The 118036-nt window shown below is 63.7% G+C and overlaps 9 protein-coding genes and 2 non-coding genes across 12 annotated transcripts; 6 read left to right on the forward strand and 5 right to left on the reverse strand.

Moving 5' to 3' along the window:
• Positions 1–5873: 5873 nt before the first annotated feature.
• On the reverse strand, positions 5874–9175 carry PLPPR3 (phospholipid phosphatase related 3). The gene is made up of 7 exons (XM_050910452.1): positions 9101–9175; positions 8726–8911; positions 8386–8515; positions 7948–8143; positions 7809–7866; positions 7257–7430; positions 5874–7180 (listed from the first exon to the last, which is right to left on the reverse strand). The coding sequence occupies exons 1-7, from the start codon at positions 9173–9175 to the stop codon at positions 5918–5920; spliced, it is 2082 nt and encodes a 693-aa protein (XP_050766409.1). The 3' UTR covers positions 5874–5917.
• A 3542-nt stretch (positions 9176–12717) lies between these two features.
• Positions 12718–15447, forward strand: LOC127025468 (complement factor D-like). Its single transcript, XM_050910470.1, has 5 exons — positions 12718–12819; positions 13069–13222; positions 13515–13659; positions 14075–14332; positions 14927–15447. Exons 1-5 carry the CDS (start codon positions 12753–12755, stop codon positions 15098–15100), a joined length of 798 nt encoding a protein of 265 aa, XP_050766427.1. The 5' UTR covers positions 12718–12752; the 3' UTR covers positions 15101–15447.
• A 2597-nt stretch (positions 15448–18044) lies between these two features.
• Positions 18045–28556, reverse strand: MED16 (mediator complex subunit 16). Its single transcript, XM_050910438.1, has 15 exons — positions 28512–28556; positions 27662–27849; positions 27136–27243; positions 26749–26918; positions 25403–25834; positions 24383–24488; positions 23562–23717; positions 22992–23203; positions 22519–22725; positions 21887–22097; positions 21542–21675; positions 20945–21137; positions 20475–20691; positions 19982–20065; positions 18045–18865 (listed from the first exon to the last, which is right to left on the reverse strand). Exons 2-15 carry the CDS (start codon positions 27795–27797, stop codon positions 18739–18741), a joined length of 2493 nt encoding a protein of 830 aa, XP_050766395.1. The 5' UTR covers positions 27798–27849; positions 28512–28556; the 3' UTR covers positions 18045–18738.
• Positions 28557–28675: 119 nt separating this feature from the next.
• Positions 28676–28782, forward strand: LOC127025722 (U6 spliceosomal RNA). The gene has a single exon (XR_007767692.1). It is a non-coding gene; the product is annotated as a U6 spliceosomal RNA (small nuclear RNA).
• A 545-nt stretch (positions 28783–29327) lies between these two features.
• On the reverse strand, positions 29328–38757 carry R3HDM4 (R3H domain containing 4). The gene is made up of 8 exons (XM_050910471.1): positions 38698–38757; positions 35000–35154; positions 34717–34835; positions 33504–33627; positions 32921–33006; positions 31539–31624; positions 31029–31084; positions 29328–30291 (listed from the first exon to the last, which is right to left on the reverse strand). The coding sequence occupies exons 1-8, from the start codon at positions 38739–38741 to the stop codon at positions 30188–30190; spliced, it is 774 nt and encodes a 257-aa protein (XP_050766428.1). The 5' UTR covers positions 38742–38757; the 3' UTR covers positions 29328–30187.
• A 4132-nt stretch (positions 38758–42889) lies between these two features.
• ARID3A (AT-rich interaction domain 3A) lies at positions 42890–62340 on the forward strand. Its single transcript, XM_050910454.1, has 9 exons — positions 42890–43109; positions 43142–43362; positions 44190–44508; positions 59285–59357; positions 60396–60579; positions 60776–61023; positions 61339–61626; positions 61724–61813; positions 62024–62340. Exons 1-9 carry the CDS (start codon positions 42936–42938, stop codon positions 62257–62259), a joined length of 1833 nt encoding a protein of 610 aa, XP_050766411.1. The 5' UTR covers positions 42890–42935; the 3' UTR covers positions 62260–62340.
• A 3403-nt stretch (positions 62341–65743) lies between these two features.
• On the forward strand, positions 65744–78173 carry WDR18 (WD repeat domain 18). The gene is made up of 10 exons (XM_050910465.1): positions 65744–65953; positions 67495–67605; positions 69369–69502; positions 70067–70208; positions 70848–70991; positions 71214–71278; positions 71392–71516; positions 75554–75720; positions 77082–77150; positions 77445–78173. Exons 1-10 carry the CDS (start codon positions 65744–65746, stop codon positions 77574–77576), a joined length of 1299 nt encoding a protein of 432 aa, XP_050766422.1. The 3' UTR covers positions 77577–78173.
• A 2425-nt stretch (positions 78174–80598) lies between these two features.
• GRIN3B (glutamate ionotropic receptor NMDA type subunit 3B) lies at positions 80599–87670 on the forward strand. The gene is given in 12 exon segments (XM_050910771.1): positions 80599–80647; positions 80650–80785; positions 80845–81076; positions 82676–83274; positions 83761–84811; positions 85270–85415; positions 85617–85732; positions 85968–86119; positions 86208–86372; positions 86536–86603; positions 86733–87056; positions 87619–87670. Coding segments are annotated over 12 exon segments (3090 nt in total).
• A 2392-nt stretch (positions 87671–90062) lies between these two features.
• TMEM259 (transmembrane protein 259) lies at positions 90063–102544 on the reverse strand. 2 transcript variants are annotated; one of them, XM_050910450.1, is made up of 11 exons: positions 101842–102544; positions 99288–99554; positions 98845–98959; positions 96496–96606; positions 95041–95163; positions 94583–94683; positions 93596–93653; positions 93199–93282; positions 92499–92631; positions 91981–92080; positions 90063–91099 (listed from the first exon to the last, which is right to left on the reverse strand). In XM_050910450.1, the coding sequence occupies exons 1-11, from the start codon at positions 102073–102075 to the stop codon at positions 90263–90265; spliced, it is 2163 nt and encodes a 720-aa protein (XP_050766407.1). In that variant the 5' UTR covers positions 102076–102544; the 3' UTR covers positions 90063–90262. The 2 variants fall into 2 exon arrangements, with proteins under 2 accessions (XP_050766407.1, XP_050766406.1); XM_050910449.1 differs by having other exon boundaries at positions 98791–98959.
• A 421-nt stretch (positions 102545–102965) lies between these two features.
• LOC127025723 (U6 spliceosomal RNA) lies at positions 102966–103072 on the forward strand. Its single transcript, XR_007767693.1, has one exon. It is a non-coding gene; the product is annotated as a U6 spliceosomal RNA (small nuclear RNA).
• Positions 103073–103959: 887 nt separating this feature from the next.
• On the reverse strand, positions 103960–117692 carry ABCA7 (ATP binding cassette subfamily A member 7). Its single transcript, XM_050910397.1, has 50 exons — positions 117627–117692; positions 117413–117506; positions 117026–117167; positions 116821–116948; positions 116632–116753; positions 116361–116555; positions 116154–116243; positions 115783–116017; positions 115534–115673; positions 115348–115464; positions 115027–115206; positions 114745–114953; positions 114469–114645; positions 114053–114275; positions 113728–113949; positions 113416–113620; positions 113229–113345; positions 112885–113056; positions 112543–112674; positions 112306–112445; positions 112086–112223; positions 111697–111908; positions 111485–111557; positions 111009–111211; positions 110800–110848; positions 110503–110565; positions 109993–110010; positions 109653–109807; positions 109424–109548; positions 109240–109338; positions 108791–108986; positions 108571–108665; positions 108291–108323; positions 107946–108051; positions 107770–107844; positions 107370–107539; positions 107123–107300; positions 106920–107035; positions 106565–106709; positions 106354–106477; positions 106119–106248; positions 105917–106037; positions 105726–105788; positions 105542–105648; positions 105118–105259; positions 104913–105047; positions 104728–104831; positions 104538–104630; positions 104188–104425; positions 103960–104109 (listed from the first exon to the last, which is right to left on the reverse strand). The coding sequence occupies exons 1-50, from the start codon at positions 117690–117692 to the stop codon at positions 103960–103962; spliced, it is 6762 nt and encodes a 2253-aa protein (XP_050766354.1).
• Positions 117693–118036: the final 344 nt, after the last annotated feature.

Below are 118036 nucleotides of genomic sequence, written 5' to 3' on the forward strand. Positions count from 1 at the left end.
CTTTTTTACTTCATGTTCCTAAACTTTCCATATATTCTAGCTAATATCCATGAAATAACCCACTTTCAAGTCAAATACGTAATACTCTCTGTAGTTTTGTGCTTTAGATGTGTCAAAGCTTTCTGGCTAGCTGGATGTGGTGCAGGTTTCACATCCAGCGTGAGCAGGTGAGATTCCTGTTGTGACTCCTGTAGAAGTGGTACGAAGGATGATTTTGGTTCTTGTGGGTTACTCTAATGTGCAAATACCCCAGCTCTGGCGGGCACACCTGGGTGTCGATCCGCTCCCCAAGGAGCGGGGCTTTTCGTTACAGAGGTTTGGCTTCTTACCTGTGTGCTCAGCTCTCTTAAAACTCCTTTCCAAAAGTGAATGTTGCCTGGTGTGGACCTGGAGACCTCGGAGCGCGCTCGGGTGCCACGGAGGCAGACCTGAGGTTGCAGGTATGGGACTCCCAAAGCTTTACTTTGAAGGGCAGCAGTGGGAGCAGGTGCTTACAGGGAAAGGACAAAGAACTCTCATGGGGAGTGGGAAAGGCGGCCGGATGGGTCCCTCGGTAGGGGAGGATGGGGCTCGCTCCCCCGGAGCCCATCCTGGGACTCCAGCGTGCAGCCGAGCCCCTCGGAGGCTGGCAGCCAGCACGCTGTGCTGCTCGCTTCCTGCGGGCTTGCTGTCGAGAGCTGCCGGCCTCACTGCTGCTCGCTCAAACAAATGACTCACTGCTGCTCGCTCAAACAAATGAGGGGTGCAGCACCATGGTGCCCTACCTGCTGATGGCTCAAGCAGAAACAAGGGGTGCAGTACTGTACCTCATCCCAGTGCTGTGCCCAGCAGCTGCAAGCTGGGAATGCTGGTGCACATGGGTAGGCACCCCGTGTTTTCAGGGATAGAAAGAGTAAATGTACTGAGCTGTTGCTTCTGTGGCTCTGCTGGTTTCTGTCGTTTGGCCACATTCCCTTTGTGTTGAGCACATTAGCATTAAACACGAGCTTATTTCATAGGCATCTGGGAACAGACTGCGGCCTCCAAGGTTACGGAGCGGAGTCCTGCAGGAGCCTCAGGCTGCTGAGAGAGATCCCTGTTGCTCCTTGAAAGTGTAACAGGATTTGTAACGGCTGCCTCTTCCCTCGCCTCTCTCCATGCTTGTGTGAAAGTAATGCCGAGCTGTGTGCATCGAGCTGTGTGCATCGCTGCCCCACAGGAATGAGCAAGTTAATTGCTCCTGGTTTGGTTCAGCAAGTTCTCTGGTTACAAGGTGCATAGCCCCCTCCTGAATGTCAAAGGCTCGGGCACTGAAACCGGCATCTGCTGTTCCTGTTTGGCTTTCTAGATAAGGTTGGTGGGTGTTAATGCCGGGAAAGTTGTTGCAACCTGATCTTCCAGAAAGGCGTCCTGAGCAGCAGAGCGCTGCTGGCGTCCATGGTGCCTCCTGCCCTGCCCTGGGCTTGCTCCTGAGCCTGCTGCTTCCCGGGCCAGGCAGCTCTTGGTGCTCCGGGGGATTCACAGAAATGTGGTAAAGCTGCAGACAGTGACTTCTGCGTTTATTTCTCCTTCCAGTGAAGACCAGGCACTGTGGCAGGAAAACCAGGCAACGGTGCCCTGTGAAAGGCACGAGGCCCACAGCACCATCGAGGTGGGATCCCTGTGCCCATTCCTGCCCCTCTCGGACAAGTAATGAATTGCTAATTAGCTGCCTGGTGCAGTAATTATGGCCTCCCAGCTCTTGCTGCAGGCAGAGCAAATATCGGTTGCGGGGCGGGCGCATGTGATGGCTGGGTCGCCATGGAGATGGTGGCAGCTGCCTGGCGGGAGGACGGATCCTGCCCATGGCTCCGCTGTCCCATCCCTTCCCGTGGCAGAAACCCCCGTGGGGCTGGGCCGGGTGACTTCTGTGGAGGGGCTGGGCTGGCACCGGGATGGGGATGTTCTCCCAACCTGCTGCGTCCTCCTGTAGCCGCTGCGTGAGCGGGGGGATGCAGGGATGTGGCAGAGCCCGTGTCCAGGTGCTGGAGGGAGAACACTGGTGCTGACTTGCTCCTGTGTGCTCCTGCCCCGCAGAGCCAGCTCCTGCCTGTGCGTGTAACTAGGCCATCTCATCTGACAGCGGAGGGAACTTCTCTAAAGATGCCTCTACCAGGAAAACACTGACTTACGGAAACCTGGGTTGTTTTCAATGGGAGTACACTGGTCTCCCCAGCTCTCTGGATCAAACAGCTCTTCCACACAAGCTCCTGCCCAGAGCAAGGAGGGAGAAGTTCATTGCAGAATAAACACCCTATGAAAGGCCCGTCCTGCCGAGTGTCCTCAGCATCTCTGGGTACAGAAAGTGAATTTAGCAAACTTGGCTGAACTACCGGCTCTGCAAATGCTGCTGCTCCTCCAAGGAGCCTGAATGCTCCTGCTGGGCTGCGAGGAGTGCTTCTGAACCTGCTCATGCTGCTGGGCCTGAACCAGTATTTGCTCAAGCCAGACATCCCCCCTTGCCCAGTATCACTGGTGTAGTCAGCGTCTTGCAAAGGGGAGCAGCACTTGGTGCCCAGTGCTCCAGGAGCAATTAGCAATTGGAGTGTGGTTAATGAGGGGGACTTCTCATCTCAGCTCCTTCCCTCCCTGCAGCTGGAGGGGGTAGGTGCCCCTGCCTGGGGGGCAAATAAAGCACCGGGGGGGGGGGGAGGGGAGAGAGGGGTGAGCAGTGCCTGGCAGTGGTAGCAGGGCTGGATGCAGGGCTGAGCCCTTTGTTTGTCACAAAGCTGGGTGCTGCTCCTGGTTCACACCTGGGGACGTGCCCAGGGGCTCCGGGCAGAGGATGCCCTGGGGGAAGAGGTCAGGTCACCATTCACTGGCCACTTGCTGTCCCAAGGCAGGGTCGTGGCCGAAGCCTGGGTCAGGGGAGCTGGGCTCGGGCAGCACGGCCTCTGCTTCCTGCAGCCAAGGGCAGGGGTGCTCTGTGGCCCTGGGTGGGGGCCAGGAGGAGGATGAAGATGCTCCAGCTCCCTCCCGGGCCCTGTGGGTCCCTGAGTGATGCAGCAGCAGCTGCTGGGGGTGCTGCCTGGGGGGGCTGGGGGCTGCGGGAGCGGTGCAGGGCTGGCAGTTGCTATGGAAACCGCTGGGTCAGAGGCAGCGTGAAGCGGCGTGTGACGCCATCGCTCACCGCAATGAGCCATGAGAGCAGCAGCGGCGGCAGCATGGGGGGATGTGAGCCCCCTGCGTCTCCCCTTCCCCCCCTCCAAGGGCTGCCAGAGCAAGGCGTCTGTCCCAGCCGGCCTCGGCTGTCGCTAACGGCTCCGTGTCACCTTCCTGGGTCACCTGCACCAAGGCTGGATGCAGCAACCTGCAGCACCACGGCCCTCGTGCTGCTGCTGGACAGTGTCAGACCCCCCCCAGCTCACCAACCCATTAACTGGGCAGGTGCATCCCACTGGTGCCCCCACCACAGCCTCCCACACCTCAAGCTGCTGCCAGCAATCCTCCCACTAATCCCCAGCTGGCTTTTCCAGCACCGAGTCAGGGTTATGCTGGATAATCCATATGTTTGCAAGGCAGAGGCTTTGGGATATCCACCGTTAATCCAATTGGCAGTGGCAGTTTGGTGCCATCAGCACATCGCCCTGTTTCTCGGGGGGACGGGGGCTGCCCCTGCCGCTGCATCCTGGGCTGGGACGGCTCCGGCAGCAGCACCGTGGGGCTTGGCCCCTGCTTGGTGGCAGCTCCCGCGGGCTGCGGAGCAAAACCGGCCTTGTCTCCATGGTGCTCTGGAGCTGCTGTAAACTGGAATGGCTTTGGGGCTGCTCCAGCCCCTTCGCTGTGGGCACTGGGCAAGCCAGAGCGCGGGGCTGCCAGCCCAGCTGGCCACTGCCCTCTGCCAGCGTGCCCTTGCCAGACGTCCCTCTGAGCAGCCGTGCCTCTGCCCACCGGACGAGACCGGCGTGGCGGCGTTCCTGCTTTGCTCCTTTGTGCTTCGGCTGCTTTTGCACCTCTTCTGCCCAACGCTGCCTGCTCTCCCCATCCCTGCCTGCGGTTCTCCCCGGGGAAGGCTGCGCGCGGTGGGCGGCCGCCGCTCCCTGGGGTGATTTACAAGCCGTGACATATGGGAGCAGATGCTCCTCCGTGCCGGGGCCGGGTCGCACGGGGTTTCGCTGCCACCATACGGGGACGGGTCTGGGGGAGGCAGCGGCACGGGAGGACACCAAATGAGGTCTCTGAGCGTCTGCACCGCTGCCGCTGCCTTCACTGCTGGTCCCTGCCCTTGGGTTGGCATCCTCCTTGCTGGGGCTCTGCTGGCCGCTGCACCACTCTCATGGGAGGACGGGGCACCGGCTGGGGGTCACCCAGCCTCGTGGCTGTGCCGCTGCTGGCAGTGACATGCGGGAGCCCAGCGCGGTGCTGGATCCCACGTTGCCACAGCAACGCGGAGGGAAACTGCAGGGCCGGCACTTTCCTCCCGCGGCAGGAGGACGGTGAGGGGGTCTTGTTGCGCTGGGCGCCTCTGTCCCTGGGGCTTTGCAGGACGATTCACGTGGCAGCGATGCCCTGGGGCCACACAGCCCCCCACAACTCCCTGGGGTGCGATGGAGCGCCTGGCACAGCTCGCAGCCCCTTCCTTACCCCGAGGGCAGCTGATGGGTGGTCATGCATCACGCTGTAGTAACGGAATTGCTTGTGCTTGCCTGTTGGTTAACGGGTTGGGAAGCCTGGAAGGGCTTTAACCTGGCCCGTGGAGGGGGGAGAAGGATCCGGAGCCCATTTCGGAGGGGTGGGGGCCCCGGGCGGCCAGGTCTCCCTGGGAAAGATGGGGGGGTCACACGGTGCATTAGCAGCATCACACCCTCCCGTGTTGTTGGGCTGCTCAGCCACGGCACAGGCTCAGGCAGGGCCCCCCTGCTCACGCCGCTGCCCAAATGCCCCACGCTGAGCCCTGCTCCTGGCAGCGCTGGGGCTCTCCTGGCCGTCAGACCATGGCGCTTGCCTGCCCGGAGCAGCCCCCACAGATGCCGGTGAGCCCCGGTCCTGCCCCCACAGCAGCCCCCCCACACCCTGGCGAAGGAGCCCAGCCGACGAACAGCCACATGTTTATTTGCTTTTCAAACCACAGCAGTTCCAGCCATTGCCTGACAGACGCATTCACAGCCTGGAGACCCCCCCCACCCCCCCAAAACCTCAGTCCCCAGTCCAGGGCTGCTGCTCCTGGGGACAGAGCTTGGCCCTGGCTCCCTCCCATGCCAGCCCTGGCAGCGCCCGGACCCTCTGCCCCCACCCCAATGCCCACCCTCTACTTCAGCCCGTGCAGTATTTACAGCCTCTGCATGCCCAGGGCCCTGGCCCTGGGCAAAGCCCCCCCTCCCGGCACCGTCCCCCCTCGTCCTCCCCCAACACAGACCAGTGGCGTAGGATGGGGGTCTGCGACGACCCCTCCTGCATGGCTCTCGCAGGACCCCCAGCATCCACAAACCCGCTGCCCCACAGCAGCACCCCCCACCCAAGACCCCTCGATCCAGCCCCTCCAAAGCCCTTCAGCACCATTTGCTCCCCCCCCCCCCCCCGAGACATACACTTCCAGAGCCAGAATAAGTTAACCCCTCAGAAATGTCAGCACCTGTGTTAGAGAGAAAAAGAAAGTCAAAAGTGCTTGGAGCTGCCCAGCCCTGCGGGCCGGGGGGGCAGAGACCCCCGAGCCCCCCCCAGCTGCCTGGTGGGAGTGGGGTCCTGTGTCAGGGGGTCCCACCCAAGTCTTGGCTGGCTCAGGGTCCGGTGTGACCGTGCTCTGCCGTGTCCTCGTGCTGCTCGGTCGTCCCGATGCCAAAGACAGCCCCGTCCTGATGCCCCCCCCCAGCAGAGAGGAACCCCGGCGTTACGGTCCCCCCAGTCCCCCTGAGCTGGGGCAGAGGAGCGGGGGGCCGGGTGCAGGGAAGGCAACGGGGCCTCAGTCCTTAAACCTCCGGCTGGCTTGCATTTTCTTGTAGTAGTGGTCCACCTCGCTGTCCACCTGCCCGTCCCTCTCGGCCGGCTTCCTCCGCAGCGTGGACTCCCGGCTGGCCGTGCCCAGCAGCCCCTCGGGGGGGGCATCCCCCCGCTCCCCGCCACCCCCCGTTGCTCCCGGGATGGCGGCCAGGCTGCCGTAGCGTGGCTCGTCCTGCTCCATGTCGCTGACGGAGGAGCCGGGGGAGACGCCGGCGCTCTTGGCCGGGCGGAAGCCGCGGAAATCCTTCCCCATCTCGCCCAGCTCGTAGGCGTCCGGCCCCTCTGGCCCCTTCGGCCCCGATTTCCACTCCCAGGGCCCGTTGCCGGCGGAGAGGTGGACGACGGGGTGGTGGGGGGCGTGGGCATCGATGGTGATGATGCTGGAGCTGTCCCGCTCAGAGGGCGAGCGGTACTGCGAGGAGTCGGAGCTGGTGGAGGACGAGGACGTCTCTGAGTGCTTGGGGGTGACGGAGACGATGCTCTGCTGCTTGGACATGGCGATGACCTGCATCAGGCGCGGGGGGTTGGCCACCCGCTGCGCCCCTCCCTTCTCCGCCACCATCACCCACTTGGCCCGCACGGCCGCCCCGCTGCCGGCCGGGACGCCGGCGCCCGCCTGGCTCTCCTCGGGGATGTGCACCAGCTGCGAGGCGCCCGGCCGGGGCTGGATGAGGACGCGGGGTCCCATGGCTGCCCGCTCAGCCGAGCGCGCTTGCACCGTGGGGTAGAGGGAGGGGGGGACGTCCTCGTCGGCGTCCCCGGCGCCCCGGCCGTGCGCCTCCTCCTCTGCCAGTGTCATGCTCCGGCCCTCCAGCGACTTCTGCTTCCACTCGGTGATGAGCTGCTTGGAGCGGGAGGCGTCCACGGGGACGTGGATGGTCATGTGGCGCCGCGCGGGGTCGTCCATGGAGGGCGTGTTGACGCGGGGCAGGGTGTTGCTGAAGGTCACCATGTTCTCCTTGCCCATGGGGCTGCGGGGGGCCAGCAGGTCCACGTCCACGCTGGCCCGCTTCAGGCTGCCCAGGGAGTTCTTCTCCCGCGGCACCGGCCGCGCCGCCTCCTCCAGCCGTGTCTGCGGGTTTAGCTCGTCGGTGCTCACCGACTTGTTCTGGTGGTAGACGGAGTCGTGGCCCCGCTGCGTCAGCGCCCGCAGCGCATCCTTGGCCGGTGCCGGCACCGGGACCCTCTCCGTTGGGGCGCGGAAGTTGCCGACAGCGTGGTAAGCCTGCGGGAGGGAGAGCGCGGGGTCAGCCCGGCCCCGGGGACGGCGGCTCGCGCCGAGGGTGGGGACCAGCACCCACCAGGTATGCGGCGATGCCGGAGCCGATCAGGAAGCCCACGTAGACGTCGGCGGGGTGGCTGCGGTACTGAGTGATCTGGGTCAGGCCGCAGATACCGGCAGCAATGGCAAAGGCAAAGACCAGGATGGGCTTGAGGAGTTTGGTGCTGTCCGAGATGATGGAATTGAAATACATCTGGCGGCGGTGACGATGGGGCAGGAACAGGCTGTTAGTCGCAGCTCATGGCACCGGCACCCGCTGCCACCACGGCACCGGCACCCACTGCCATGACAGCACCACAGCCTCCCCCCTCCCCAGCCCCTGGCCATGCAGAGAGCTCCTGGGTGCATGTGGAACTGCAAGTGCCTGAGCATGCATGGGTGAGATGCTGTGCACACGGGTGTGCACACACCCATGCTCCAACGTGGGCACACGTGTGTCGGGCAGAGCTTGTCTGTGCACGGGAGGGCGTGTGCCGACAGGAGAGGGATGCTGCTGCCCGGCGGCACGGAGCTCGCGCTGCCCCGAACCAGCACATGCAGGGCCAAGAGCCAGGCAGCGCCGGGAACTCACCGACACGTAGACGGCAGCGAAAGCTGAGAGCGTCGCGTGCTGGGACGGGAAAGTCTTCCTGCGGGGGAGACGGGGGGACGCAGTTGGGATGGGGCAGGAGGGTTGGCATCGCGGCGCAGGGCTCCCCCCCGGCACGTACCTGGCAGAGAGTATGGCGTGCTTGTCCATGCCCGAGCAGATGTCCTGGGTGATGTAGGGGTTGGCGTCGCAGGGGGTGCCCAGCAGCGTGTAGTTGGGCTTGCAGACGGTCAGGAAGAAGGGCGCGTGGTAGCCGGTGGCCAGCTGGATAACGTCTGTCACCAGGGCCGTGGCACAGAGCCCGAACACGTGGACGCCTGGGGATGGCAGGAGCAGGACGGTGGGTCACCCTCTGTCCCACACAGGGCACCCAGCTCCCACCCAGCCCTGGAGCACCCACAGGCGCTGGGATGGGTCCAATGTGGCGTCTGGGGTCTGGGTGGGGCTGTGCATTGCTGCTATCGCATCCAGGGTGCCCCCGTGTCCCCTCCAGCCCCCGGCCCCTCGGACCAGCCCCCACGGCGGGCAGGGCTCCCGCCCAGGCTGCGGCACAACGTACCCACAAACCTTACGGTCCGGCGCAGGAAGGAGTTGAAGTTGCAGCCGCCGGCGTTAATGCTGCCCTCGGCACCGGCGCGTCCCTTCAGCCTGGACTGCAGGCAGTACACGATGCCCTCCCCGACCATGATCTGGGGAGGAAACGGCGGCTCAGGGGGTGCCACCCCATGAGGATCAGGGGGTCTGGGCTGTCGACGGTGCTGCCCCACGGATGCACGGCACCGCCAGGCTCCCCACACCGATCCCCTGGTGCTGCTGGCACCAGGACCCCAAGCCCTGGCTCTGCCGCTGGGCAGGCTCCATCCTCACCCCCCCACAGCGGGACGAGCCCCAGGACGCACCGAGGCGGCGGGCGCGGCGAAGGCCAGGCTGAGCAGCATGAGCAACGGGATGAGCTCCTCGTTGGTCTCCACGTAGGGCATGGAGAGCGCCCGGTCATAGCACTGGAAGCCCACCTTGGCTGGCTTGAAGAGGTCCGTCAGCTCCAGGAAGTAGAGCGTCACGATGGAGGAGGCCACGATGGGCAGCTGGCGGGGCGAGAGCGTCGGGACCACCACGCCGCCCAGTACGACGGGCACCGGCATCGCGCGGTCCCGCCGGGAAGGGGGAAAGCCCCCATCTCCTCCATGCTGGGGCAGGACCAGGGCCCGGGGAAGGAGTCTCCGGCTCAGCCCCCCACCCCACTCCCACCCCGCACCCACCGACCCCACACCCACCTCCACGAAGTAGAAGCAGGGCAGGAGCGTCATGCTGTCCTTGGGAGCCCTGGCCTTCTCCTTGGGGGGGATCATGGTCCTGGGGCAGGCGCCGGGGTCCCGCCGGGCTGCACCTCCGCCCTGCCGTGGGGCAGCAGCGTCACCTCCAGTTCTCGGCCCCACGGGGGGGGCCGGGCAGCCCCCAGGCTCACCCCGCTGCCCTCCTGCAGCTGCTCACCGGGGAGAAGCTGCCGGTATGCGGGGGCTGCCCCCGCCAGGACCCCCCACCGGGCATCACCGCGGGGCGAGCCGGGCCGGGGCAGGGGCTGTCCCCGCTCCCCCCAGGGGACCCCCAGCACCCCGGGGGGGTCCGGCAGAGCCGGGGGCTGTGACAACAGGTGGGGCGGAGGCTCGGCTGTCGCGACAGGCGGCCACTACCGCGACAGGCGGCGAGGCTGCTGCGGAGGGCGTGGAGAGGGGGTGTGCCGCCCGCAGAGCCGAGTCGAGGATGGGGGTCCCCGGGCACCCCCCCGGCCCCAGCCCCCCGAAACTGCCACCGAGCCCTGGCTGCAAAAAGGGAGGGGGGGGGCGGATAACGGGGATGGAGCAACGGGGGGCAATAGCGGGGGAGGGAGCAACATCGGGGGGCAATAACGGGGAGGTATTAACGAGGGGGTATCAACGGGGGGGCAGCAAGGGGGGCAGCAAGGGGCTCACCCCGCTGCAGGGGCCGGAGGGGCGGGCGCTCCCGGCGCTGCCGCAGCCGCGGGCGGGGGTCGGGGCCGGGGGGGGGGCGGGGAGCGGCCCTTTGTGCAGCCCGCGGCCGCCCGCCCCCCACTCACCTCTGCTGCGGCCGCCCCGGGGCGAAGCGGGGCCGGGGGGCGGCGGGGGCGGCGGCCGCGGGGCTCCCCGGGAGCCGGGATGCTCCTGCCTCGGCGGAGCGCGGGGAGCGGCGGCTTCCTCCGCCCCCGCCCCCTCCTCCTCCTCCTCCTCCTCCTCCTCCTCCACCACCTCCTCCCCACCGCCCCCGCCCCGCCCCGCCGCTCCCGGCCCCTCCCGGGGCGCTGAGCCCCTCCCCGGGGCCGGGGATGGGGGTCTGGGGGGGGGTCGGGGGCGAGACAAAGGGCCGGGCGGGGCCGGGGGCAGCGAGCAGGACCGACCCCCGCCCCCACGCCGCTCTGCACCCCCGAAAGCTGCTCTGCACCCCGGGCTCTGCACCCCCGAAAGCTGCTCTGCACCCCGGGCTCTGCAGCAGGCACAGGGGGGGTCCCAGGGCCCCGCTCCGCGCCCCCGCCGCGGACCCCTCCTCCCCCGGCCTCCCCCGGATCGGCCCTTCCCCCCCATGTGCCGCGGGGAGTGGGGGGTCGCGCCCCCGCCCCGGGGACCCTCCTGCCCTGCAGAGCCCCCTCCCTCGCCGAGCTCCCCGGCCCCGGGGCTGGGGTGACCCGAGGGCTGCCGAGCCGGGGCTCCCGCAGCGTGGGGGTGCGTGACCCCCAAACCCACCTCCCCAGAGCTCCGCCAGCCCCCGGCACCCACCCGGGCTCTGCCGGCCGGGGGCACCCGCCCTCCCCACGGGCACCGCTGCGTCCCGGGGGCCTCGGGGGTGACTCGGGGGCGAAGGCTTTCCCCACGCTCACAAGGCCGGCGCCCGCAGAGGAGCACCGGGAACGGCACCCGAGGCCAACCGCAGCTGGAGCCTCGAGTGTCCCCGAATTCAGGGCTGGGGAAGAGGGTGCAACTCCCTTTGCTCCCCCAGGGACTTCCAGCATCTCCCGGAGGAGGACGAGGCACCCCTGCCCCGTCTGCCCCTGCCTTTGCTTCCCCACACTTGCAGTGGATCCCGGTCCCGACCGAGCCCTACCCCATGCCCCACACCCCATGCCCTGTGCCCTACCCCTGCACCCCACGCTCAGCCCGTCGCCTCCCCCCCCCCACCCTCCCACTTACGGTCCCGTCCGGGCTCTGCGCGGCCCCACACCGCAGCACCGGCCACCACACGTTGCCCTTGTTCCATTTTTGGCCCTAAGTGGGCAGAAATCTCCCGGCGTATTTAATGTCTAAATCCCGAATCCCTGGAAGCCGCGATTAAGCCGCTCTCCCTGCGGAAAATCCCCAGTTTGAGCCAGACTCAGCCACCTCTGGAGCCGGCCGCACCGTGCCGGTCTCCTCCTGCCCGCATGGTCCGACGCCTTCCCGCCACGTGCTGCCCAACACACGGGGGAGAGCGGGAAGCCAAAGCTGCCCCCACAGAGGGACCCCCCTCACCCCCGGGGCACCCCGGCCCCTGCGCCCCAACACCCTCCTCGTCGGTGTGCCCGTCCGGCTGGGGTCGGGTGGGTCCGTTGGTGCTGGGGGTCGGGGGGCTGGCTGGCACTGGGGGGATCGGGCGGTCGATGGCAGGGGGTGGTGGGGTGTCTGCACAGCCAGACGAAGGGCAGCCAGCAATTTTGAGCTGTAAAGGCTCGTGGTGCATGAGGAGGAGGAGGAGGAGGAGGAGGAGGAGGAGGAGGAGGGTGGGCTCCAGCCCCTTGCCCGGTTTCCCCGAGAGCCCCGCTCGGTCCCGGCTGTGCTGGTGGGAGCACGGCAGAGCCTGCGGGCCGGGACGTGGCCAGATCCGGCTGTGGGCAATGGTGGCCATCCCGGCGAGGGGCGAAGGCAGCGCGACCCCAGCCCCAAACGGGCAGGGAGCGATGCCCAGACCCCAGCCCCGGCCTGTGCGGTGGCCTGGGCCTCGCCGCGGAGGGGACCCGAGGCGGGGTGAGGGGCTCAGGGGACGAGCCCGGGCGGGGGCGACGGGCGGCTCCGGAGCTCAGGGACGCGCCGGGACCGGGCGGGAGCCGAGGCGGTGGCTCCGCTTAGTGGCACCGGGGAGAAAGGCAGAGGGGACTGGGGCTGCCACTGCCACCGCCATCCCTGCCACTGCCACCGCCATCCCTGACACTGCAACCGCCATCCCTGCCACTGCCACCACCATCCCTGCCACTGCCACCGCCACCACCCCTGCCACTGCCACCGCCATCCCTGCCACTGCCACCGCCCCTGCCCTTGCACCCTGCCCTCGCAGGAGCTCCCCTCGGGGCAGGGGTCTCCCCCTGGGAACCCCCACCAAGGTGCCGGTGGTCCCGACCCCGCTGTCCTCGTCCTTGCCAGCCCCAAGGGCAAACGCACAGGGGATGCTCAGCTCAGCTCCACTGCCCCGGGCACCCACCGAGCCGGCACCCAGCACCCACCACCACGCTCCCATCGATCCTCCCTGGGCAGCCAGTGGGGGTCCGCGGTCCAGGGGGCTGGGGCCAGGCCCAGACACTGCCACATGTGCCGGAGCCCTCACGTGCCAAGAGCTGGATTCGGTTTCGGCTTTGAAAACAACAGTGCAGAAATCCCCCGCAGTAGGTGCCAGCTCCAGCAGCTGGGAGAGGCTGTTTCCTCCCTCCCATGCTGTTTGTGCCGGGAACTCTTGACCCCTTTTATAAGCTGAATATTTAAAAACACTCAGCCCACGCTACGGAAACCCCCCCCCGTTCCCCTGCGCTGCCCCTTCCCGCCCCCCCGCCACCCCAAAGCTGGACATAAAAGCGAGCCCCAGCCCCGGCCCCGGCCGAGCAGCGTCCACCTCGCAGACCCCGTGCACCCCACAGCCGGGGCAGAGGCACCGCCGGGCTCCACCACAGCCATGGGGCCGAGTCCCGCTCCTGTCCTCGTCCTCGCTCTGCTGCTGCTGCTGGGGGCCACGGTGAACGGTGAGTGCGCCCACCCCCCTGCACCCCGGGACTGGGACAGGTTGGGGCAGCGACATCCCCAGCACGGGGTGGGGGGTCCTGCTCAGCCCCCCGATTCCTGCCTCCGTCTGCAGCTGGGCGCTGCGGTGTCCCACGGGGAGGGGTCCAGGGATGCCGGGAGGGGACTGCGGGGGCAACCCTGCCTCATGCTCCATCCGGGCAGGCTGGGGCAATGCCGGGCTAACCCGGCCTCTCTCCTGCCTGCAACAGGGCAGCCCCGGGGACGGATCCTGGGGGGCTACGAGGCCGAGCCCCACTTGAGGCCGTACATGGCCTCACTGCAGCTGGACGGGCAGCATGTCTGCGGGGGCTTCCTCATTGCCGAGCAGTGGGTGCTGAGCGCCGCGCACTGCACCGAGGAGACGTGAGTGCCAGGGGGAGGTCAGTGCGTGGGCTGCTCTGTGCTGGGGGGCGGCTGCTGGCCTCAGGCCAAATCCTGCTCCATAGCCCTGACCCCGGCGTCGGAGCATCAGGGCTGTCCTTCCGCCTGCGGTGAGGGTTGGGCAGGGGCTGCAGGACCCCCAGGAGCTCCTGGCACCCCGTGGGGGGGCTCTCTGGCACCCCGTTTCCGTGGCTGGATGCAGCGACACCCCCAGCTCCGTGTGCCCCACGGGGTGGGCAGAGCCCCCACGCCCCACGCGCTGCCTCTCTTCCAGGGACGGCAAAATCTTCCAGGTCCTCCTGGGCGCCCACTCGCTCACGGAGCCGGAGCCCCACAAACGCCTGTACCGGGTGCGCGCCCAGATCCCCCACCCTGGCAGCAACATCCACAACAACAAGGATGACCTCCTCCTCCTCCAGGTGGGCTGGGGGCCGCTGGGACCCCGGTCGGGACCCTCCTTCCCACCACCCGCCAGGCACAGCCCCGCTCCTGCAAATCCCTCTGCCCCTTGGGACCCCGCAGGGTCACTGACCGCGGTGGGAGGAAATCCTCGAGGCCAGCCTGGGACTGCTCGGTTCCCCTGTCCCTCCTTCCCGTCTCATGGGACCTTCCCCGCTTCCCCCACCAAAGACCTTTGGGCTGTGTCCAAACGCCTCCGTCTTCCCTGCGGTCCTCGTGGCTGCAGCTCCGGTCTCCGGCTGCGTCCCGGGGGCTGCGGGCAGAAGGCAAAGCCCTGAGCACGTCCCGGCGTTGGGGCTGGGCTCGCCGTACCCCGCGGGGTCCCGGGCCGCAGCTGGCCCGCACTGACCCAGGTCCTCTCTTGCTTCGTGGCAGCTGGAGGAGAAAGCGGAGCTGAACGCGCACGTGCGGGTGCTGCCGTTCCAGCGGGAGGACAGGGACGTGGCGGCCGACATGGTGTGTGAGGTGGCGGGCTGGGGCACCATCAGCCACAGCGGCCGCCGGCCGGACAAGCTCTACCAGGTGGAGCGGCCGGTGATCAGCCGCGACGTCTGCAACCACCGCACCCGCCACGACCACAGCATCACCGAGAAGATGATGTGCACCGACTCCCGCAGGAAGGACACCTGCAAGGTACCGCTCACCCCAGCCTCCCAAACTGGAACTCCCGGCTTCCAGAACCATGGCCGGATGCACGGGCTGGGGCTGCTGACCCCCTCGGGGGCCTGGGAGCAGGGTGGGTGGGGGGGAGGATACCTGCAGCCTGGAAGAGACGAGGGTGTGGGGCTGCGGGGCAGGACAGGGCTGCGTCCCCAGGGTGACGGGGGCTCCTCGCCCTGCGCTGGCCGCTGCAAAGCAGCTCTCGTGAGCCTGGAGGCAGGGATGAGGCCATGTGCGCCCCAAGGGCACCCGCTGATGGGTCTGCTGGGATGCCAGGGGCCACGCTGAAAGCCCCCCCACCTGCCCCACCATGTCCTGGCAGAGCCGGGGGTCTGGGCTGTCAGCAGAGCAAGGGGAGGAGCGAGGGCTGGCAAGGGAGGACAGGACTGACCCCAACCCGCAGCTCCTGCAGGTGAAACCCGTGGCTGAGAGCACCCAGGGGCTGAAGCTCTGCACCCCGCAGAGCCTTGGGTCAGGTGGGGACCCCCAGCTCCAGGGTCGGGGCGGGAGACGGGCTGGGATGGGCCAGCAAACCCTCGGCAGCGCTGATGAGCCTTGGTCCCACAGGGAGACTCCGGCGGCCCCCTGGTCTGCAGCGGGGTGGCCGAGGGGGTGGTCACGGCCGGCTCCCGCGTCTGCGGCAACTACAAGAAACCCACCATCTACACCCGCATCGCCCCGTACGCGGCCTGGATCGACAGCGTCATGGCCTCTGCGGCTGGGGAGGGAGACGCTCGCTGAGCTCTCCCCAGGGAGCCAGCTCCACGCCACGGCTTGCTGCTGCCGGCACGGCCAGAGCACCCACGCTGCCGCTCGGGGAAAGCCGCACTGCCGAGCGCCGGGGGCTCCCACTGCTGCCCCGACCTGCTCCCGGAGCATCCCCCCACGTCAGGAGGAGGGCTGGGCTGGGGGAGCAGCAAGATACCAGTGGAAGGGGGTCCCTGGCCCCCCACCCGCTAAGCACAGGGCTCAGCTCAGGGAGGGCAGGGGGTCACAGCCCCCCATGCTGGTGCAAGCCACAGGCTTTGCTGAACATGCCGGTAACGCTGACCGCAGCCCGCTGCAATAAAGTGATGACGATTCCTGCAGAGCTGCCAGGGCCATGGGGGGGTCTGCATGGGAGCCCCCTGCCCCGGGGGTGCGGGCAGCACTGGGAGGAGCTGGACACGAGGTGGGGAAGATGCTGAGCCCAAGCCCATGGGGACGGTGTGGCCAGGGTCCCCCCGCACTCCCCACCACCGCTCCCTGCCACCCACGCATTTGGAGGGAGCCCCATCCCCCTCCTTTGCCTTGGCCGTGTGCCGAGACCCCCCCGAACTCACTGCTGTGAGCACTCGAGCCCAGCTCTGCCCCGGGGTGGGCTCTCCTCAAAGGGCACATGGACTCCGCCGACCCCCCCGGCACCCCTCCTGGCCCCACTCCCATCCCCGTACCCCGCAGCCGTGTGCCCCCAGCCCATGGCCCCTGGCCGGGTGCTTGTCCCTTGTGGGAGCCGGGGACGCATCCTGCAGCAGGGCTGCGGGGGGATAAGGTCCGAAGCCGGGACCTCCCGCAGAGTCATTGTGCGATTATTTGTTAAAGCAGAATCTGCAAATTGGCGATAAGGCGGAGGGCGGCACCGGCTCCCACGGGGAGGGGGGCGCAACGAGGCCGGGCAGGATCCGGGCTGGGACCCCTGAGCCCGGGACCCATGGAAAGGCAAAGGGGGCTGGACCGGGAGATGCCTGCGCTCAGCTCTTGGCCTGTGTCTCTGCAGGCTCTCTGAGCCTGCTCTTGGCTCAGCTCTTCGTCTTCAAGAGGGGCAGGGATGAGGCAGAGCCCCCATCCTCCTGCCGCAGCCCAGCCTGCAAGGGACTCCCTCCAGCCCCAGGAGTGGCTGGCACCCGCCGCCGCCCCGGCCAGGCCCTGGCGGGACCCTGGTCCTTGTCCTGTGTCCCCCATGGCGGCAGGGCCAGTGCGGGACCTCCGCACGGAGGAGCCCCTTGCCCTCCCGCAGACGGGGGTCACCCGCTCCCCCGGCCCTCAGAGGGAGCAGGGTCAGGGCGAAGGCACCACGGAGCAGAGCGGGGCAGCAGCAGCGTGGCAGGGAATTGTGAGACCCTTCCAGCATCCCTGTCCCAGGAGCGGGGCAGAGTCGGACAAGGAGCGATGGACACATGGCCGGAGAAGGGTGGGGTACAGGCAGAAGGCCCTTGTATCGGGGATGGAGGAGGAGAAAGCGGTTCTGGACTTTAAGACCCACCTTCCGTCCCTCGCCACGCATGCAGCCGCAGCGGAGCTCAGCCAGCGCCTCGGGGAGCTGCTCCCAGCCATGGGGCTCCATCTCGGGCAGGAGGCGAAGCGGGGAAGCGAGCATCCGTCCTCCCGCAGAGCATCTGTCCTCCCGCAGAGCGGCTGCTCGGTCCCACCTCCACGCAAACAGCGAGCAGCAGCAATCAAACATTAAACAACCCCAAACCTGTTCTCTGAGAAAAAGGAGATTAACGAGGGCCCAGGTTGATTGCAGTTTTACTTACAGGGGAAAAGAGCTTTAATAAGAAGTTGTAGTTTCCTAATTAGCCATTTGATTTTCCTTAATTACCAGCAGAATAGCAAGGCAGAGACCAGCTCCATACAGCAAAACATTAAGCAGAGCTGGGAGACAAGCTCTTTGCCATCAGCTCAATTTTTCACTAATAAATGAAAATGCAGTTCCAGAGGGAAAGGAATATATAAAAATTGGCTTGTTCTCTCCCGTAAATGGTCTCTGAGGACACCCAGTTGTCATCTGGCTGGGCAGGAATTTCGCCAAGCCAGAGATCAGCTCCAAGCATCTCCACCGCACTTTGTCGAAGCGCACAGATGTTTAGGTCTGACTCTGGAAAGGCGCTGAGCGCCCTCAGCCTGGTTTGATCTCAGCAGAAGCACAGGACAGGTCTTGCTCGGCAGCTCCCCCGCGAGCAGGCAGCTGCCTGCTCCAGCCCGGTTCCGAGTGGCCACACGCCACCGACAGCCACGCACCCGGGCAAACCTGGAGCAACAGCTCCGAGGAGCTTCCACCTTCTGGAAGTCCCGAAGCCGTGCTGCGCAGTAAGCCAGCTACACCCCGACTCGCTGGGAGGGCGGGAGGGCTCTCCTCATGCAATTGAAAGCCCACCCTAAAAACTGAAGGACCTTAGAGAGCGGAGCAAGCACGCACCAATGGCCCGGGTCATCCCTCTGAACATCAAAGGGCCAGGGCTGCTACCTTCAGCAGATGCAACAACGTTGGCGCCATTAGTTTGCAATTTCGAGGAAATACGAGCGCCCAGGGCAGTGCTAGCTGAGCGCGGCCAAACGAGGGCAAAAGGCTGATGCGATTTTCACCTGACCTTGGGAGCAGCGCAGAGCTGTAGACCAGGAACGCTCTTCCTCAAACATGCCGAAGTGTCCGGCTTTTTGTCTGCAGACTGAGACTTACAACAATCCTAATGACTCGATGTCTTCTCCTCTTGTGTCCATAACAACCTGACAGAAGCTTGAAAACATTGATTTCCCCTTCCAATTTTGCAAATGATGGCAGCTCCGTTCCTAATAGGGATGCAATTAACAGGGCTTCCCTGCTTCGCTTCTGTTCGTGCATCAGCCGTCCCGGCCACGCGCTGTATGACCACAGTCACATGAAAGACCACTGAAGTTTTGAAAACAAACCAAACATTCTGTACAAAATTAAGGGAACTTTTATTTACAAAAGAGCTGCTGGTTTGGTGAGAGCCAAACAGGGGGGTTTGCTCCAGGCAGCAACACTCTCGTGTTCCTGCTGCTCTGGAGGGGGAAGAAATTGCTCCGTTAAAACAGATAGGTACGATGATGAAGTCTCTCATCAGAGGGGCAAGTTTACTCAAAGGATGGAGAAGCACAGGGAAACAGGGAGTACCCAGCCCACGCTGCCGTTCCCAAGCAGCCTGTAGCAAAGGACGAACATGAGGTACCACGTATTTGCTCCCCTTTCACTGGGGACTTCGCCTGTTCACCCCCAGCCACCGCTCCCTGCCCAGGCAAGGGCTTACGCCGGGGCCCAGCCACTCCGCCCGCTCAGCCCAGAGACACAAACGCAGCAGGGCGCTCTCCTCCTTGGCCCCAGCTGGCATTGGCAGGGAAACCTCTGGCATTCCCTTCTAGCTCTTCCCTGCAAAAGAGGAAGAGCTCCCTCCCCTCTTTTGTACGGCAGAAAGACCAATGCAAGAAAAGCAGCAGCACTGCGGTCAGCTGCTTGGCACCGTCTCACGGGCAGCATCAGGACGACGCTTTCGGAGAGCTCGGGAGAAGATCTGCCGTTCCTTTGTCCCAAACACCTCCGAGGAAGGAAGCCCCGAGCAGCGCTTCTGCTCGGCGCCCGCTGTGCCCCACCGACGGCGCGCTCAGGAATAGCTGAGGGGCATCCTCCTCCACAGCCCCCCACACAAGCAGTTCTTGATCCAGCGCTGCTCCCACTGTTTCACCGCTGTGACTTTGTTTGGCGATTTCAGCATCGTAACGCAGCCACACCTGGAAAGAAACAGAGAGCTGCAGCCAGGCCCAGGAGAGACAGAAGCCCAGGAAAAAAAGCCAGCGCTGCTGGGGCGTCCGCACGGATCACGGAATCCGAGGAGGAAGCCAGCTTTTGCCATGTGCAGGTGATGTTTGTGAGCACTAAAAACCAGCTGAAACCATGCGAGCAATTACCTTAAATGAAGAGAGGTCATCTTGGAACAGAAGGCTGTCTTCAAGCCAACAGCCCCCAGCTGCTATTTATACATAAAACAGCAGACAGTCATCTTGTAAAAATGATCTGCCACAGAGACTTTCTATTAAAACCAATAATTAAAGCTAATTCAATCCATGATTAGATGGATGTTTGCTCCTTGCACCATTATTTTGAAATCCAGGCTCCTTGGTGAGGGTGGATGAAGAGGACAGCACAGAAGGACTTAAAATGCAAGCCTAGTTTGAAAGACGACCCAAAAATGGCACCATGGATATTGTGATTATTTCCTCTCACCAGCTCCTCTCCAAGAACACAGGTAGTTTTATTTAAGGACCAGACCTGCAAAACAAGCTGGGGATCTCTCGTCACTAATAGACTCCTACAGGCCAAATTCTGGTCTCCGTTTACCTGTGCAGCCTGACTGCTCTCAGATTTTTCTGTTAAAGCAGTAACATACTTATTCCGTGACGCACAATTCAGCCCTTAGATGAAATGCAGTTCAATCACGGGCAACAACGAATGTAGCTAATTCTCACAGAGCTGGGGTTACTTTGCGCCAGGCAAAGTAATAGCATTTTTAATCTAACAGCCATGCTGCAACCATACAGCAGTAGCCACCTCGAGTCAGCGACGCTGCTCTCCAACAAGCATTTTAAGGATCGCGGTCTTCCGGGTTAGGGATGCCTTAAACACAACCACAACTCTTTTCTTCCAATGCAAGGGGTAGTGCCATACACCAAAAGCCTTATTATAGAAACAGCATGTCCTCCTGCAGACACAATTAACATGAAATGTTACTGGGATACCAGCCAGGATGGTAAACAGAGACTAAAAGAGCTTTTGAATGACAAAAAGAACAGTTCGAGTTTCTGCCACGACCTCCTCTGCACTGAAGGGATTACGCTTGCATCACTTACCTGGTACAGGACTTGCATTCCTCTGTTGGGTACGCTCCTAAGTGAAGCCGCCTCAGGTGATCAATTTTGGGCTGTCCAGGTGCCCTGGGCAGGAAGAAGAATGGGAACTTTTCTAGAATGACGCTTTCTAAAAGCTGTTCCCAAGACAGCGAGCTGCATTGCAGTGGCCAACATGACGGAGGCTGTGACTGCCTAGTCCATCGAGTGCCATGGGATCCAAGGCCATGCCGACATGAATCTAATCACAGACTAGCATTTCTTTTTCCCCTCCATTTGCCATCTCTTTTCAGTACTTTAAATTCCCAGCCCATTGCAAGTTAAGAAATGAATTCAAGCAGAGAGGGCACACTGCTCTTGGGTCACACCAGCAAGTGGACGAGCCAAAAAACACAGGCGTCCCAAACCCACCGACCTCCGAGAGCTGCAAAGAGGTCCCAGAGCCTCCCGACACCCTCTTCTCACCACACCACCTATTCGTTTCAGGTCTCTGTACCTGACAAAGGCGTCAAACTGGGAAGAGACAGTGTGACCAACGAGCCCAGGAGCTTTCCCGAACTGCAGCCGGACAAGCTGTTTGTTCTGCAGCTTGCTGATAATGCCATCGTTGATGGGCAACCAGTCAATATTGGGAATGAGCAACTGGCTGGGCAGGAGGCAACATTCGTCTATCAGGGTGTCATCTGGCTCCGTTATGTGATTTTCCTCACGACCTGCATGGAAAACGAAGCAAAGAGAGAGAACCAGCATGATCCTTAAATTTCTCATTTAGAGATCAAGAGAACTGCGAGCGGTTTCCTCCTCCGTCCGCCAACACAGCACAGAAAACAATAAACCTGGCAGCTGTACTTGCCCTTTCTACACACTACAGACCCACTCAGAAGTTACTCCCTGCAATTATTCCTTTCACGCACAATCCACATTAAGGAAGGATTCTGTTGTTCAGGGAAACTGGCAAACACTTACAGCACAGCCAGAGTTTAGTTAGGAGCCTGAAGAGGAGGGACATGCTGTCCTGGGTGTCGGAGGTTGCTGTGTAGACGGGGAGGCAGCTTGGCTTCAACAGTCCCCAGATACGAATCACCACCATCAGCTCCCTGAACATGCCCAAGGACGCTCCGTCTCGCAGAAAGCTGTGTCCTGGCCGCACAGGCGAGCCCTGCAGAGGGAAAAAACAGCTGAGCCTGGGACTTACACTGCCGGAACCACTGCTCCGTTTTCAGACAACTCCTTTGTTCAAGCACTACACAGCCGGCGGCACTTGCTGCCAGAGGATGCCGTGGAGGTCAGAGGCGTACAGAGCTTCATCAAAAGTTTAAACAAGTCGTGCAGCTACCGAGCCCGCTTCTCTGAATGCGGCTGCCAGTTGCTACACCACTGACGCCCAGACGGGCACAGAAAGGACCATTTTGTATTTCTGCTGTTTCTTACACTCTTCTCCCAAGTGCCTGTTTCGATAGGAACACCGGGGTCGTGTGTGACTTGGCTAAATCCACCCGAACACCGCACACAGATTTTTTTTTTTGCTCCTGTCTGTCTGTTCTCAGGACCCCAGGCTCTCACCTGGTTAGGAAGGCTGGCCAGCAGATAGAGCACAAAATCTCCCACCCACTGGATGAGCTGCTGCAGGGACTGCAACGTGGTCATCTCCAGGACAAATTCTTCTGTCTTCAGGTTAATCATCACCTTGTCAATGTCTGAAACAGAAGCAAGACATCTCCTGGCTCAGGAAGAAGATGGATCCAAACTTCACCCCCTGCCCCTGTGGTGCCAAGAGAGGTCACCCTCCTCTTCCTCAAACCCAGGGAGTTACTATGAGACCATGACACTTTATATCGAACCTAAAAGGGGAATGATCCGATGCAAAACACTCAGAATGCAGTGCCAGATGTTATGAGCAATCACTACCTATATCTGTGATCTTGGAGCAGATCTCGGTGAGTCGGTCCCCGGGACTCTTGTCCGGGGTGTTCAGCAAGTGTGGGCGTAGCAGCGATTTCAAGGTGCAGCTAATGGCGATCAGGAACAGCTTCGCATGGTAGTCACACACACGGGCTATCGTGCTGGAGGAGAGCTTGCAGAGAGATGCCTTCATGGCGACAATGCGCGTGGAGAGGACCTGATTGACAGAGGGACACCAGGCAAAATACAGAAGGCAGAATTAGAACAAGCTCATTAAAGCAAGCTGCTTTGTTCTCTGCTGTTTCTGCCACATGAATGACAGGAATAGTGAATACTGTTCTGTGCATGTACAAACAGTGCTACTGTTCCCAGAATCTCTGCCAAAAATAGACTTTAACCATCTCACCAGAAGTTTCCAACAGGTAGAGAGCCGTTAATGTTAGTGAAAATGAATACTGCTTAAATGGAGGTTCTACACACCTCAAGTGCTGCTCGAGTATTCAGAGACAGCCCAGCCAGGTAGTTAGAGCCGTCTGTCTTCTGAGCACCGGCAATTACTGCTCCCTCCTCCCAGTCCCTGAGCCCTCTCCACGTGCCCACCCTCTGCAGCCAGCCAGGGCGCTTCCGCTCCCGCCGACCTGCTGCAGGGCCGCATTCTGGCGCATATACTCTTCATGCAGCTTCTCCACCAGGTTCTGGACCATGCTGGGTTGGACGTGGAGCAGGATGTCCCACCAGTCGTAGCCAGTCACCATGCAATACTCCAACAGGAACAGCAAGTGACGCAGGGACATGTTCATGTCCAGCACGTGGCCCATGGAGGGGGAGATGCGAAGCATGCTCAGCTGAATGGAGGAGGCAAAGGAAAACCTGTGTCAAGAACTGGCTCGAAAACACTCCACAAAGCTACAACACAACACAGGGCCAACTGCAGCTCATTCCTGACCCAACGACAGAATTCCTGCAGTAACGGGATACATCCCTTCTTGTTTAACACGGATCACACAGCTGGAAGTAACATTCCCAGCGTTCTCCTGAGTGATCCATTGCCACTTAGAGAGAGCCTGGATGAAAACAACTCACCCCCCCGCCCCATAACAGAGCACAATACCTTCCCATGACTATCAATGCCAGCCAAGGCCAGAGACGTCCAGGAGAGCTGCATGGCTTTGAAGTGAACCAGGGGCCCAGCGGTTCGCTGCCTTTTGATAGTCTGCTCGTCCACTGGGCGCTGGGAGGAAGAGCCATAGAAGACGGCCATCATTTGCAAGGACAGGCGATGAACAATGTGAACGCTGCCATCGTGAAAAGCCAAAGCCAGACCTGGGGAGAGAAGGCAACCGAGGCTGAGCAAGCGACTCCTCCCGCTATAACCCAGACCTCGCCCGGAGAAGCAGCCACCACTGAAAGCCCATGTGGCAACAAGACAGCACCCAAAAGGCTGTGGGCTCGCAGCCCTCTTCGTGTCTGGAGGCCATGTCAACGTTTCACAGTGATATGCTTCCTTCCACGGAAACAAAATGGGATGGCTAGGAAGACACCATGTCTTTGAAAGTTTTCCTATCCGCATTTCATACGGTTTGTTCCACATTCTTACTTCAGCTACAGTTCAGAAGTTGAAGAAAGTAAAGTTTCCGGCAAAAGCTACATACTTAGGAGAAAGACAATAGAAACTCCTTACCCAATCCAGGGAAGAATTTGGTGTCATTCGCCACCTTCAGATCAGTGTTGGTCAGGGAGATTGGCAACTTCGGCAGAGCCACAGCCGAAACCCGATCCAAGTCATTGGTGGCAGAAAGAATCCGCCATTTCAGTATCATGGGTTGCTTGTCTCCAACTTTGAAAAGTAAGTAAATAAGTGAGACATCTCTCCCCAAGGAGATCAGAAAATACACACCCCTCCCAATTTCTGCCCACACTCCCCAACTAAGTGGGATTACAGATCCAGCACTGACTATTTGTTCATTCTACCAGACCGGTATATTTCCCTATTTTTTTTTCTGAAGTGTACAAAACAACAGCTTGTTTTGCCAAATCTCTTTTGATGGAAGGCTCTGCTGGTGGTGATTAAAAAAATCCTTACGTACAATAATCCTTTATATTTCACTGGAACAAACGGCATAGATTTGATTTTGTTATGTCTGCAATCAGGTGAAAAAACCATCCAGACTGGATAGCTTGATTAAACTAGCTTTGCTGCATGATCTTTTTCCTCTAGAAGGCTCAGCTCACTCGGTTCTCAGCAGGAAGAGCAGTTGCGCAGCATAACACAGAAAATGTCTTTTATTGAGTGAAAGTAACAATCAAACCACTTCCTGGAAACCAGCAATTTGTCGCCTAAGATGCAAACAGATGGAATAGAGCATGTGACTGAGAACACCTCAAAAATAAATATGGGATTCTGGATAACCCCATATATGCGATAATGGATTTGAGAACCTGTCTTGCGTTTTCACTTAGACCGTGCTCCTATTTTTAAGAGTATCTGGTGCAGAAACTCACCCACAGGAGAGATTTGCTGAAAGATATTATTGACTGGCAAGCCCTCTTTCCGCAGAGACCAGCACTCCACGATGCTGCTGTTTTGGTTGGAGGCACAAAGCAACACCTGCAAAACAGAAACCCATACTGCAACCACATGCACAAACTTGACAGCAGGGAAAGACACCATCCCGTTGCATTTTCCGCCCCTCCCTCTCCCCTCTGTTTTGAGGCTCCTTCTCCCAATTAGTTTATACCCCACTAGCGAAAAGCAGAGGATTGTATCAGCAATACGTAACGGTGAAGCCCCTAGTTCCAGCTAGAAGGAAAGAGAGGCAGAACTCTGCCGTGTGTCATCACAGCCTGTGCCTCTCCACATCACAAACGATTTCATCCCTCGCAAGCCTGTGACCTGCCGATGCCATTCACATACACCACAAACTTAAACGTAAAGGAAAGGGCAGGAACCGAACTGACTTTGAAGCCAGAGCAGACACTGTGTTCTCCAACAAGGCACTCTGTCCTAACCAGAGGAGACAGAAGACAGGTTAGGCTTCATTGAATCACTTAGCTTTCCAGAATCGTATTATCAATCCCCTGGCAAATACAGTTAAGCTACTAAATTAAGTCACACAGATGAAGAGCTCTAAGTGTTCTGGAGAGGGGCTGCTTTGAAGCCGAGACCTAAAGATGAAAGACTTCACATCCCAGAACCTCCCGGACAGCCCAGCAGAGCTCCCCTAACAACCAGTGCCAGATCCGGAAAATAAACAAAGCAAAGCATAATCAGGCTAACGAAGGACGGGGCTTTTCAGGCTGCTTTTCCACGCACGGGAGGGCTGAGCCATTACACCCCCAGGCCTTTTAAGTGCAGCCTGCTTGACAGCGAAGCTGAACTAGCGGCACTTCCAGAAACAGCAGCTAGAAACGCAAAGGGCATTGCAGGACACGATTGTTCACCTCCAGAGCCATGTGGGGAAGCCAATAGCTATTTCCTTGCTATTCATTTATCTCCTACTTGCTTTAACAGCAGATGCTCACCTGCTCTGACATGTCCCGAGCAAGGAATTTCAGGTGAGTGATTGCTGGGTACTTGTCTTTGCGGGCAGGGTCCGTGGTGCAGCGCATGAAGAGGGAAGGCAGGATTTCGGTGTCTATTTTGCATTTCTCATTCACCACGCTGACGCAGACTTTGTAGAACTGGACAGGGGAGGTGCTGCTGCCATCCGACGTGGCCACCACAATGTTCCCCCCACCAGTGAAGGCGACGTCTGCCAGGGCAACGCGACAGCGGAGGCGGCACAGGCTCTCTGTGGACGTCAGCACCTGCCCGTTGGGCTTGAGGAGAGAGACGGTCACCAGCCCGCTGATGGTCACAGCAATCCAGCCCTCCATGGGCTTCCCACCAAACAGCGTCAGCGACGGAGAGAACTTGACCCTGGAAAACTTCTCGCCAAAGTTCGACGCTCCAGACTGCGAACAAAGGTCAACAACACAGAGACATTTGCACCCGATATCCGCAACGCGCTCACGATTGCAGAGCTCTCCTCGTTAAGGCGCTGCAGCGTGGTCTGCAGGGCTGAACAGTCAGAGCAGGGCACCGAGCTCACACGCCCAACTCTGCTCCGTGACCCTGGAGAGGCCGCTTTGCCCCCACGCCAGAGCGGTTCCAGCCGTGCAGGCAGCGGCAGGAACACACCAGCCCCCCAGCAAAGCTCTGGGAGCATCCCAGACACAGAGCTCCGACCTCACTTATGCAGACCGAACCTGGAAGACCGACACCCCCTCTCCCTTTCTGTGGCCAAATCCCGCTCCGACACCAACCCGCTGCACAACCCTTTACGTCCCTGGGCCTCGGGCTCTCCAGTACTAAAGAGAGGGAAAGGCTTCTCTCTGTGGGACAGCCTAAGAGTTAATGTTAAAAAAAAAAAAATGTAAGTAGGTAACTTCTACTTGGCAGACTTGCTCTTTTTGAGTCTGAGAGAATTAGACACGTTTCTAAACAAGCACCTTATCTCCGTACACATATGGCTCCCATTCCCAAATCCCTGCATCAAACCTCCGGACCTCGAATGCATTTCTTCTGAATCACTACTAGTAGGCAAAGAAATGCTTTTATCTCCATCCTACAGCCAAGGAAATTAAACCACCAGACTAAGGAAGACACGTTTAAAGCGCCAAGAGAAACAAGGCACCCAGCCCCCACTGAAATTCAGCAGGAACTAGGAATCTGACTTTTCTTTTTGACTGGAAAAATTCCCCTACTCGACTTGCCCAAGGCCATGGAGGAAGCCCAGAGCAGAGAGAAACGCAGGCAGGGGTTTCCCAAGTCCTTTGCTAACGACCCGAGCCTTCCTGACCGGGTCCCCAGCAGAGCTGGGACAAACCTTCTCCACGTGCAGAGCCAGCTTCACGCCATTGTGCAGCCAGGACAGGGCCACAACCGGGTCCCCTTCCACCATACTGCCCACGGTGTTCTCCCAGCTGTTGGCCAAGTGATCGGTCATGCTCCAGCACTTGATGTGGCCGTCCGCGTCTGCCGAGAGCAGCCTGGAGCCTACGACAACAGCATCTCGTAAGGACCAGGGGGTACAGCCAAAAAATCAACTGAGAAACCAAAGCACCCCAGCGCGGTTCAAATGGAGACAACCAAGGCTGCGAAGCGACGGACAAACTCCCTCTCCACGACGAATCCTGTACCGTCGTTTTAGGAAACGCACGCACACGAACGGCGGGACCGAGGGGTAACGAGAAGGGATTCAATCCAAGCTCACCTGACTGATCCCACTCCAAACAAGTGATGACTTCAGCATGGCCAGAGTTAACGGAATAGACGTCCCACGGATGCTCAGTGTCGATGATATGGACCATATGGGTGAGATCTACACAAAAAGAGAAGTGAATCACTGTCCCTCGTTACCAGCTACCCAGCTGGCATTTCTAAACCCACAGAGCCTCAGCTGATGCAGGGGAAAACATAAAATATTTTCCATCAAGCAATTCTGAGAAGGATAACAACTGTGCTTGGCAACTCGGGTGAGGTGCCAGATATCAAAGCAGAGCTTGCCCTGGTTTAGCAGAGTGAGAACAACTCCCCAGCGAACCAAACAGCCATTAAATCTAAGGCATGGAAGGAAAAGGAAGAGCACAAGTTTCTCGTGTTGACTAGTGCAGCTGAGAGATTTTAGGGTCAAAGCAGAGCACAGGCCACTGGCCCAGCGGCTCCTGACGGCAGGACTGGCCTAAACCCGTTGTGAGTTTCCAGGAGACGTTACCCAACCTTCCGCAGGCACGCCGTACCTTTTTCCTCCTCATTTCTGAGGTCTGTGGTGAAAGCGATGAGGTTCCGGCAGGACCACGCGCACACTAAGGGGATGGAAGGGCAGTGGTTGCTTTTCGGCTTTTTCTCCCACTCGCAGACATACGCCAAGTCCATTGCGCCGCTGGCCCTGGGACTCCGCAGGGAGGGAAAAGGCGCTCACTCCTCCCTGGAAGCAAGAAACAGCCCGTTCCACCAGTGACAGGCCGCAGAGGCCCGGTTACACCGGCTCCCCCACCGAGATCCGCCCAGGCCCCGCCGCACCTCAACCCCCGGCACCCGGGCGGGGAAAGGGCATCAGCCCCGCGCTCCCGAGGGGCCAGCGGGGACCCCAGCCCCCAGGGGGGAGCGGGTGTGGCTGTGTGTGCGTGTGCGGAGCGGAGACCCCCGGGACACGGACGAGCCGCGCACCGGGAGAAACCCCGGAGCCCACCGCGACGGGGGCGGGGAGCGCGGCCTGCCCCTCAACGGCGGGGGGAAGCCGGGCCTGGCACAGGGGTGAGGCCCCGCCGGTCGGCGGGAGGAGGGGAGGCGGGGGGGGGGGGGGGGGCTGCTCGCCGGGACACCGACCCCACGGCGGGGGGGGAATGTCACACCGGGGCGGGAGCGTCCTCACTCACCGGCCCGCGCCGCCTCCCGCCGCTCACGAGGACCCCGCCCCGCTCCTGCACGGGCTGCCCGCCGCGCGCCTGCGCCCCGCGCTGCTCAGGCACCGCTGCGAACACCCCTAAGCCGGGGGCCCTCGGTGCTGGGCGGGAGGAGCTAGTCAGTGGCTCTAATTTGCATGGACGCCTACCCAGAACCCACCGGGGTAGCGACAGCAAATATAACCTGTGGGTTTGGAGAGATTTTGGTGCGCCGAAGCGAAGCGGGAGGAGGGGGAGTGCCGGGGGGATCCCACAACGCGTTTATCTGCACCGGGAGGAGCCGTCGCCCTGTCCGGAATATGCCTGCACTCCGGAACGTTAAATACCGTCGGGGGGGCACTCAGATCCGTGCTCGCTTCGGCAGCACATATACTAAAATTGGAACGATACAGAGAAGATTAGCATGGCCCCTGCGCAAGGATGACACGCAAATTCGTGAAGCGTTCCATATTTTTGGGGCCGGCCGGCACCCGCCTTTTGCGGGCGGTGCCGGGGGGGGCCCCCCCCACCCCGCCACCCCCACCCACCCGAGTCCCCCTCCCCACGCAGAGACAGAGCCGGAGCGTGGGAGCACCGTGGTTTATTGTTCCTGAAGGCCGCCCGTGCCCGAGTCGCGCAAGCAAAACGAGGGTGTGCAGGGGAGCTCCCCCTGCCCCGCGGGTCCCCTCGGTTAATGGCGGTCAGTGTCTTCACGGCTGGCAACCAGCAAAGACCCCCAGCAGGTGACCAGGGGCTGGGGGTGCTGCCGCAACAGGCAGAGAGACGCTCCCGGACCAGGGGGTCCAACACCTCCGGCAGTCCCCCGCGGCACCAGGGGCCAGGCCAGAGCAGGGCCCCCACCCACAGGGCTCCTCAGCTGCCCTTGACACATCCCGGACACGGGGAGACCCACAAACTGCCCCCACAGCAGCCGTGGGCAAGCAGCAAGAGCGCAGGGCCCGGATGGAGACCGAGCTGCGCTCCTCCAGCACACACACACACGTAAATATACACACACACACACAATAAAAAACACAGGCTATATTACATTTAAAAACTGCCCGGGGCCCTGTGGTGCAGGCAGGTCCGCGTGCCGCAGGCTGGTGCGCGAGGTAGGGAACAGGGCACTGCCGAAACACCTGCGGGACGAGAGCACCCAGGAGCTGGGAGTGGGGAGCTCCCCACGCTGCATCCTGCCCGAGGGGGCTGGCAGGGGCTGAGCCCCCCCCACTAAACACCCCATCTCGGGCACAGGGCTATGGGTGCTGGACAAAGTGTGGCCCCTGCCCCGCAAACGCGAGGGCCCCGAGGCTCTTCCGCTCGCTCAGCGTTTGCTCGGCAGCCGCGAGGAGCTGTTTCACCACAGAAAAATCTGGACCAAAATCACCCCACGAGCGTCAGTGCCAGAGGTGGGTTTGGCCCAGCCCGATTATTTTTAAAAGCACCTGGGCTATAAATAGACACACAAACAGTTCCAGGGAGAGCAGCTCTGCCTGGGAAGCAGCACTGCAACCCGGGGAACAGGGCGAGCACAGCAGATAGGCACCTGCTTCGCCCACGCCCGGCGATATCTGGCAGGGCCACGCTGCCTGCCGCCCCGCAGGCGTGAGTCCCGGCATCCCGAGGGGAGTGCGGCGCTGCCCTGCGAGCCGGCCGGGCGCAGCCGCGAGCCCCCGGCTCTGCACCACCAAGCATCTGCTCCTGGAGGAGGGGAAGGGACGAGCCCCTCAAGGAGGGCGCAGGGGGAGAGCTGGTCTGCACCGCACCCCGCTCGGGCAAGGGGAGCCAGACCTGAGGGGACGGCAGGGCTGGGAGAGGCCAGGAGCAGACGAAGGAAGCCTTCAGCGCACCAAGCGAGGGGCAGGGCGTCCCTCGGGGGTATCAGCTCATCTGCCCCAGGTAGTCTGAGAGCAGGAGCTCGGGGGGCAGGAAGACGCGGTGTTTGTTGCTCACTTTCATTTGACGTTTCCCTTCGATGTCTGAACCTGAGGGCGAGAGGGAGCAGTTAGCACGCCCCTGTCCCCCGCTCCGTGGGTCCCAAACACGGCGTTCCCAGCCCAGCTACCTCCCCTCCTCCCTGCTTCCCCCGTGCTCTGCGAAGAAGACAACTGCCCCCACATCCCCAGCCCCCTCCGCGCGTCCCTGCCGGCACCACGGGCTCCGCTTCACATCATTAGCGCTCTCGTGCTGTTTTCCACAAGCAGCCGCTAATGAAACGCTCAGCAGCGAAGACTCCTCCACAGGGACAGAGCCCGGTGCCTCTCCTCCCCTGCCTTGGCAACACCACCTTCTAGGGAAGCCCACGGGCAGGGTGCGGGCATGGCCGCTCTCTGCGGGAGGAGGCAGCAGCCGCAGGAGGGGGAGCCCCACGAGCGGCCATCCAAACCCAGAACCAAGAGGAGAAATGGTAGCGCTGCTGCGAATGAGACATCCCCAGGCAGAGCTGGGCCTGGCCGTCACCCTGGCTGCTGGGCTTCAGCCCCCGGCAGTGGCCGATGTTGCCCACCCGCCACCAGTGCTGGCGAAGCGGTGTGACCACAGCCGAGGCTCCCGAGGGAGCTTCAGGCAGCGGAGGCAGGAGAGCAGGGTTATCTGTGAGCCGCAGCACAAGGTGGGGCCGGGAGGAGGAAGGGAGGAAGAGGCTGAGCTGGAGAGGAGAGATAGTGATGAAGAGAAGGGAAAAACAAAAACAAAAACAAACAAACAAACACGAGGCTCTTACTGGCAGAGACGAGGTCCATGTACTGGCAGAGTGCATGGAGCAGGAGTCGCTCGAAGCTGGGGGAGATGGGGGACAGAGTTAGAGCCGACGTGTCTCAGACCAGCATCTCCCGAGTGTTGCCCTGCCCTCATTCCTCCCATGGACCCACGGATCAGAGACGGGGAGCACAAAGTGCCACAAGCCCCTGTGCAGGGATCCCCCAGAGCATCCCTCCCTTGGCGGCTCCGCAGGGGCCGGGCCAGGCGAACGTCCCCAGACGGAGACCGGAGCCTGGCCGAGGGGAGGCCAAGGGGTCTCCTCTGCTCCCAGAGCCCCTCTGCAGCCTGGGGCAGCTCTGGGGCGCAGGCTGGGGCACAGGGAACCCAGGCAGAGCACCCTGTGCGCATGGCAGTTGTGAGCTGGGAACCCCCGCACGTGGGGTGAGCGTGGCTCGGGACACCGGCCCCCACCGGCCCCTGCTCCGTGGGGCAGGAGCAGTGACAACCCACAGAACCCGAGGAAGAGAAATACCTGTTGTCCATCAGCGCTGTGTAGACAGAGTGAGGGGTGACGGAGAAGAAGGCCAGCAGCTCCTCCTCCAGGCCCTCCAGCGTCCCCTGCAAGGAGAAGCAGGGGCTGTCAGCGAGGAGGGCAGCGGTGGCCGGACCCTGCTCAGACCCTGCAGCAACAGGCGAGCAAGGAGCCGGGCGAGGGGAGCCGGTGCTCGCTGGGTGTGCCACAACGTGGGCAAAGTCACCTGCCCCACACAGCTCTGCGCCCCTCGCAAGCGCCCGCGTTTTGCCTTGGAGGAGCTGCTGCCCCAGCCGGGGCCAGGCAGAGCCACAGGGGCTTTGTGACCACCACCGCCTTCCCCTGCCACGTCTGCGCAGCCCCAGCACGACGGGGCCTCCGACTCCCCATGAGTTACCGCCAGCAGCTCCCAGGCAAGTCATCTGGATGCGAGACGGCAGGAAAGCACAAGGAAAGGAGACAGCTCCTCTCTCCAGCCCCCGAGGCAGGGAAGAATCCGGCCCCTGCCAACTCCGTACTTTGTGTGCCAACGGCTGGCATCGTCTCCCATGTTCAGAGCGGCGGCAGCCAGGAAAGCCTCATGCCTTGCACCTCCTTTTCTCCCGACAGGCAAAGATCAGCTCGATGCAGCTCTCCAGAGCACCGTGACCCCAGAGACAAGCAGCAGAAGCGAGTCTCATTTGAGAACAAATTGAGCAGAAGCCAGCGGGCAGGAGGAGCCGAGGCTGCTTTTAGAGACTAATTAGAGCAAGGAAAACAAACAGAGCAGGAAAACAGCACCATTGAGAAGAGGGAGCAGGGAGCCGGGCACCCCCGGGGCCCAGGAGAACAAGTGTCTGGGCAGGCAGGGCAGGGGCCACACGTGGCAGCTCGGCTCCCCGAGCCAGGCGGCACGAGGCCACGCTTGCCTCTCCATTCAGGCTTAATTGTCTGCTTAGCAGTTTATGCAGTTTTACCCCTTTCAAAATGCGTTTGAGTTTTTCCAAATAGCCTTGTGTGGACCACTCTGAAGACCCCAAAGACTCCACTGCTGCCCCTGTGGGCAAACACGCCGGGTTTCCCCTGTCACCTGCTGCTCATCGAGTGGAGACTGGGAAACTGCCACGTAAAAATGTCCTGTAACTACCAGAAAAATCTGAACTGAGCCAGGAAAACCCATCTGCACAGGGAGCTGAATGTCTGTTTGCAATGAGCCACCGCTGCAGAGGTCATACGAGAACTGGAGCACGTTCCCCAGGAGCTCATCTGAAATTCAGCACTCGTCTGGCTCAGCGCCTGTGCGCGAGGTCAGGGGACAGCCCCCAGGACACGGCTCCGGACGAAGCCACACGTGGGGTGCTGGCTGCCCCAGCCCCGCCGCCCCCCGGTAGCCCCCGGCTCACCATGGGGATCCGTCCCCGCTTCAGGGTGGAGCGCAGGCGGCGGCTGATGCGCTGGAAGCACTCCTTGGGCGTGTAGGCAGGGTGCTCTGGAGCCGGCGGAGAGAAGACAGAAGGGGCTTGGACACGGCTCACATCCCCAGCACCCGCTCTGGCCGCAGCCGCACGGCATCACCTCTTGGAAGGAGCCCAGCCTCCCCCTAAGCACCCCAGAGGACCCCAGCCGGGCACCTCCTCTGCTCCTGGATCTGCACAAAGTCACCCCCAGACCAGCAACACCCTCCCCAGCCAAGGAGGGTTTGGAGGGTGCCGAGATTTGGGGGTTTGCAATCAGGGGACGGCTGCTGTGCCCGTCACCCCAGCCACTCCTGACTCCCACAAACCCTCCCGGGTCCATGGGGGGGTCTGCCGGGCATAACCCCCCCTGCTGCAGCACCCGAGGGGTCGGCTCAGTCATCCCCCGGCCCAGCCACGAGCGGAGGGCGCAGGGAGCAGGATGCAGCCCTCAGGGAAGAGCACCCTTCCCAAAACGCATGCAAGGGAGTAAAGGGAGAGGCTCTCCCCACCCAGTGTCCCCTCCCAGCACCTTTCCACTTGTCTTCGTTCTTGTCGGGCAGCTTCCTCTTGTGCTTCTTCCTGGCCTCCTCCTCCAGGTAGAGCAGGACTCGCTCTTGCTCTTCTCCCGACCGGTTCATGAAGTCATTCCAGATCTGACAACACAAGCCGCCGGGTCCCACTGCAGAGGTGTCTCCAGGGAGCACCCAGCAGTGCACGGCCACCCTCAGAGCCCCACGTGGCACCCTGTGAGCCTCCTCTTCCTCACCCACCCGTCCCCAGGGACGGCGCAGGCAGAGCAGGAACAGCAGCTCGCAGAGGGGAATGAGCGGGGCTGGGCAGAGCTCGGCAGCTGCGACGCTGCCCCAGCCGGCACCGAGACAGACCACGGCAGACAGGAGCCACAGCAATGACGACCTTTCTCCCTGTCTCTCCAGCTCCTGATAGTCCATTACAGCTTGTAACAACCGCTTAGGGAGGAGATGCAGATTTAACACTCGGAGCCAACATACAAAGGTGGTTTTTTAACAGTTACTGGGAGTCCAAGTGCTGACACAACAGCCCATCCATGCAATCCAGCCTCAAACCCAGGTGTACATCAGGCTTCCTAAGCCTGGCTTGAATGAGCGAGAGAAGAGCTCTGCAGAGCCAAGAGCGCACACCCAGACCACGCAGGTCGCTCTGCAGCCAAAGCCCTGAGCATCAAACAGGAGAGAAGACAAATTTCAAAACGCCCAGTTACAGAGCTGGTATCGCAACACCGGCTGGGCAGTGTGAAGCAACAGAGGGGTTTGGCAAGGGGCCTGTTTCGGAGGAAGTGCTGCAGCTCACCCAGCATTAGTCGCTCCGCAGGTACAACGCGGTACGTCGGGGCATTCGGCAGTGCTCCGGGCGCTGCCAGGGGCAGCGGCAGCCGCCGTTAAGCCAGCCTGGCCAGGCTCTGAGCAGGACCCAGCCCTCGCACCACACGTTGTGGAGATCCCCCACCCCACAGGCTGCAGGACCAGGGGCCCCGGGACCTGATCTCCCCCCGGCACATGCAGTGGCAGCCAGGCACCGGGCACACAGATACTAGCCCCGACTCCGACACCAGGCAGGAGCTAGGGCACAGCAGCTCAGGCCAGGGAGGCAGAGGGCTCCTTGGGTCAGAGGAACGAGGTATGGACACCACGTACTGCCAGAACCGCATGTGCCGTGCCAGGGCCTCCCCAGCGAGCCCTGGGCAGGCGGGCGGCTGCGCCTACCTCCACGTAGGTCTCGTTGTTACAGGCCTCGGTGAAGATGCTCGGGGTGGCGGAGTGGGCGAGCTCTCCCTCGTCGCTCCCGCATTCGTCTCGCTCCAGAAGTGTCATCAGATAGCGAGCTGGGGGGAAGAGCAAAGCCCCTGAGAGGGGAGGCAGTGCCTTCGGAGAGGCCCTGCGCCCCCAGCACCCCTCCTGCTTGCCACGCAGCACAGGGTTTAGGGGCAGCGGCCACCCGCCCTGGGGAAGAGACCCAGCCCAGGAACGGTCAGCGCAGGATCCTTACTGTTCTCCAGCCTCTGCAGGCTCTTGCGCCCCTTGGCCCTGGGGATGAGGTCCGAGTTGCGTATGGCCTTGTTGATATAATACTGCTTTCGCTTGGAGGGGGAGAACCTCTTGGACGGGGAGTCCTGCAGCGGGGGCAGGCAGTCCTCGATCCTCCTGCAGGGAGACACGGCAGAAGGGACTGAGCCCACCCGAGACCCCCAGGGCCTGGGGCAGCTACAGCAGCGCGAGGACAGGGAGCTGCATGGGGACGGCCAGAGCATCAGCCATCAGCGTTAGTGCAATAAGCACGGCATCCTCCTCCACAGGGCCCTGTACCCCTCCGCTCACAGCTAGCAGCCTCACAGCACGCTACGCTGCTGAACCAGGGCTCGCTCCAAGGATTTGGTCTGTTTCAAGCAGCAGTGCATTAGCAGCTAGATGTTCTGGGTAATTAACTCCACCAGCACGCAAGGCAAAACGAAGGGATTCGTTTCTGCAGAGGCTGGGGAGGGACCTGGACGTGCCCCATGCAGCCGGACACCCGCTGCACCTCGCATTCGCCATCGCCCAGCCAGAGCGTGCCGCCGGCGCGGCCAGCGCCGTCCTGCCACGTGGCCTCCGCAGCGATCGGCAACGGGCCCTATCATCCCATCATCGAAGGCAGCGGTAACACCCGCCCTGGCCATATAATTACTGGCTGGGCTGGCTCTTCCCTCCAGACCGTTACGCTGCTGCGGCTGCTCCCCACCGCCCCCCCCAGAGCTGGGCGCTCCCCTGCCCCAGCAAGGGCTGGTTTCACTGGTTCTCCATCCTCTGGGGACGTGGCCGGTGTGCGGCACCACTAGCTGCTGCGCAGCACGAGCCGGCGGGGCCCGGAGCAGACACCGGCCGCCCCAGCACCACCCAGAGCGGGCAGCGAGCCTGCCGGCCCCAGCAGCAGGAGCCTTCGCTGCCATAAAGCTGCAGCCCCCGGGAGAAAGACTGCACCGCTCCCGGGTACACCCAAGGGTGTCTGTCTTCTGTTAATAACAATTCTATGGTCAGGGCATTACTTAGACACATGCACAATTTAAGAACGACCATAAAACTTAGATGATTTCCTGTGAAAATTAAACCGAGTGATGAGCGAGAAGCTCACTGGGAATTTAATGCAACCGCTTTGGTTTCAAAGTTCAATAAAACTCCTCCAAAGACAGGAAGTTTCACTATCTTTTCACTTCTTCTTTGCCCGCTTGCTAAGGTCTCTGCATCGCAGCTTCCCCTCCGATTTGTGTGGGTTTCCTTTAGTGCAGCACAAGGTGGGTGAGAAAACCAACACCACCAAAACAAAGCACCCCCACACAACCGTACGGGCAGGGCTGGGAGGGGAGCAGCAAGGCTGACCGAGGCTGACTGCTGTCCTCCCCGCCACGGCAGCACCAAGGTCTCGCCCCTTCTGTGGGGCCGTGCCCTCGCCAGCCACGGTTGTCCCTACTGTGTCCCCTCCTTTCCAGCGCCCTGGAGCTCGGGGGATACCCGGCACCGCAATCAGGAGCTGGCACAGCCATCCTCAGCAGCCAGAGCAGAGCAGGCTGTGCCGTCCGATTACGGCGCGCCAGCCCGGGAAGGCAGCCAGCTGCTTACCCACGCCAAAGCCTTGATTTTTTTTTCCCTTCCCCTGGACAGGGGCAGTGATGGGGCCTCTGCTGCTGGGGGGCAGAAAAACCACCTCTCCCCCTTCCAGCTGGAGAGAAAACAGCAGCAGAGGTGGCCCCGGAAGAAATAAAAGGGATGCACGTATCCCCGGCGGTGACTAACAGGCGGGTGGGGAGCTGTAACCCAAGCTGCAAACGGAGAGCAACCAGGACTTGCAGATCAAGTTTTGATACGAAGGTGGTTAAAAAAAAAAAAGTAAATAATAGAGGGAGTCACCTTACCGCCGGCCCCAGTTCGGAGGTTTGAGTACACAGAGCTCGGCAGCTACGAGCCTGGCACTACCAGGAGCCGTCATGGCTCACCGGTGGGGCCCCGGGATGGCTGTGCCACAGAAAAAGCCCTTCAAAGAGAAGGGGTCCAAGGCAAGGCGCAGTAAATATTTACCCTGTTTCCATAGCCGGGGGAGCCCTAACTCAGTGGGCAGTGGGACAATGAGGAGGACTCATCCTCCAGCCTCCGCTGGAGGGGGAAAAAAAGATGTCAAAAATAGCTGTGCAAGTGTCACCAGGGTGGGAGCACCCCCAGTGCTGCCGGGACCCCCCCCAGCCCAGCCCTCCCCTGCCCTGCACCGAGGCTTGGGCCTCGGGACAGGCGCAGCCCCAGCTCCTCGGCAGCAGAACGGGCTGCTGAGCCGCACGCGCCTCTCGCTCCCCGAAGCCTCCAGGGCCGTTTGCGGCGGTGCCGAGGCTGCCCGGCGCGTGTTCGCGGGCCTGGCACCCCGCCTCGGCACCCTGCGCGGCTGCCACGTCTGCCGTTCAGCGCTGCCACCTCCGCCCGCCGGCGCTCGGCAGAGCTGCAGGATTCATTTCCAACCGGGGAGACTCACAGGTGACAGTGACCTTAGGCCTGCGCCAGCAGAGCCGGGCTTTACAGCGTTGGGTGCCCAGCCAGGAGCGAGCAGCCGGTCTCGGATGAGCTCCGCTTTCAGTCCCGTATCGGTAACTTCAGCGCCGGGATCCCTTCCCGTGCAAGCTGCAGCTCGGCCAGGCTGCCACGGCCACTGCCAGCCCGAGGGAGCGGGGTCCCAGCAGAGCTCCCTCCCTGGGGACCGGAGCAAACACTGACCCCACGGAGACGAGCTCCACAGCTCCAGGGCCACCACACAGAAAGTCCAGTGGCTTCTCCTCCACTTCTCATTTCCAGGCGAGAAACAAGAAGCCCCTTGTTCCCCACCAGGAGGTTTTTAACCAGTTCCTGTTATTATCATTTAGCCAGCAGGACACGGCACCGACACTCAAAGCCAAGCCACCGCTGCCAGACGGCACCGCAGCATCGGTGAAGAGAAAACCCCGCCGGGCAGAGCTGCTCCGCGGCCGGCTCTTGGCAGCCCCGTCCTGGGCCCTCCGCGACCCCCGGCTGGGAGCGGTGGGCTCGGCCTCGGGGCTCCGCTGGCAGGGCCAGCGACCCCCAGCCCAGCCGGGGCTCCCCCGCGGCGGGAGCAGCCCTGGCACGCGGGCTGAGTGGGACACCCACCGGGACCGGGACACCCACCGGGACCCGGGCCCGGCTCCCCCACGGCACATCACCTCTCCAGTGCCCGTGTCCCCAGGAAGCACCCGTGACCTTCGGCTGGGGTAAACACTAATTAGCCCATTATCCTAATCACAGCCTCCTCCCTCTGACACAGCCGCCTCCAGGTCCAGGCGCTTTCCTGCTCCAGGTCGGTGGAGCAAAACCTCTCCCGGGGCAGCGCAGCCGCCACCTCCCGCCGCTCCCCCCGGCCCCGCTCCGGCGCCCTCGGGGGCCCCCTCCGGAGAAGCGGAGCCCCTCCCCCCCGCCCGCGGACAAGCGCTGCCCGGAGGCCGCGGGGGAAACCGGCGGGTGCTGGGGGTGGGAGAGGGGACACAGGGACGGAGCCGCGGCCACACTGACAGCCCGGAGGGCGGAGGCCGCGGCCGGGCCCACGGGCAGCCCCTCACGGCCCCGCGGCCGGGCCCGACGGGCCCCCAGCCGCCCCACGGGCAGGCCCCAGCCGCCCCACGGCCCGCCCGGCCCCGGCCCCGGGCCCGGGCCCGCACTCACGGGTAGGGCTCCTCAGGGCCCACGCCGCCCCGCAGCACCACCATGGCCCGCTCGGCCCGACACAGGCGGCGGCACCGGGACCTCCGCGTCCCCGCGCCTCCCGCAGGAAGTGACGTCAAGGGGCGGGGCCGCGGGGAGCCCCGCCCTGGAGTGCCGCGGGGGGCGGGGTCACGGGGGTGCGGGGAGGGGAGGGGGGAGCCCCTAGTACCGGAGCTCGGCGGCTGCCGGAGCCCCGGGGCCGCGGCCCCTTTAAATCCCCCCCCGCGCCGCCTCCGCCGCCGCGGGGTTCTTAAAGGGGCCGCGCCCCGCACGGCGGCGCTCCCCCGCCCGGCCGCGGGGTGGCGCTGCGGCTGCGCTCCCGGCTGGCCCCGCGGCCCCGCCGCGCGCGATATTTGCATGCGGCGGCGGCGGCGGGCCAATGGGGAGGCGAGGCGGGGCGCGGCGGGCGCGGCGGACCAATGGCGACGCGGGGCGGGGCAGCGCGGGGCGGGGCGGGTGCGGCGAGCCAATGGGAAGAAGGGGCGGGGCGGCGCCGGGCCCCGCCGCCCGCCCGCGGGGAGAGCAGCCGCCGTGCGGGCACCGAGCGCACCCCGGCCCCGCCGCAGCCCGAGCCCCGGGCGGCCGCGGCTGCTATGCGGCTTCGCGGCGCACGGCCTCCACCGGGTAAGCGGGGACGCGCTGCCACACCGGCCCCGCGGACGGTACCGGGACCTTCCCCCCCCGCCCCCCCCCCCTCCCTGTGGCCGGTACCGGGGGTCAGGGTCTCCCCCCGCGCTCGGGCGTTGGGCGGGACCGGAGCTGGGTACCGGCCGCGTCCCCTGGGCGGGCTGGGACCCCCGCGGCCGGTTGCTGGGCGGGACCGGGGCGCCCCCTCCCTCCGCGGCCAGTTACTGGCCGCTTCCCCCGCGCGGAGCCGGGGCTTCCCCCCCCCCGCGGCCGCTCCCGGTCCGGCCGGCACGCCCCCGCGCCTGGCCCGGGCCCTCTGTCCCCTGCGGGCGTTACTGTCCCGGCCGGTTAGAGCCCCCAGTGCCACGCCCTGCCCGGCCGCCCCCAACGGGGAGACGGGACGGTGCCGCCGCCGCCCTGTGTCCCCGGCCGGGGCAGCCCCGGGCCCGCGGCCTCCCGGGGCTCCGGCCGCAGGAGGGGGCCGGGGCCGGGCTCCGCGCTGGGCTGGGCTGGGCTGAGTGGGAGCTGCTGGCCCAGCCGGGCCCCGTTCCTCCGTGCTGGGGGCGACCATTCCCACTCCGGTTCGCGGGGCCGGGCCTCCCTCCCACCCGGGCCCCGCCGCCTCCGTGCCTGGGTTCAGCCGGGGGCCGCCGGTCCCGACGCCGGGCGAGGCAAAGCCGGTGCCACGTGCCGCCGGGAGCGGGGCCGGGGCCGGGCTCAGCCTTGGGGACGAGCCCCCTGCCCGCCCCGGGGGTCCCTCCCGCGGCCCCCCCAGCCCTGCCCGTCCCCGGGGACGGGCCCCCGCCAGGCCCGGGCTCCCCGTCCTCCTCCTCCTCCTCCTTGCTTCAATCTCCGCGATGCCCTCGGAGCCCCCTCCCAGGCGGTGGCGTGAGCGCACCCCGGGGGTACCGGGGCAGCAGGCGGGGGTGTCCAGCCGTGGCCAGGCCCGGCGTCGGTGGCACAAAGGCCCCGTCCGTCACACCCCCGCCGCGTATTTTTAGCCCGGCGTAGCCGCTGTCGCTCTCGAGCACCTGCCTCGCGGGACGCGGGTGCTGCCGCCCGAAATCCCCCGCGCGCCGCCCGGCACCGCCCGCACGGCAGGGAGGCACCGAGCCCCCGCGGCCCCGTGCGGCATGGAAGGGACAAAGGGGCACGGCTCAAGGTCACCGCGGCCGCTGGGCCGGGGTGCCACAGTCCCCTGGCTCTGGCTTCGCCGTGACGGCAGGCTCCGGCTGCGCTTGGGCTTCGGTTCCCCGCAGGGACGCAGCAGCGTGGCCACGGCCCAGGGTGCTTGAGGAGGCAGCTCCGCTCCCGGCTCTCGGTGGCGCCGGTGCTGGCCCTGAGTAATTTGGTGACTCGTGGCAAGGCAGAGCCGTGGCGGCACGGGGCCGGAGGAGCCACGTGCCTGGGACGAGTCTCACTCCGGTTTTGCTTGTGGCCCTCGCAGGCGCAGGGGATGGAGTTCAGACATGGTGCAGGACGGCTGTGCGGCGGGGAGCGTGGCCACGGCTGGTGAGCGGCCGCTGCTCCGGGGCAGCCCCGTGCGGGCAGCCCTGCCTGTGCAGAGAGGGGAGGGTCCCTGCCCCAACGCCTCCCCTCCGCGCAGGCAAGATGGAGATGGCTGGGGTAGAGGAGGGGAAACTGAGGCACAGGCAGAGGCTGGGTAGTGCTCAAGTGGCTGACCAGCTCCTGCCGCCCCGGCGCTGGCTCCCCTCTGAGGTGGCAGCGGCGGCTGAGGTGCAGCCGGCAGCCCGGGGCTGCTGCCGTGCGTTCGTAGCGCGAGCCGAGCGCGGCAGGGCTGTGAGCGGATGCGGCCGCCGCCGCAGCGAGGCATGGGGGAAGCGGCTCCGACCCGGCCGCCCAATCGGCAGCGGCACCAGCCCGGGCTGGAAATGGGTTCCCCTTTCCAGAATTCGCGGGATCGTGCTGTAGCTGCCGGCTCCCGCGTGCCGCCAGCTGTTCTGCCCCCGTGGCAGGGGTTGCCTGCGTCCCCAGCCGGCCCTGGATCCGGCTCCGGCTCGGTCCCTGCGAGGGTCCCGGGGTGCGTGCGCTCCACCGGCCCGTGGGCAGCAGAAACGGGGTGACTGCCCGGCTGAGTCAATGCCCGTACGTGGCACTACCGCGGCAGCAGCACGGCGAGTACCCTCCCTGCCTTTGGCACAGGCGAGGTCACACCGAAGTTGTTGCCGGCGGAGCCCTGTCTGTCTGGGGGCTGGGGCCAGCTGCTGGTTGCACTGGGGCGAGGGGGGCTCAGTGCTGTGGGGTGGGGGGCTCCAGGCCGGGGTGCCAGGGCGGTGGGGGTGTCACAGGGTCCGGCCATAATGTGCTGGTTTCTCCGGTGCTTGCTGGTGAGGTGAAGCAGAGTCGAGCCGCTCGCAGCCCCGCATCGCCCCGGAGGACCCGCAGCCCCCGGGGAAGGGGGGAAGCACGGGGGCTCGCGGGGGCAGCCGGCAGAGCCTGTTTGCCGGGGTTTCGAGGAGCGAGGCTCTGCCTGCCCGTCCCATGGGAGGCCGCCCCGGAGCCCTGGGGACACGCGGGTCCCCCCATGCTTTGGGACCCCACTGGGCGAGGGGACCCCCTGCCGCGCAGTGTGGACCCTGGTGCTGCTCATGCCCCGGCGCTGGCCTGGCAGCTGCCTGCCCCTGCCATCGCAGTGGCCTGTGAGCCCGGCATTCCCCTCGTCCTCGTGCAGCACGTCCCCGTGGGTCCCCGGGTGGGGACGTGCCCTGTCCCCCGTGGGGACCCGTCGGGCGGCTCTCCCAGCGCCCTCCCTGCGGGTCTGTTATCTGCGGGTGCTGGTATCCCGGTATCCGCTGCCTGCAGGGCCAGGCAGGGCTATCGGGTCCGGCAGGCCCCTTCCCCCTCCAGCAGCAGGGCCCGGCCTCCCTATCTCATTAGCTCGAGATTAATGAGGCTCCTGCGCTGTCTTTAACTCCTTCCTGCTCACCAGCTCCTGCCACAGCTCCGCTGACCCTCTCCTCTGCTTCTCCCGGCAGGTTTGCGCCGACGCCTGCCAGAAGCCGAGCCGGCTGAGGACTAGGGACGCCTGGCCCGGAGCGGGGGGACGCCGCGTTGACCCCGAGGTTGCCACCCCCTGGAAGGTGCCCGGTCGGCGAGGGAGGAGGCGATGTGCCGGGCTGCAGCCGCTGCCTGTTGAGCCTGCGGAGGTTTTGGCGCCTGCCCGGGACGCGCTCACCGACGGCAGCAGCACCCTGATCCCGACGAGCTGCCCCGTGCCTGTGACTCCCGCCGGAGCCCTCGAGCGAAGGAGACATCGGGGCAAGGCTGAGGGGGGTCAGGGAGCACGTCCTTCTGCCCTGACCCGGCGGCAGCGGCGGTGATTCCTGCCCTGACACCCCGACGACGCTGCAGACCCTCCGCTGCCTTCGCCCCCCCGGGCCCCGGCAGCCCCCTCGCAGGGCTGCCCCCCCCCCGGCGCTCCCCAGCCTTGGCCTCCGGCCCCGCTGGAGCGCGGCAGCCTGCCGGGCGCTGCCCCCCGCGCCTCCCGGGCGTTGCCCCCCGGGTGCATCGCCCCCCGCCCCCCTGGGGACCCGCCGCCCGCCGGCAGAGCCATGAAGCTGCAGGCGGTGATGGAGAACCTGCAGCGGCAGCAGCGCGCGCGGCTGCAGCAGGCGCTGGAAGCGCGGCAGCAGGAGCAGCAACAGCAGCAGCAGCGCTCCACGCCGCCCCCACGCAGCCCCCGCCGCCCCCGGGGCAGACTCCCGCCAGCACCACGGCCCGGGGCCGTGGCCAGGATCCGGCCCCGGCGCCCTCGGAGGAAGGAGCAGAGCCTGAGAGCGCGCACATCCAGCGGGCGCAGATGGCCGCCCTGGCCGCCATGCGGGCAGCGGCCGCTGGCCTCAGCCACTCGTCCAGCCCGGGGCTGTCGGACGAGAGCCAGGCCTCCGAGGAGGAGGAGGAGGAGGAGCGCGGCGAGGAGGAGGAGGAGGATGGCGGGTACCAGCAGGAGATGGGCTCTGAGGAGGAGGAAGAGGATCTGTGAGTATACTCTAGCCCAGACTAGCAGCTCTTACGGGTTCAGGGAAGGGGCAGGGACGTGGTCTGGCCCCGGCGGGTTTTGGCATGGCTAGCTGGGGACACGGGCTTCCCTTTGGGGCTGGGGAGCGGCGGTGGAGGCTGCCGGGGGATGCCTGTGCTGTGCCGAGCGGCCAGGTTTGTGCAGCTTGGGGCAGGGAGATGGGTTAGCGCCGTCGGGACGTCCCGGAGCAGGAGTTGCCGAGACCAGCAGCTCGGCTCAGCAGCCGTGATTCCTCGTGCCGGGCTGGCGTGGGGCGACATTTCATCTCTGCCCAGGGAGCTACGTGGGGCCGTGACAGAGGATCCTGGTCTGGCTTTAAATTATGCAGGGCCCTCGCGGCTGCCTCCTCCCAGCCCGCGTCCTCTCTGGGGCAGGGAGCAGGCTGGGAGCCATCTGGCAGAGCCCCGCTCGCCGCCGGAGCTGCTGTCTTGGGATGCCGACGGCTGGCGGTGCCCCGCGGGGCTGCCACCCGCCGATGGGGTACACCGGGACTTCGCTGGGTTCCCCGTGTGCCGGGCGGGTGGTCCCAGCCCTGCGGCTGTGGGGTGCCCGTGGGGCGGGCAGGCTCTGTGCTCTGCCCGTGCAGCGCCGGGCGCTGCTCGGGAGCAGGGAGAGGGTGCCTGGAGGCGAGGGGGGGGCTCATGAAAAGGTTCTCCCACCTGGAGGGGTGGGATCTGGCCTGCGGGGTGGGGGGAGAGCTGGGCCACCACAGGAGAGAGGGATCGGGTTGGGGGGGCCAGACCCCCACCTAGTGCGGGAGCAAATCTCTGCTCTCCCCCTGCTCTAGGAAGGGCAAGTGGGATGAAGACGACTTTGAAGAGGACCTGGGCGAGGAGGAGGAGGAGGAAGAGGAGGAGGAGGAGGAAGAGGAAGACTATGAGGAAGAGGAAGACATGGGAGAGGAAGGGCTCAGCTCGGCAGAGGCGGTGCGGGCAGGCGCGGGATCCCTGCTGCTCCGCAAGCCCCCGGCGCCCCAGCACTACCGGGGCGAGCCGCAACGGCTGCCGGGCGGGCAGGAGCGGCTCCCCTCCGGACTGGGCCACGCGCAGCCCCCGCCGCCGGCGCCCGACCACGGCGACTGGACCTACGAGGAGCAGTTCAAGCAAGTAGGTGCCTGCCGAGACGCGTGTGTCCCCCCCCACCCCCCGTGCCCATCCCTCCCCTGCTTCTCGGCTCTGCTGCGCGTCCCTGCGTCCTCAAGAGCCGCGGTGGGATGCCGCTGGCCGTGCCGCCTCCGGCAGCGTTGTTCTTGGGTCGAGCTGCTGTCGTTGCTGCTAAGAAAGCATGGGATTTCTCCCGGGTTTTAGTGCTTGGGCTCAGCCTCGCCCCCTCCCTGGTCGGTGGCTCCGGTGGGATCCTGTGTCCCGGCTGGCACTGTGGCCTGGCCCTGGCACAGGCAGGGTTTGCCGTAGGGACCTGGCAGAATTCTTGAAAATGATGGAAGAAAACACCCCAAACTTGCAAATCTGAAGGGGCTCTTCGGTTTCCTCTTCTCCACCCTCCCCAAGCCGTTTTTGGTGGGGACGTGGCTTGCTCCCCATCACTGCAGAGGTGGTGCCCAGTGGGATGGCTCCGACCCTGTGGATGTTTGTGGGCAGAGCTGCCCCCCTGCCGCTGCCAAAATGCCCTTGAAGAGTGAAACCGAGGTGAAAGCACCCCGGCTGCCCCCTCCGCCGCCTTCCCTGCGCCGGCTGAGCCGGGTTGGCAGGAGGCAGGCACGCTCCCGCTCTCTCCCGGCGCTGGAGCTTGCTGCGCCCCGCTTTCGGCTAATAGAAGGAAATGTGCTGCGAGCTGGGGCTCCCCGGGGGCTGCCCGGCGCCTTTGATGTGTGTGTTTAAATACATCTGAGTTTAGGGCTGGGGGAAGGGACGGGAGCCAACAGCAGCAGATGGGACCCAGATGGAGCGGCCGGGGCACGGTGGCCTTTCGGGAGGGATGCGACGGCCCTTCGGGGAAGAGGCAGGGGCCGTCGCATCGCTCCCGAAAGGGGGAAGGGGCTGCCGGGATCTGCCGGCACATCTGGATGAGGGCAGCCTCATGACGAGGCTGGCAGAGAAAGCGCAAGGCAGCACGGAGTGTGCGGCCGCCCTCTCTGGTGCGCTCCTGCCCAGCTGCGGGGAAGGATGGATGCTTCTGCCCCGCGCATCCCTTGTGCCGCTGCACCCACGCCGCCTCCTCTTCTTGTGGTTTCTCTCTTTTGTGCTTCCTGCTGCCGGGGAGCGAGGGGCCGGGGATGTGATCTCGTATCTGTGAAAAGGCTTTTTTAATACCGCAGCTGTGATCTTCCTGTTTGTCACCGTGTCGGTGCCGTACCGGACCCGTGCGCCAGCTCTGGGGGCCTGGCAATCGCTCCCAGCCCTCAGGTTCCAATGGGAACATCTGGGGCTGGGTGGTTGGCGGTGCCCGCGGGACCCGTGCCGCGCTGGTGCAGCGGTCCGTAGATGTGTCATGGACCATGCCGTAGAATCCACCAGGTTCCCCGCCGCAGCCACAGCACTTGGGGACACCAGCTTGAGTCCCAGCGCATCCTCTGTCCCCTCCCCACCTCTGCCCCCCAAGCTGTGCCGGCAAAAGGGGCTGAGCCCCCCCCTTCCTCCCTTTCGCTTCCCAGCGGAAAGCTTCCCAGGGTCGGCGGGGAGAGCCCGGCACGGCGATTAATCGTGGAAGCAGCCGGAGGGGGGAGGAAAGCAGCTGCTGCCGCTGCGCCGTGGGTGGAGGAGAGGAGACGAAGCGCTCGGCCGGGAGAGGCTTTCCCCGGCACGTCAGCCCGCCAGCGCGCCGGTGCTTGGATCGCGGCCACTGGACCCGGGCCAGGGGGTTGCTCGGCGCGGCGCTGGCTGGGAGCTCCTCCTGGCCGCCCTCCAGCGCGTGCCGCCGAGCGCTCCAGCTCCAGCCCCAGCCCAGCTGGCGCAGCCGGGCCGGCGCGGCCTGCGAAGGAGCAGCAGGAATGTAAACAGCGAGTGCCGGCGTGGGGCGGCCGCCGCGGCCCCCGGCGCTGCGTGGCAGGGGATGCTTTACCCCTTCCCTGCCCCTGCTCCCGCCGCTGCCGCCCCTTCGTCAGGGTAGAGGTGCGTTAGGGGAAACCCTGGCAGCACCAGGGTGCTGGTGCACCGCGGCCGGGTCACTGCGCGCGGGAGAGCTGGTGCGGACGTGGTGCCGTGAGCGCGGCTGTGCCAGTGCTGTGCCTTCCCGCCACGGTGGGGAAACACTGCATGAGGAAGGGGCTATTTTGGGGTTCCTCTTTTTTTTTTGCAAAGGAGCTCCTTGCCGCTCGGCACTGGGAGCACCTCTGCTCTCCCAGAAGCTTGCGGGGAGCGTGCAGCCTCCTGCATGTGTCGGCTGAGCCGGGCCCCCTGGCACCTCCTGGGGCTGAGCTGCGGCCGTGTGTGCTCGGTTTGGGGGAGGCGGGTGACTGATTTCTTTCTCCCTGCCTCCAAGCAGGCTCGGGCCCCTCCAGGCAGTGCAGGGCTGGTGGTCTGGCCCCGGCCCCCACCACCTCCAGGGCTCTCCGGCTCTCCCCGCGGCTGCAGTTCGGGTTCAGCTCTGGGTGTGCTGGTGAATGGCCCAGCCTGGCATTGGGCTCCCGGCGTCCCTGGCCCGACTCTCTCCATGCTCGAGGACGTGGTCATCACCGGGCAGTGCCGCCGTCCACGTCCCTGTGTTCGTGTCCACACCAAAACCCCTGGTGCCCCGTGCCTGCCAGGGGGCTGTCCCTGTCCTCCACCGCGGGGTTTTATTGACCCACCTGGGACAGATTCCTGCAAACCTGGGCTCGGCCGGGTTGAGCTGCGGGGGGCCAGGGAGAGGAGGAGGAGGAGGAGGGCCCAGTTCAAGGCAGGAGGAAGGGGAGGGCGCGAGGAAGAGTTATGGAGGTTAGGGAGCCGGCGCGTGGCACCTCCCCGTCCCCAGGGACAGCTACCGCGCAGGCAGAGGTCAGCTCGGCGGCTGACCCGGGGCGCTGCCTGCGCGGGCAGCAGAACAAAGGAGCCCCCGGCACGGCGGGGGGCTCGGGGGGCAGCGGCTGCTGAGGGCATGATGGCTCCTTGGGGGGGAAAGGGGCATTTTTGGGGTGGGAGGAGGCTCCCCGTGGGGAGTGGCCGCCACGTCCTCCTCCGCCGGCCGGCAACAAGGGCAGGCTCGCTTTCATTTTGATCTCGCGCCTGTTGTAGCCCCACCGGCAGCAGCACGGGGGGCGGAGGGGTCCGGTGGGACGTCAGCACGTTGCCCCACGCTGCCACCATGCCGGGCTGCAAGGCCGGGCTGGGGCCACGTTTGCTCTTGTTTGGGTTTGGGATCATCTCTAACCTCACCCCAAAAGGCACGGCAGGTCCCCAGGGGGCCGGGGTGATGCCAGCATGTCCGGGCTGCCAGCCTGGAGCTGGGCTTGGCTGCGGGGGTCTCAGCTGCCTGTGGGCAGCTGGGGGGGCTGGGGGTGAGCCCCGGTTGGGTGCTGGGGCTCACTGGGGCTCGCACTGCTGGCGTTTGCCATCATGCCACCGTTCTGGAGGGCGATGCTCACGGGGGGAGCCGGGCTTTGACGAGCTGCCGGAGCACGAGCCGCTCAGCCAACCCCTGCCAAAAATCCGGTGCTGCTGCGTGCTGCCACAAACTGCTGCGTAATGCCTGGCTGGCGAGCTCCTGCCATCGGCGTGGGGCTGCCGGGGAAAAACCTGCTTTGATGTCTGCGCCCCAACCCTAGCGAGTGAGTGGGGGGGGGCTCTGCTGCTGCCTTGCGGAGAACCCCCCTCCTGACCTTTCTGTTTTCGTTACTGTTATTACTGCGCCCTACTAATACCGGGAGCGTGAGCCCCGGGCGCGTCGGCAGCCCACGGGGCCGGAGTTTCCTGCCTCTGCCCCTTTTGGAGTTTCCTGTGCTGCCTGCGCTCCCTCGGGCACGTGCACCCCGTCACCCCGGCACCGTGTCCCGCAGGAGGGCAGCTGGGGGGGGATCTGTCTCCCGGCGCTCCCCCTGGCTGCAGCGGCCACTGGGCTCCCTTTGGGGTGCCCCGTTTGGGGCACCACAGGCTGATGTTTAACCCCCCGTTTCTGCTCCCGTTCGCAGGAAGCATCGGAGGCTTTAAGAAGCTGATGCGGTGCTGGAGGGAGGCTGCGCCGGCCGTGGGGTGCCGGTGGGGTGCTGGTGCTTTTCGGGGGGTGGGAGGTTTCTTAAGCTGTCCCAAATGGGGATGTCTGAACTGCGCCGGCGGCAGGTGGGGGGCGAAAACCTCAGCCCTTATCTTGCGCCAAGCAGCGCTCCCCCGAGATACGGCGTTTCAAAGTGCAACGGTTAGGGGAAAAAAAAAAAAAAACGAAAGCAACTCTGCAACCTTGGCGGGTGGCACGCTGGGCACGGTGGGGGCGAAACCGGACCCCCGCTCTGCCCGCTCCCAGGCCTGGGGACCAGCCGGAGCCGTGCACGTGGCAGGGCCGCTGCGGCTCCCGGGAAGATGAAGCTGGGATTTTCCTGGGGGAACCGCGGGAGGGGCCAAGGAAAAGCCCATTCCTCCAAAGCCCCGGGACTTGGAGCCCTGTGCAGAAACCCCGGGCTCCAGTTGAGGTGTGGGGGGATCCCCTCTGCCCCTGCGGGCAGCAGAGCCCCCGGCGCAGGGTCCTGAACCCCTTTCTCCCATGGATTATTTTCCTTTAAAAAGCCCAAAGCAGGCCGGGGCAGTGGGGCCGGGAGCGGGGGCCCTGCAGCCTCTTAACGAGGGCCCATTTACTTTCTTTAAAATATTGATTAGAGCTTTATTGCATTAGCCAGCCGAGCGGATGAGCCGCCCCCGGGAAGGGCGAGGGGGCCCCTGTGAGGGGAAAGAGGCACCCGAGTGTCGTCTCCCGGCCGGGGGCCACCGTCCCCCCACCCCAAAGGCGGTTTAGCTCTGGCCGGTGCCGCGGCGTGGCAGGGGCACAGATAAAGGGCAGCGCCCTGAGGCCCCCGGCTGGGCGCTTCTGTGCCGGGAGGAGGTGATTGCGGCGCCTGGCCGGGCCGGTGGCAGATAACGGGGGCGAGGAGGGGACCGGAGCGGGACGGGGCGCTGGGGGCAGCGGTTCAGTTGCGGGTGGACCCCTCCCGGGAGAAGGGCCACGTCCTCCCCCGTGACCCCGGCGCAGCCATCGCCCGTCTCGCCCTGTGCCACCGTCCAGCTTGCTGAAGGGTGCTCCTGGCCAGGGATCCAGCCCAGTAATCGGCTCACAGCGCTCAGGGAGCATTCCCGGAGCCGTAATCCCGCTGGATCCCTGGCCCGGGGTCAGGGACTTCTCGGCGAGAGCAGCTTAGCCTCTGAGTGCCTCCTCCAGCCTGACGCCTGGGTGCCCGTGCAAGCCCGTGGGTGCCAGTCCCGGCATCCGGGCACCACATGACGCCATTTCTCCGAACGAGACCTGGGATAATTAACGAGGTGGGGGGCGGGGGACGTGTCCCTCCTGCCCCGGGTGCCTGGCCAGTGCCTTCGCCCGGCTGATTTTGTTTGCTCCCGGGTGGACCATCCCCTTGGCACCCCTTGGCTTGGGAGCCGGGCTGGCTCCCCCCAGCCTGGGCGTCACCTGCTAGTGTCCCCCGAGAGCCTCGTGCCCCCAAGAGCCCCGGCCCCGCCAGAGCCCTGGCCCCCCGGGCTGATTCAAGGGCTGCAGAGGAGGCAGCCGCCTCCCAGCTCCGGCACAGCTGAACTAACAGGACTGAGGGTTTATTTAAAAGAAGAAGAAAAAAAAAAAAAGAGCAGAGACGAGAGCAGGTCCTTTGTCAGCAAAGCAAACAGCCTCCTGGCAGCGGAGCGGTTGGGCAAGGGCGCAGGGTTGCTCCATCACCCTATTTCTGGCCCAAACCGCAGGCGAAATGGCAGCCGGTCCTGGGGCCTGGCCGGACGTGCCGCAATCGGGGGCTGGGGTGGGTACCGGTTCTGGGATGGGGGGAGCCCCCCGCTCTCCCCTGGGCACGTCCCTGGCGACGCACCTGCCTGCGCTGCCTGTGCTGCCCGTACGGCCGCTCGCCAGGCTCTGAGCCCCCTGGGGCAGCCGGATCGGGGGCTCGGGGTGCAGCTCCCGGCTTGGCTCCTGACCCGCTCCCTGACCCTTCCAGTCGGTCACTTAATCTGCCTGTGCCTGGGTCCCTGCTCCGGACGAAGCTCGTGATAATCCGCCCTGCGCTGGGGCTGCTCGGCGGCCAGGGTTCTTCTCCCCGGGGAGGGGTCTCCACTCCCCACGCGTACCGCGGGGAGGGGGTGGCCCTGTCACTGCTGTGGTGACGGTCCTTTGGGAAAGCGCTTCCCTGTCCCCCCCGCAGCAGCCGGCTCAGGGGTCTCGCCCCGGTACAGATGGCAGCCAGGAGCACCCAGGCAGGCGCCGGCCCTAAATCCCTTCGGCAAAGGGCTTAGCCTCCTGCCTCGGTTTCCCCACCTGCCTGCACGCCCCTCTGCCCGCGGCCGCTGCGGAGCCCCTGGCTCAGGCAGCAGTGCCTGCTTTCGGAGACTCAGACACCTGCGATGTGCTGCCCCGTGCTGCCGCCTGCTCCGGTGCCACAGTGGGACGGGGTCAGGCAGCAGCTTTGCCGGAGCTGGCATCGCTCCAGTGCTGTGGCAGTGCCCCCGCCGCCCCCCTCCTCTCCGCGGGTCGCCGGCGGCGCAAGGAAGCAGCGAGGTTTCGGCGCTGCCAGAGCAGCTCTGCGGTGATGGTTCTCAGGGCTGACGGCCCGCAGCTGGCTGCCTGTCAAAACCATCTGCGGCTGCTGGACCTCTTCCAGCTCCCGTGGGCAGGGCCGGGGCGTGCGGGGCCGGTGGGACTCCCCCCGGGACCCCCGCTGCAGCGGGGACTGCTGGCGGGGTCGGCGGAGCGGCTGTCCTGTGGACGGACGGAGGCGCGGGACCTCGCATTTCAGGAACAGATTTGCAATTAGACAAATCCCCGGCCGGGCGGTGGAAGCCCCGGGTGACTCATCTGCTCTGGCTTACAGCGATCCCCTTTCTAAGACGATCATTTACATATGGTGGAATTTAAACCCCAGCTTGCCTGTAAGGGCCAACGCAGCCGCCGCTCCTGCCCGCACGGCTGCCGCTGCGCCCGGGTCGGGTCCTCACCCGGGGGTCTCGACCTGCCAGCCCTGCGGGGCTTCACCCCGGGGAGGTCTGGGGGCACACGGGGAGGGACAGCCCAAGGTGGGGGCTTGCCGGGTGCCCCAAGGGTTTGCACTGCTTTTCCATCAGGAAAAGCTTTGCTGCTCTGGCCGTGGTTTCCCCAGGTCCTGTGCCGTGTGGCTCTGGCTCGGCCGCCCACCCAGGGTCTGCCCGGCTGGCAGCAGGGAGCTGCGCCAGCAGCGTGCGAACCAGGCCCTGGGTGTTGCTCCCTGGGACGAGCTTTCTCAACACTGCCTGACTCCACTGAATTAATATTTGCACAAGGTCCGGTGCGATAGCGAGCATGTGTCAAGGGCATGCACCGGCACGCACGCGGTGAGGGCTGGGAGAGCCGCCGCTGCCAGGCTGACTCCCATCCGCCTGCCCCGGCCGGCAGCTCTCAGCTTGGCGGGGGGCAGCAGCTCCCCGTCCCACCACTGCTCGGCAGCCTGTGCCACGCGTCGGCGTTCAGACGCTGAACCAGTTTTTATTTTAGCTGGAGCCCGGCATGCTGCCGCCCAGCAGGTACCTCTGAAACTGTCGTTTGAAATGCAACTGCAGCAGGATTCGCTTCCTCCTTCACGGGAAGGGGAAAAACAGCAACAGCGCAGTCGTCCTGGGAGCCGGTGTCACTCTGGGCCCAGCAGCACACTGCACCGGGACGGCTCCAGCACGCGGACGTGGATCCATGCGGAGTGTCCCGGCAGCTGCTGGCTGGCTGGGCAAGAGCGGCCCCGCAGCGTGGCAGGGAGGGTGGCCGACGGCGTGCGGACAATGGGGGGTCAGGGAGGTTAAACGGCGACTAATTCGCCCATTCAACGTCCCCCTCCGCGGCGCGGTGACACCCGCCGTGTTGGTGCTGACACCGGCCTGCATCCCCCCGCGTCACCCGTACGGCTGCACCCCTCAGCCTGGCCGGGGAGGCGGCGGGACCGGGCACGGGGGCCGCGTGGGACCCCCATCCCGCTGGGGGGCTTGGTTTGGGATGGGACGCTGCCCGTAGTGCCGTGGGCTCCTGCTCGTCCCTGTCCCCTTCCCCATGTCTGGTGGGGTGGCTCCCACGGGACCATAGCCAGGATGCAGCCGCAGCATCACTCGGGGCGTTTGCAGGTGCTGGGGGAAGCCTGGGTGGTCTCGGGACCCCCCAGCCCTTTGGGGCGATGGCTGGGGATCAGGAGTGGGCTTATCCCTTAGCACCGATGGATCTGCTGCCTACCGGGTCCCGCAACCCCCAGCCCAAGGAGGGGGCACTGGTGAGGAGAGGCACCTGCGGTGGGGCTGCGTCCCAGCCCGGGCAGTGCCGACCTGCAGAGGGGACAATGCTGGGAACCGGCGGGAACAATAGTGCCGACGGGAAGCGCGGCAGCGAGAGCCCAGTGCTCCCCGGCCCCCTCCCTGGCTGCCCCCGCGGAAGCGGCCCCCCGCCCCGGGCAGCCCTGGCCGAGCTCGGGCGGCAGGAATCCCGCCAGGCCGGTCAGTGGGCTCGGCCGCCGGCGGCAGGAGCCGGCCCCGTCCCGCGCGGGCGACACTCCCAGCAGCACCGTCCCGCTCCCGGCCGGCCTTGGAGGTGGCAAGCAAAGTGGTGGGGGACCACCCCTGGGGATTTTGGGGAGGGAGCGAATGTCCCTGCCCCCCGGCAGCCCCTTCTCAAGGAGGGGTCTGTGCTTTGGGGGGCTCGCAGGGGGTTAGGGATGGGGACAGCGAGAGGTGACCCGTCCCTAAGCTGAGCGCTTTATCTGCGGTGGGATCTGTGCCGGGGCTGGTCTCTCCCTTTGCCCTTCGCTGGGAGGGATCGGCCCCAGCAAACCCGATACCCCCACGCCCAGGGGGGCTGTGCCGGTGTTGCCCCCCCTCCCACCGCGACAGCCGTGCCCAGAGAAGGGGCTGCGCAGCCTCGGGCACCCCCAGCCCTGACTCAGCCACCATCTTATGGGAAACCACCTCACCAGCATCACCCGAAACGCTTCATTTCGGGGCTCGTCACCAGCCCTTCGCTCTAGTTTTTACAAATTACTTTCTTTTTCTGAATAAGTGCCCTCTCCGGCCCCAACTGCGGGTCCTGGTGTGCTATCGGCGCAGGGCCGGTGCTCCGGCATGCCAGGGGGCTGCGTGCGCCAGTCGGGAGCAGGACAGGAAACACCGCCTGCATGTTTATTCTTCGTTAAATAACTCGTTAGCGTGCGCGGTCTCTCCCCCCAGCTCCCAGCGTCGCCCCTTGGCTGTCAGCGGGACAAAGGGACGCGTCCCCGGGGGCCGCTCGGAGGAAGGAAGGAAGAAAGAAAAGAAAGAGAGAAGGAGGCCCCCCCATCACGCCGCCCGGGCTGGAATCAATCAGAGAGGACATTTTCCCTGCTACCTGCTGCAGGCGCCTCACCGGGGTGGGCTCTGCCCTGCGGCTGCCTTTGTTGTATTTTTTCCCTAAATACAGAAATTCAGGCTTTTTTAGCCCCTGGAAGGGAGTCGGCCCCGCTGGAGGGGCTGCCACCAGCCCCCCATCCCTGCTACAGTGGCCCTTGGGGGTCTGTCGTCCCCCCCCCCCGGCTCACGGCGTGCACGTCCCAAACCGGTTTCGAAGAGAAGGGAGGAAAGCCGAGAGTGTCGAGACTTCCTGGCGATGGAAAAGAAACTTGAAAATTAATCCCCGAGGCTTGAAAACCCGGAACCAGGCTGGGGGTGGGGGGGGGTGTTTTTAACTCGGACGTGGGACGCTGGCTGGCGACGCTGGGGCACGGGCTCCTCTGCAGCCTCGGCCCCGCAGACCCCTGCTCTCTGGTTGGGGGGTCCCTGTAACAGCTGGTGGGGTGGGCACGGGGGCTCCTGCCGATGGAAGGACTCGCCTGGCCCCGGCATAAGCCCCGGCATTACCAGGGCTGTGCTCTTGGAGCCTTGGTAAATGGCGCTTCCCCTCCCTGCTTTAATTGCCCTCCTTGCCTGCAGCTTGGGGGCCGTTAGCAGGGGAGCGGTGGGCTGCTGGGGGGGGTGTTATCTTGGTCCCTCCCGGCAGACCCCCGGCACGCACCGCTCCCGTGCCGAGGGCTCTCTCCTGCATTCCTGGCATTGCCGAGGGGCCACCTCCCCGCCAGCCCTTTGAAAGCCAACGGGTTGGGATTTTCCCGTAATCTGGTTTGAAACGTTAATCCGGTCATCCACACCAAACGCCGGGCCGGCATCCTGCCGGGGTGCTGGGGTGCGGGGTCAGTGCCGCCCGCCCGCCGCCTTCCTAATTCCTCCTCCACTTAATTATGTATCTGCTGGCAACGGCCATCTGGCACCTTGTCCTCAGCCGGCCGCAAGGACGGAGGGCTGGGGCCAGTGGGGCTGGCAACGGCGGCGAGGCAGGTCAGGCACTGCGGCGCAGAGCCAGCCGCGCCGGTGGCGCCGGGCGTTGGCCCTGTGCTGGGTGAGCACTGGGAGCACTGAGTGCGCGGGGCCGGATCCCCCAGCCCGGGGGGCTCTTGGGGAGGTGGGGGATGTCTCCTGTCCCCCCAGCCGGCTGGGGTCGGCTGTGCCGCGGCATCCCCTGGCACCGCGCTCTCGCTGTGGGGACCCATCAGCAGGGCGGCACGGCCGGGCGGCCTCCCCACCGTAAGAGGATATTCTCGGGGCAGCTGCATTACAGATTAAGTCGTTTCCACCTCCCCGCGGCCTCCCTAATTACGAAATGTAAATCTATTGACTCAGCGGCGGCAGGGCGGCCTCTCCCCGCAGCTTGCTGCCCGGTGGCCGGCGTTACCTTTGCACCGAGCCCTGCCGCCTCCGCCCGCGCTTTCCCGACGAGGAACCGCGCTTTGTGCCGAGCAGAAACCGTGCTTGAGCACGGCGGGCAGGGCATCGGCACCAGCCGGGGATCGGAAACAGCCAGGGATCAGCACCTGCTGATTTCGGTCCGGTGGTGCCAGCGGCAGCCGGTCTGTGCCGAGCCCGGCTGCGCATTCAGTTTCGCACGCTGCTGAAACGAGAACATGTTTCTGTTCCTCAATTTTTATTCTGAGACCCAATATCTGAGCTTTCCTATGATGTCCACGCTGCCTTTCGGTGTTTGCGGGGTGCACGGTTCCTCTGCCGCGTCCTCGCCAGCGCAGGAGCACTGCGGACTGCCAGCGAGGTGTCCCGGCAAACCCGGGACGCTGTCAATGCGAGGAAATCCTGCGAGGGGCTGCTGGAAGTTGCTCGTCTCTGCCCCCTTCCACGTCTCTGCCTGTGCCCGAGCGGTGAGGGGGGACGGGGGCAGCTCGGCGGATGCTGCTCGGTCACGTGCTGCCCGCCGCGGTGCAGGAAGGGCACGTCCCGGCCACGGCAGAGCACGTCCTCGCCTCGCGGCGCTGCTGGCCGAGCTCCCGGGGATGCTGCCCTTGTGCCGGGCAGTTTTGCTGGCAGCAGCAGAGCCAGACAAGGGTCCAGGGGGACTCCTGGGGGTGCAGCTGGGGAAGCACTCGGCACAAGGGAGCCTTGGCCCGGCCGAGCCCCTCTCCCTGCTTGGGGGTGGTGGTGGCCAGCGAGCAGCAGCCGAGCACGGCGGAGCTGTCGAAATCTCGCCGGTAACCACGAGCGGCAGCTTGCGAAACGTCCTTTGCCCAGCAGCCACGGCTGGGTGTGCCGGCAGGGCCTGGAGGGTGCCAGGCGGGAGCGGGGCTCCCTTTGCTTGCCGGCCCCGGTGACCCTCCGTGGCTTCATCCCGGCTGGGGGAGGTGGGGAGAGTGGCCGTGGCCGGCGGAGTTTGGCATGGGACCACCGGGGCCGGCGGGCGGTGGGGGGTGCGTGGAAGGACGGCACACGGGACAGCCACCCGCCTGCTGCCGCTAATCCCCGCGACCCGGCCAGCGCACGCTTTCCTCAGCTGACAGTTAATTTTCTTTCATCCTCTTAAACGCGTCCATTCCCCTCGGGACTGAGCCCAGGGGGGCCCACGGCCGGGGGGGTCGCAGCACTAAATGAACCGGTGTGTTTGTCCCGTCTGAAACGCAGCCGCAGCTCCCACCTGCAGCCGGGGGCAGAGCGGCTTTATTTAAGAGCTGGCTTTATAAAAATTGAATGAACCGATGTTTTCATAAATGGCTAATCGATTTTTAGAGCTCTGCAGGTCAATAGGTTGCTCGTGACCCCCTTGCGCTGTGCCGGGACGGCTCCACGTTTGATGCTGGCCGGTCATGCCCGCGCCTCACCGCGATTCAGGACCCCGGGCTCCAGGAGAAACCCTGCCAGCACCGGGGACATGGCCCCATGCTGCCAGCACTTCTGTTTTTTCATGTTTCCCTTTCTCCCGAGCAGGAGGGCGATGGTTTTCCAGCCCCCTCTCCCCTCTGCCGCGCCACGGCACTTCTCCCTCCCCAGGTTTGTATTTAATCCCCCGGTTGGGTTGAGCGCGCCCCGGCCGACCGGCACACCGCCTGCCGCTCCCGTGTCTGACACGCGGGAGCCGTGACAGCGCTGGTGCTGCCCCGTGGGCCGGGGATCCCCGTGGTGCTGGGGTGCAGCATCTCTGCCACGGTGCCGGGCGGCTGCAGCCTCTGCCCCAGCTCCTGCTGCGCAGGCAGGGCTGTCACCCCGTTAGTGGGGTTAACAGGGTGCAGGGGGGGGTTTAGGCTTGGAGTTAGCCGTGGGGGGCGGCGGGGGTGCTGCGGGCGGCGGGCTCAGCACCCCACAGGATCGTGCCACGGCGGTGGGGGCTGGGGAAGCCCTTTCTCCGCGTGCGGCTTACAGAGCTGCTCGAGGAAACGGGGGAGGCTGGATTGGCGCTGGCCCAACATCCCTCGGGCACTCGAGAGCAACCCGCACGGCTCAGCCCGAAAAACCGCGGCGGTGCCTGCTGTGCCACGTCCCACCCCTGCCCTGCCGGGGGGCACCGCTCCGCTCCCCCCGGTGCCGTGGTCCGGGCTCCCCCTGCACACCGGACCCCTTGCCAGGGCGCTGGGGTGGGAGAGGGGCTTTGAGTGGTCTCGGCCGGTGGTGACGGCGGCTCCTGCCTCTTCCCTGGGGGTTTGCCGGGGGCCGGGCGAGCCTTGTGAGGTTTCCAGGGGAACTGGGGGTTTATGGCTTTCCTGCAGCGCCCTGCCCCTCTTATCGCGCGGCCCCATTGATCCCTTTGATCGGCGCCGGTGGGCGAGGAGTTCAGCCCTGCGGGATCCGGATCCTCCCTGGGGGGCAGTGGGAGGAGGGGGCTCGCACCCCTCGCTCACAGCCAGAGCGACGGCCACCCGCCCGCGGGTCTCGCTGCCGCCGGGGTGCCATGCCGGGCATGCCTGCGGGACGAGCCGGGGTATCGGTAACCTGGTTAACGTGCTGATCTGCCGCCGTGCGGTTGGCGGCCCCGCGGTGCGTGCCTGGTGAGTTACGTGGTAATATTTATAGCCCCCTCCCAGACGCCGCGGCCGCGGCTCCACTGGCAGTTGTTCAAAGTTGTCATTGAGAAAAGTGGGAGCCGCTCGGCACCGAGGGGCCGGGGGCGACGGCGCTGGGACGAGGGCTGCGGCGTCCATCCCCACGGCGTCTGGGCAGCGCCTGCCCCGCGCAGCCCCTGCTCTGACACCCCTCCTGCGGCGGGAGGATTGTCCACCAGCCACCACCTCCAGGCAGAGACCGCGCTGGGCTTCGGCTGCAAGCACCGGGGAGAGGCAGAGCCGGCACGGCGTGTCTGCCTGCGTGCCGGGGTGCTCAGGCCAGCAGATCCTGCCGCCATAAATCAGGCAGGAATGTGCCGGGCTGTCGGGCGCGGGGTGGGGTCCCGACAAAAGCTGCCCCAGCAGAACCGGGTGCTAGAGGCGCGGCCGTGCCGGAAGCCTTGGCCGGGTCTGCCTGTCCCAGCTCAGAAAGACGCGTCCTGGCCGTGTAGTGCGGTGCGGCACGGTGCGGTTCATCCTGCCGGGTTTGCTCTGGCAGCCATGCCTTGGGCAGCGTGGCAGCCTGGGGGGAGATGCTCTTGCAGGGGGAGAGGCTGCCATCCCCACGGCCGCTGCCCGATGGGCACAAAGCCTCACCGGGGCAGCCCACGCTCAGCACCGGCCTCACCAGGCAGAGGGGAGCAGGCTCTGCCGGGCAGCATGGCAGCCAGCGGCATGCCACAGCCAGGAGGACGTCCTGCAACGGCGTCCCGCTCAGTGCCCACCTCGCCTCGTTACGGCCCTCGTTTGCCAGGGCTGTACCCCCAGGGACCCCCTTTGAGCACACCGCGGCAGGCACAAGCTCGCACCATGGCACACGAGCGTGCGCTGTGGCACACGGGTGTGCACCATGGTGCACAAGCTCACACTGTGGCACACAAGCTCGCCGGCTCCCAACGCTGGCTCCCGGCACTGGCTCCCTCTGGCACTGCAGGCGCGGAGGACGGATCATGCCAAAGTGTTGCTCCACTCTGTGCCGAGCACGCGGCAGATGCTAAAAATAACTGGGATCGGCGTTCCCGGGAGGAGCCGGGGGCCGATCGCGGTGCTTGCAGCGTGGGAGCCGCTCCGGCCTGCGGGCGAGGCGTGGGGCAGCGCTGCGATTTCGGCACCGGCATTTCGGGGCCGAGCTCTGAGCGGGGCAGGCAGGGATGGCAGCGCCGTGCTGGGGCTCCTGCCGGGGCACGGGCGCAGGTCAGCCCCAAGCTGCAGGGACCCCGGGGACCCCATGGCCCCGTGCAGGGACCCCCCCCGAGCCATTTGGCGTCCTGTGAGCTGAACGGCTCAGGCCGGCGGGCTCAAGCCCCAGGGGTGCTGCGTCGGGAGGGTCGGGGCTCTCCGGGCGGCGGGGGGCACGGGTAGGGGGTTTTTCTGAGTGTTTTTCTCCTCTCGTTGCGCAGCTGTACGAGCTGGACGGCGACCCCAGGAGGAAGGAGTTCCTGGATGACCTCTTCAGCTTCATGCAGAAGCGAGGTGAGCCCCCCGCCCCACGCGCCCACCCTGCTCCCCCCCATGCCCTCCCGGGGCCAGGGGCTCATTTCCTCGCCCCTCGTTACAACCCCGAGGTCACAGCTCCGGCCGGGCCGCTGGTTAATTTTTAACCTCTTTGCACAGCGGGGTCAAACCTGCTGGGCTGGATCCGGCGCCTGCGGCCCCCCCCGCGCCCATCGCATCCGGGACCCGCGGCCCCTTCCCCGCGGGGTCCGGCCCCTCCTGGGCGCGCTGCCCCTGGCTTTGCCCCCCCCCGCCGCTGTCCTTTCCCCGGGTTATTGCAGAGGGCGAAGCCCCTCGCTGCCTTCTTGCTCTGCCCGGGCTGGCAGGGGGTGGGCGCAGGGGGGGCCGGGGGGGTTGGAAAGGGCTGAAAGCGAAGCGTTCGCCTGGTCGAGGGTCTGGTTCCTGTGTGGAAAACAGCGCTGGAAATGCTGACGCATCGCTGCCTTCAGCCTTTTGTCAGGCAGGCGTTGGGGGAAGCACGTGTGCCTGCGCGGGGGGGCCGGGGAGCCGCTGGCCCGGCGCTGGCTGCGTCCCGCCGGGGTCCTCCCTGAGCCCCCTCACCCGCCGGTGCCGGGAAGGCAGAGACCCCCGGGAGGGAGGGGACGCTGCAGCCCCTTCCCCGTCGCTGGAGGGATGAACCCCCCTGTGCACGTGCAGCCCCCGGCTCGGTGGGACCCTCACGGCCGGGGAGCGCTGCCGCCGTTATAAATAACTTGTGTTGCCGGGTGCCGCCGACCTCAGCCTGAGAAACCGCGCTCGGCCCCGTTTCGGGGGCTGTGGCTGAAAACTGCAAGTTTCTGTTTCCTTTGTGTGTGGGGCTGATGCTCAGCGAGATGGCAGCGGGGGGGGGGGGTCCCGAGGGGGAAAGAAGGGGATGGTGGAAGGGGAGGGAGGAGCAGGAATCCCCTGGCCCCTGCGCTGCCTTGCAGGGCGTCTCGCCGGCTTCCCCCCCCGCTCTTTGCCGGGGGGTGAGAAAGCAGCAGCCCAGACCCGCTCTCTCCTCCCACCGCTCCCCAGGGACCCCCGTCAACCGGATCCCCATCATGGCCAAGCAGGTGCTGGACCTGTACATGCTGTACACGCTGGTGACGGAGAAGGGTGGCCTGGTGGAGGTCATCAACAAGAAGCTGTGGCGGGAGATCACCAAAGGGCTGAACCTGCCCACCTCCATCACCAGCGCTGCCTTCACCCTGCGCACCCAGTGAGCGGCGGGGGCTCGGCGCGGTGCGCTGGGGGGGGGGGGCAAATCCTCCGGCAGGGTCGGCGCTGGCCGCGCTCGCTCCGCCCTGCGCAGGATGCCGGGGACGGGGACGGTGGGGAGGGAGGGGGTGGCACATGGGCAGGGGGTGCCCAGCTGCCACGTCACCATCACCGTCCCCGTCCCTTTCTGCCGGCAGGTACATGAAGTACCTGTACCCCTACGAATGTGAGAAGCGAGGGCTGAGCAACCCCAACGAGCTGCAGGCGGCCATCGACAGCAACCGGCGGGAGGGCCGCCGGCAGGGCTTCGGCAGCTCCCTCTTCACCTACTCGCCCGGCGGCACCCATGGCCTCCTCTCCTCCCCCAAGCTGCCGGTGCCGGCGCTGGGGCTGGCCTCCGCCACCAACGGCGGGTCCATTGCTCCCGTCCAGAAGATCAAGAAAGGTAACGGCCGCTGCGGGGTCCGGGCCGTGGACTGAGCCCCCTCCCGGCACCGGGGACGCAGCCCCAAAAGGGGCAGAGGGGTCACGCTCCCGTCCCCTCCCCGGGCTCTGGGCACTGGGGCTCATTTTGGGGACCCTGACTCTGGTCACCCGGCTCTGGCCCTTGGAGGGGCAGGAGGTACCGGGCAGCCCCCGGCGCGGATGCGAGGCATGGAGGGGCCCCGAGCCGTTGTGCCAGGGCCGGGAACACCCCGGGGTGGTGGCACCCATCTGTCCTTGTCCCCCACGTCCCTGACCGCCCGCTCTGCCCCTGCAGAGGAGGACTCCCCCATCCCCATCTCCATGCCCAGCCGGCTCCCCGTCTCGCTGGCTGGCCACCCCGTGGTGGCAGCCCAGGCGGCCGCGGTGCAGGTGGCGGCGGCCGCCCAAGCCGCGGCGCTGGAGCAGCTGCGGGAGAAGCTGGAGTCGGGGGAGCCCCCGGAGAAGAAGATGGCGCTGGTGACGGACGAGCAGCAGCGGCTGATGCAGCGGGCGCTGCAGCAGAACCTCCTGGCCATGACGGCCCAGCTGCCCATGAGCATCCGCATCAACAGCCAGGGCACCCGCTCGCCAGGTCAGTGCCGGCCCCGGCCCCCCGCCCCGGCAGAGCCGCCGCGGCCCCTCGTCCTGGCGGGGTCCGTAACCCGGCTCTTCCCCAGCAGAGAACCGCCAGGACTCCGCCACTGGCCTGAGCAGTAACGGCACCAACAGCATCAGCATGTCGGTTGAGATCAACGGTATCGTCTACACAGGTGAGGGGCTCCCACGGCCGCTGGCACGGGCCGGGGGCTGCTCGACCTCTGCCGTCCCCAGCAGCCCCCGCTGCTGCCGCCACCACCGCGAACCACCCGGCCTCGCTCCTGCTAGCGTTTGCCCCGTTTTCGGCTGTGGATGCGGTGCGGGCAGGCAGCATCGGCAGAGCCGTGCCGCCCCCCGGCTCAGCCCTCCCGCTCTCTCCCCAGGTGTGCTGTTCGCCCAGACGCCCGGCCCTTCCTCCTCCTCTTCCTCCTCCTCCTCGCTCCCCTCCTCTGCCTACAGCAAAGGCAACGGCGGCAGCGGCGGCGGCGGCAGCCGGAGCAGCGGCAGCGGCGGTGGCGGCGGCGGGGTGGGGAGCGGCGGCGGTGGCGGTGGTCCCCCCGCTGCCCCTGCCAGCCTGGCCGTGCCCCCCAGCTCTACCTCCAACAACGCTTCGCCTTAAGGCCCCCAGCCCCTTCCCCCTCGCCAGCGCCGGCAGCCGCGGCGGCGGGCGGCAGAGCTCGCCCCGCCAGCCCTCGCCCGGCAGCCGTCGGGGCGCGGGGGACCGGGGTCTCACCGGGGTCTGGCTGGGGGCTGGCCGGGCTCTGCCCTTGTTCTCGTGTTGTTGGGTTTTCCTTTGCAAGGAGAAAAGCTTTAGCCCGGGGGTTTTGCCGGAGCCGCCGGCTGTCCTGCTGCGCCGCGCCGGTCCGGGACCGTTTACCTCACTCACATCACACTTTGCACTGTACATTTATTATTATTATTATTATTATTTTTTAACTCGTGTTACCTCCAGACAGACGCACGGACGCCTGCCGACGCGAGCTCTAGTGAAACCCCCCGGCACTCTCTAAAGGAAAAAAGGATAAAAAAAAAAATAATTGGAAATCGGGAGATATTTTATTCATTTAGATCCTTTTCCCTCCCCCTTTATTTTGAGAACTACACTCACTATATGGGATTTTAAGAGGTTGTTGTTTGATTGTTTTGTTGTAAATAGCTTCTATTTTATTCTCTAAAAGAAAAGAAGAGAAAAGAATCGAACTTTAACATGCAAATGATATATATTAGTGTTCATCAGGGAAACGGGAGCTTGGAAACCGCGTAACCTCCTTTCTCCTCTCCTCTCGTTGTCGGTGGCCGGGTCCAGCTCTGCTCCTTCCCCTGGGAACCCCACGGGCGCCCCGAGACCCCGAGGGTTTGTACGGGGCCGGGGAGGGGGGGGGGGGCGGGGGTCCCATCCCGGCTGGGCTGTGCCGGCAGCAGGCAGAGCTGGCAGCCCCCGGCACGGGCAGCCTGCCTGCACCCCCCTGCCTCCAGTTTCCCCAGTTTCTGCGCTGGGGCTGGGGGTCTTTGCCCACCTTTGGGGATGCCGGGGTGGGGTGGGGGGGTTCACACTGCCCGTCCTGCTGCCCATCCCGCCTGGCCGGTGCATCCTTGGGAACCCGCTGCTTTCAGGCTGTTGCTTTATTTTCTTAGCGGAGAAAATTGAGCCAAAAGCCATTGCCCCCCCCCACCCCACCCCAACCCACGCCGGGGAGGGGGTCTGGCATTAAACCGCAGTGGCAGCGGCAATCCGGGCTTTACCGCGGGGCCGATTGACTCAGCGAAGGCAGGATGCTCCCCACTGCATCCCACCCACCATCCCCACGGGGTAGGGGGGGGAAAAGCGGGGCCAGGAGCCGGGCTGCACCGGCAAATCTTTATTTTTATTCCCCCCCCCCCTCCGCCCCCCAGTACTATTCTGCAAAGCCAATTTGGGCGTATTTTCCTCCCAAAATAAGCAGCTTGGTGAGAGCAGGATCCAGGCGATGTATGAGGGGGGTTTCTAGAGGGGATCAGCATAAAATATCTAATTTAGGAACGGGATGCAGGAGCTCATATCCAGGATAGGGATGCTTGGGGGGGGGGGGGGGGGGGGGGGGGGGGGGGGGGGCTGCAGGATGCTCCGGAGGTCCCGAAGGACGCAGAGCGTCCTTCGGGACCTCCGGAGCATCCCGCAGCCCTAGCCCCCCTGAGGATTTATTTTTAAGTATCGTTATCTCTCCAGCCGGCCAGGTTTCAGTTTTTTTGCAATTTTTTAGACTTTTTATGCTCCCCCCCCCCCCGCCTCCAAAACATTCGCCCACATCTGCGTGAGACACAATCGCGACCCGATACCGAAACACACACACCCCACACCCCCCCCCCCAAACTCGGTATCTCAATTCCTCAGGTTTCGACCTCGAGCACAGGGTTGTTTTTTTTTTCCCCCCTTCCCCGGGTGCTTGGGGGGGGGGGTCCCCATGCTGGTGGGACACCCCCCCCCCTTTTTTTTTTACTTGGGGAAGCGGCGTTCTCAGGGGATTCGGGGTTTTTCCAGCCTTTCCCCCCCCCAGCCTTTTTTCCCCCCTCCTCTCCAGAGCTGGAAATGCCCCATGGCGGCTCCGTGGACCCCATCCCTTGGGGGGGTCTGGGGGGGGCTCCGTCCGGCTCCTGCTGCTGTTAGGATCCAGCCCAGCTCCCCGCAAGGAGAAATCCTGGGGGGGGGGGGTGTGTTTGTCGTGCCCAGGGTGGGCGTTAGATTTTCTTAGTGAGTTTTTGCATTTGTACAGTCACTGTTTTGGGTTGGTTGGTTTTTTTTTTTTTTAATTATTATTTTTATTTCGCCCCCCTTCCTCTTCCCTCCCCCTCTTTTTTTTTTTTTTGAGAGCGTATTACCTTCCACTTTATTTTTCTTTTTGCATATCGATTTAAAAAAAAAAAAAAAAAAGGCCTAAATCAGTTTCTCTGGGGTTTGGAAAGAAAAAAGGAACGGACACAGCTGCAGACGCATTTACCCAGCGTGCATATCTTAACTCAGGTAAAAAATGAAAAAGAAAAAAAACCACAAAAGACAAAAAAAAGAAAAAGAATAAAAACCACATTCTACCTCTGAGAGCGGCGGCCTCGGGCACACCCGGGCCCCCGGTGAAATATTTCAGTTTTGCAAACATTCAGGTATTGAAACTTTTGATTATTAAAAGAAAGATAAAATAAAATAAAAACACTGAAAGTTTACATTTTATAATAACATTATTATACAGATTGTATTTAAACTTCAGAATATTTAAGACAATTGTAACCCTGTAAAGTTGATGAAATATTAAAAAAAAAAAAAAAAAGTTGTGTTGTCTGGGGTTTCTGTCCCTGGGCGTGCCCGCAGAGCTATGGGGTGCCCGTCCAGTGCCTATAGGGCTATGGGGTGCTCACAGGGTGCCCACGGGGCTATGGGATGCCTATAGAGCTGTGGGATGTCCATGGGGTGTCCATAGGGCTGTGGGGTGTCCACGGGGTCTCCATGGGGTCCCCATAGGGCTGTGAGATGTCCGTGGGGTGTCCATGAGGTGCCCATAGGGTCCCTATAGGCCTGTGGGGTGTCCATGGGGTCCCTATAGAGCTATGGGGTGTCCATGGGTCCGTAAGGTCCTCACGGGGTGCCTATAGGGCTATGGGGTGTCCATGGGTCTGTAAGGTCCTCACGGGGTGCCTATAGGGCTATGGGGTGTCCATGGGTCTGTAAGGTCCTCACGGGGTGCCTATAGGGCTGTGGGGTGTCCATGGGGTCCCTCTGGGGTCCCCACGGGGTGCCCATAGGGCTGTGGGGTGCCTACAAAGATACGGGGTGCCTATGGGGCTATGGGGTCCCCATAGGGTGCTCGCAGAGCTACGGGGTGCCCACCGGGAGCCCCCAAGGCTGTGGGGTGACCACGGGGTGCCCCCGGTCCCCCATCCCGGGACGGGCCCTGCTGGGCTTCCTGCCGCGTGCGAGCGCGCCGGCAGCCCCGCCCCGCCCCGCCCCGCGCACCGCGCGGCCATGGCGGCGCCGCTCTTGGTTGGCCGCCGCCGTGCCGTCGGGCGGAGGGAGGGTGGGCGGGCGGCGCTCTAGGCGGCCGCCGCGCTCTCTCTGGCCCTGGCGGACCGCGAAGATGGCGGCGCCCATGGAGGTGGCGCTGGTGTCGGACGCCGCCGGGCCGCTCTGCAACTGCTCCGTCTGGGAGCTGCACTCGGGCTCCGCCCTGCCCGGCTACCGCGGCGGCAACAGCGGGCCGCGCGGGCTGGCGCTGCTGGGCGGCGAGCACCTGCTGGGGGCCCAGCTCGGCAAGAGCTACATCAACGTCTGGGAGCTCCAGAGGAAGGTACCGGCGCGGCGGGCGGGCCCGGGAGGCCTCGGCTCGGGGGGCGCCCCCGGGCCCCGCAGAGGGACCTCCCGTCCCTGTGGGGGTGCGCCAGGGCCCCCCTCCCTGGAGACCCCCCGTCTCTGTGGTGAGGGCCCCTCTCTCCATGGAGACCCCCGGTCTCTGTGGTCAGACCCCCCCCGTGGCCCCTCTCTCCATAGAAACCCCCGGTCTCTGTGGTCAGCCCCCCCCCGTGGCCCCTCTCTCCATAGAAACGCCCGGTCTCTATGGTCAGGCCCCCCCGTGGCCCCTCTCTCCATGGAAACCCCCACCTCTGTGGTCTGACCCCCAGGCCCCCCCCTTCTCTCCATAACGACCCCCATCACCACGGGCAGATGCCCGACATCCCCCTCTCTGCAGAGACCCCCCCAGTGATGCCCCTGAGCCCCCCATCTCCGAGGGGACCTGCCTGCAGCCCCCTCCCTGCCTTGCCCGCCCCCCCCCCCCCCCAGGGTTATGGATCCCATAAGGCCTGGCTCCCTTCCTGGGGGTCCTCCTCTCCGGGCCAGCGTCTCCCCGGCCGTGTCCCCCCCCCCCGGCTCCCCTTCCCGGGGCTGGAAAGGAGCGTCATGGCTCCCAGGGCTGCCCAGGAATGTGACCGTCCCCGGCAAGGGAGAGCCCGGGGGGGATGTGAGCACCCCGCGGCTGGGCCCGCTTCGCCTGAAGCCTCCCATCACCTCAGTCCGCTCTCTGCGCCTTCCAGCCAAAACCAGAAGCCTAAACGGAGCCGGACAAACCTCACCCGTCCCGACACAGCCATCCCCCGTCCCCCTCCTGCTAGCTGCATCCATCCCGCTCCTGCTTCATCTAGGGCAGGACACTAGCAAACAGAGCCGTTTGCTCTCCGTTCCCTGTTGCTCCCCTCAGTGTTGCCGCAGAGAGCGGCAGCAGCCCGTCGGTTTCAGCACACGCAGCCCCTTCGCTGCCACAGCTCCGGGGCTGTTCTTTCCAGTTTTCCCGAGCTGCGAGGAGCTGCTCTCAGAGCTGCTGCTTGTTCTCCCAGGCTGTGAGCTCGCATCGTCTTCTTTTTATTTTTTATCAATGTTATTTTGCTGTAGTCTTCTGAGCCTGTTTTCTGCTGAATCTCTGGGGTTCCCCAGCTGTGGAGCATCCAGACCCCTTGCCTTTCGGTACCCCTCCTGCTGCGTGTCGCTGGAGCTCTGTGCTTGGAGGAGGGTGGAGGGGAATTTAGCTTTTCCCTGCGGGGCTGAACATGAAGCAGCTGCAACAGAACCAGCAAAATGCAGAGCAATTCGATGGGATTTGCACACATGGACTGTGCTCCTCCATCATCTTCCTCTTTGCCATTGAATCTCCGAACCGCGGCAGTGCTGGTGTGGGTTGAGGACACTTCTCAAACGCAGGCAGCCGCAGCGCGTCGGACGCTGCCTGAGCTGCCTCTTCTCCCACGGGCCGATCTCGGCTGAACCAGGGTCTTGTTTCTCTCTCCCTCCCGTGCTCCAGCCCGTACTGAACAGCCACGGTGTTCTTTCTGCCCGCAGGACCAGCTCCAGCAGAAGATCATATGCCCTGGGCCGGTGACCTGCCTGACGGCTTCTCCCAACGGGCTCTACATCTTGGCTGGGGTTGCTGAGAGCATCTACCTGTGGGAGGTAAGGGGGCTGCCGGCTGGCACGGGGAACGGGGATGCAGAGGTTCGCATCCTGTACAGTTAGCGAGTGCCCCCGTCCCCTCAGGTGTCCGTAAATCCACCTTGTCTGGGCTCCGCAGTGGGGCGAAGGCTTTGCTGGGTCACGTACGTTACAGCTGTCCTGGTGCGGTCTGGGCTCCACGTTGCCCCGAGGGGCTGGGGCCGGCTGCTCGGTGGCCTCCATGGGCGTGCAGACCGTGGGGCAGCTCGTCAAAGGAGGGGGGGAAGAAATTGTGGTGGGAGGTGCTGGGAGAGGCTTAGGTCTGTTCTTTCCTTCTCTTTCCGAGCTGGTACAGATGCCTCAGGGGTCAGGTGTTGCTCCCTCGAAGCAGAAGCGCAGGACCTGGTTTTCCTTTAGCACTTCTTCCACGTTTTAGCCTAATATTTGTGTGTGACTTGTGATCTGGATGTCTGCAGAGACTGCTGTGCTCTGGTCATCATCCTATTTGTAATTAGTGGTGTGTTTACCTGGGGATTACACTGCGTTCTAAGCACTTCACCAACTAAATAAAAGAACAAGCTTGTTCTGAGCCCCAGGGTTAAACACCGAGATTTCTAACCTGGAAAGCTCTCCGTCCTGGGGGATGTTTCTGAGCCTTGTTATGTGGGCGGCTCGTATCTTAATTCATCAGATTTTTCTTTTAAAAATGTGCTTGTGGCAATGTTGGGAAGAAAGCCCTCACAAGGAATGCTGGGCTGAGACTGCAGCAAGTGGGAGTTACTCGCTCGTGATGCTCTGAGCTGGTCTCTGCTCTGCTTCATCTGCAGAGCGTGGCCCTTTCTGTCTGCCCCCAGCTAGCCTTGCCTTGCAGACGCTTCTGAGCGTCTGCCTGGAGCGGGTGACGGCACCGTCCTTCTGGCAGAGGGAACAGGCATGTTGGAGAGGCTGCGTGGAAACCATCGCAGAGCTGGAAATGGGCCCAGGAGCCCTAGTTTTGCGCCTTCTCTGTGAAACCACTTGTTCTCCGTTGAATTGCTGTTTGGTTTTATTTTTCGGTGGAATTCAGACAACGAGAGGGAGTCGAGACTGGTTTTTTTGTACGGGGCTCCCTCGCTGCCCCCTTAGTTCCCTCCCCATCTGCAGTGTTGCCTTTTAACAAGAAAAGCTCCGGGTTTAGGGAACTCCTTGTCCACCCTAAAGCCTCCATTTGCCTGAGACCATGCAGCCGTGCTGAGGTACAGTAACCCCTGGGGTGGCACGCAGCCTCCTGCGGCTTTCGTAACCCCCGCAGCCATCTCATTAGATGTTGTGGGAGGTTGGAAGAAGCTGTCAAAGCAGTATTAACAGTAAACAGGAAATCTTTACTGCACACTTGTGTCTTGACCAGAGAAACGGCACTGGCATCGCTAGGTTCCAGAGTTAACATGGGCAGGACTTCTTCAAACTGTCTTCTGCTGTATTTACCTTCGGTGAAAAGCATATGTGGTTGTACTGGTTGCACCTTGATTGTGTCAGTTGCCATCAGTGAGGTGCCAACGGGCTCGCGTGGTTGACACAACCTTCCCTTTTCACTCTGTTTGCCGCCTCCGCTCACCGCCCTGTTCTGCACGGCTCCGCGGCGCAGGGACTCTCCGCTCTGCTCGCGCCTGGCACAGCAACGCGCAGCTGGGGACGGAGCTGCAGGTGCTGCTGCGCCCACAACCCTTGAAGGCAGGGCGCCGTCTTATTCTGGGGCATCTCAGCGCTCCTTTCTTAATATTCTCCTGCCCGTTCCCTTGCTGTAGGTCTCCAACGGGAACCTCCTAGCCATCCTGAACCGACACTACCAGGACCTCACGTGCCTCTGCTTTACTGACGACAGCAGCCACTTTCTCTCGGGGGCGAAGGACTGTCTGGCCCTGGTGTGGAACCTTTACAGGTAACGGTGGCCTGCGGGGAGGTCTCGACCCCTTCGGACGGGGGACAGGGAGCATCTGGGCGAGGAATATTAGAACAAGAGATCAGCCAGCACTTCCCGGAGGCGGAATCAGCTCTAACTAAGCCCGCGTGTCTAAGCTGTTGGTAAAGCCTGCTGGCGATGATGAGCCTGTGCCCTCCTTAGGCGGCTGCTCCACTGCTGTCACCCTCGCTGCCAGAGAGGTTTTTCCTAGTGTCTCATCTGAGCTTCCCAAGCTGTGGCACATGGCTCTGACTTCTTTTCCCTGCTTGACACAGAGTGGATTGTGCCCTTTCCCTGCTAATGGCGGCTGAGGTCTCTGTCCCCTCTGGCGTGGGGAGCTCAGTAGTGGCCCTCGTCCTCAGTATTGCACGTGCTGCAGCCGCTGACGGCTTCTGTGTCCTGCTTGGTCCTTGCAGCCAGGAGAGCCGTCCCGGAGGAAGCAGAGCCTTGGCCAGCGCTCCTCACAGCCGCTTTGCTCTGGCATCCCCAGCGTTGCTCTTGCTGACCTGCCGTGCCAACCCGTCTCCCTGTTCTCCCCTACAGCGTGCTGCAGGCAGAGCCCTCCCAGATCCCTGACCCTCGCCACGTGTGGTCCCGACACAGCCTCCCCATCACGGACTTGTGCTGTGGCTTTGGAGGGCCCTTGGCACGAGCTGCCACAGCCTCCCTTGACCAGACAGCGAAGGTAAGGCTCGGCTCCGTCCCACCGAACAAGAGTCCCAGAGGTGCGCAGGCCCCACAGGGTTAAAGCAGAGTTTCGGCTGGGCTGCAGCAAAGCTGTCCGTGAGGGTTGCAGTAGCTGAATTTCTTGGCTGTCTCTGTGATGACTCAGAGCTGCCAGACCTAATGGGCTTTGCCTCTCCAAACACCAGCAGTTTCTCTGCACCTGCCCTCGGGCTGGGCCTCTGCGTGCTTTGCAGTCCCTCTTCTCCTGGGGAACGTTGGGGTCAGCTCCTCTGGTTCCCCTCACTGACCTCCTTTAGTCTCGAAGGGACTGGAAGCCAGAGCCTGGAACCCAGAGCCCGCAGCCAGCTCCTCCTGCCCTGCAGGGAGGGGTCTGCCCTGGGCGCAGGACAGGCACGGGAGGGGGTTAAGGGCCGTTTTGGAGCTGCTGGGAAACTTGTTGTCTCGTGGTCGCGGCGAGGCTGATCCCCGGTTCTGCCGTGGTTGTGCCTTGGACGAGGTTTCCCCATCTGCAGCAGGGAGGGGGTGCCGGGACGTGCTGCCAGCTTGCCGCTGGGCAGGCGCTGATAAGAGCAGCGTGTTCTTCCAATCCTGCCGTTAACATTTAAGCCCCTAATTCTCTTGTACCCTCTCACTCCAGCTCTGGGAAATCTCATCTGGGGAGCTCCTGCTTTCCGTCCTCTTCGATGTGGGGATCATGGCTGTGACTCTTGACCTCTCCGAGTATCACATGTTCTGCGGCGGCATGGACGGATCCATCTTCCAGGTTGACCTCTGTGCCTGGGTGAGTGCGTGGGGCTGCAGATCTGCTCGGTGCTGCTCTTGGCGTGGCACCCTGAGCCACTGTCACCTCCCCGCCTACGTGACTGGTGTGACCTACCAGGGCACGGGAGAGCCTGGGTTCCCCTGTATCTCCTCTGCCTCTGCCAGACACAGTGATGAACCTGCTGGCTTCAGTCTTCCTGAATTTAAACCACTCTCTCCCTTCCTTCCTTCATTTCTGCAGCCGGTCCAGAGAGACCGGACCTTCCAGACAGAGCGGGAGAACGGGAAGGTCTTCAAAGGGCACAGGTGAGGGACCAGACATACCTGGCAAACACTTCATTGGCCCCGTCTGCCCATCTCACCAGTTTCTGGCAGTCCTCGGGTCATCCTGAGTTTAAACATCCTCTTCCCCATTCCAGGAACCAGGTGACGTGTCTGTCGGTCTCCACGGATGGCAGCCTGCTGCTTTCCGGCTCACACGACGAAACAGTCCGGCTGTGGGACATCCAGAGCAAGCAGTGCCTGAAGACGATGAATCACAAAGGTAGGCATGCCTTTATCTCCGCGATCCTTTTCTCCTCAACTGCCAAAGGCCGCTGCTGTCTCACTTCTGCTGCTCTGACGCCGGCCTGGGCTCTTCAGGCATTTCTCTGCTCCTTGCTTCACACCTCCAGGAAGGGTAGAGGCGTTAGAGGGAGGCCTCAGCTGTCTGGAGTAATGTTTTGACCTTGCCCACGTCTGTTAACAACCCCGCTGTGCACTGTCAGGGAGTGAGTCATAGATTTCACCCTGTCACTGAGGTCATCCAGGATCTTCCTCCCTGTTTTCCAAAGGGAGCGGTTGCCCCACATGCACCCTAACGCCTGGGGAGGCTGTGAGAGGGGGAGGACGTGTCTGGAGCAGAGACTGTCCCTGTGACCCCAGCAACGCGCGCCCATGAGCTCATTAGGCCTGAAGTGAATCCGATATAAGCAGTCGTCTGGGATTTGAGTCTAATGGCTCCGATGAACCATGCAAACAAACCTTTACAGGCTCAGATCAGCAATTAGGTGCCTCGGAGCAGTGGACCATGGAGCCCTCCTGTTGCATTTGAGCTCTTGCTAACAGTGGATTTCTTATGCGATTGTGGCGGTCTCCAGTCTCTTAACACCGCTCTCGCTGGTGGGGCTGGCAGCGCTGCTCTCCGGGCACTGCCTAAACCCTCCCAGGAGGCGACGGTGGTGAAAGTCAGACCCTGTTCCTCTGTGACGCTGCCTCTGGACAGAGGCGGGCAAGCTGCTGCCTCAGGGCAGTCGCTGAAAGCCAGGCTGCCTGCAGACCCTTCTTTCCTTTTGCTGCCAAGGACCGTTTCTAATGGGGACCTACTGCAGCGCCCGTCCAGCCTTGCTCCGCTGGCATTAGAAGGGTGAAAGCAGACAAAATCTGTGTGAGTCATCAGAGGAGGGGGGGCCAAGCTTGCACTGCGAGCCAGGCATTAAAGCTCTCCTTGAGGCTGCAGGGGAGTGCAGATGGACACAAGCGGGACCAGGTTGACCGTGCGGCTGGGTGCCGGGGCCATGAGGTGCGGGTGCTTTCTGCAGCCTCCGCTGGCTCCCTTCTTCCTGCGGGCAGGGATTTGGCTTCCCCGGTGTCGTGGTTTAACCCCAGTCAGCAACTCAGCACCACGCAGCCGCTTCCCCCTCCCAGTGGGGTGAGGAGGAGGAAAGGAAAAAAAAGTAAAACTCGTGGGTTGAGATAAGAACAGTTTAATAACTAAAGTAAAATATAATACTAACAATAGTAATAATGAAATATAATAATAGTAACGAAAAGGAAAATAACAAAAAAAAGGAAGGGGGGGGAGGAAAAAAACAGCGATGCACAATGCAATTGCTCACCACCCGCTGACCGATGCCAGAGCCGCAATCCACCCCTCCCGGCCAACTCCCCCCTGTTTATATACTGGGCATGACATTCCATGGTATGGAATAGCCCTTTGGCTAGTTGGGGTCAGCTGTCCTAGCCATGCTCCCTCCCGGCTTCTTGCACACCTGCGTGCTGGCAGAGCATGGGAAACTGAAAAGTCCTTGGTTTAAGATAAGCGCTACTTAGCAACAACTAAAACATCAGTGTGTTATCAACAGTATTCTCACACTAAATCCAAAACACAGCACTGTACCAGCTACTAAGAAGAGAGTTAACTCTGTCCCAGCCGAAACCAGGACACCCGGCAGCCCTGGCACCAGTACCACCCTGCTGCTGCTGCTGCATGCTTAATCTGAGCCCGGCAGCGGGGTGGGAGCTGTGTTGTGGATCAGGAGCTCCCATCCAGAGGAGCCCACCACCAGAGAGCTGTACCGTAGGTGGAGGGTCCCCGCGCAGAGCCCAGGCTCCCCGCAGCCTCCCTGCATCGGGAGCTCTGCGGCTCTTCTGTCCCAGCGCTGCCTCTCTTCGGCAGCCCTGCCACCCCATCTGAGTGGGGCAGCGAGTTCCCTGCAGCGCTGGTTTCCAGCAAGTCCCCGTCTCCCCTTGGCCTTTCTTGCCGCCTGTCCGAGCAGTGACGTGAGCCTCCCAGCAAGGTCTGTCCCCTGCTGCCGCCCTGCTTGCCTCTCCAGCGCGTTCCCTCAGCCTTTCCCTTCCCAAGGCAGAGATGACGTGGGCTTTTCTGCCGCGGCTGACGTGACAGCAACCTCCGGCCTGGTGTGCTCGGGAGAGCGAGGTCCCTCTGCTCGCAGGGCAGAGCGGGTAGCTGGGGGCGAGGCAGAAACCGCTGCCCTCCCCACATGACGGTGCTGCAAATAGATTGGAGAGGTCGGAGCGTGGCTCAGGGCTCGAGAACAGCGTGGCTGTGCAGGCAGGACAGATGCAGGGGGCTTTTCCAGCAAGGATTGCTTGTCCTTGACGAGGGCGGGCAGCGGGGGCAGAGCATGGGCAGGCGGATAGACTTTGAGAAATTGGGCTGCTGCTCTTGGGTAACGAGCTGTGACTGTGCCGGGCAAGGCAGGGCTGCTCCCGGTCACCCGGCGTGGCTAGCACCGCTCCGAGGAGAAGCAGCAGACCTCTGGGATGAGGCTGTGAGCCAATGCTCCCCGGTTCTCTTGCCAGCACTGCCCCAAAATCCCTCTGGGCCTCGGTTCCTGTCCTGTCACGCGAGCTCCATCCTTTTCTCTGCAAACACAGTATGGTACAGACCATCCCCGAGGGCTCGTTCGTGCAAGGTCACCCCAGGGATGCTCCAGCCGCTCCGTCCTGCCAGCAGCTGCCAGTGTTGGAAGCTGGATTACTTATTCTCCCCCAGTTGAGTGCAGTCCCTCTGCCCACCCTGGCAGGGTGTCACCCACCGCCTGGTGCCCGAGCCGTCGTGACGAGGTGGGCTTGGACGGGACTTGCATCTGCACTGGGGCCCGAGAGCGGCTGGGTGGTCTGCGCCTGGATGGTGACCAGATCTGGGGACCTGTGGGCTAGTTCGTGAGATTTTTCTCCTCTCTGCCTTTCTTGTCCCTTCCTTTCAAATGGCTCCTGGAACTGCCGGTGAACCAGCAGCGGTAATCTCACTAATGGATATTTTCATAAGAAGCAGCAAACGTCTTGTCTTTAGGGGGGGAGCAAGAGTAAAACAAATGGTTTGTTACAGCACGGCGTTGGCAAAGAGCAGCTTCTGGACCGAGTATTCGGCGGAGCCTTTGGTTTGCCAGTGGGATCCAGCCTTGGATCCCGGGAGGGTCAGGCTTTGGAGCAGGCTCTGGTCTAACTGGAGAGGGAGATGATGGTGAGGGAGCCCTCGTCTGCATCAGAGGTGTTTTTGTCCGTCTCCTCTGCAGAGACTGAAAGCCTGGGGCGGCTCCGAGCCCTCCGGGGACCCCCCAGGCTCCCTCCATCATCCTGCACCTTTCCCCGCTGCCTTTGGCGGGGACGCTGGGCGGGTGCTGCGGCAGCCTGCCTCCGCTCAGGTGCATCTGGATCCTTTTAACCTTTCCCTTCGCGCTGTCGAGTTTGACCAGGGGAAGATGGATGGTCGGGGATTTATTAGTGGTGACCGAGCTGCTCTGCTCGCACACAAGCCCGCTGGCTGCTGGAGGTGTGCTGCAGGCGGTGCGGGGGGGCTTTGGGGGGCTGGGGGGTCGCTGTGTCTGACGGGGAGAGGTTTGGGGGCAATGGTGGGAGTTCACCAGTAAGCACGAGTTCGGAAGGGGGGGGCGGAGGGGGCTGCTGACAGAAAGCAGCAGCCTGTGTGGGTAAATGCAGTAATTAAAGCGCTCATTAGCTCTGCCAAACGAGAGTGTGTGATAGATCATTGCAGGAGGCAGCTGCGAGAGCGGCAGCTGCTGATGGCTGGCTGGCTCTGCGGAGGATGGCCGGGCCGCCCCGCTCCTCCCTGTGCTGCCTGCCGGGCCCGGGGTGCGGAGCCGCATCCCCGCTGCGAAGGACGGGGAGAGGGGCTCTGCCTCTTCCCAGGTGCTGGGGAGGAAGGCCAGAGTCCTGGCAGCTGCCTGCGCCGCGGGTTGCACCCTCTGTTCTCGGGGCTGCCCGAGGCACCAGGCAAGAGGCAAACCTGCCGGAGGGGGGGAGTCTGACCCGTCCCCTCCTCTCGTCCCATCCCAGGTCCGGTTACAAACGCCTTCATAGTGCTGGCCCCAGCCAACATGTTTAACCCGGACGGGAAACCCAGCGTGCCTCTCCCCAAATTCAGTAAACACCTCCACGGCACCGAGAGCAACGACGAGCAGGGGAGCGAGGGAGTGACGCTGCGCCTCGGGCTCCACCAGCAGGTACCGGGGACCAGCAGGCTGCTGGGGAGGGGGAGACGGAGGTCGGGTGGGGGGGTCTGTGCCGGAGGGTGCAAAATTTCTCCTCCAGCCAGAGCAGCGGCGGTGGCCGGTCTGTGCTGATCCGCTGCTGATGGGCAGCAGCTCCACGACCTGTTCTGATCTTCCCCCGTGCTGCTGAACTTCCCCAAGTGCAGTGGAATTGCCCGGTTAACTGACTCGTGGTGGGAGCCTTGCAGGCAGGCCAGGCAGCGAGCAGGCAGGCTCTTCCCTTGCTCTCGGCTGTGTCTGGGCTGCTCTCGGCTGGGGAAGGGGAACCCCTGGACCGAGGTCTCCAAGTGGAGCAGGGTCCTGGCTGGGGCACAGGGTGTCCCTTTGAAATGACCCCGGTGCCAGTCGTGGCGGGGGGGTCTGGAGGTTGTTGGAGCTCTGCAGCTCTGCCCTGCCCGAAGTCCTGCCTGTCAAGAGCCCCCCGCGCAGCGTCTTTGCCTCTTTCTGCCAGAGGCTGTTCCCCTCTGCGAACGCCCTTCTCCAGCGTGGTGAAACCCGCTCCTCCTCCCTCGCGCTCCCCTCGCCGTCCTGGCTGGTGCAGTCATTTGTCCTCCCAGCCTTGTGCCGCAGCGTGGGCTGGCTCTGCTGTCCCACCGCTGCTGTCCCTCGGCCCCGGCGAGGCCGTCCCCAGGTCGGGGGGGGTATCCTGCACCATCAATGATCTCAGGCTCGCTGCGTGCCGTGCCGGTCCATGTGCTGGCCTCTCTGCCGGTGGTCCCAGAGCTTCTCTCCTCTGTCAGCGTCTGTCCCCAGGCGAGTGACAGTCCTACCACGGCTGATGGATGAGCTCCGTGTCGGGGAGGTGACAGCCGATCCAGGAGGGGCTGTTTGCCCGCTGCTGGGCGGAGGGGACGGCACGCCGGCGGTGCAGGGCCAGCTCAGGTGCTGCTTTGGAAATGTCGGTCCCGCAGTCGGTCAGGCTCCTCCGCTCGCAGCACGGTGCCGGGGAGAGCAGCCTGCGGCATGGCAAGCCCGGCGCTTCCCCCTGCCGAGGCAAAGCGCTCTGCCTGTGCTGGCAGAGGAGCTTGGTGGACCCCTGTGCCAGGCACTCCCGAGGGGGCTGTTTTGGGACCCCTGTCCCTGCCCAGCCCTGCGCACAGGCCTTCCGTTCTGGAAAGGGGCTGCAGCTCCAGCCAGGCTCTGCTGGTGCCGCGGGGGTGGCCGTACCCCGCTGGAGTCTCTGCTCCATTTCTGCTTTGTCCCATGGGGCTGGGGGGGTTCTTTGCCTACTCCGGCGGGGAGCCCTGCCCAGGGGCGCTGGGAGAGGGCCAGGGTCTTCTCTGTGAATCATCGCTCCTGTCTGGTCCCTGCAGGAGTCTGGGGAGAGCTACCTGGAGAAGGCTGAGAAGATGTACTCGCAGATGTACTCAACAAGGGAAAAGGTGAGAGCTGCTCTGAGACGGGGGAATCGCGTCCTGCTGGTACGGAGCCCTTGGGGGGTCCTCTCTTCAGCTGAGCCGGTTCTTAGGGCCCTGTGCAAGTTGGGGACGGGGAGGAACGAGCCCTGGAATTTGCTGATGGTGTAGGCAGGAGGGGCTGCGGTTTGAGTAGGAGGTGGAGGAGGGAGAGGATGAAAGGGTTTGGGATTTGCTGCTGTTGGGGGGAGCACCAGCCTCCCCTTGCCAGAGGTGAGACCTGGGTGCCTGACGCTTTTCTCTTGTGGTGTTCTGTGGCAGAACCTGGTGGGCGACCAGGAGCATCTGACGATCCAGGTGAGCGAGCTGGAAGAGGAGGTGAGCACCCTCCGGAAAATCAACAAGAACCTCTTCGACTTCTCCGCTCGCATCATCACCAAACCAGCCAAATGAAGAGGCACCCCCTGCCCTCGCACCCCTCTGCCTCTCCCTGCCCAGCTCCTGGGGAAGAACCAGCCCGCCCTCGGGCGCCTGCACACGCAGACGTGCAAGCACGCCTGGCTCGCCTCCTCGCCAGCGCCCGTCACGCGGCACACGCCGGAGCGTTTGCCTGCTCGGTCTGGCGTCCGTTCCACGACACGGGACTGAGACAAGCGCGGGGGCTGCAGGGCTGCTGCGTGCGGGACAACACAGGGACCGTTTTCACCCCGATTCGCCGCGCGGTGCCGGCGGGGGCAGACTCGGAGCGGCCGGCTGCGGGAGGAGCATTGCCAGCTCTGAGGGAGGGGTTCAGGACGCAGCTCCTGCTCTTTCCCCGTCTCTTCCCCTGGCCCTCTTTTGTTTCTTTTCGTTACTTGACCCTGCAGTGCAGACAGAAAAGTGTTTTTCTCTTAATACCGGTTTGAGATTGGATTTTGGAGACCCCATCCTGCCCTGGGAGATGCTGCTTGGTATCGCCGGACCCCTCACAGCTGGGATCCCGCTGTGGGCTTGTTCTGCTCTCGTGACAGCAGGGGCTGAGCAGCTCCTGCTCCTGGGGGGTGCCCGGGGCCAGCGTAGGCGCTGCCTGGGGACAGGCGGGGGGTCCCTGGGGTGCCAAGCCTGAAGACGGGACTCCCGCACCGCCCCGTCCATCCTCCTGGTCTGGTGGGCACGGGGCTGTGGGGGTGTCCCTGGGCTCAGAGTGCGGGTGGTGGCTTTGGGGCGCGGGGCTGACTCCTTCGGGGAGGGGTGGGGGGGCCAGCAAGGTGCTATTTCCAATCTCCTAAGTTGACAATTTATATATATTTGGATCCAGCTACTTTGTTTTCACGGTGTTCTGGGGAATCGGCCTTTTGTATTGTCACGAGCATGGCAGCGGGGGTTGTGGGTTTTGTTTAGGTTTATTTTTTACATAAAAGATTTGTTTTTTATAGTGAAAGGTGCCTGAGGCTTTTTTTTTTAACACCCCGCTGGTGGCCACAGATCTCGACAACCCACACCACCGCTGCCCCGGCAGGGCTGTCAGCAGGGAGCGGGGAAGCCACTTCTTGTCCCAGGGAAGCCGGGCTGCTCGGTCACCTTTGCCGTGTGGGTCCCTCCCTGTCCCCACGAGGCTTTGCCTCCCAGCCCACGGGGGCGGAGGGGGGTCCCCTGGATCTCCAGGACCGTGGCCATCCCTGCCCGCACCCACCACACCGGCCTGGTTAATACGCCAGAAGTAAGCACAGTTGATGTAAAGTGCACTTCAATAACGCGAGCGTCCGTGCAGACCGCGTTCCTGCCAGCGTGCTTAGATAATGCTTTTAGCTTAATAAGCGGCGTTTCTCTTGTCTTTTGCTCCCCACCTTCCTCCTGACAGTTTGGATCAACATTAATTGGCTGCATCAGGGAGCATCAGCCCGAGCCAGGGGCTGCTCCGGGGGCTGCCGGCGGGGGCTGCGGTGGGAGCGTGTCCCCGCTGCCGCAGGGAGAGCCCCGAGGTCCTCCTGGGAGGGCGGCAGCCTGCGCTGTGCCAAGCCCAGACCGGAGCCCTCCCTCCCAGTCGTCCCACACTCTCTCCCAGTTCCCCCAGTGGGGTTTGTGTCAGGGTGCTGTGCTTGGGCAGAGCCAGAGGGAGGATAGGGCTTCCCTGGGAGCCCCCTCCTGTGCTGCACCCGGGGAGAGGCCAGGGTTTGGGGGGGCTAGTTCATGCCAAGAGCCTGTTGGGGACCCCCCCCAGCTCCTGCCCGGGGCAGTGGGTGCTGTGCTGCATTTATCCCTGGGGGAAGGAGCTGCCGGGGGCCCTGTTATTGGGATCCTGCTCCGGGGGGGACCAGCGCTCCCCGTGCCCTGGCAGGATTCGCTCTGACAGCATCCCCCCTCCGGGCCCATCTCCGCAAGGGGAATTCATTAGCTGTGACTCATTAAATTTGTCTGGTGATCAGTGGGTTTTGCCAGCTGGTATTTGGCGCCATTGCTCGCTTTCTTTTTCTTATTAATTGAGCAGAGGCGCTCGCTCTCCCTGGCAGCTGATGTTTGTGCTCCTGGTGGCGAGGAGCCCCTGGGCCGGGCCGGCCCTCCATTTCCCTGGTGCAGATGAGGAGGGTGACCCTGCTATCCCTCCCTGCGGAGGAAGGCTGCAAAGCTGCTGCATGTCTGGCTGCGCTGCAGGAGCACCAGGCCGTTCACCCCTTCCCCACGCCGCGGGACGGGACCCACGGCCCCCCGGCCCCCGGTTTCGAGGCTGTGTCTCTGATTGCAGAGGGATGGAGGGATCCGGCCGTGGCCTTTACCGGGGAGCGGGGGGCAGTTAACGGCTCCGAGCCCGGCTCAGCAACCGCCCTGAGGGGCTCTTCCCAGCCCGGGCGGTGGGGGGGGAGCGCTGGCATCGCCCTCCGTGAGCGCCCGGCCGGAGGAAGAGGAGGAGGAGGAGGAAGGTCCCAGTGGTCCAAAAGCAGCCGGGACCCCCCCTGGGAACCGTGGGGGGTTCCTGTGGCACGGCACCTCGTCCTCCCTCCCGGAGGACCCCACGGTCGCAGCCCTCGCACGGCAGCACCGGGCGGGTGGGAGCCCCGCTCTGCTGCGGGGTGCGGGGAGGGGGGGGACCCGCGCCGCGCGTGGGCGTGGGCGAGTGCCAGGCCGGCCTGCGCGGCCGTGGGGGGGGCGGGGGGGGGGGGGACGTTGCGTGGGCCGGGCCCGGCGTGACCCACCGCGCAGCGGGGCCGGGCGGGGGCTGCGGGGGCCGCCCCGGACCCTCCCGCTCGGCTCGGGCGCCGCCGGTCGGGACCGCGGTCCGGCGCTGCCGGCGCCGCGACGGGCGCTGCCTGCGGGGAGCCCGGCGGGCCCCTGCCGGTCCCTGCCCGCCCCTGCCGGTCCCTGCCCGCACACGCGGGGCTGCGGAGCCGGGCGGGGTCCGCACCGGGGGGGCGCTACCGACCGGCCGGCCCGCCCCGGGCCCGCCCCGGCGTTGGAGGGGGGGGGGGCAGAGCCGGTGGCGGGGCCGGCGGCGGGGTGGATGGCGGGGCTGCGGGCGCTCTGGGTGCTGGCGGCGGCGGCGCTGGGCGCGGCGGGGGGCACCCGCAGCCCTGCCGCGTCCTGGCCCGGGCCGGCCCCGCCGTGCGCCTCGGGGCTCTGCTGCCGCCCGCCGCCCCCGGCCGCGCCCGGCTCCGCGCCGCGCTGGTAAGAGCCGCCGGTAGCGGCAGCGGTCCCGGTCCCGGCCGCGGGGGAGCGGCGGGGGGGGTCCCGGCCCCGGGGGCGCGGCGCTGCCCTACAACCTCAGCCTGGAGGTGGTGGCGGGCGCCCCGGCGGCGCGGGACCCGGGCTCGCTGGCGCGGTGGCTCTGCGGGGCGCTGGTGGTGCGCGGCGTGGCCGCCGTCCTGGCGCTGCCCCGCTCCCGCCGGGAGCTGCTCCAGCTCGACTTCCTCGCCGCCGCCCTCCAGATCCCCTTCGTCAGCCTCCTCGACGGCCGCGGGCCCCTGCCCTTCCGAGCGCAGGTAAGACCCGCACCGGGGGCACCCGCACCCGCACCGGCCGGGCGCGCCCCGCTGCCGGGACGCTCGGATGCGGCGGCGGGGACCGGGGCCGCCGGGACGCAGCGCTCCGTCCCTGCTCCCGGCCCTGCTTGCCGTGCCGGCTCCGTCCCTCCGCCGTCCTTGCTCTCGTCCCGGCTCCACCCCGGCTCCTATCCCGATCCTCATCCCGGCTCCAATCCCGGCTCAGTCCCGATTCCTGTCCCGATCCCCATCCCGACTCCTATCCTGATCCCCATCCCGGCTCCAATCCTAGCTCTATTCCAGCCCCTCATCCTCACTGCATCCCGACTCCCTCCCGGTCCCATCCCGGTTCTGTCCTGGCTCCATCCCAGCTCCCATCTCGGCCCCATCCCGTCTCCATTCCCATCTCCATCCCGGCTCTGTCCTGACACCCATCCTGGGTCTATCCCAGCCTCATCCCGGGCCCCATCCTGGCCTCATCCTGGCTCTATCCTGGCCCCCATGGCAGCTTTATCCCAGCCCCATCGTGGCTCTATCCCAGCCTCCATCCCAGCTCTATCCCAGCCCCATCGTGGCTCTATCCCAGCCTCCATCCCAGCTCTATCCTGGCTCCGTCCCAGCTCCATCCCAGCCCCATCTCATCTCTCTCCTGGCCCCGTGCCCGGCTCTATCCCAGCCCCATCCCAGCTCCCACTCCAAGGCAACTTCCCTGGCTCCCCCGGCAGCCCCATGCCCCCCCAGTCCCGACCCTGGTCCGGCCCCAAGAGGGCTCTGGGGACGTGCCCTGGCGCTGGATCCCCGCAGTCCCCTGTGCCACCCGGTGCAGCCCCACTGTCCCAGCAGTGACATCTGTACATGCCAGTGCCACGTTTCGCAGCCCAAACCCTGCCAAGCCAAGACCTGACCCAGCCCTGTGTCCCTGGGGCTGCATTTGTCCCTCTCCCTTCCCTCGGCCGGTTCCTTCCAGGCACAGACCACCTCCGCACAGGGCCATATTGCATTTGGGCCCCTCCACGTGCGCGCTGACCCCAGGCTGCGCCTGGGCAGAGGTGACTCCTCTCCTGGCACGCGGCAGGACCATGCCGGCCCCTGTCCCACCAGCCTCTCCCCGGGGACGCCCGGCCTCCACGCGTGCTCGTCTGCTGCCTGGCGAGCGGCGCGTCCCTGGAGGGCACTGGCTGCGGGGAGCTGGGGCAGCACCCGGCGGGGAGCGTGAGACCCTTGTGTGTGTGGGCAGGGGGATGCACAACCCGCTGCTCGGGTGGCGATGAACCCTCTCGCCCACCCAGCCGGGGGTCCTGTGGGGTCTCCTCTCTGGGGCTCTCCCTTTGGTCCCTGGGCATCTCTCTAGCTCATGGGTGGGTGCGCGGCCAGTGCTGGGCCGGCTGCTGGGGGAAAACATCTCCCAAGGCTGCGATGGGGCAGGGAGCAGGCAGGGAGCGGGCAGGGAGCAGGCAGGGAGCACGAGGTGGCTCCAGGGCATGAGGGACAGGGCAGCTGAGCTGAGGGCTGGTGGGACCCTGCCTGCTGCTGCCTCCGGGCTCTTCCCATGGGCAGGAGCAGGGCAGGGGGACAGCCACAACCCCTGTGTGTCGGCAGAGCCCTTTCCACTTCCACATGGACCAGCAGAGCTCGCTGGAGACGCTGGTGGATGTGCTGGTGAGCGTCCTGCAGGCCAACGACTGGCAGGAGACCAGCCTGGTGCTCTGCCACCCCTGGGATGTCTCCGGCTTCCTCGGCCTCTGGGCCCGCCGCTCCCAGCTCTTCCTCCGCACCGTCCTGGACCTCGGCTACCTGGACAAGCCCGGGGCCACCCGCTACCTCCGGCAGCATGGGGAGCGCTTCAGGGCCCTCTCCAGCCCCGTGCTGGTGCTCGGCTGTGACCTGCGGCGTGCTCGGCTCGTCTTCCAGGCAGCTGAGGAGTTGGGGCTGCTGCCGCAGGAGTTTCACTGGATGCTGGGCTCTCCGCTCAGCGCCGGCGAGCTGCAGACCGAGGGGCTGCCCCTGGGGCTGCTGGCCTATGGGGAGGTCAACCGGCCACCGCTGGAGCTCTTTATCCAGGACGCGGTGGAGCTGGTGTCCCGGGCCATTGCCAGCGCTGCCCGCGTCCGCCCCGACCTGGCTCTCCTGCAGACGATGGTGAACTGCAACGACAGGCGCCGGGCAAGCGGCGAGTCCTCGGGGCTCTTCCTCTCCCGGTAAGGGAGGTGCTGTGGGTGCTCCTTTCCCCTGCCCCGGCTCCATCGTATCGGGGTGCATGGGGGGGCCTGTGCCCCAGCCCTGGGGTGGGATGAGGGCAGAGCTGGGGGCACCCAGGGCTCGGCGTGCGGTGCGGTCCCTGGTGTGCGCAGCCGCTGCCGTGGGGCTCAGCTCCCCCCAGGTCCCTGCTGGCCCCCCGGGACACGATTTGTGCCGGCTGCACAGGGGGGACACGTCACTTCAGATCTCCCTAATGCTGCCCGAGCGCGGTTGCTCTATAAATATTAATAACACTTGGCCCTGCCAGCACAGCGAGCTGCAGGGCAGCGGGGCCGGATCCTGCTGCTTCTCCCTGCCCTTGTCGGTGCCCGAGTCGGGCACGTCCTGCTCCTGGCCCCAAGCCCCGTCCCCCCGTCCCTCAACTCCTCCCGGCTGCGGCCCTGGAGCCGGTGATGCTGGAGCTGTGACACCCTCCCTGCTGCCAGGTTCCTGGCCAACACCTCCTTCCACGGCCGGACGGGGCCCGTGCGTGTGGAGAATGCGACGCTGGTGCGCCCGGAGCAGCAGTACCGTGTCTGGAGCCTGCGGCGGGACTCGCAGGGGGAGCCCACCTGGGTGACGGTGGGCACCTGGCGGCACGGCAAGCTGGAGCTGGAGGAGGACGCGTGGCAGAGCCACCGCCGGCGCAAGAGCCCCGGCGAGGGGGCCGGGGGGGCCCGCGTGAGGCTGCGGGTGGTGACGCTGGTGGAGCACCCCTTCGTCTTCACCAGGGAGGCGGACGAGGATGGGAGCTGCCCGGCTGGGCAGCTCTGCCTGGACCCCGGCACCAACGACTCGGCCGTGCTGGACGCCCTCTTCGAGGAGCTCGGTGCCGACAACGGTTCGGTGCCGCGGGCGTACAAGAAGTGCTGCTACGGGTATTGCATCGACCTGCTGGAGAAGCTGGCCGAGGACGTGCCCTTTGACTTTGAGCTCTACATCGTGGGTGATGGGAAATACGGGGCCTGGAAGAACGGGCGCTGGACGGGGCTGGTGGGGGACCTGCTCAGCGGCACGGCCCACATGGCCGTCACCTCCTTCAGCATCAACTCGGCGCGGAGCAAAGTCATCGACTTCACCAGCCCCTTCTTCTCCACCAGCCTGGGCATCCTGGTGAGGACCAAGGACACAGCGTCGCCTATCGGGGCCTTCATGTGGCCCTTGCACTGGACCATGTGGGTGGGCATCTTCGTGGCCCTGCACATGATGGCACTCTTCCTCACCCTGTACGAGTGGAAGAGCCCCTACGGCATGACCCCCCACGGCCGCAACCGCATGAAGATCTTCTCCTACTCCTCAGCCCTCAACCTCTGCTACGCCATCCTCTTTGGGCGCACCGTGTCCAGCAAGACGCCCAAGTGCTGCACTGGCCGCTTCCTCATGAACCTCTGGGCCATCTTCTGCCTCCTGGTGCTCTCCAGCTACACGGCCAACCTCGCGGCCGTCATGGTGGGCGACAAGACCTTCGAGGAGCTCTCGGGCATCCACGACCCAAAGGTAGGCGAGTGTCCGGGCTGCTTCAGCTGGGGTGTGACAGGGCTGAGGTCCAGGGAAGGGGTGGGTCTGTTCTTGCTGCACCTTCCCGGCTGGGATGAGCGTGAAAGGTCTCCCCAGCCCCGCTCCTGCAGCACAGCCCCTCCCGAGGCTGTGGGGGTCTTCCCAGGCCCCCAGGAAGCTTTATGTCCCCCCCACCTTGGTGTTTAATCCTGGCCTCAGCTCCAGGGCAGGGGAGAAGTGGGCTGGGTTCACGCTGAGGCTGCCCTTGGCGGGGCGGGGGGGGGGGCTCTTTGCCAGACACCCCGCAAGAGCTGCTGCATCTCCACGGGCTGCCCAGACCCCCCAGACCCCCCCTGCCTGGGGCTGCGCGTGCTCAGGGCGCGGGGACGTGTCCCCAGGGAGCCGGGGGCTGTTCCCGCCTGGGCTAGGGGTACTGATGCTCTGGTGCCTCCTTCCAGCTGCATCACCCCTCGCAGGGCTTCCGCTTCGGCACTGTGTGGGAGAGCAGCGCCGAGGAGTACATCAAGAAGAGCTTCCCTGAGATGCACGAGTACATGCGGCGCTACAACGTCCCCACCACCCCCGCTGGCGTCACCATGCTCAAGTGAGGGGCGGGGAGGGCATTGGGGGGGGTCCCCCCTCCTTTTACCCCTCCCAGGGCAGGTTTTGCCCCATCCCTACAGCCTGTGCACCCCCACCCCGCACACACACGTCCCCCCCCACCCTGGGAGGGATGTCAGGTTAGAGAGGCCCTGGGGAAGGGGGGAGCAGCCCCCTCCCTGAGGGTCCCCCTGCGTTGGTGCAGGACGGAGCCCCCCAAGCTCAACGCCTTCATCATGGACAAGTCGCTGCTGGACTACGAGGTCTCCATCGACTCCGACTGCAAACTGCTCACCGTGGGCAAACCTTTCGCCATTGAAGGTCTGGGGGGGCTGCGGCGGGGGGGTGGGGGAGGTGGGGGTGCCTCTGCGTGTGTGTGTGTGTGTGTGGGTGTGTGCATGTACACGTGTGTGCTCTGGCTGTGGCTTGGATGGGGCCATGCCGTGCCGTGGCCATGCAGGGCGGGGAGGGTCCCTGCTCCGTGCCGGGTGCTGGGGGCTGTGTCCCCCCCCAGCCCCAGCGCTGCCGCTCTCTCCCCCTCCCCTGCCGGGGCCAGGCTACGGCATCGGCCTCCCCCAGAACTCGCCGCTGACCTCCAACATCTCCGAGTTCATCAGCCGCTACAAGTCAGCCGGCTTCATCGACCTCCTGCATGACAAGTGGTACAAGATGGTGCCGTGCGGCAAGCGCGTCTTCGCCGTCACGGAGGTGCGGGCGGCCGGGCCCTCGGCTCGGGGGGCTCTGGGGATCTGACACCCCCCTCACAGCCCAGCCGACACCCCTCCTTTCCCCGCAGACCCTGCAGATGGGCATCTACCACTTCTCGGGGCTCTTCGTGCTGCTCTGCATCGGGCTCAGCGGCTCCCTGCTCACCTCGCTGGGCGAGCACTTCTTCTACCGCCTCGTCCTGCCCCGCATCAAGCGCAAGAAGAAATTCAACTACTGGCTGCACACGAGCCAGGTGGGGAATGGGCTTGCCCAGCGCCCAAAAGACACCCCCCACCCCATGCCGCTGCTCCCTCTTCCCTTGCACAGCCTCTGCCCTCCTCCAGCCCTGGACTGTCACCCCCCGGTTAACCCCTGGACCATCACCCCCCATCTCACCCTTCCCTTGCTCCCCGCAGAAAATCCACCGGGCTCTGAACATGGGCATGGAGGAGCAGAAAAGCCAGCAGCTGAGCTTGGAGCAGAGGTACGGCCAGGGCTGGGCGCCTGCCCCGCTCTCCTCCTCCTCCCCGTGGGCACCCACGGTCCCGGGGGGCCACGGAGGGACCTCCCAGCCACCACCTCCCAGTTCAACCCATCTCCCCTCCCCAAAAAGGTGCAACCTCCAGCCGAGGCAGGAGCCAGCGGCGGGGCAGCCCTGGAGCGCCCTGCGGAAGGAAGCACAGCGGGTGCGCTTCCAGCTGGACAAAACCCCCCCCGAGGGCGAGGGGTCCCTGCGGCACCCCGGGAACGGGCGGGCGCTGCGGCCCCCGGACAGGGCAGCCAGTGAGAGCGAGCTGCGGGAGCTGGAGGAGAAGATCCAGGAGATGCGGGACCAGCTGCGCGCGGCCCTGGTGAGGAAGAGCGAGCTGGTGGCCGTGCTGGGCACGGCGAAGAGCGGCTGGGTGCTGCCCACCCCGTCGGAGCCCCAGGAGGAGAGGTGAGGCGGGGCGGGGGGCCAGGGCAGCGCTCAGCCCGCTCCCCGGGCCGGGAGGAGGCAGGCAGCCCCCAAAACAGCCCAGGTCCGGCTGCTCTGCAGTGCGGCGGGCAGGGCAGACCACCACCCGCTCCCTTGGTCGGAGCAGGAGCAAAGAGGTGAGGGACGGAAGGACAAAGGGCCTTGGGGTGGCAGGATGACGGGGGGATGTCCTGGGGCTGCCTCCCTTCCCCAGCTCCGGGGCATTCGCCTCTTTCTCCTCTCTCCCGCCGGCGACAGGGGTTTAAACTGCAGGCAGCAGCCTTAGATGAGAGGGTTTAGTTTGGGGGCAGGCAGGGGGTTGAGGTGAGGTGAGGTGAGGTGAGATGAGGCGAGATGAGAGGCCCCTGCAGAACCAGGGCAAACCGCAGCACTTCTGCTGGCAGACCCTTCAGCAACGCTGTGTTTTTAAACCCTGTAAATAAAGACGGTGGAGAAAAATAAAGTCTGCTTTTTCTCTCCCAGCTGCACCCTAAATGCAGCGAAGTTTGGGGCGAGGGTAACCCTTCCCCTCCCTCCTCTGCAGCCACATGCCGGCCAAGCCCAGCTCAGCCCCACCACAGGACAGCAGTGACTAGGAGGAGGAGGAAGGTGAGTAGCCCTCGTCCCCCAGCACTCTGATGTGGCAGCAGGACCGGCCGAGACCCCAACCTCCCCTCTGCGAGAGCCAGCTCCAGGGCAGCAAAGCCAGGCTGATCTCCAGAGCCACCTCAAATGAGAAACGGAGTCTTCCTCAGGCAGACGGTGAGAGACGGACGTCACCAGCCCATTTCTCAGCCCACGCAGAGTGCGGAGAAGCCCGCCAGCTCGGCGCCCTCCCCTCGCCCCTGCCAGCGGAGGAAATTAAATAACTCCCAGGCCAACTGTGGGTGACTACGGGCGGCCGTCAAAGGACCGGGGCGAGAGCACAGCAAAAGATCTTCCCTCCCCGCAGCCTTTCCACTCGCACAAAGAGGCGGCTGAACGCTGGCGAGCACAGCCGTGACGGGGACTTGTGCTGAGCCCCCCCTGCCCTGCCGCCACCCCTCCGAGCCGTAACCGGGCAAGCGGGGCCCTCCCCGGGGCCGGCGGCGGCCTCTGAAGTACCGAGCGTTCGACTTGCTGCGCCCGCACCCATGCCACAGGATCCTCACACCTCAACTTCCAGCAGGAACCCAGCACAACTGCTAGCAGGACACCACAGCAGCTGTTAGATATAATATTTATTATTATATACAAACACATTTTGTACATTAATTAAATAGAATGAACTCTACTCTTCATTCATCAAATCATTTGGTTTGTTTTCCCCCCTTCCCCTCCCGCCCACCCGCTCCTCTTAAAAGCCTACGATCACTCCTTGCTCTCTGGACCGCTGGCACACCGGAGGCAGGGAGCCCGCCGCCAACGAGGCCCCTGCCCAGGAAGGCTGGCTGCAGAAGGTCCGACGGGCCGGTCAGGAGCAGGCTCCCCCATTCCCCAGAGTAACTCCCAGGGCTGCGTGAGACAAAAAGAAAGGGGGAGGGGAAAAAAAAAAAAAAAAAGGGAGGGGGACCTGGGTGGGAAATGCAGAGGAAGTGAAGCAGGGGGCTCCGAGCCCCGGTGGTGCCGACACGGAAACCCTCTCCTGGTGGAAGACACCGAAATGCCCACCAGAGCCCTGCACGGGAGGTGGACTCCACAGACGCTGCTCAGCTGTGGGGAGACGAGGCTGAACTCGGGGACACTGCTACAGCGACCCAGCTCCCCCCCAAGGAACAGCGTGCCCCACGCGTCACCTCCCTTTCCACCACGTTTCTCCCCAAGCTTCTCTCTCCTCTCAGCCCTACAGACACGACGCGCTCCTGTGTCGCTCCGCTCTACCTACAAGCGTAAACCCTGCTTCCAGCCGTATCCTCGCGTGGGTCCAGCCGGTCCCCGTCCCAGCCCCGTGGTGCCAAGTCAGCCAGCTGCATCGCGGAGGGGTCGGGCACAGCCAGCTTCACCGCCGCCGCCGGGGAAATGAGGGAAAATTAGCTGAAATGTCTTGGCTTTAGTGTTTTGGTTCTTTGCGAAACCATCTCATGCAACAGTTCAGCCAGTGAAAAGCCGACCTCTCCTCTGGGATGGGGCTGATCTTAAACGCAAACGTGTCCCGTTTCAGGGACAAGGCACTGAAAAGCAAACTGCATCACCCACAGCGGCAGGTGCCAAAAGCAGAGTTGTACAGAGACAGAGCTGCTGTCCTCCTCATCCCAAACGTCTCTACAGACACCCACCCGACAGATCAGTTCCCAGCAGATACGTGAGACCATTTGCCTGTGCCAGGAGCTCCCATTTTATGCTGACCACATACATCTAAGACAGGCCAAATTCCCAAAGCCCTCACAGAGGTCACCAGCAGCAGAAGGGACAGCACTTCTCCAGGGCTGACCAGCATGGGAATCGACCCCGCTGCTTTTGAGCCCAGCCAAATGCATCTCTCCTGGATGGAAGCTCTAACCTGGACATGGCAGCTTCTACCCTCCAAACCCACTGACTGAGGGAAGTTCAAGGACAGAAAAAAAATGGGGCTGAACTGCAGCTTCTGCTTTGGTTATTGCCCAGCTTTGCCCTGGCGTGAGCAGATCTAGTGTCTGGGGAAGGTCTTAAACTCCTCTTCCCCTTAAGAAGGGAAGTTTACCAGGTTTCTCCTCTGCATTCTGTGGCTCTCCCAAGGGGGTCTGAAAACTCTCTCCCTGTTCATATGCAGCTGCTATTCTAACCAGAAAGTTGCCACACACACACACAGACGCTCTGTCCCAAATCAGCTCACACTTGTGAACAGCACCTGGACTGCAAACGGGACCACAGCGGGCAAAGCCGGGGCAGCCGAGGGCAAGGAAAAGCTGGGGCAGGGAGCCGACTGCAGGGCTCGAGCAGGCAGCCTGCTCGCCTGCAGCCCCGGCATGAAGCCCCCGAGCCTCGCAGGCTGTGGGGGCCAACGCTCGTCCCTCCCTCCCTCCCGGCAGTCCCACACACATCAGCCTCTCTCGTACACGAGCGCACACGTGCCTTTCCCAGGGGAGTTCACTGCAGCACCTTTTCTCTGTCCCAGCTGCTCTGCCTCCGCTAAGAGGAATTCATGGGTTAAGGATGATGGTGAAGTGAGAAACAGTAACAAACGAAATCCAAATGCCTGCCTGGCAGTCCAGAATTACAGTAACAGGGACTCAAGACAGGCTCCTCAAGTCTGGCTCCGAGCAAGGTGTACTATCCGCTGGTGCTGGGCAAGGGCTGCTTTCCCCCCGGTCCCCAAGAGCACGCCCCAAACGTCTGTCCTGATCAGTGTCCTCCACCAAGGCCGGAGGGGTCTCCGCCACGCTGCTGTGTGCAACGCAGTTCTTGCCAGTAGGTTTTGCTTGGCTGTCTGAGCCCTCGACAGCCTCAGTCTGCTCAGGAAGGGAAGGGCTGGGGACGGAGGCCCCCTCCTCCCGCAGCGGGACGAGGGGCGCAGCCGGTGCCGCCTCTGCGGCGGGGGAAACATCTGCCGCGGCCACCACGGATGCTGAAGTGACTTCAATGGTGATGGAGCCCATGGCCGCCTCCGGGTGGTCGCTGCTGACCCTGATGCGGGCAACCAAACTGGAGGCAGCGGCAGCATCCTGAGGGCTCCCGTTGGCCACGGCTTCGTGCACCACATTTGGCTCCAGGAGGGTAGTGCTCAGGTCGGAGAGGAACGAGGCTTCCGTAACGATGGCGGCTGTCTCAGCCACCCAGTTCAGGTCGCTCCCAACAGAAGCCGCCGTGGCAGCGGCGATGACGCTGGAGGCCTCGCTGGGAGTGAGGGCGGCCGTGCTGCTGCTCTCCCCGGAGGGTCCGGCGGCCAGGTGGGGTCGGCGGCTCCCCCCGTCAGCGGGGGCAGCCGTAGTGTTGTTGTTGAGGTTGTCTTGGAGCGTCGTCTGAGTCCCCTGGCCTACCTGCTGGTTCTGCAGCAGCATCTCCTGGATCCTGATCTGCTGGAGAATGGCTGGCAGCTCATAGTGATGGAAGAAGTAAATCATTGAATGCTAGAGAAGGCAAAGGGAAAGGGCCAAAGTCACTCACTGGGCCTGGGCTGCGAGCCCAGACATACCTCAGAAAACTATGCTTTCCTCTTGCTGTAAAGACAGCAACTGGAGAATTTGGCTGCTCTGATAGCCAAGAGGCTATCTGAAATTTTGGAAAGATTTATCCCTTCTACTATGATTCCTGCAAGCTGCTGTTAGAGCTTTTATAGTTTCTCTCTGAAGAGAGGCAATGGAGTACAACCCCTCTTCCCTTTTAAGGGCTGAGAACAAGAAGGGCAAAGGCATTTCTCTGGCCCACCCTCAGTTCCCTGCCTCCATGCTGCAGCAGAGAAAGGGGGCAGGTCAACAGCCAGAGGCACACAAAAGGTCTGCTTGAACCAGGATATTGGAGACATCAATTTGGAGCTGGTCTTGCCACCATCTTCACTGCACAGACCTGACCAACTCAGCCTCTGCATGGGAGATCCTCAGTGGGATTTCTTCCAGAAAGACAGGATAGAAATCCTTCCCTAACACCTTCCAAAACTCACCTGACATCAGCCTATTGTCAGTCAAATGGCTGAATTTGAGCCAGTGACCAAAAAGTCCTCCTGTTCGATAGCCTCCTTCTGCTGTTCCATTTCCAAACCAGGGATTATTTCAATCTCTTATATAAATAAAGATTGCTACTCAAACTCAGCTTGACAAAGCCCCAACTGCAGTTGATTTCCTTCACTTTTTAACAGCACAGCCAGTGTGAGCAATCGGCAATGTAACAGTTTAAACCGCAGGCAGCCAGACCCCTCTGAGGCGTGTGGAGTGACCAGGACTGAATCCACACGACGGCACCTGCCTCCGTGCGCTGGTTGCACTAACGTGCAGCAGAAGTGGCAGCTACTCACCTGGATGAAGAGCCACGAGGTGACGAGAGCCAGGCTGCTGTACTGCCCGTTGAATCGGTAGTGGTAAGCATAGAAGGCAAAGTGGTACAGATAGAAGAACCTGGACAGAAAAGCAATCAATATCATGATATGGCAACGGACAGGACAAACGCGAGTTTCTTTCTACCCCTACCTCTGTTCTGAGCTGGGGCACTTGGCACAGGGCGGTGCAGACTCCCATTAACAGGTAATTAGAATTGCCTCGCTATGAGCGGATCTTCAACAGGGCAAAAGAAAGGGCAGGCAAAGGATTGAGGTGATTCTTGAGACCCGGGCACGAGACCCAAAGTGGAAGTGATTGCACTTTGGACCCTGTGACATGTAGGGCAGCTCCCAAGGAGACATACAGAAGCTCTCAAGGGTGGAAGCCCTCCTGCCTGGGAGGGCCGGAAGGGATCTGAAGCAGCCTTCTCCCACCGGAGAACGGGACACGCAGTGAGAACATGCAAGAGGGGAATGAGGTCCCAGCCAGCTCTTACCTGAGCCAATGCCTCTTACTCGTATTGGTGTGGCAACAGATAGCATCGTACTGGTCAGCCAGCCACACAATAAGGATGATGTAAAACGCAGTTGTGGTGTCATTGAAGAACTCTGACATAATGGCCTCCATACCTACAGGACAGGGGGTGTCTGACATCAGCACGCTGCCGGGCACAGACAACAGTTCGGCAAAGGGCTTCCCCAAAGGGGCACGTGAAGGAATCCTCTCTCATTTCAGAGCTGGGGCTGCGTGACCATACAGCAAAGACCACAGCAGGATAAGTTAGCTCTGTTTAAAGCCGCAGCTAAGGGCAAACACGTTTCACTGCTGACTGCAGTCACTGTGCAAGCCAGAGGATCAGCTGGCTCCGGACAGCACAGACTTTGGGCATTTTTGTGTTGCTTGTTTTTTAAGTTCAAATTGTGCTAATGCAACGTGGTCACAGGAAGTGTGAATCTGAAATGAACTAAAGTGACAGACAAAGCTTCAGTTTACGTGATTTCCAAATGAACTGCTTTTCCAGGGGACCCAGAAGGACAATGCAGCTCACTGTGCCATCAAATTCCAGAGCCTTCCACCCTGTGATGAGCAGACACACTAACCACCTGCTACGGCCAGGTCAGAACAGGGAATTATACTTTCTACAGATCCCAAAGGGCCTTGCTGCACATACGCAAGAAGTGAGGTAATGTCCTTACCTACTAGAGCCAGAATGACAGTGAGGAGGGGAGCTGCAGGGAATGCAATTGTCATGTTCATTTCCAGCATCTGTAACAGGTCAACTGCAAGAAGGAAAACATACTATAACACAAAGTGGATGTGGGGCCACGGAACCCTCCACCCACACACAACTCCCCATTCAGAGCACCGCAACGTGCAGTGAGGTCCACTGTCCCAAGTCCCCCGTCCCTGACACTTGTCAAGAGACGGAACAGCTCTCGCAAGCACGGTGATGGGGGTATAGGGAGATATATTCCCTGTGCAGCTGCACGCAGGACCCTTCTAAACAACGACAGTCAAGAGTATATACACAACACACTGTGCCGGAGCAGGCACGGTGTCCAGTACACCCTAAAGCCCTTAGAAAATCCTTACCAATGAAGACAAAGATCTGATGGTGCGAGTAGCGCAACAGCATCGAAACAGACAGAGTCTGAAATATGAGAAGAGAAGCCAGCGTTAGAGCCACACAGGTCCAGGGAGTCGCTTTCAGAATGACACTACGGCAGAGGCCTGGACAGACGAGTTTGGACTTGCAATGTTGCACAGCGTGCTGTGCATATCCCACATTCGTTAGTTTGAGCTGTGCAGACTGATTTCCCAAAGAGTAATTAGGACTTCACAAACAGCAATTAATCCTTGTATTACTGCAGTGAAATAGACAGTAAGTAATTTGTTTGTAAAGAGACCGATTCTGAATATTTGAGCAGGGGCCAAACCAAACAGCAGCAGCAGAGCCGGAACTAGGGTTTCTTCCCATCCTACATCTGTGCTCCTCCCAGCAGCTCAAAATGCCTCTCCGACAGCAGTCGCCCAGCACTCATTTCCTCCTCTCTCACTGGCCACAAAATTATTGTGCAAGGAGCTGCATCAGTGGACGGTTGGACACAAAGGGAGACAGACACCCAAGACTATGAACACAGGCTTAGTTATCACTTGGGATCTTGTCTAATACTTATCTGTAATCACCTTGTCTCACACAATCACAGGAGACTTGGTTCTATCTTGATCACTCCTGGCAAATTAGTTAGGCTTGTTCTTAAAAGACTCAGAGGACAAACTTCTGCACCCCGTGCCTTGGCAGCCTCAGTGTTTTAACTACACTTAGAGACTCTCTAACATGAATCTCCCTTTCGACAACAAAACCATTACTTCATTCTCTTTCAGCTCCTCTGTTTGTTTCACTGTTTGGACTTTAAGAATCCACATTAAAAAAAGGTAAAAAAACCAGAGTAGAACCTCATACTCCATCACCTTAGCTTTAAAAGCAGATGAGAGCTCAGGCCTGTGCTGTTACATCAAACATATGCTGACCAGCACCGGGCTCAGAGTCCAGGCAATGCCCAGCTCCTATCGACTTACAAATATGACCATGATGACGAAGGCTGCCAGATACGAAGTCCTAGCCATCCACATGCTGACAAAGCGATAGTGCTCCCCAGACACCACATTGCGAAGGAAACCTGGAGGAAAAAACACAAACACACACACAAGCTCAGTGTGATTAACCCACAAACTAAGAACAAACTTCCAGTGCCTTCTAAAGGAATAGGATTTAAAGCAAATCTATGGCAACACCTCCTCACAGCAGCACTCTTATTGTTATGCAGTGCAATAAGGCAGTAGGAAATCACGTTTGCAGACACCTCTCCTCTCCTGCTTGTTCCATTTTGTCCTTGACAATAACATCTCTACATAACACAGAGAACTGTTCCCTGCATTAGAGATTCATCAATAGTCAGAAGATGATATTCATGCATCCATAGAAAAAACACCAACTGCTCTGCACAGCTGCTGAAAGCGATTCCTCCAAGCCTTACCTTTGTTTTCTTCATTTTCAGCTAAAGCTTTGACACTTGACATCAGGATGTCATCATAACCCAGGAACTCGTCCAGCAATAGGCGACTGAACCTGTCCCCAAAGCACTGATCCCTGGTAGGGTCTAGAGAGAAGACAAACAAACCCATTCAGATTGTTCATACCCTAAGCCACAGAGGCGGCAAGGCAAGCACACAGTCTTCTCCTCATTCAAAAGGACACATTCACCAGCAGACCTGCGTCTGCACTCGGACCTTTAGCAGTATAACTAAATCGGGCAGGACTGGGAGGGAAAACGTCACACCCTGACAAATCCAGCCACGCTGTCAAAATGCTAATGTCAATCAGGCCTTAAGAATTACATCAGGGCTGTCATACTCTCTGTTGGCACAGACATAAAGGGAATTTGCCTTCTAGGCTTGGACTATCTCCCTAGGCTCACCCCAACTAATGGCCCAGAGAAACAAGTTCTGGTAAGACTCAGAGGGCCAGGCCGAGACTTTTTAGCCATCAGCTGGCCTCAGCACGACACTGCTGGGGCCCACCATCCCCATCCATCCTCCTGCAGCGCAGGACACGGGAACGCCTCCCCGCAGCTCTGGGCACTAACGAAGGCTGTTCAATTCCATCTCATGAAGCTGGTACTGCATTCTACTGTACAAATACTGATCAGCTTGTAAAAATAACCCAAATCTAAGCAAAACAGGAAGCATGAACACAATTTTTCAGTAAATTACTAGGATACTGATGAAGGAATTTGTCTAGCTGAATTGGAAAACCCAGGTCGGTAAACAGACATTTGACATGGAAACTGCCCATTACCTATACAGGATAACTGCTTAATACTCCAGTCCAGCTGTACTTCAGTTTGATTAGGAGTAAGTAATGAAATCTCGTCTGATTGCTGCACTAACAGCTCGTTACAGATCAATTAAGTTCACAGGCATAAGAAGGTTTGAGACCGTATTCCTGACTTGGACATGTTTTAGAGGAGCAAATGCCAGGAGAAGAGAACGCTGTTCCAGGAAAACGGTCTGCTGGTGCTAACAGGGGCACACAAGTACGCTGAGACAGTGCTAAGCAGATCTGCTCAGTATCATCCCTGACACATGCACAATTGCTGTCGCCACTGGGCTCTAACATTGCGCTGCTGTTGCTCCATGCTGAGCCTAGATCTTCAGTACCACGAGGCTCTTCCTTCCTCAATGAGAAAACTGTGCTGGACATAACATTAGCGCTCACTGAAACAGGCTCCACCATTTCAGACTACTCCTCTTGGAAAGGTGTGACCTACTAAAGCAATAAAGACTCCATAAAGAAGCTCTCCTACATGGAAAATGAGCGCCATCAACTGTTATAAATAGTTTCCACAAGACTAAAGAGGAAACGGTGCGTAGGTATCTCTGCAGAGCACTTACCCACCCCTGCACCAGAGCGGGCTGGCTCCCTCACTCACCCAAAGTCACCACCATGACCGGGATGCTGAGGCGCTGCCGAGTGCTCTGGGACAGGCGCAAAAACCCGTACTCCAACGAGTACTCCACAATGTACTCTTCCTGCGGCCACACTGCAAGAGAGGGTGGGAAGGGAGACTCAACAGCAGGGTTTGCAAACAATTACCAAGAAGAAATGCCACCTCTGGATTCCCTCCCTCCCTCCCACCACGTTCTTGAAAAGAGCATCAGTTGCAAACACAGGCTCCACACTTCCTTCAACCAATTAAAAACAAATCAATACAAATTCTTTGAAATTGCAGCCCGTTCCCTTGACATTAGTCCTTAATGTGAAACTTCTGGGAAAGCTTCAGGGCAGCGGTTCCAAGCTCTGTCGAGCATTATCCAGAATCTGCCTGCATCTTTGCCTGGCAAGCCCTAGACCACTTGTTCTTGCTCTGTTCAATTTCTGCTTTATATGTTGTTTAGAAAACAGCAGGAAAATACACTTTACACCTGCTGAACACCAAGTAAACGCTCCATAGGGCAAGAGCACTGCACTTCTCAGGAGACAGAGGTCACTGCTGCAATTACAAATCTCAAAACTAAAGGCAGGAGCAATTACAGCTTTCCAAAAAAAATGGTGGCGCCTGAAGTTTCCTTTTTTTTTTTTTTTTTTTTTAAAGAAAGGTTCAAAATAGATGCTTTTTGCTACATCATCTCTGAAAGGACAAAACCTCCTGCTAAGTCGGAGCCAAGCAATTTAATCTCTGATCTTTCAAACTGTCACAGCGTATCTTGCAAGAGGCAAGGGGAGGCAGCTGTCAGGCATCTCATAACAACACAGCAAAAAAGTTAAAAGGACACAATAGCTTAAAAGAAATGTACCTGCCTCTTCTGACTTACAGTGACACACCACTGACAGAAATGCCCACTTTACTTCCCTGCCTCTGATCCTACTTCTTGGGCAGCAAACACAGGCTGGTGTGTGTGTTTCATCTTTTGTTTCCATTATAAAACAGTTTTAAGCTCAAATGGAAATAAAGTGTTTAAATATCAACAAAAGAATTACTTCCTTTGTACTATAAAATATTTTTCCATGGTAAAATATTCTGTCTAAACATCAAATTTGGTGTACTTAGAGCACAAGAAACCTGGAAAAGACAATAAAAACGGGTATTTTGCGATTTGGGACCCATTTGAAAAGATTAATTTTTTAACTACGTTGGGAAGCAGCACGATTCTCTCTCCCACCACATTGCTGGATCATTTCCAACCAGGCGTTCAGCAAATCAAGGCACAGCCTATCAGTGCACACAGCACTGTACAACGTGACTCTCTTACAGAACTTAGGCAACTATTAATAAAGGTATTGCACCAAAAATATTTACTGCTCTCTAGTCTTATGCGACTTAATGATCTCAAATTCAGCACTAATGAGTTCTGGATCAGCATCAAGCAAAACCACTGCAAGACCAAGGGAACAGTGCCATTGCAATGTCCAGTCTCACAATCCTCCACAGCCACAACATCCAGTACTTCTGAAGAGCAAAGAATTCCAGTCTTGCCAGGGATAAAAGCGTAGGTGAAAAAGGCAAAGTAAATAAGAATCCAATTGCCCTGTTTCTATTTTAACATAAATATATTTTAATAGATTTCCTCCCCTAACCACTAGAAACAGAAGTTTTCCAACACTGGAACTCCATTTTAAACAATACAAAGCCGCTAAATCTCCCTCTAGAGTTTATGAGACATTAGCAGCTTAAGTCGTGCTGGAACAAGGGGAGGGATAAAGCAGGCTGATATCCTGACCGATGCAGAACAGCAGTGCTGTATCTCGCAATCCACTAAAACTTGCTCGGTGGCTTTCAGGATTAGTTAGCTGTTCCAAGTACTGGTGTTGACTCAGACACCCAAAATACAGCCCAAACCCTGGTAATACGAGGAGGAATGTGCACTGTCAGTGGGATCCCTGCAGATCTCAAGAGGACAGCAAACTGCTCAGAAGAGGGAGGTTCACATTCATCTGAGATATCTGGCACTCATCACCGCAAAACCACGATGCCAGACCAAGAGGCTTCAGCAAATTTTATAGCCCGGACAACCCCCGACTCCCAGCCTCCCTCCAGCCAAAGGAAAGATCTTGTTGTGGATCTATTGTTAGTATTAACAAGATTAACCACAGGAGAATGCATCAGGGAAGACATTTAACATTACTATGCACGTGCCCAGAGAAGCCAGAAGGAATGAGACGTGCAGGGAAGATGCACGGGGCAGGGGAAGGAGAGAGCACAGATAGCAGTGTAAGTTGTCTTTACCTGCTCTGGCTAGCATCTCAAACTCGGACACAGTCTCCCTCAGAGGCTGCATACCTTTAGTGGCCGCTTCACTAAACGAGAACTCCTGGCTTTCGTTGTGGGTCAGTGCCTCGGTGCTGCTCACCCGGGATGGCTTGAGGAACACCTTGGGCTCGATATCCAGCTCAAACTGTTGGAAAACCGCGGCAGGGAAAGTCACGTTAGCAGTCACTTCATCTCCCGTCTTCTGTGCTCCCTCTGTGCCCTCAGCAAAGGCCTCCACCACCAAAAGGAGGACAAGAGAGGCCACTTTCTCAGGCTTTAATTTCTATCTTAAACCATCAGAGGCCAACATGGAGATTCAGGAAAAGCCAAGGAACACACTCTGTTTCCAGGTGACCGAGGGACCACAGAGGGACTGTGGCATACTTAAGATGACTGCACTAACAAACCATTCCTCCCCAAACCGACAACCAGGTTCCCATCTCCCTCTGTGTACACAGCGAATGCGTCTTTACCTTGATAGAGCTGTTTTCAAACATATCCACAGTCATTTCCTCCTCTTCCTCCTCCTCTTCCTCAGATGTGGATTCAACTACCATTCCTGGGAACTTCTCAACACCACAGAATTGCAGGAAGATGGGGGCTCGGCTCGAGTTGCGCTGTATTTCCACCCGCAAGATGCCATCGCGCGGCCATTTATCTCGCACGTGCTCCAAGCAGTTAATGGGCGAGCGGGAGAAGGCGATGTGAATGTAAGCCAGGATGAAGAGCACAAAGAGAGCCTACACACAGCAAGAAACAATGCAGAGACCATCAGCCCAACCAACCTTGGCCTGCTTACAGACTCCCCAGTTTTAACCATCTCTTCTTTGCCCATAAAGACATTGGATTAATTTGGACAAATGGATTTGCAAGTGGACGAGCTTTTCTGCTTTCCAACCCCGGTGGTCTCTGCAACAGCAATAAAGCAGCCCAGAATCAGGCAGTTTCAGCACTACTGTATCAACAGGGGAACACACCAAAGACAGCAGCAAGAACAATCTCCTCCTGTTCACAAGACCAGAGCTGCCACCAATACCTGTACAGTACACGTGTCCTGCTGAAAGCACGGGTCACACGCACAGGCCCCAGCGCCGTGTGAGGTCCTGCAAACCAACGCTGTCCCCAAAACGACTGCACCGCAGGCAAACCGACCAAACACGGCACCAACGCGTGATGAGGCTCCAAAGCATATTGAAAGAAACAGAAATGCATCCGTGGCTTTCAACCATTCCCTCATCAGCATGAAGTGTTTCCTGTTGAAGCCTGGAGAAGACTGCCCAACTTTACAAAGGCAGAATAAAGCAAACCTCAACAAAAGACAATCCACCACAAGAGCAGGACAACCCAAACCCAGGGCAGAACCGCCAGCTCCACGTTCAGATCCACCACTCGCCGCTGCGAGGTACGGACTCTGCCACGGCGGAGGTTGAGCTGGCCTGCCGGGGCTGGGCTCGCGGAGCGTCACCACTCCCTTGCCCTGGCTCACTCCAAGGAACAGCTATAAAGCCACAGCAAAACAAAGTGGACTAATAAAATTTGTTCCCTACAGCGAAGATAGTAAATCTAGCACGATGTTACCCAACGCTGTCCACAGTTCACAGCTGAAAGCTCCGAGAAATGCTGGTACGGTAAGCGGTACAGCTGAGTTTCACACACTCACTTTCCAACTGCATTAAGATGCTCATTCCTAATTAAACTAGCTGACCTTGCTACATATCGTTCTTGACCTATTTGCTATGAATAAACAGACTGGTAAACATCTCATCTGCAGAGGAGCTGCATAGGAAGACGCTAGGGAAGGTAAATCAGAAACACCTCCTTCGTCGCAGGAGGAGCCACGACAAAGCTAGCAGAACCTCGAGCAGTTTCAGGACTCGGTGAACCGCAGCACGCAGGACCACGGTCTCTGACTTCACCTCCTACCAGTACCCTGCGCACAGAGCCGAGCCCAGGCTGGAGCCTGGCTGCCTCCAAACCCTGCGGGCGGGAGCAGGCTGTTCTCTGCGGATGCCCTGTGAATACTCTTACTCTGAGTGCTTTGATCAAAAGCAGACAGCAGCAAGAACTGCTACCAGCCGGACCACTCGCTCTGCCTGACAGCCTTGCTGTTAGCACCATCCCCATTCCAGTCTCCCTGTCTGCCTGAATCCAGTTACACAAGGGGGGGGGCAAGAGAGAGATGTTAAAACCCTGAGCATTTTTTGGGAGGGTAGAAAATGTATATGTGCAGTAGGAGACAAGTTGTCCTAAATGTTTTCTTGCTTTAAGCAGCTGAATTTTAGAAACTCAGAGCAGAAGCGCACTGTTGTCACCTGGCAAGCTCCTCTCCCCCCTTCCCCTTACTCTAATTTCCCATACTGACGCTGCTGAGAAGTGTCAGCGTGTGCCCTGGAAGCTGCGGTGCAGGATTTAACCTACGGGCAGTTCACCCCATGGACACCGACAGGCCCCTCTGTGGGTCTCCAATCCTGCACCCACATCCACAAGAAAGCAGGTGGGTTTTCACCCTGTTACAGAGGTGTGACACTGTGCTGGCACAGCTGAGGGTGCTGACTGCCAAAAAGAAATAAGGTTAAAATGGGGTTGTGCATTAATCGCTTCCAGAAAAGGCCAGACTCCAACAAGACACCAACAATCAACTATCTCGCGTATGCAATGTATCCAAAGAGATTGATTGCTTGGAAACAGAAATGGAAATCTTTCCTGCCCACATCCCTGGACCTGCCCCCCACCAGCCTGGCTGCCCAGCAAGCTGGCTCAGTAATTTCCTTTTTATTTCCAGATCTGGTACCAGAGCTTTGGTGGTGTGGGGACCACCACAAATCATTACGACTATTCACACCTTTCTCACAGAGGAGCGGCCCACGGGAGCTCAGTGGACAGCTTGGGCCCAAACACAGGCTGTGACCTCTAGCAGAGTCAAGCTTTTTGTGTTTATAAGGAAATTTATGCCTTAGCGCCTGTCTGCAGGCTAGCAAGAGGAACGTCCACTCCTCCCCATAAAACCCCCGTAAAGCTGCCCCTCACCTTGAGGAGGACGAAGAACTCGAAGACGCGGCGGAAGGAGGGTGGGAAGAGGCGGGCGTAGGTCACTGCCATCTTGAAGAAGAGCGCGTGGAAGAGGCGATCGCGCACATTGATCAAGGGGTTCTGGTTGAGGTTGGGATTGCGGACGCCCCGGTTGTTCCCCCCGGCAGCCCCGCCGCCCCCGTTGTTGTTGGCCGGGTGGTGGTTGTTGGCGTTCGGCTGGTTCTCGGACATCCTGACGCCTGCGGCAGGGAGCCGAAGGGCGCTGGCGGCGCTGACCTGGGCCGGAGGAGCCGTTCCTCCTCCGCAGAGCGGACTCGGGGCCGGGCGGCCGCTCCGGAGGGGACGTGGGGCGAGGGTCAAGCGCTGCCTCCGAGGGGCCGGGGAGAAGCCCCGGCAGTTGCTCGGTGCGGGGGGGGCCGGGCAGGCGCTGCCCCCGTCCCGCTCTCCTCAGGGGTGGCCTCCCCGGACCCGGCCTGGCCTCCTGGGCGCAGACACCTCCCGAGCGGCGGGTGGGTCAGGCCTGGAGGGGCCCGGGCCAGGCTTCGGGGCTCAGCGGGCCGCTGCCTCGGCGGGGCCCGGGAGCGGCGCGGCCCGAGCAGGCGCAGCGGGGACGCGGCTCCTGGGCCGGCCCCGCGGCCATGGGGGGTCCTTCAGCGGGGCGGCCCGGCCCGGAGCGCAGCGGGCGCGTCGACTCGGCTCTCCTGGCGCGGTGCCGTGCGGTGCGGAGCGGCCCGGTCCCGTCCCCTCAGCGCCCCGCCGCCATCTTCCTCCGCCGGCACCGACGACGGCGGCAATGCGCCTGCGCGAGCGCCGCGAGGGGAACTCTGGGACGGTGGAGGACAAGCGTCGGCCCCCCCCCCCCGCCCCGCCCCGCGATGCAAAGTAGGAGCCCTCCCGCCGTGCATCGCGCGCAGCCGGCCGTTCCGCACGGCGGCTCAGCCGCGGAAACGCCAAAATTTCTGATAAAAAGGAGGATTTCGATTACAGAAGCGGACGGTCATCGCTTGGGGGGGGTGACACCATGAGAAAAGGCGTAGGGGCCCGAGCCGACAGCACTCGCCATGATGGCAAAATTGCCAAATGGGAGAGGTTCAAATAGTGCTGTAGGCACACTATCGATCGTGCTCGCTTCGGCAGCACATATACTAAAATTGGAACGATACAGAGAAGATTAGCATGGCCCCTGCGCAAGGATGACACGCAAATTCGTGAAGCGTTCCATATTTTTGGGACTGCTCGCAACCCAGGCCCCCCCGCCCCGCGGAACTCTTTTGTGCCCCCGCGGGTGGTCCCGGACCTCCCCGACCGCTCAGGGGAGCCCCAGGCGCAGCCCGCCGGCCCCGTGGGGCAGGTCTGTGCCCCCCCCACCGTAGCAGAGGGGTCCCAGGGGTGAGGGAGGAGATGGGCACCCCGAAACCTCTCCACCCTGAAGGTGGAGAGGAAGGAGCCCCAGGGAGGGGCGGGCAGGGACCCCTGCCCAGCCTGCTGTCCACCCAGCCCCTTGCCCAGGGACCATCCAGGGTGAGGAAGACCCTGGCTGACCTTCAGCCACTCCGGGAAGGGGCTGCAGGGCGGCAGCAGGGCAGGGGGCCGTGCCGGCTGCTCTGTGCCCCCCCATGCGAGGGCCATCCTGCTGCCACCCCTCCCGCTGTGCCCCCTGCCCCGCTGTGCCCCCTGCCCTGTGTCCCCCAGTGGGGCTGCAGTGGTCTGAGGGCGATCCAGCCCCCCAGGCAGTACCGCGGGTCTTTATTTCATTGCTCTTTTACAGCAGGCTCTGCTCTGGCAGAGCGCAGTCGGGGTCCCAGGGCCAGCCCCAGCACCCGGCCCTGCCGAGGTGGGGGGGAGGCCCAGGGCAGACACCCCCCCCCGTCCAACTCAGCCCCCCCGAGAGTACAACCTCCCCGAGGGGGAGCTGGGGCCAGCCCTGCCCTGGTGCTTTGACCCTCCCCAGCACCCCAACCATCCCACAGGGATGATGGCCCCGTGCTGGCGGGCAGGATGCGGCCAGGCCCCCCCATGCAGCTCTAGGGGTCCAGGGTGGCCAGAAGCCCCAGGACCCCAGGTTGTGTTGCAGTGACGGCTGGGGAGGGGGTCCGTGGGGCACTGTGGCCCCGCTCAGACAGTGCTCTCCTGGTAGCTGTTGTCCTCCAGGAATGGTGTCAGCCTCCTCCCGGGGCTGGGTGCCACCGGGGCCACATCCTGCCCTGGGGCCACGGCCCCCCCGGGGTCCTCGTCGCTCTGCTCCCTGGCAAAGTGCACGAAGACCTGCAGGGAGGGCAAGGTGAGGGGCAGCACCGGCAGGACCCCGGCCCCTGCACCCTTGTGCCCCACGTCCCCTGTCACCTGGTCAAGGGTGGTCTGGGACACGGAGTAGTCCTCGATGTGGCAGGGGCCGTGGTGGGCTGCCAGGACGCTGAAGACGCTGGCCAGGGAGCCGGCACGGGAGGGCAGCTGGTACTGCAGCAGCCCCCCATGCCGCTCCTTCAGCACGATGCCGGGGAAGCGGCGCTGCATCAGGCTCTCCACCGACGCCGGCCCGGGGCCGCCCACCCGCACCACCACCGTGTAGCCATCCCCAAACCTGCGTGGGAGAGGGAGGCATCGCTGCAGGGACCAGCCGTGTCCCCATCCCCATCCCTGCAGGGCGGCCGCCCCTCGCTGCCGGCGCCCTCCCCAAGCCCCCAGCCCATTACCTGTTCTTGAGGTGCTGGACGCTGCCCAGGCAGCGGAACCGGCCGTTGACCATGATGGCCATCCTGGTGCACAGCGCCTCGCACTCCTCCATGCTGCCGGGGGGGGGGGGGGGGGGAGGCGTGAGGCCCCACGGGGGCAGAGGGGTGCTCCCCTCCGGCGGCACCACGCACCCTGGGATGGGGGGCTCACCTGTGGGACGTGAGCACCACGGACCTGCCCTCCCGGATGACGCTGAGGATGCAGTCCCACAGGAACCGCCGGGCTCGTGGGTCCATCCCCGTCGTGGGCTCATCCTGCAACGGCCCCGGCCACGGTGTCAGCCCGGGCAGGGGCCAGGTGCTGCCGTGGGACGCCCCCCCACTGCCCCTACTCACCAGGAAGACAACGGGCGGGGAGCCGAGGAGGGCTATGGCCGTGGAGAGCTTGCGCTTGTTGCCCCCGCTGTACTTGCCTGCCGGCCGGTCCGCATGCAGCCCCAGCCCCAGCTTGGCGATGCCCCACTGAGCCACCTGCGAGAGACACGGAGGGGATGAGGATGGGGTCCCCCGGGGCCGGGGGGGGCTAGGGCACGGGTCCTACCCTGGGGGTCTCCTCCTCCGGGATGCCACGCAGGCGGCTGTAAAACTCCAGGTGCTCCCGCCCCGTCAGCAGGTCTGTGATGGCATCGAACTGGGGGCAGTAACCCATGTGCTGGTGGACGGACTGCAGGTCGGTAAGCACGCTGCAGGGATGGGGACACGGCTCAGCACGGGATAGGGACACGGCTCAGCACACGGCAGGGACGGGGACAAGCTCCAGGGACAGGGACGAGGCTGAGCGCACTGCGGGAAGAGGGATGAGCATGCTCCAGGGATGAGGATGAGGATGAAGGTGAGCACAAGCATGCTGCAGGGATGAGGGCAGGAGGAGCACAGGGTGGGGACGGGGATGACGGCACGCGTGCTGTGGGGACAAGGAGAGGGGGAGCAGCGGGTCGGCGGCGGGGTCCCTCCGTCTCACCCACCTGTGCCCTTTCAGCCAGGCCTCCCCCAGCGTCACCTCCGTGTCCCCTGTCAGCATCCTGAAGGTGGAAGTCTTCCCAGCACCGTTCACCCCCAGGAGGCCGAAGCACTGCGGGGTGCAGACTGGGGTTACCGGCAGCCCCGGCCCTGCCCATGGCGCTGTCCGTCCATCTGTCCAGCACTCACCTCCCCGGGGGGAATGGCCACGCAGAGCCGGTCCACCGCCGGAGCCTTCCTGTGCCGGTACACCTGCGTGGCAGAGCCGAGGCAGTGCTGGGTGCTCCCCACCCATCGCCGGCCAGTGGGACCGGGGGCTACGGGAGAGGCCGGAGCCCCACAGCGAGGGATGGGGCAGGGTCCGGCCCCACGGCACGCACCTTGGTCAGGTCCTTCAGCAGCAGGAGGTGGCCGTGCGGGGGGGTGCTGCCCACCCTCGCCCGCTCCCTGGCCACGTCCCTGTCCTCCTCCCCCAGCGAGGGCAGCTGCAGAGCCCGCGGCCTGGGGGCAACAGCGGCAGGGGCACTTCCAAGGCTGCCCACCCCACGGCTGCCCCACGGCCGCCCCACGGTCGGTCCTCACCCGAGCCGCAGGAAGAAGCGGTATTGCAGCAGGAGAGTGAAGAGGAAGAAGATGACGCCCTCAATGGCCATGGCGATCATGTTCTTCCCTGCCAGATCCCAGGACAGGGGGGACACGAAGCGCCTGTCCCCTGCGAGCAGCGAGAGGGGCTGTAGGAGGAGGGGGACGCCGGGGAGGGCCCCCGCGCTGGCCGGGCTTTGGGGAGAGGGAGCAGCCCTGATACCCCTGGACTCACCGAACCTCTCGAAGGCATCAGCCATTGCCTGGTTCTTCACCATGTCGATGAGGCCTCGGCCCAGGCAGAAGTGGGGGAAGACGAGGAAAACTTTCTTCAGGACGCGGTTGATGTCATTGAGGTTCTGCCGGGGCAGCGAGGAGAGGGGCAGGGGAGCTGGCATCAGCCCCACAGGGACGGGAGGGGGGTCTGGGGCAGCCCGGGGGCTCACCTGGTCCACGAAGAGCTCCAGCACGAAGGTGGCCACGCTGCCGTTGATGCCGATGAAGAGGTTGATGCATGTCAGGGCCACGTACGCGGTGCTGGGGATGCTGAAGAGGAAGGAGGCCGGGTACATCAAGGGGGTGATGGACCAGCTGGAGGGGCAGAGAGGCAGCGGCTGGCTGAGGTGCACCTCCTGTCGGGGGGCACGGCAGGGCGAGCCGGCACCCGCCCCCCCATCACCACGACCCCCCGAGCCAGACCGGCCCCCAGCCCCGCTCAGAGCCCCCTGCGCCCCCCTTTCCCTGGGGTCCAGCCCTGGGGTGGGGGGGCTGAGCCCCGGCTGGGCTCCACCAGCCCTTCACCCGTAGAGCAGCAGCAGCAGCACCAGGGAGGGCAGGTTGGCGGAGGACACGTAGGACTTCTGCTGGAAGCAGAGGAAGATGAGGATGACCAGCAGCGCAGGGACCAGGTAGTTGCACTGCAGGCACAGAGAAGCGGGAGAGGGGGTCACGAGTGGGACCTGGCCCCCCGAGAGCTGTACCCCGTCCCTGTCCCCGTCCCGCACCATGTCCCAGGCGAAGTTGCCCAGCCAGTACGTGACGGGCTTCATCCCAGTGACGAACTGCAGGTGCTTGGCCTTGCTGACCCGCTCCTCAATGAGGAAGAGCACGAAGCTGGCCGGGACGAAGGACATGGCGAAGATCACGCAGATGGAGACGAGCACATCCACCGAGGTGGCCATCCTGCCACGGAGAGGAGGGCTCAGCCGGGGACGGGGCGGTCCCTGTGGGACCCCTGTCCCCGGTACTCACAGGGCGGCCTCTGAGAGCTGCTCCTTGGTGAGGTTGAGGGGGTGGTTGGTGGCTGTGATGCCGTAGAGCGCGGGGTCGGTCCCGGCGGGCAGCCGGGCACGCAGCAGCCCATTGCTGGCCACGTTGAGGAAGGAGACCATGGCGTGCCAGCCCTTGTTGTTGAACCAGACCTGCAGCCCAGGGGAGCCCGGCAGCTCAGAGCCCCTCTCCTGCCCCGGCACCGCTGCCGGCTGTGCCTGCAGCACCCTGCTCCCCGCCGGGCTCCTGCTCCCCTCCAGCCCCAGTCGGGCTCGGTCCTTCTCAGGCTGCTCCAACCCTGGATGGGGAGCCGGGTGCTGCATCCCCCACTGCCTCCCAGCTCTCATCCCTGCGGGACCCCCAGCCCCAGGGCCGGGCGCACCTTGATGTTCCTGCGAGCATCCAAGCCCTCGATGAAGCGGCTGAGGTTGCGCAGGAGCTGATCCGAGGGGCTGCCCTGCGTGTGGGAACACGGGGTGAGGAGTGGGCTTGGGCCAGAGCCCTCCCAGCACCGGGATGCTGGAGCCAAGCTGGTAGGGGGCAGAGCCCCAGCCGTACCGGGGTGATGTTGAACAGCGCCCGGAGCTCCAGCACCGCTTCATCCACCTCCGCCGCCGACGGCAGGGCCTGGGAGCCGCTGGCGCCCAGAGAAAAGCCACCGTACCTGTGGGGAGAGACGGGCACTTCCAAACCTGCCACCCATTATTCCACTGCCACCCCTGCCCAAACCCAGCCCCTCCACCCACCCAGACGCCACGGTGAGGGGTACACAGCGAAGGGCTGAGGCCGCCCAGATGACAGCTCTGCCTGCGGATCGCTCGGGCTCTGCTCAACCCCGCAGGGGAGCTCCTGCCCCCCCCCCAGCCCCGACTGCTCGAGACCCCAGCCCCTCCCCAGGCTCACCTCTGCTCATTCACCCACTTCTTGTTCCTCAGCCTGAAAGAAATGGGAGGTGGGCAGAAATACGCCCGAGGAGACGTTACGGCGGTGCCTGCCCGCCCGGCCACGAGTCCCCCAGCAGTTCCCCCTTATCCTGCACTGCCCTCGCTGCCTCCAGCCCTGGCTGGGTTTGGTCCGCAGCATCCCTCCCTGCTTCCACCGAGGTGGCAGCTCGTGCCAAAGCCCTGCCCTGCCTGCTGGGTGTCCCCAGTGTCCCCGGGGTGTCCCCAGCCCCAGCACTCACCCCTGGCGGATGATCTGGGGATACGTCTTCACCAGGTAGTCGGAGATGTTCCTGCCCGTCAGGTTCTGCAGGATGTCGCCCGTGCCCCTTTGCACCTGCGGGGATGGACAGACGGGCTGGATGGACACACGGCCCCACCGGCCTCTCCAGAGCATTGCCTGCATCCGCACCTGGCAGTGCCGGTGCCCCGGGGCCGGCCCCGCTGCAGGCTGGGGGTTACCTGGGGCGGCGGGAGCCCCCCGGCTCCCTTGGGGCAGTCGGGCAGCATCCTGCGAGCCCCCGGCCCGCTGCACCGGCAGGGCGGGGATGGCTCAGCCCACGTCCAGTTCCCGTGCCGCAGCGCTTCCAGCAGGGCTGGGGGGGCCGGGGGGGCCGAGAAGCCGTCGGGGTGGGAAGCCGGTGGGCACGGCCCCATCCTGGGCAGCCAGCACCGCGGGGGGAGAGAGACCCCCGTTACCAGCCTGGTGTGAGCCAGAGGCATCGGGACCTGCCCCTGCCCGTGGCTGCCATCGCCCCCCTGCCGCAGGGATGGCTGGGGGGTCTCACAGCATCGCACCGGCTGGCAGGGCTGCTCCTGGGGGAGAGGCGGGCACCGAGGCAGGGGCCGAGCCCCAGCCGCCTCCTCCCAGCCCCTCCGGCCCCCCGGCCCCGCGGGGCGCAGGCACTCACACCTCCCCAGCATCCTTCATGCACTTGGTGCCGAAGCCCGGCTCGGCCAGGAGCGCACCCAGGAGCCGAGTCGTGTCAGGGTCCCCCGGGGCGTCATTGCTGCCGGGAGATGCAGGAGTGAGCCGGCGGCAGTGGGGGACGGGGGACATGGGGGGCACAGGGGGACAGAGGGATGGGGACACACCTGAAGAAGGTGAACTGCTGCCCGTACATCCAGGGCTGGAGGCGCAGCGGCGGGTACTTCCCGAAGGGCGGCACGATGAGGCTGAAGAGCAGCGCGATGCAGACGAAGACGGCGGGCAGGACGATCTGCCGGGGGCCGGGGGTCAGGGCCAGCTCCGTGCCCTCCTGCCCCATCCCCTCCCCACCCTCCGCACCACGGCCCCGTCCCATCCCCGTCCCCCAGCCCGTACCTGCGCGAAGAAGCCCCGGGTGCTGCGTCGGGCGTGGAGCATCCTCTTGATGAAGAGGGCGCGGAGCTGCTGGCGGGTGAGCGCCCAGCCCCTCACCCTGCGGCAGGCCTGCCCGGCCGCCCCGCGCAGCAGGTCTGTCTCCTGGGGCTCCTCCGCTGCAAGGGCAGAGATGGGTCTGGCCCCAGCCCCGGCAGAGCCGGTGGTGAGGGGCAGGGGCTCATGCCGGGCAGCGCGCGGGGGGACGGTGTGCTGGCAGGGGTGTCCCCCCCACCCCAGCGGGGATGGGGCACTGCATGCGGGGACATGACGGGACCCCCAGCCCCCCAGCCCCAGCTCCTACCTCGCCGGGCTCCTTGGGCTCAGCGTAAAGGAGAAGAAAGAGGGGTTACAGCCACGCCGGCGCCTGCCCGGCCACAGTTAGCACCGACCCAGGGCAGTGCCGGATCCCCAAACTATTGCAGCCCCTCTGACTCCCGCGGCTGCCCCCATGCCAGCACTATCTCCAGGAAGAGGGGCCTGGATACGTCCCCTGGGATTTCATGTCCCATCCCAACCCCTGCACAGAGCTGGGCTCCCCCAAACCCGCCACTCTCCCTGCTCCTCGCCCTGCCCAATGCCCTGGGGGACACCCCGAGGCCAAATGGGAGCGATGCTGCACGGATGCCCCTGAGCCTCCCTCTGCCCGCTGCCTGCCCGAAGGGACGTGTGTCCAAAGGGATGCCTGCTTGGATGGATGCATGCCTGGATGGACACGTGCCACGGCCCCAGCCCAGGGCGTGGAGGTGGGGGGCACCCAGCGGCAGGGGCTCTGCAGCTCGGGGGTCCCAGGTCTGAGCTCCCCCCTCCTTACCCAGCTCCCCGTCAGCTGCTTCTGCGTCCCCCCCCTCGCCGGGGGCTGCTCCTCTCCTGGTGCCTGACAAAACAGGGGTGAGAGCACCAGGGTGGGACTGAGGTCACAGCCTGTGACACCTCCCTGCACCCATGGGTGCTCCCAGAGGGGACTCCAGGCCTGGGAAGGGCAAGGGCCACACTGGGTGCTGGGGACACCCACACCCCTCTGCTCCGGGCTGCTGAGCATCTCCCCCCAGCCCATCCCTGCACCCCAGCACCCTGAAGCTCAGCTCCAGCCAGCACGGAGGCATTTTACCTGCCGTGTCAGCATCCACCCCTGTGTCCTGGGCCACCTTCAGAAAGATCTGAGGAGAGGAGGGGGCTGGCATTAAACACAGCCACCAGTGCCCACAGCCCCGGTGAGGCAAATCCCTCAGGTCACGGGCAAACCCCGGCAGAGCTCCGGGGGGGGCTGGGCACCCCAGGAACCGCAGGCAGCCCCCCAGCCGCAGCTCCTCTGGGTACCTCTTCCAGGGTGGTGTCGGAGATGCCGTAGCTGGAGATGCCCAGTTCCCCCAGGCGGGCGTCCAGCTCGTGGAAGAGGTCCCCGAATGCCCCGTCCTTGGCCCCGCTGTAGGGCAGGACGAAGAGCACCTCGTGCCCGATGTCCTCCACCAGCCGGGAGCCGGGCACCAGCTTCTGGATCAGCGCTGACAGCTGGGCCACATCTGGGGGCACGGGGAGGGCTGGAAACCCGGGGCAGGAGCCGGCGGCCAGCACAGTGCCCTGGACCCCAGTTTGGGGGTCCCTGGGGGGGGTTTGCAAGGGGCAGGAGGACAGGGAGCCCCTTCTGCCCCACCAGTGCAGGGGGGCCAAGAGCCAGCAGCAGGGCAGGGTTGAACGTGCCCACGGGCCCCCCCCCCCGGCCAATGGGGGCTACACGGGGAGCACCCAGGAGGGTGACACTGCACTGAGGGCACAGGGAGGGACGGGACCCTCACCCACGGCGCTGGCCTCGCTGTCCCGCTCGCTGCCCAGGCCCGTGTCACTGCCGTGCTCCGAGTCACTGCCGTCCTGTGGGAAAGGGCAGCCGGAGCGTGGCACCCTGTGGCAGGATCCAGCCCCAACCCTGGGGCTTGGCGCTCCCCCGATACCTGGGACGGAGGCACCGGCCACCCTTTTGGCTGATGCTCAGCAGGGCCAAGGGACCCACCTTTTTGGTGGTGCCGGGGACGGTGCCGGTGCTGCTGCCCGTCCCGACCTGCTCCCGCTTCACCAGGGTGAGGTGGTAGCCGGTGCCCAGTTTGGACTTGAGGAAGAGCGGGGACCCACAGCAGCAGAGCCGGCCCTGCGAGATGATGGCGGTGCGGTCCCCCAGCAGCTCCGCCTCGTCCATGTAGTGGGTGGACAGGATGATGGTGCGGCCTGGGGGCAGGCAGCGGGCTGGACACCGGACCCCCTCACTGGACCCCCTTTTGTGGGCATCTTCCCACCAGCACGTCTCCCTGCTCGCCCCATGGGCCCTGCTGCCGGTTCTCCACGACTGGGGGGCTCAGACGCACAGACGGGGAAGCGGGGTCCCCCCGTCCCCCCAGCCCTGACCTTTGCGGTACTTGAGCAGCAGCTCCCAGATGCTGCGGCGGGAGTAGGGGTCGATGCCGGCCGTGGGCTCGTCCAGGATGACCACCCGGGAGCCACCCACGAAGGCGATGGCCACCGAGAGCTTCCGCTGCATCCCGCCTGCGGGGCAGCAGGGACAGCATTGGGGGGGGCCGGGGCCATGGACCCCCACTCGGGTGCCAGTCCTGCCCCCCACACGCACCTGAGAGGTTCCTGGTCTGCTCCCGGCGCTTGTGGGGCAGCCCCGTGTCCTGGATCAGCTGCTCCATCTCCGCCTTCACCCGCTCCTCCGACAGCCCCTTCAGCCGCCCATAGAACCAGACGTGCTCCTCCACCGTCAGGCTGGGGTGGGCAGGGGTGCGGGCAGGGGTGAGGCAGGCAGCCCTGCCTGCGCCAGCCCCCGGCACTGCTCCCCCCTGCCTGCCCTGCCCCTGCCTACATGTCGAAGAGCACGTTGTGCTGGGGACACGTCCCCATGGTTTTGCGGATGCTGTCGATATCGGAGCGGATGTCCCAGCCCAGGATATAGGCAGTGCCGGAGGTGGGGGGCAGGAGGCCGGTCAGGATAGACCTGGATGGGGGACCGGTGGGGAAAGGGGGTCATGGAGCGCAGGACCAGCGGGGCTCGGGGCCGGGGTGCCCTGTTTGATGCGGGGTGCTCAGAGCCTGGCCTCATGGGGACCCAGGTCGGCACAGCGCCAGGGCAGAGCCAGGCTCAGCTCCCAACCCCGGCCGTGGCCACGCAGCCCCCCCTGGCCAGACCCCAGCCCCTCCAGCTCACATGGTGGTGGTCTTGCCGGCCCCGTTGTGGCCCAGGAACGAGGTGATCTGCCCCTCGTAGAAGTCCAGGCTCAGCCCATTGACGGCTGCGCGGCTGCTGTTGCGGTACATCTTCACCAGGTTGCGGATGGAGACGCCGGGCTGGAGCCGGGCAGGCGGCTCCTCCACCAGCACTGGAAGCCAACAGAGGGTCACGTCCTGGGCAGGATCCCTTGCTGGGGGCAGGACCCCCCACCATGGGGGAGGACCCCCCTCTGGGGGGCAAAGCCCGGGTGGGAGGGCTTGAGCCCAGCTCCACGGCTGCCGCCCTTCAGCCACACGGCTCTGGGGTGGGCAGGGGCTCACCTTGGGGTGCAGCGAGGGGGCTGGAGGGGTACAGGGGGTGCCCGGCCGAGGACGGCTCTCCAAGCCAGTAGCTCTTCAGGAAGGGGAAATTCCAGGGCTTGGGGATCCCGTACTGACCTGCAGCAGGCAGGGGCTGAGCGGGGCCGGGGCTGGGGGGGCTGCCGGGGGCCGGGGGGGCCGCGCTTACCTGGGAAGACGCCCTCAAGGTACCAGGTGGCCAGGCTGTAGAGGCCAGCGTCCAGCAGCAGCAGCCCCATGGCCGTGGCGAAGTTGTAGGGGTCTTCCGGCACAGGGCTGGCACCCAGGTTGTGCCACTGGATGCCCACCCCCTGCTCCTCGTAGAGGGAGAAGTACTCGCAGCCAAAGCCGAAGGCCACCGGCGACAGCAGGCTCTGGCAGCAGCAAGAACAGAAAGACCGGCCCAGGGGGGTTCAGCCCCAACGTCCCCTGCCTGGCATGCCTGGGGGGCATCGGGGAGGGGACAGCCACAGCCGCTCACCACGAGGACGCGGAGTGGGAAGGTGATGTGGTCGCGCCAGGCGACGCACAGCACGTAGGGCAGGTAGAGGGAGAAGTAGATGATGCCGCCGCAAGCCGAGGCCAGGTTGGCGCGGGGGAAGAAGGTGCTGATGAGGAAGCACTGGCTGATGGTGGCCACCGAGAAGGTGCCGAGGAAGAGGAAGATGACAGCCGGGTCGCTGTAGGGTAGGATGTTTCCCAGCTGTGGATGGAGGCAGGTTGGAGCCTGCGGAGCCCCCCATGCCGGCTCCCAGCCCCGACGCTCCCTGTGTCACCCACGCTGTCCCCCCTGCCCCGTAACCTGCCTTGAGGATGAGGACAAGGAGGGCAGAGCTGAGGAGGAAGGGGATGAAGCTGCTGAGGAACCAGCTGAGCCAGAGGATCCCGCTGCTCAGCCCCATGGTCTTCATGGTCTCCTTGAGACGCGTCTCCTTCTCGTGCACCACCCCCTTGATGATCATGGCCACCGAGTAGATCCAGGCCAGCGTCATGAAGAGGGGCAGCGAGCGGTTCAGGACCCGCAGGAACCTGGGGGAGATGGCACCAGCCCTTCCACCTCCAGCCTGACACCCCGGGGCCACCGCCAGGCAGGGGACACCCGGGGCACGGACCAGCCCCACGCCACCTCCCCGGGGCAGCGATGCTGCAGGGTGCTCGGCCCCATCCCCCGCAGCAGTGGGTCACTCGAGGGTCCCAGGGCCACCCCCTGCCGCCCACTCACACATCGTCCACGTAGCAGGGGTAGGGCATTTGCTGGACGTAGACCCCCGTCCGCGGGGCAGCCCCGGTCTGCACCCGCACCACCGCCTGCTCCACCAGGTCCTGCACGTAGACGAACCCCCCCCACACGTAGCGCAGGTCGCTGAAGGGGTCGGCCGCGGGGCCCGGGTCCCAAAACCTGGGGGGCAGAGCACGGCGCTGGGAGGGGGGACCCTCCTGCCATGGGTGCAGGCTGCTCGGGCGGCCGTGGAGACCGAAGGGGTGGGCATCCCCCAACCTGTCCTTGATCTTGTTGGTCCTTGTGACGTCGTCGATGTCCATGCGGATCTTGTAGCGGACGTGGTGGGGCAGCGCGGGGGCCGTGGCGTTGGTGGGGGGCTGGAAGACCACAGCTGCCCAGAACTGCTGCTCCTCCAGCAGCTCCAGGGCCCGGGCCACCAGCTGCTCCTCAGTGGCCACCGCCTCGATCTTGTCCAGGCAGACACACTGCAGGCAGGGCAGGCAGGGCTCAGCGGGGCTCGGGGAGCCAGCCCACCCAGGCGGCTGGGGCGACACGCACCTCCATGAACTGCGACAGCGTGCTCAGGACCGTGTCGGCATCGGCATACACCTGGTGCCAGGTGACCCCCGGCCCCACCGCCGGCCCCACCAGGAACTCAGCCAGCGCCGGCAGCTTCCAGGAGGTGCCGTTGAGGAACCCATCCAGGAGCTGGGCTGTCCCCGGGGCCAGCAGCAGATCCTGCAAAGCACCAGGGTACCGTGGGGCGATGCAGCCCACCCGGCTCCCAGCCAGGAGCCACAGCTGCACCCCCCCGCACCCCCATCCCGCACCCCACCGCAGCCCCGTCCCCGATGGGGAGAGGGTCTGGGGGTCACGCACCCGGAGGACCTGCATCTCCAGGCTGCCGTTGAGGAAGGTGTAGATGCGGGGTCCCAGCTCCCTCCAGGCACCCCCCACCTCCCTCAGCACCGCCAGCTCCCGGAAGGTCCGGTTCACCTGCACGGAGCAGACGGTGAGGCAGGGCTGGGGCGAGCCCCCCCCGAGCCCCCCTAGCCCCCCACTCACCTCGGCCATGATGCTGTCAGGGCCGGGGCCGGGCGGCGTGTAGAGGATCTTCCCTGTGAAGAGGGGCCTGATCCCCCGCCAGAAGATCTGCGAAAGGGGGCTGGACTGCAGGCTGTGGACCAGCTCGCGGCAGAAGGGACCTGCGTGGGGGCAGAGCCGAGCCCTCGCCACTGGCCCCCTGCCCCCCCTGGCAGCCTCGGGGGGCCGTGCCCCTGGCCGAGCCCCCCCGCAGCCCAGCCCGCTCACTGCTGGCGCTGCCCGGGGCCGTGGCTCTCTGCTCCGAGCTGTTGCGGTCCAGGAAGGCTTTGACGTCGTTGTCCTCATACCAGTTGAGGGAGGGGACCCGGAGCCCCCCACCCTCGGGGTGCCCGCAGGCGATGCGCGACAGGGCCCCGAAGGTGGCCGAGCTGGCGGCGCTGGTGTTGGGGGCCGTCAGCGCCCCGAGCTCCCGCCGCAGCTCGGCGAGGCTGGTCATGGAGGAGACCTGGGGAGAGCGGGATGGAGAGCGGGGCCACAGGGGACAGGGACACCCAGGGACACCGTAGGAAGCGGGGCACTGTTGGGGTGCACAGGGGTGGGTGGGGGGCACTTGCATGGGGGGCAGGGCAGCGGGGCGCTACCTCCTCCATCAGGGATGCTGCATCCCGCAGGAAGGTGCCCAGGGCTTCCACGGTGCCAGTGATGCCACCCACCTCGGAGCTCAGCTGTTCCTACAAGGGGAGCATGGGAAGGGGGTCACAGACCCTCTGGGGGGGCTGGGGGGGTCTCTGCCCCAGCGCCTTCCAGCACGCAGCGCATCCCAGTGCCTGGCCGGGCTGGGGGCTCACCACCAGGAGCCGGGGGAGGTCGAGCTGGGAGAGGAAGGAGCCCTCCATGGCACGGAGCTGGGGGCCAGGCAGGGCGCAGAGCCCTCGCTGCAGGCGCTGGGTGGAGGCGGCGTCGCCCCCCGCCAGGAAGCCCCCCAGCTCCGAGGCGTTGCAGACCACAGCCTTCAGCGGGAGGCGGGTGCCTGCCAGGGAGAGCTGGCGGGAGAGGACCGGTCACGCCGCAGGCCCCGGCACCGCGGGCACCGGGAGCGGGTGCTGCGCCGACACTCACGATGCGGGGGCTGAGCCGAGCCCCCATCAGCTCGTCCACCAGCGCCGGGGGCAGAGACGTGTTGGTCCGGAGGAACCGCGAGAAGGTCTCGTCCTCTCTCAGGTAGTCCCTCACCGGCAGGGCTGGGGGGGCAGGGGTCAGCCAGGGGGTCTCGCTCCCCCGGCACCCATCCCCGTCCCCGGTGCTCACCCCTCCTCTGAGCCCCGCTCCCCCGGAGCCGGCGCAGGGTGGGCAGGAGCCGGGCGAAGCTGCGCAGGAGCCGCTGCCCGTCGGTGCGGAGCAGGACCTGCCGGGCTTCGGACAGCAGGCGGGAGAGGCTGCGGGGGCACGGGGCGGGCGGTGAGACCCCGGCCCCGCTGCCCGCTCAGGCCCCGCAGCCCCCCCCGCCGCTCACATGGAGCCGTCGAAGTTGCCCACCACGCCGGGGGCCTCTCCCGCCGTCGGGTGCCGAAAGCAGGGGTTGTTCATGTTGCAGACGATGCCCTGGAGCCAGGGCAGGGTCCCGGCCGAGGGCAGGGCCTTGCTGGGGAAGTGGCCTGCAGGGGAGGGAGAGACGGGTCCGGGGGGGGGGGCCAGCGCGGGACCCCCGGGGCCACGCACACACCCGAGCGGGGAGACGCCAGCGAGCCCCCAGCTTGCATCCACCTCCTGCGTTTGTCTCCCCCGGTGCCACCCCCGGGGCCCCTCAGGGCTCCCATGCAGGGGGGGGTCCCCGGCAGGCACGGGGGGGGCCTTGCCAACCCAGAGGGTGGCCCGGCGGGGGCTGGCGCGGGACACTCACACTCATGCTGCTTGAAGGGCGGGTGGGATTGCCGCACCGAGATCAAGATGAAGAAGAGGAAGAGGGGCCACAGGAGCTCGATGGCCAGCTGGATCTGGGGGAGACCCACGGTTGGGGGGGGGGTCCCTGTCCCCATCGGCGCCCAGGGCTCTGCCTGCCCCTGCGCCAGGACCCAGCAGCTCCAGGTGCCCTCCCACCCCGGTCGCCCGCTCACCCGCTGCCGCCGGCGGTAGGTGAAGTTCTTCCAGAGCAGCAGCCCCAGCTGGGTGCCCACGGCCATGGCAGGGGCGCGGGGGGCGCGTGCCCTGCACCCTGCTCGGCTCCGGCTGCGGGTGAGAGTCGGGGGGTCAGCGCCGAGCTGGGGGCGATGGTCGGGGCCCTCGCTTCCCTCTGGCTCCGGGCTTATTGCACACCGGGCAAAGCGCCGGGCACAGGGCTGAGCCCCGGGGGCTGGCAGGAGCTGGCCCGGCATTCCTGCAGCAAAGCTCCTTTCTGGAGCAAAGCCCTCAAATCTCATTCCTTTATAAACTGAAAGCAGCAAAATAGAGCACAAGCTCCGCACGTCCCTCCAGGTCAGCGCTGCGTTCGGAGCAATGAACCCGATTCACACACCACGCCAAGCAC

Source organism: Gymnogyps californianus, chromosome 24, assembly GCF_018139145.2.
Source record: "Gymnogyps californianus isolate 813 chromosome 24, ASM1813914v2, whole genome shotgun sequence".
Lineage (NCBI taxonomy): Eukaryota > Metazoa > Chordata > Aves > Accipitriformes > Cathartidae > Gymnogyps > Gymnogyps californianus.

What these genes read in the sequence shown, in the direction of transcription:
- PLPPR3 (XM_050910452.1), bottom strand. Translation starts at nt 9,175, where the DNA reads ATGATCCCCCCCAAGGAGAAGGCCAGGGCTCCCAAGGACAGCATGACG. An exon ending in CCTGCTTCTACTTCGTGGAG is followed by an intron (nt 8,912 to 9,100) that starts GTGGGTGTGGGG and finishes TCGCCCCGCCAG; the next exon opens with CTGCCCATCGTGGCCTCCTC. An exon ending in TCGCTGCCGTCTACGTGTCG is followed by an intron (nt 7,431 to 7,808) that starts GTGAGTTCCCGG and finishes CACCGCCGCCAG; the next exon opens with ATGTATTTCAATTCCATCAT.
- LOC127025468 (XM_050910470.1), top strand. Translation starts at nt 12,753, where the DNA reads ATGGGGCCGAGTCCCGCTCCTGTCCTCGTCCTCGCTCTGCTGCTGCTG. An exon ending in GCTGGGGGCCACGGTGAACG is followed by an intron (nt 12,820 to 13,068) that starts GTGAGTGCGCCC and finishes TGCCTGCAACAG; the next exon opens with GGCAGCCCCGGGGACGGATC. An exon ending in GCAGGAAGGACACCTGCAAG is followed by an intron (nt 14,333 to 14,926) that starts GTACCGCTCACC and finishes TTGGTCCCACAG; the next exon opens with GGAGACTCCGGCGGCCCCCT.
- MED16 (XM_050910438.1), bottom strand. Translation starts at nt 27,797, where the DNA reads ATGGACTTGGCGTATGTCTGCGAGTGGGAGAAAAAGCCGAAAAGCAAC. An exon ending in CAGAAATGAGGAGGAAAAAG is followed by an intron (nt 27,244 to 27,661) that starts GTACGGCGTGCC and finishes CTTTTTGTGTAG; the next exon opens with ATCTCACCCATATGGTCCAT. An exon ending in TCAGCAAATCTCTCCTGTGG is followed by an intron (nt 23,718 to 24,382) that starts GTGAGTTTCTGC and finishes TACTTTTCAAAG; the next exon opens with TTGGAGACAAGCAACCCATG.
- R3HDM4 (XM_050910471.1), bottom strand. Translation starts at nt 38,741, where the DNA reads ATGGTGGTGCTGCGGGGCGGCGTGGGCCCTGAGGAGCCCTACCC. An exon ending in GGCCCTGAGGAGCCCTACCC is followed by an intron (nt 35,155 to 38,697) that starts GTGAGTGCGGGC and finishes GTCTCCCTGCAG; the next exon opens with GAGGATCGAGGACTGCCTGC. An exon ending in AGCGGGGACGGATCCCCATG is followed by an intron (nt 31,625 to 32,920) that starts GTGAGCCGGGGG and finishes TTCTCCTTGCAG; the next exon opens with GGGACGCTGGAGGGCCTGGA.
- ARID3A (XM_050910454.1), top strand. Translation starts at nt 42,936, where the DNA reads ATGAAGCTGCAGGCGGTGATGGAGAACCTGCAGCGGCAGCAGCGCGCG. An exon ending in CAGCACCACGGCCCGGGGCC is followed by an intron (nt 43,110 to 43,141) that starts GTGGCCAGGATC and finishes GCGCCCTCGGAG; the next exon opens with GAAGGAGCAGAGCCTGAGAG. An exon ending in CAGCTTCATGCAGAAGCGAG is followed by an intron (nt 59,358 to 60,395) that starts GTGAGCCCCCCG and finishes ACCGCTCCCCAG; the next exon opens with GGACCCCCGTCAACCGGATC.
- WDR18 (XM_050910465.1), top strand. Translation starts at nt 65,744, where the DNA reads ATGGCGGCGCCCATGGAGGTGGCGCTGGTGTCGGACGCCGCCGGGCCG. An exon ending in AGGTTGACCTCTGTGCCTGG is followed by an intron (nt 70,992 to 71,213) that starts GTGAGTGCGTGG and finishes TCATTTCTGCAG; the next exon opens with CCGGTCCAGAGAGACCGGAC. An exon ending in GAAGACGATGAATCACAAAG is followed by an intron (nt 71,517 to 75,553) that starts GTAGGCATGCCT and finishes GTCCCATCCCAG; the next exon opens with GTCCGGTTACAAACGCCTTC.
- TMEM259 (XM_050910449.1), bottom strand. Translation starts at nt 102,075, where the DNA reads ATGTCCGAGAACCAGCCGAACGCCAACAACCACCACCCGGCCAACAAC. An exon ending in TCGTCATCATGGTCATATTT is followed by an intron (nt 93,654 to 94,582) that starts GTAAGTCGATAG and finishes CTCATATTTCAG; the next exon opens with ACTCTGTCTGTTTCGATGCT. An exon ending in TCAGATCTTTGTCTTCATTG is followed by an intron (nt 93,283 to 93,595) that starts GTAAGGATTTTC and finishes TCCTTCTTGCAG; the next exon opens with TTGACCTGTTACAGATGCTG.
- ABCA7 (XM_050910397.1), bottom strand. Translation starts at nt 117,692, where the DNA reads ATGGCCGTGGGCACCCAGCTGGGGCTGCTGCTCTGGAAGAACTTCACC. An exon ending in CAGCGAGGCCAGCGCCGTGG is followed by an intron (nt 111,212 to 111,484) that starts GTGAGGGTCCCG and finishes CCGTGCCCCCAG; the next exon opens with ATGTGGCCCAGCTGTCAGCG. An exon ending in GTGGTGCTCACGTCCCACAG is followed by an intron (nt 104,631 to 104,727) that starts GTGAGCCCCCCA and finishes CCCCCCCGGCAG; the next exon opens with CATGGAGGAGTGCGAGGCGC.